The following is a 126,138-nucleotide window of genomic DNA, read 5'->3' as shown; positions in this document are numbered from 1 at the left end:
GGAGTCTTTGAGTATGTATAGAAAGTTCAAGATTGACTATTATTTGGCCAAAAATATGTTCCTTGGGTCAAATTTGGACTTATTTTTTGGCTGATGTAACATCAGGAGTCTTTGAGTATGTATAAAAAGTTCAAGATTGACTATTATTTGGCCAAAAATATGTTCCTTGGGTCAAATATGGACTTATTTTTTGGCTGACGTAACATCAGAAGGAGTCTTTGAGTATGTATAGAAAGTTCAAGATTGAATATTATTTGGCCAAAATTATGTTCCTTGGGTCAAATATGGACTTATTTTTTGGCTGACGTAACATCAGGAGTCTTTGAGTATGTATAGAAGAAAGTTCAAGATTGACTATTATTTGGCCAAAATATGTTCCTTGGGTCAAATATGGACTTATTTTTTGGCTGACGTAACATCAGGAGTCTTTGAGTATGTACAGAAGAAAGTTCAAGATTGACTATTATTTGGCCAAAAATATGTTCCTTGGGTCAAATATGGACTTATTTTTTGGCTGACGTAACATCAGGAGTCTTTAAGTATGTATAGAAAGTTCAAGATTGACTATTAATTAGCCAAAAATATGTTCCTTGGGTCAAATATGGACTTATTTTTTGGCTGACGTAACATCAGAAGGAGTCTTTGAGTATGTACAGAAAGTTCAAGATTGACTATTATTTAGCCAAAATATGTTCCTTGGGTCAAATATGGACTTATTTTTTGGCTGACGTAACATCAGAAGGAGTCTTTGAGTATGTACAGAAAGTTCAAGATTGACTATTATTTGGCCAAAAATATGTTCCTTGGGTCAAATATGGACTTTTTTTTTGGCTGACGTAACATCAGAAGGAGTCTTTGATTATGTATAGAAAGTTCAAGATTTACTATTATTTGGCCAAAAATATGTTCCTTGGGTCAAATATGGACTTATTTTTTGGCTGACTTAACATCAGGAGTCTTTGAGTATGTATAGAAAGTTCAAGATTGACTATTATTTGGCCAAAAATATGTTCCTTGTGTCAAATATGGACTTTTTTTATGGCTGACGTAACATCAGAAGGGGTCTTTGAGTATGTATAGAAAGTTCAAGATTGACTTTTATTTGGCCAAAATATGTTCCTTGGGTCAAATATGGACTTATATTTTGGCTGACATAACATCAGAAGGAGTCTTTGAGTATGTACAGAAAGTTCAAGATTGACTATTATTTAGCCAAAAATATGTTCCTTGGGTCAAATATGGACTTATTTTTTGGCTGTCGTAACATCAGAAGGAGTCTTTGAGTATGTACAGAAAGTTCAAGATTGACTATTATTTAGCCAAAAATATGTTCCTTGGGTCAAATATGGACTTATTTTTGGCTGACGTAACATAAGGAGTCTTTGAGTATGTATAGAAAGTTCAAGATTGACTATTATTTGGCCAAAAATATGTTCCTTGGGTCAAATTTGGACTTATTTTTTGGCTGATGTAACATCAGGAGTCTTTGAGTATGTATAAAAAGTTCAAGATTGACTATTATTTGGCCAAAAATATGTTCCTTGGGTCAAATATGGACTTATTTTTTGGCTGACGTAACATCAGAAGGAGTCTTTGAGTATGTATAGAAAGTTCAAGATTGAATATTATTTGGCCAAAATTATGTTCCTTGGGTCAAATATGGACTTATTTTTTGGCTGACGTAACATCAGGAGTCTTTGAGTATGTATAGAAGAAAGTTCAAGATTGACTATTATTTGGCCAAAATATGTTCCTTGGGTCAAATATGGACTTATTTTTTGGCTGACGTAACATCAGGAGTCTTTGAGTATGTACAGAAGAAAGTTCAAGATTGACTATTATTTGGCCAAAAATATGTTCCTTGGGTCAAATATGGACTTATTTTTTGGCTGACGTAACATCAGGAGTCTTTAAGTATGTATAGAAAGTTCAAGATTGACTATTAATTAGCCAAAAATATGTTCCTTGGGTCAAATATGGACTTATTTTTTGGCTGACGTAACATCAGAAGGAGTCTTTGAGTATGTACAGAAAGTTCAAGATTGACTATTATTTAGCCAAAATATGTTCCTTGGGTCAAATATGGACTTATTTTTTGGCTGACGTAACATCAGAAGGAGTCTTTGAGTATGTACAGAAAGTTCAAGATTGACTATTATTTGGCCAAAAATATGTTCCTTGGGTCAAATATGGACTTTTTTTTTGGCTGACGTAACATCAGAAGGAGTCTTTGATTATGTATAGAAAGTTCAAGATTTACTATTATTTGGCCAAAAATATGTTCCTTGGGTCAAATATGGACTTATTTTTTGGCTGACTTAACATCAGGAGTCTTTGAGTATGTATAGAAAGTTCAAGATTGACTATTATTTGGCCAAAAATATGTTACTTGGGTGAAATATGGACTTATTTTTTGGCTGACGTAACATCAGGAGTCTTTGAGTATGTATAGAAAGTTCAAGATTGACTATTATTTGGCCAAAAATATGTTCCTTGGGTCAAATATGGTCTTATTTTTTTGGCTGACGTAATATCAGGAGTCTTTGAGTAGGTACAGAAAGTTCAAGATTGACTATTATTTAGCCAAAATTATGTTCCTTGGGTCAAATATGGACTTATTTTTTGGCTGACGTAACATCAGGAGTCTTTGAGTATGTATAGAAGGAAGTTCAAGATTGACTATTATTTGACCAAAAATATGTTCCTTGGGTCAAATATGGACTTCTTTTTTGGGTGACGTAACATCAGGAGTCTTTGAGTAGGTACAGAAAGTTCAAGATTGACTATTATTTAGCCAAAATTATGTTCCTTGGGTCAAATATGGACTTATTTTTTGGCTGACGTAACATCAGGAGTCTTTGAGTATGTATAGAAGGAAGTTCAAGATTTACTTATTTGGCCAAAAATATGTTACTTGGGTCAAATATGGTCCTATTTTTTGGCTGACGTAACATCAGAAGGAGTCTTTGAGTATGTATAGAAAGTTTAAGATTGACTATTATTTGGCCCAAAATATGTTCCTTGGGTCAAACATGGTCTTATTTTTTGGCTGACGTAACACCAGAAGGAGTCTTTGAGTATGTATAGAAAGTTCAAGATTGACTTTTATTTGGCCAAAAATATGTTCCTTGGGTCAAATATGGTCTTATTTTTTTGGCTGAAGTAACATCAGGAGGAGTCTTTGAGTATGTATAGAAAGTTCAAGATTGACTATTATTTGGCCAAAAATATGTTACTTGGGTGAAATATGGACTTATTTTTTGGCTGACGTAACATCAGGAGTCTTTGAGTATGTATAGAAAGTTCAAGATTGACTATTATTTGGCCAAAAATATGTTCCTTGGGTCAAATATGGTCTTATTTTTTTGGCTGACGTAACATCAGGAGTCTTTGAGTATGTATAGAAGAAAGTTCAAGATTGACTATTATTTGACCAAAAATATGTTCCTTGGGTCAAATATGGACTTCTTTTTTGGCTGACGTAACATCAGGAGTCTTTGAGTATGTATAGAAGAAAGTTCAAGATTGACTATTATTTGACCAAAAATATGTTCCTTGGGTCAAATATGGACTTCTTTTTTGGCTGACGTAACATCAGGAGTCTTTGAGTAGGTACAGAAAGTTCAAGATTGACTATTATTTAGCCAAAATTATGTTCCTTGGGTCAAATATGGACTTATTTTTTGGCTGACGTAACATCAGGAGTCTTTGAGTATGTATAGAAGGAAGTTCAAGATTTACTTATTTGGCCAAAAATATGTTACTTGGGTCAAATATGGACTTATTTTTTGGCTGTCGTAACATCAGAAGGAGTCTTTGAGTATGTACAGAAAGTTCAAGATTGACTATTATTTAGCCAAAAATATGTTCCTTGGGTCAAATATGGACTTATTTTTGGCTGACGTAACATAAGGAGTCTTTGAGTATGTATAGAAAGTTCAAGATTGACTATTATTTGGCCAAAAATATGTTCCTTGGGTCAAATTTGGACTTATTTTTTGGCTGATGTAACATCAGGAGTCTTTGAGTATGTATAAAAAGTTCAAGATTGACTATTATTTGGCCAAAAATATGTTCCTTGGGTCAAATATGGACTTATTTTTTGGCTGACGTAACATCAGAAGGAGTCTTTGAGTATGTATAGAAAGTTCAAGATTGAATATTATTTGGCCAAAATTATGTTCCTTGGGTCAAATATGGACTTATTTTTTGGCTGACGTAACATCAGGAGTCTTTGAGTATGTATAGAAGAAAGTTCAAGATTGACTATTATTTGGCCAAAATATGTTCCTTGGGTCAAATATGGACTTATTTTTTGGCTGACGTAACATCAGGAGTCTTTGAGTATGTACAGAAGAAAGTTCAAGATTGACTATTATTTGGCCAAAAATATGTTCCTTGGGTCAAATATGGACTTATTTTTTGGCTGACGTAACATCAGGAGTCTTTAAGTATGTATAGAAAGTTCAAGATTGACTATTAATTAGCCAAAAATATGTTCCTTGGGTCAAATATGGACTTATTTTTTGGCTGACGTAACATCAGAAGGAGTCTTTGAGTATGTACAGAAAGTTCAAGATTGACTATTATTTAGCCAAAATATGTTCCTTGGGTCATATATGGACTTATTTTTTGGCTGACGTAACATCAGAAGGAGTCTTTGAGTATGTACAGAAAGTTCAAGATTGACTATTATTTGGCCAAAAATATGTTCCTTGGGTCAAATATGGACTTTTTTTTTGGCTGACGTAACATCAGAAGGAGTCTTTGATTATGTATAGAAAGTTCAAGATTTACTATTATTTGGCCAAAAATATGTTCCTTGGGTCAAATATGGACTTATTTTTTGGCTGACGTAACATCAGGAGTCTTTGAGTATGTATAGAACGTTCAAGATTGACTATTATTTGGCCAAAAATATGTTACTTGGGTGAAATATGGACTTATTTTTTGGCTGACGTAACATCAGGAGTCTTTGAGTATGTATAGAAAGTTCAAGATTGACTATTATTTGGCCAAAAATATGTTCCTTGGGTCAAATATGGTCTTATTTTTTTGGCTGACGTAATATCAGGAGTCTTTGAGTAGGTACAGAAAGTTCAAGATTGACTATTATTTAGCCAAAATTATGTTCCTTGGGTCAAATATGGACTTATTTTTTGGCTGACGTAACATCAGGAGTCTTTGAGTATGTATAGAAGGAAGTTCAAGATTGACTATTATTTGACCAAAAATATGTTCCTTGGGTCAAATATGGACTTCTTTTTTGGGTGACGTAACATCAGGAGTCTTTGAGTAGGTACAGAAAGTTCAAGATTGACTATTATTTAGCCAAAATTATGTTCCTTGGGTCAAATATGGACTTATTTTTTGGCTGACGTAACATCAGGAGTCTTTGAGTATGTATAGAAGGAAGTTCAAGATTTACTTATTTGGCCAAAAATATGTTACTTGGGTCAAATATGGTCCTATTTTTTGGCTGACGTAACATCAGAAGGAGTCTTTGAGTATGTATAGAAAGTTTAAGATTGACTATTATTTGGCCCAAAATATGTTCCTTGGGTCAAACATGGTCTTATTTTTTGGCTGACGTAACACCAGAAGGAGTCTTTGAGTATGTATAGAAAGTTCAAGATTGACTTTTATTTGGCCAAAAATATGTTCCTTGGGTCAAATATGGTCTTATTTTTTTGGCTGAAGTAACATCAGGAGGAGTCTTTGAGTATGTATAGAAAGTTCAAGATTGACTATTATTTGGCCAAAAATATGTTACTTGGGTGAAATATGGACTTATTTTTTGGCTGACGTAACATCAGGAGTCTTTGAGTATGTATAGAAAGTTCAAGATTGACTATTATTTGGCCAAAAATATGTTCCTTGGGTCAAATATGGTCTTATTTTTTTGGCTGACGTAACATCAGGAGTCTTTGAGTATGTATAGAAGAAAGTTCAAGATTGACTATTATTTGACCAAAAATATGTTCCTTGGGTCAAATATGGACTTCTTTTTTGGCTGACGTAACATCAGGAGTCTTTGAGTATGTATAGAAGAAAGTTCAAGATTGACTATTATTTGACCAAAAATATGTTCCTTGGGTCAAATATGGACTTCTTTTTTGGCTGACGTAACATCAGGAGTCTTTGAGTAGGTACAGAAAGTTCAAGATTGACTATTATTTAGCCAAAATTATGTTCCTTGGGTCAAATATGGACTTATTTTTTGGCTGACGTAACATCAGGAGTCTTTGAGTATGTATAGAAGGAAGTTCAAGATTTACTTATTTGGCCAAAAATATGTTACTTGGGTCAAATATGGTCTTATTTTTTGGCTGACGTAACATCACAGAAGGAGTCTTTGAGTATGTATAGAAAGTTTAAGATTGACTATTATTTGGCCCAAAATATGTTCCTTGGGTCAAATATGGTCTTATTTTTTGGCTGACGTAACACCAGAAGGAGTCTTTGAGTATGTATAGAAAGTTCAAGATTGACTATTATTTGGCCAAAAATATGTTACTTGGGTCAAATATGGACTTATTTTTTGGCTGACGTAACATCAAAAGGAGTATTTCAGTTTGTATATAAAGTTCAAGATTGACTCTTATTTGGCCAAAAATATGTTCCTTGGGTCAAATATGGTCTTATTTTTTGGCTTACGTAACATCAGAAGGAGTCTTTGATTATGTATAGAAAGTTCAAGATTGACTATTATTTGGCCAAAAATATGTTCCTTGGGTCAAATATGGACTTATTTTTTGGCTGACGTAACATCAGGAGTCTTTGAGTATGTATAGAAAGTTCAAGATTGACTATTATTTGGCCAAAAATATGTTCCTTGGGTCAAATATGGACTTATTCTTTGGCTGACGTAACATCAGGAGTCTTTGAGTATGTATATAAAGTTCAAGATTGACTCTTATTTGGCCAAAAATATGTTCCTTGGGTCAAATATGGACTTAAATTTTGGCTTACGTAACTTTAGAAGGAGTCTTTGATTATGTACAGAAAGTTCAAGATTGACTATTATTTGGCCAAAAATATGTTCCTTGGGTCAAATGTGGACTTATTTTTTTGCTGACGTAACATCAGAAGGAGTCTTTGAGTATGTATAGAAAGTTCAAGATTGACTATTATTTGGCCAAAAATATGTTCCTTGTGTCAAATATGGACTTTTTTTATGGCTGACGTAACATCAGAAGGAGTCTTTGAGTATGTATAGAAAGTTCAAGATTGACTTTTATTTGGCCAAAAATATGTTCCTTGGGTCAAATATGGACTTATATTTTGGCTGACATAACATCAGAAGGACTCTTTGAGTATGTACAGAAAGTTCAAGATTGACTATTATTTAGCCAAAAATATGTTCCTTGGGTCAAATATGGACTTATTTTTGGCTGACGTAACATAAGGAGTCTTTGAGTATGTATAGAAAGTTCAAGATTGACTATTATTTGGCCAAAAATATGTTCCTTGGGTCAAATTTGGACTTATTTTTTGGCTGATGTAACATCAGGAGTCTTTGAGTATGCATAAAAAGTTCAAGATTGACTATTATTTGGCCAAAAATATGTTCCTTGGGTCAAATATGGACTTATTTTTTGGCTGACGTAACATCAGAAGGAGTCTTTGAGTATGTATAGAAAGTTCAAGATTGACTATTATTTGGCCAAAATTATGTTCCTTGGGTCAAATATGGACTTTTTTTTTGGCTGACGTAACATCAGAAGGAGTCTTTGATTATGTACAGAAAGTTCAAGATTTACTATTATTTGGCCAAAAATATGTTCCTTGTGTCAAATATGGTCTTATTTTTTGGCCGACGTAACATCAGGAGTCTTTGAGAATGTATAGAAAGTTCAAGATTGACTTTTATTTGGCCAAAAATATGTTCCTTGGGTCAAATATGGACTTATTTTTTGGCTGACGTAACATCAGGAGTCTTTCAGTATGTATAGAAGAAAGTTCAAGATTGACTATTATTTGGACAAAAATATGTTCCTTGGGTCAAATATGGACTTATTTTTTGGCTCACGTAACATCAGGAGTCTTTGAGTATGTATAGAAAGTTCAAGATTGACTATTATTTGGACAAAAATATGTTCCTTGTGTCAAATATGGACTTATTTTTTGGCCGACGTAACATCAGGAGTCTTTGAGTATGTATAGAAAGTTCAAGATTGACTATTATTTGGCCAAGAATACGTTCCTTGGGTCAAATATGGACTTATTTTTTGGCTGACGTAACATCAAAAGGAGTCTTTGAGTATGTATAGAAAGTTCAAGATTGACTACTATTTGGCCAAAAATATGTTGCTTGGGTCAAATATGGACTTATTTTTTGGCTGACGTAACATCAGAAGGAGTCTTTGAGTATGTATAGAAAGTTCAAGATTGACTATTATTTGGCCAAAATTATGTTCCCTGGGTCAAATATGGACTTATTTTTTGGCTGACGTAACATCAGGAGTCTTTGAGTATGTATAGAAGAAAGTTCAAGATTGACTTATTTTGCCAAAAATATGTTCCTTGGGTCAAATATGGACTTATTTTTTGGCTGACGTAACATCAGGAGTCTTTGAGTATGTATAGAAAGTTCAAGATTGACTATTATTTGGCCAAAAATATGTTGCTTGGGTCAAATATGGACTTATTTTTTGGCTGACGTAACATCAGAAGGAGTCTTTGAGTATGTATAGAAAGTTCAAGATTGACTATTATTTGGCCAAAATTATGTTCCTTGGGTCAAATATGGACTTATTTTTTGGCTGACGTAACATCAGGATTCTTTGAGTATGTATAGAAGAAAGTTCAAGATTGACTTATTTGGCCAAAAATATGTTCCTTGGGTCAAATATGGACTTATTTTTTTGGCTGAAGTAACATCAGGAGGAGTCTTTGAGTATGTATAGAAAGTTCAAGATTGACTATTATTTGGCCAAAAATATGTTACTTGGGTGAAATATGGACTTATTTTTTGGCTGACGTAACATCAGGAGTCTTTGAGTATGTATAGAAAGTTCAAGATTGACTATTATTTGGCCAAAAATATGTTCCTTGGGTCAAATATGGTCTTATTTTTTTGGCTGACGTAACATCAGGAGTCTTTGAGTATGTATAGAAGAAAGTTCAAGATTGACTATTATTTGACCAAAAATATGTTCCTTGGGTCAAATATGGACTTCTTTTTTGGCTGACGTAACATCAGGAGTCTTTGAGTATGTATAGAAGAAAGTTCAAGATTGACTATTATTTGACCAAAAATATGTTCCTTGGGTCAAATATGGACTTCTTTTTTGGCTGACGTAACATCAGGAGTCTTTGAGTAGGTACAGAAAGTTCAAGATTGACTATTATTTAGCCAAAATTATGTTCCTTGGGTCAAATATGGACTTATTTTTTGGCTGACGTAACATCAGGAGTCTTTGAGTATGTATAGAAGGAAGTTCAAGATTTACTTATTTGGCCAAAAATATGTTACTTGGGTCAAATATGGTCTTATTTTTTGGCTGACGTAACATCACAGAAGGAGTCTTTGAGTATGTATAGAAAGTTTAAGATTGACTATTATTTGGCCCAAAATATGTTCCTTGGGTCAAATATGGTCTTATTTTTTGGCTGACGTAACACCAGAAGGAGTCTTTGAGTATGTATAGAAAGTTCAAGATTGACTATTATTTGGCCAAAAATATGTTACTTGGGTCAAATATGGACTTATTTTTTGGCTGACGTAACATCAAAAGGAGTATTTCAGTTTGTATATAAAGTTCAAGATTGACTCTTATTTGGCCAAAAATATGTTCCTTGGGTCAAATATGGTCTTATTTTTTGGCTTACGTAACATCAGAAGGAGTCTTTGATTATGTATAGAAAGTTCAAGATTGACTATTATTTGGCCAAAAATATGTTCCTTGGGTCAAATATGGACTTATTTTTTGGCTGACGTAACATCAGGAGTCTTTGAGTATGTATAGAAAGTTCAAGATTGACTATTATTTGGCCAAAAATATGTTCCTTGGGTCAAATATGGACTTATTCTTTGGCTGACGTAACATCAGGAGTCTTTGAGTATGTATATAAAGTTCAAGATTGACTCTTATTTGGCCAAAAATATGTTCCTTGGGTCAAATATGGACTTAAATTTTGGCTTACGTAACTTTAGAAGGAGTCTTTGATTATGTACAGAAAGTTCAAGATTGACTATTATTTGGCCAAAAATATGTTCCTTGGGTCAAATGTGGACTTATTTTTTTGCTGACGTAACATCAGAAGGAGTCTTTGAGTATGTATAGAAAGTTCAAGATTGACTATTATTTGGCCAAAAATATGTTCCTTGTGTCAAATATGGACTTTTTTTATGGCTGACGTAACATCAGAAGGAGTCTTTGAGTATGTATAGAAAGTTCAAGATTGACTTTTATTTGGCCAAAAATATGTTCCTTGGGTCAAATATGGACTTATATTTTGGCTGACATAACATCAGAAGGACTCTTTGAGTATGTACAGAAAGTTCAAGATTGACTATTATTTAGCCAAAAATATGTTCCTTGGGTCAAATATGGACTTATTTTTGGCTGACGTAACATAAGGAGTCTTTGAGTATGTATAGAAAGTTCAAGATTGACTATTATTTGGCCAAAAATATGTTCCTTGGGTCAAATTTGGACTTATTTTTTGGCTGATGTAACATCAGGAGTCTTTGAGTATGCATAAAAAGTTCAAGATTGACTATTATTTGGCCAAAAATATGTTCCTTGGGTCAAATATGGACTTATTTTTTGGCTGACGTAACATCAGAAGGAGTCTTTGAGTATGTATAGAAAGTTCAAGATTGACTATTATTTGGCCAAAATTATGTTCCTTGGGTCAAATATGGACTTTTTTTTTGGCTGACGTAACATCAGAAGGAGTCTTTGATTATGTACAGAAAGTTCAAGATTTACTATTATTTGGCCAAAAATATGTTCCTTGTGTCAAATATGGTCTTATTTTTTGGCCGACGTAACATCAGGAGTCTTTGAGAATGTATAGAAAGTTCAAGATTGACTTTTATTTGGCCAAAAATATGTTCCTTGGGTCAAATATGGACTTATTTTTTGGCTGACGTAACATCAGGAGTCTTTCAGTATGTATAGAAGAAAGTTCAAGATTGACTATTATTTGGACAAAAATATGTTCCTTGGGTCAAATATGGACTTATTTTTTGGCTCACGTAACATCAGGAGTCTTTGAGTATGTATAGAAAGTTCAAGATTGACTATTATTTGGACAAAAATATGTTCCTTGTGTCAAATATGGACTTATTTTTTGGCCGACGTAACATCAGGAGTCTTTGAGTATGTATAGAAAGTTCAAGATTGACTATTATTTGGCCAAGAATACGTTCCTTGGGTCAAATATGGACTTATTTTTTGGCTGACGTAACATCAAAAGGAGTCTTTGAGTATGTATAGAAAGTTCAAGATTGACTATTATTTGGCCAAAAATATGTTGCTTGGGTCAAATATGGACTTATTTTTTGGCTGACGTAACATCAGAAGGAGTCTTTGAGTATGTATAGAAAGTTCAAGATTGACTATTATTTGGCCAAAATTATGTTCCCTGGGTCAAATATGGACTTATTTTTTGGCTGACGTAACATCAGGAGTCTTTGAGTATGTATAGAAGAAAGTTCAAGATTGACTTATTTTGCCAAAAATATGTTCCTTGGGTCAAATATGGACTTATTTTTTGGCTGACGTAACATCAGGAGTCTTTGAGTATGTATAGAAAGTTCAAGATTGACTATTATTTGGCCAAAAATATGTTCCTTGGGTCAAATATGGACTTATTTTTTGGCTGACGTAACATCAGGAGTCTTTGAGTATGTATATAAAGTTCAAGATTGACTAATATTTGGCCAAAAATATGTTCCTTGGGTCAAATATGGAATTATTTTTTGGCTGATGTAACATCAGGAGTCTTTGAGTATGTATAGAAAGTTCAAGATTGACTTTTTATTTGGCCAAAAATATGTTCCTTGGGTCAAATATGGTCTTATTTTTTGGCTGACGTAACATCAGAAGGAGTCTTTGAGTATGTATAGAAAGTTCAAGATTGACTATTATTTAGCCAAAAATATGTTCCTTGGGTCAAATATGGACTTATTTTTTGGCTGACGTAACATCAGAAGGAGTCTTTGAGTATGTATAGAAAGTTCAAGATTGATTATTATTCAAAACTACACTATTATTAGACTATTATTCGGTCAAAAGTTGGCTGTAGGGCTCATGTAAAATCTAAATGTTTCATCGATCATGTATAGAAAGTTCAAGTTTCGAGTACTCTTTGGCCAGAAATATGTTGTAAAGTACATAATTGAGGATTTTTATTGCATTGCATTGCATTGCATACAATGCATGCATACTCATCTATATTGTATTGTTAGAGATAAGAATTTATGAGCTGTTGCATGACAATGCATACAATAACTAACCAAATCCGTTGTGCAACGAAGAGATAACATAAGTGCTGTTGCACTGCATTGCACAGACGATCTAACGATGTGCATTGAAGAATATCATACAAGCTATGCGCTTGTTGCATAGAAGCATAGTTGCATAGAACTAACTAATTCCCATGTGCGTTAAAGAGATAACATATGTGTTGTTGCATTGCACAAATGATCTAACGTTGTGCATTGAAAAATAAGCGATGCACTTGTGTACCAGATCTAAGTAATTCCCATGTGCATTAAAGAGACAACATAAAATTATAGTTGCACAAATAGCATTGCACAAATGATCTAACGTTTCTATGCATCGTAATGCATTTCTATCTCATTACTTTGTGCATTGAAGAGATAACATGAGTGCTGTTCTATTGCATTGCACAGACGATCTAACAATGTGCATTGAAGAACATCATACAAGCTATGTGCTTGTTACATTGCAATTGAATACAAGTACAAACTAATTCACATGTGCATTTAAAGAGATAACTTATGTTGTTGCATTGCACGATATAATGTTGTGAATTAAAGAATAACATACATATTGCATTTCAATGCATGCCCGAATGCATCATTCCTTTGTGCATTAAAGAGAAAAATGAGTGCTGTTGCCTTTGAAATTGCATTGCACAACGGATCTAACGATACAGAACTAACTAATTCCCATGTGCATTAAAGAGAAAATATAGTATGGTTGCATTGCATTGCACAAACAATCTAACGTTGTGCATTGAAAAATAACATATAAACTAAGCACATGTTGCATTTCAATATGCCCGATCTCATTCCTTTGTGCAGTAAAGAGATAACGGGATTGCTCATAGAACGCTCAGCTCTTATTGCATTTCAGTGCATACCAGAAATCACTTTATCAGCTGTTGCAATGAAAGAAAACCTTATTCCGTTGTGAAACTAAGTATTATGCACTTTGTTGCACTGCAATGCATTCAAGAATTAACTCAATCCGAAGTGCGTTGGAGATATTTGCAATGCAATCTGCTGTTGCATCGTTTGCACATATGATCAAGCGTTGTGCATTAAAGAATAACATACGAGTAAAATGCACTTTGTTTAATTGCAATGCATTCAAGTAACTCATTCCGGACTTTATATAACAAATTTATTCAGTTGTTTATTGAAGGGAAATCACTTTATCAGCTGTTGCAATGAAAGAAAACCTTATTCCGTTGTGCAAATAAGTATGCACTTTGTTGCACTGCAATGCATTCAAGTACTAACGCAATCCGATGTGCGTTGAAGATATTTGCAATGCTATCTGCTGTTGCATCGCTTGCACATACAATCAAGCGTTGTGCATTGAAGAATAACAATAAAAGTAACATGCACTTTGTTGACTTTGAAGGGAAATCACTTTATCAGCGTTGCAATGAAAGAAAACCTTATTCCGTTGTGCAAATAAGTATGCACTTTGTTGCACTGCAATGCATTCAAGTACTAACGCAATCCGAAGTTCGTTGAAGATATTGCAATGCAATCTGCTGTTGCTTCGCTTGCACATACGTTTTGCATTGAAGAATAACAATAAAAGTAACATGCATTTTTTTGCCTTGCAATGAATTCAAGTACTAACTCAATCCGATGTGCATTGAAGATATTTGCAATGCGATCTGCTGTTGCATTGCTCTTACGATCAAGCGTTGTGCATTAAAGAATAACATATGAGTAACATGCACTTTGTTGCATTGCAATGCATTCAAGAACTAACTCATTCACATGTGCATTAAAGAGATAACATTTATGTATTTTCATTCCCATGCATGAAAGGTCTAACTTATTCCTTTGTGCAATGAAAAGAAAATGCATAAAATTACACATGATCTTTTGCATTGAATTTCCATACTATAACTTAACATATTCAGTTGTTTATTGAAGGGAAATAATTTTATCAGCTGTTGCAATGCTTTAGAAAACCTTATTCCGTTGTGCAAAGAACCTAACATATGCATTCATTGTACATGAAGAAGAACATATAAGTAACATGCAATTTGTTGCATTGCAAGGCATTCAAGAACTAACTCATTCCGTAGTGCATTGAAAAGAAGTTCAATGCAATCTGCTGTTGCATCGCTTTGCACATACAATCAAGCGTTCTGCATTGAAGAATAAGTAATATGCCCTTTGTTGCATTGCAATGCATTCAAGAACTAACTCAATCCGAAGTGCGTTGAAGATATTTGCAATGCAATCTGATGTTGCATCGCTTGCACATACGATCAAGCGTTGTGCATTAAAGAATAACAATAAAAGTATCATGCACTGTGTTGGCTTGCTATGAATTCAAGTACTAACTCATTCCGGACTTTATATAACAAATTTATTCAGTTGTTTATTGAAGGGAAATCACTTTATCAGCTGTTGCAATGAAAGAAAACCTTTTTCCGTTGTGAAAATAAGTATTATGCACTTTGTTTCACTGCAATGCATTCAAGAACTAACTCAATCCGAAGTGCGTTGAAGATATTTGCATCGCTTGCACATACGATCAAGCGTTGTGCATTGAAGAATAAGTAATATGCACATCTTCTCATATACTTCTTCTGATGACAAATCAGCCAGACAGTAGGCCATGTTTGACCCTCTGAACATAATTCTGCGCAAAGAGACCTGGAACTTTAACTTAGTTACTGTACATTCTAAAAGACTTATTTTAAAGTTACATTGTCCAAAATTGAACTACTGAATATATTTCTGTCAACAGACTGTTAGAATACTAACATACTAAAAATATACATAGAAAACTTCTAATGTTACATAAACCTGACCGTAGTCCACATCTGACCAATAGAACATGTTGCTGGCCCAGGACTTTTCAAATATTAACTCCTGATGATGGTACAACAGGCCCAATTGACCATTAGAACACATTTCTGGCCAAAGAGTGCACTATCTTGACATTTCTATAACTACTGAAGGAATCCTTCTGATGTTATGTGATCCAGACAGTAGTCCATATTTACCATATTGAACACATTGCTAGGCCAAAGACTACTCAAACTTTAACTTACTGTACATACTTAAAGACTCCTTCTGATGTTATGTCATCCATACAGAAGTCCATATTTAACCAACTGAATATATATTTCTGGCCCAAGAGTCCTCATATATTGATCTTTCCATACAATTACTCATTGCCTCTCTCTGATGTTATTGTCCTATTTTTTGGCCAAACATTCCTCGAGCTTTAACTTTCTATACATACTCTTTGACACCATCTGATTTTACATCAGTATTCCATATTTGACCAACGTAACATAAATATGCCAATGAGTCGTCGATCATGAAGTTTCAATACATATGCACTGACTCCTGATGTATGAAATACCCATATATTCAAATTATTTATATGATGACTTTTCATATGGGACTGTATGTTAGAACATATACATATATGGTCTTTCAGACTCTAATTTTCATATTTGGTGACTGATTTTCAAAAGAAATGATAGAGCAATAGATAAATAGAGATAGATTCTTTATTTGTGATGAGGTTCAAAACCAAATATTACCATTACTGCACAAACTATACTTCTTGCAAAGCATGGAAATAAATGGTTCAATTCACTCAAAGCATATATGGAAATGGAAGAGTCCTTAAGGTCACCTGTGGAGTCTGGGTGCCATCTAGTGGAAAGGTTTGGTACTGCGCACATGATCTTTATACTGTCTAAATTATATATGCAAGTATATATAAACAACATATATGCAAATATTTGGTATACTCATATAGGATTTGATACATTATGTCATGTATGAAAACACCTTTAGTAAAATTAGAATAATTAGTATACGTAGGCTAAATTAAAAATATTTATGTGATGATTTTTTTACAAAGTAATGTATGTTAATCCCATATATGTAAACAATATATTATGTATACATCTATTTAAACAACATATATGCAAACATTCATGCCTATATAGGACTTTATATGGATTTATATAGTTTTATACCACATATGAAATACCTATAGTAGAATTATATATTACAGATATTTATATAATGAATTTCTATATGGTACTTTGCAGTATGTTAAGACCATATAGGTTCACAATATATATTTGTAATAATACATTTATTTACCCATATATAAAAACATATTGTATGCTTCTAGATGTCTCTTGAAAAGCTTCTCTTATTAACACATGGACTGTTTTATTTCGGGTTGCAGCCTTAATGGCAAAATGACCCAAATTAGATTCAATACAATTCCCCAAAAATCCCACTTTGAAAAAAAACAAACATACAATCAACATACAAACAATTAACTTTTAATATCAATACTTTCCACACATTACAAAGAATACATCATCTGAATTTATGATTTAAAAAAATATTTTTAACCACTATTTTTAAGACTGCCCCTCTCCGACACCTATGGGACACTTGCCATTATATACATTTATAACAATAATATCTTAGTCTAAGTCTAAAGTAGTCTTGACAAACAATATAGCATTTGTAAGCTTTCAGACTCTAATTTTCAAAAGAAATGATAGAGCAATAGATAAATAGAGATAGATTCTTTATTTGTGATGAGGTTCAAAACCAAATATTACCATTACTGCACAAACTATACTTTTAAGCATGGAAATAAATGGTTCAATTCACTCAAGCATATATGGAAATGGAGGAGTCCTTATGGTAACCAGTGGAGTCTGGCTGCCATCTAGTGGAAAAGTTTGGTACTGCGCAAAAAATAAATATTACTGTAAGTTATTTTTTTGAGATATAAACCTGAAATTTAGCACAGAGATGTTTTGTAAAATATATATTTTATATAAAAAATATAAAAAAATATATTTTATATATTTTACAATTTCGTAAACTTGAACTTCTACAACTTTTTCCAACTTTACTTTTCCAACTTTTTTTTAACTTCTCAATAATCGGTCACTTGTTCCCTTTAAAAAGATAAGTATTCAAGATTCTTAACAATTTAAGTTGGAAAAGTCAAATTGACCCACGAACAGCAAGATCGTATACAATTACGATCAATTACGAGGCTGTGTGCACATTTCACAACACATCAGCATGTTGAAACTTTGCATGCATGTTCATGGCCCTAAATGAGAAAAGAACATAGCGTCTCTATAGCATGCATTGTGTTTATCATGCAATTTATATTGGTTTTATACTAATTTTACTAATTAAAATGAGTTTTTACGTGCATATTATACGCACTTCATTGTGTGTAATACACACGCACTCACATCACTAATCTAAACCAAACATGTAAAACACCCGCACCCCACATCCCTACTAAATCTACCCTAACCAACCCATGCGTATCCTATGCACGTAAAAACAGTGCACGTGAGATGGATATAGTGGACTAGTGCCATAGTATATAGTAAATATAGTATAGTGCCATCCACTCACTATCAGTGAGATGTCATCGCTCTGCTGCAGAATTTCAACGGCATCAACATCTATTCCATGTGATAGTATTAGATCTAGAGTATGATTACGGCAATCCTGACATCCTGACAATCCTGAGTCGGTCCGTCTAACTCCAATTGAGTTTACGTCTTTAAATGCCAATCCCAATGCATCTTTTTAATTATCAATGTGTAGGCTATATTAAAATCACCATCAATTAGTACTTTATCTGCAGCCAATACTAATTCTGATAGAAAGTCCGCAAATTCTTTGATAAAGTCTGTATGGTGCCCTGGTGGCCTGTATACAGTAGCCAGCAGAATTTTCAAACGTGATTTATCGTTTACACTATATATTTTTACATTAAGCACCAACACTTCAAAATAATTATATTTACAACTAGATTTCTTAGTGGTTTTGAAAATATTACTATAAATTACAGCAACACCTCCTCCTTTGCGTTTCAGACGAGGTTCATGTTTATAACCGTAATCTTGTGGGGTTGACTCATTTAAAGCAATGTAATCGTTTGGTTTTAGCCAGGTTTCTGTCAAACACAGCACATCTAGGTTATAATCTGTAATCATATCATTAACTATTAGCGCTTTTGAAGTAAGAGATCGAATATTCAGCAACCCAAGCTTTATCATTTGCTCATCCATATTATATCTGTTTTTTATTTGTTGAACATCAATTACATTTTTTAACCTTAGATGGGTTTGAAAGTTTTGGGGATTTCCAAGTTCGGGGGAACAGACACAGTCTCTATATGATGATATCTAGGTGAGAGTCTCTATATGATGATATCTAGGTGAAAGAGTCTCTATATGATGATATCTAGGTGAAAGAGTCTCTATGTGATGATATCTAGGTGAAAGAGTCTCTATGTGATGATATCTAGGTGAAAGAGTCTCTATGTGATGATATCTAGGTGAAAGAGTCTCTATATGATGATATCTAGGTGAAAGAGTCTCTATGTGATGATATCTAGGTGAGAGTCTCTATATGATGATATCTAGGTGAAAGAGTCTCTATATGATGATATCTAGGTGAAAGAGTCTCTATGTGATGATATCTAGGTGAAAGAGTCTCTATATGATGATATCTAGGTGAAAGAGTCTCTATGTGATGATATCTAGGTGAAAGAGTCTCTATATGATGGGATTTATCTGACCTTGGTGACGTGAGGCCGCTAGCAGACGGTCGGTTAAGCCAGTTATTTTACTGTAAAAAAGCCTGGTAAGGTCTAACAGTGAGTTGACAAAATATTTGTATGTATTGAAATAAGTGGGGAAAATATATATATTTTTGCTTCATATGGTAGTAATAAACTAAAATAACAAAATATAACCAATAAATGTTATTATTTTGGGTCTGTACAGTTGCCTTAGTATGTTAAAATATGCGGGTCAAATTGACCTGCAACAGCACATAAGGGTCAATTTTGGGCAATCTACACTGTCAAATTATTTTTCATTTTGTTTGAAATTGTATCACATGAGTAAATAAAAAATATGGTTAACGGCAAATGTCCATTACTTGTATTAAAATGTATGTAGGGTAACAAATATATGAAGCCATGTTTAATGAAGTATATTTGTATAATTATACAATTATTTTACATAATACAAAAGAATGTGAGACAGACATTATGAACATGTATTTTACATAAAATGTCGGTTAGTGACAAGAAATGAGGTATATTCTTTTGAATATTGAAAGGGGCACATCAGTTCAGATGATGAAATATCATGTTTCTGAAAGGAAAATCCAATGCAGCATATGATGCAGGAGTACAGAATAAAGTGCAGTTTCATTCATTTAGCTTATTGTGTTCAGTTTTCTTTTGAGGCCAACAGTACAGACTTTTCTTTTCAGTGACTGTAAAAATGAAAACATAGATTTTATTTATATCGAATTAATAAAAACGAGGCAACAGATTACAAGCAATATTATTAATTAAATTTAACAAATTAGAATTGAGTAATAATTAATCAAATTAATTCCTTAAATGTTAACCATTTAAAATGAGTAAAAATGACAAAATATATGTTATTGCCAACATTGAAGACACCTGATGTTAACAAGCAGAATCACTGAAGGAGAAAACCATAATTAATGTCACCATTATGGAGATTAGTATGTGTTTTAGTTGGGCTCTTCACCCTTAAATTATTAACTTTAAGATTTGTTTGGCTTCCGTACATGAGTTATAACAGCAGATGAACAAAGAGAAACGGTGATCTGATGGTGTTGGTTGTGTTTCAATATAATCATTATTTCACAATCATTTACCCTGAATCACTGAACTCATATGGAGTCCAATTTATGAGTTAGGTTAACTTTATTAACTATAGCAGTACTGGCTTTGTACAACATAATATTAACTTTTACATTGTAATCCAAATAATTTCTAAAAAGTTTCTCTTGTTCAAAAAAGAGACACACAGACATGAATAATCAGCCTGTGCATCTCAACAATGGTGACATTTATAAAGCATGTTGCAGTGCATTCTGGGTTGCACCAATCAAAACTCATTCATGGCTCCCATCATGCATTGCTGCATGAATAAATAATGAGCTTATGATCAGAGGTGATCTGTTTATCACCATTGCTGAGATTCATACGCTAAATCTTGATGTCTGTGTGTGCCTAAAAAAAAAAATGAATATATGTATAATATTTATTTTTATTTGATCGTGTGAATTTCACTGAAAGGCTAAAAATATTATGCAGCTAAAATGAATAAAATAAATTTAACTCATGAATTGGACTCTATATGGGTTCAGTGAATCAGGTCAAATGATTGTGAAATAACGATTATGTTTAAACACAACCAACACCATCAGATCACATTTTCTATTGTTCATCTGCTGTTATAACTCATGTAATTTAAAGTTAAAGTTAATAATTTAAGGGTGAAGAGCCCAACTAAAACACACACTGATCTCCATAATGGTGACTTTAATTATGGTTTTCTTCTTCAGTGATTCTGCTTGTTAACATCAGGTCTTAGTAACATTTAAGGAATTAATTTGATTAATTATTACTCAATTCTAATTTGTTAAATTTAATTAATAATATTGCTTGTAATCTGTTGCCTCATTTTTATTAATTAGATATAAATAAAATCTGTTTTCATTTTTACAGTCTTAGTCTAGTCCATGGCTGACCTTCAAAGTTGAAATACAGTATGATTGAGATAATGTCCGTTGTTGTTTCAACGTTGACACAATGTTGATATAACGTTTAATGCTAAACAGTTGACAAAGGTAAAAAAAAAAACATAAATCAATGTTACATTTTTAAAAATAAAAAATCTGTTTGTTGAATCAATGTCATGTCTTCAAGAAATATATACCTTTGGAATTATTATTATTTCTAATTATTATTTTATTAGCTTTTAATCATTATTATTATTTTATTTGCATTCTATGATATATTTTTTTATCAAAACACCACTTCCAATATCTAAATTTATGTTCAAATATAATTGTTAACAATATTAATAATAATGGATATAGTTTCATTAAAACAGGCACCGACAGAGATAAATCCACCACTATAATCAACTGCAGGAGATGTCAGTAACTCCAGGTGCTCCTCATTTGGGTGTAGCACTTGTTATCTTCCCGGTCAGAAGTGACTCTACAAATGTAATGTCCTCCACCCCAGTAAAACCAATGTCATTTATTTTTGTTCAATAATATTTTTTATTTTTGAGAAGATTTGATGGAACTTATTAATATATTATGATTAATTCTTGCCATTGAAAAAAATTATAATAATTCATTAATCAATTAATGCAGTATATCACATTACGTAATATAGAGATTAGGACTTTTAAATCCAGTTTTTGAAGTCAGATTAGCGTCATCTGTTGATAGAAAATCAAAATAAAAAAATTAAAAATAAATTTTGATGTGGTGTACATGTTTTTGCATTATTATTACTACAGTCAAACCTGAATACAGAGAAAGCATTTTGTTACAAGTAACATTAAAATTAAATAAAAAAAATACAAAAATAAACAGGAATGCTTCATCACATTATTTTTATATTATTATTATTATGATTAATAATTAGGCCCATATATATATATATATTAATTGTCATTATTATAATTATTATTATTACAATTACAGCTTAATCCATCTGGATCTGATCTCATTTCAACCTCTTATTTCAGTTTTCTGACTCTGATAATGCTGTATGGTATGCCCTATGTGTGTGTGTGTGTGTGTGTGTGTGTCCAGTCTTTCTACCCAGTTGGGCCAGTGGTTCAAATTTTTACTTGCCCTGCAAAATTTTCACTGGCCGAACAAAAACAAATTAATAAAGTAAATGAAAAGAAAATGGGCCAATAAAATAAGCCTAGTATTGTTTTCGTAATTTTTTATTCATGTAAATAAGGTTATGACACCAAAAATGAAACTCATTTAAACAGTACGTAGTAAAATAGGAACAAATAATCAAATAAATACACCAGAACCAGCATATAAATTAAATAAACAATGCTTTTCAGGTTTTTCATGTAGGTTTAAAAAGGAGAGTTTTAGGTACAGAAACTGTAATCTAATGTATCTAATCTAATGTATAGCTATAGATCAACCTATATAGATTAAAGTAAAAGATTAAAGTTAATCAGTGAAGAGCAGTTAAAGATGCATAAATAATATTTTGAAATGTTGAAAATATAAAACATTAAATACTGTTATTTGAAATAATAAAAAAAATGAAAAGATATAGCCTACTTTAAATGTTAAATTAAACCCGCCAGGAGGTGGCAGCAAGTCACTGTTAATGAGTGAGTCATTGAGATTCAACCGATTCATTCAAACGGCTGAGAGTCATTGATCATTGATTCAGCTGATTCGTTCAAAAAGCTGATTCATTCAGTAAAGATACACCTGTGTTGCTCAGAGACGCAGAACAGTGCTGTGGACTTTGTTTGGAACTATTTTCGTTGACGGAATAGAGCGGTTTGATGTCTAAAATGTAAGTCACTTAATATTAACTTGCTTATTAAACTGTACGTTGAAATTAATGTCGTGATAAAAGGTCAAAATTTATTTTAATACTCTATTTTTCGCTATTTTCCATCTTATTAGGACACAAATAATAACATTTCATGAATTAAAAAAAAAAGCTTATAAAACTTATTTTTTTATAAATTTAATTTTGATGTTTGTAGGCCTAACAATATGTGATTTAAATTAATTATTACATAATTTATTCATGTTCATGTTAATGTTAATTATCATACATCAGTTTTAAAATCTTTATTGTTAATTTTAATGTTATATATATATATATATATATATATATATATATATATATATATTATACATGAATTATTATAATTTACTTATTATTGTTAATTAATTCTTTATTGTTGGTATATATAATGTAGGTTTATATAATGTATATATACAAATTATTAATGTTAATTTATTTATTTACTTAGATTTTTCATGTTATTGTAAATGGAAAATGTGACACAACTGGTGGCTTTTTAATATGTCAATTATTGAATTGTATATATGAGCTATAAAAACCTGATCCATGAAATATACATAAATACCTGATGTATGAAATATGATACTCAAAACACACACTCATAAAAAGTGTCCTTTATAGGTTTACTCATTATTTCATTTGATTCCGTTTCAGAGTGACACTGTATTTATTTTCATGTCATTTTACTGTATAGTTTTGGAGAAAATTAAAGGCAAAACTCACCCAAAAAAATCAAAGTGCATTAAAGAACTTACACCATTTCCCATTTTCAAACACTCATTAAAAGTGTTCCTTCATAGGTTTGCTCACTCTTACATTTGATTTATGTTTAGAGTGACCCTGGCTATTACTGTATTTACGTAACTAAGTTACAGTTTTTCTCGATTGCTTAAACACATTTCTTGAAACTATGCCTCATAGTCTCCTATTTTCCTATTTTAGGAATCCTATTTTCCATCCTATTTTTGGTCTGGGACAGGCCAGATAATCTTGTCAGCATCACCGGCGATTTAGCCAGTAAATTCTCAATAGCCTAAACCAATTTGTCGAATAAATCACTCTTTCTGTAAAACATTACAGTTTTTTTCCAACTGCTTACACACATTTTCAAAACTATGTCACCTTTTTTCAAAACTCTACACTCAAAAAAAAATTATGTCTAAACATAAGATTTATGTATTTGAATTGCATAACAAATTTCCATTCATTTGGATTACATAGTTGTAACATAAACCACTTAATAATCTGAATGTGATTCATATTTTTAAGTCATATATAAATTAAACAGATAAGATTTATGTAATTGTATTAATAAACTGAATGTGATTCATATTTGTCAGTCATATGTAAATGAAATGGGTAAGATTTATGTAATCATACACAGAAATACGCCCATGTTAAGTTAGCACTGCTCAGTGTTCATATGTGTGCTCACTACAGACTTAAAGTACCATTGAAGCAGTGTTGGAGTTAATGAGATAATTAAGTGGCGATTGAGCATTAATTATGAACACCTGCTGTCAACAAGCAGAATCACTGAAGAACAGAGAAACACAAGAACTACAACTGACTTCAGACACAGCCTTAGATGAAATCAACTAAAGATAAAAGAAGACATTAAATATGTGAAGATCTCAGCAGAGGAGGAGTACACAACTCCACAACTCCACAAACAGCATTACCAGCTTCACTTATTACTAACCAGACTGACTTTATTTAATATCCGGTTTAATGAAATCATATTTCGTATTTTAAAGTCACCATGATGGTGGATAGCACTTGCTTTAGTTGGGGTCTTGACCCTTGACTCTTTAATATAAAATATTTTTTTGTCTGTTATAATTTTGTGTTTGTAAAGCACATTTAATGTAGCAAAAAAGCCATGAGAATTTCTGTGTTCCAAAGCCATTTATATATAACTTAAAAATATGAATCACATTCAGATTATTAATTGGTTTATGTTAAAACTATGTAATCCAAATGAATGGAAAATTGTTATGCAATTCAAATACATAAATCTTATGTACACACAATTCACAAAACTGCACACACGAAAGGCAAAATGCCATAAACACACATCAGAATGAAGCATTCGCATCAAACGGCAAACACTTCTTTCATAATAGTATAATGTAAACACTGTTGTTCTGAATCTAAAGCTCTTTGGTGTTTCATTGGCTTATATCTTCATTTCAATATAATGTTACTGTGAGAGTAATCCGCTGAGAGGGGAACAAGTACACTGTAATCACCAATGCAATGTAGAAACTGAACATATTTATTAGGCCAAACATTACTGTTGTATACAGTAGCATACAACACAACCATAATGTAAACCAAAAGTATATTCTTTAGAATACAGTAAAGAACACAATTGTGTGTGTGGCGTCTCTGTCCATTGTTGGCATCCATTGTTCATAGGCCTATTTATAGGCCTATACTACAGTAAAGCAGTGTTTGGTTAGTGAAATTAGTGTTAAAAGTTATTAGTGTTTGCACATGTGAGGAGTGTGTGTGTGGCCTGGTGAATAAGTGTAGCATTTTGATTGGTTGTGTTTGGAAAAGGAAGTTAGTTCCTGTTAGATTTGTGTGTTAGGTAGAGAATTGTGTGTACTGTTTTGAAAAAAGTATTTTATGCAATTGAAAACTGAGTCAAAGGCTGAGAAATAGCTCATGGTTTTGGAGATTTGGTGTGTAGTTTTGCACTTTGAGTGAGAGGTTTCAAAAATCGTGTGACATGAAAAGATTTTGTGTGTAAGCAGTCGTAAAAAACTGTAAACAAGTTCTGGTAGTTACAGTTTTTCTCAATTGTTTATACACATTTTCTGAAAGCATGCCTCATATTCTCAGAACTCTACACACAAATCAAAAAACACACACACAATGGGCAAAACCCCTCAATTCTCCTGCAAAATGAAACTTAAAATTCAAAACAATGTTATTTCTTCTCAAAATGGTATTTTGTTTTCAAATGACACACAAACCATCATATGAATAGACATTCATAAGAACCAGTTGAACACTGATGTGCTCAATGTAAAACACTATGATAATGGAAAATACTTCATCTCCATTCATCATAATGACTTAGGCCTTTTTTGTTTAGTGTTACACTTACTACAGACAGTACATACATAAGTGTGTTGAAAAATATTTGAGAATATTGTTGTTTATTGTTTTTATACACACAAATACACTGTAACAAATATATTTAATTTTTCCCACAAAAACAATGTACACAGTGTACATCCCAACACAAAGTTGTACATACTGTGGTCTAGATTCAAAACAACAAGAATTTACGGTATACAGTTACAGAAAAAATAATAATAATTCCAATGTTGGCATCCATTGCTCCATTGAAGAGCTCCTGTTGCCCTTTTATGCTGAAGCTCTGATTGCTGATTGTAAAACTGTGACGGTGTTTGCCTGTGTGATGATGAGTTACAGTTTTTTTACAATCGCTATGACAGTTTTTTCAATACATTTAACAAGTTTCCTAAACACTTAACACGGTTAGCACAACATCCGTCTTTGTAGGCTATACAAGTAACACATTTCTTGTTGCTTTGACACAAAATGCATACAGTTAACACAAATTTAAAATGCTTGAACTTCTTTTACACACAAGCTCAACCAAGACCAAAACTATGTAATTTTACTGCCAAATTTACAAATGCTTTCACACTGTATGTCAGAACAGATAACATCATGTTCTAAACATAACTTATATAGGCTAAAGTCAAAGTGAACAGCTGGTCATATTGTGAATTGAAACACTATTCCCTGCATTTTACAGTTTTTTTCAATCGCTAACAAGCGCTTACCCATACTTTAGATAATTTTTCTAAACTCTTAACACAGACTCACACCTACAAAACACAATTGGCCAAATGGATAATTTTCTTCTCAAAAACACATTTTGTTAAATATATACTAACTCTTCATTTCAAAATAGAACACATCTTTCTCTGCACACACTAACTTTACCAAAACACTGGAAATCTGACTCAAAATGAAATTATTATGTCAAAGAATAACACTTGTTTTCACTTCACAAGATACATGCAGTCAATCAAAGTACACCAGGTTTCAGAATACTGGCTATTCTTGACATTACAAAAACTGCATAGACTTTTATGTTTCTTGGTTGGGAACTGTATGTCCACATGTAGTAATGTTCACATTCAAAAGCATTCCAGTGAAAGCAAATCCTTTACTGTTTACTACAGGAGGTACAGTAGAAACACGGTATGATAGAACAGAAAAAGTGTTACAGTATTGCTTACAGTGAACAAAATATCCATGAAACACACATGAGCATTCTGAAAAGAAAAAAAAAAAACTTTTTTTAGTACTTTTGTTTTAGTACTAAAAAAGCACAAAATTACTGTATCTAGTCTCTGCGATCTTCAGGGTTATGCCACATATTTTCATCAACATCACATCTGATATTATCCAAGACGATGCAATCAAGAACTGTGATGTCCCTGCAGTCAGCATCCATGGCTTCAAGGAGGGACATCTGGTCATGTGGCTGATGGTCATAAACCGTCCACCTCCATGCAGAAACGAACTCCTCTATGGGGATGAGGAAAGGTAAATAGGGTGGAAGGAAGAGACTTACCAGTCTTGGGTGGACTTCAAACCATGTTGTTATTGCTTGAGAATGATGGAAAGCCACATTGTCCCAGGTAATTACAAAGGTTCTCATGTTTTCATGAGAACCAGGCGCTGCTCTAGAACCAGGCGCTGGTGGAGATCATTGAGAAAGGCAAGGATGCGCTCGACATTATAGGGTCCACTGGCTCACTGCATCTCTCACTGGGCCTGCTCTTCTCCCTTCTCCTCCTTTTACTGAATAAGTGTCAATGTAATAGAAAAAAATAGCCCCTGCCACTCTAAGCCAGACTGGAATCAGCTGTGGTTGGCACAATTTACGCAACATAAATAAGCTCTGTGTCAATTATTCAATTGTTTGTTTATTATCAGCTGAGATATATTGTCTTTGAACTGATCATTGCAGATGCAGAGGTTTTTATACTGTATCTAAGGTTTGGAATATTGTTTTTGCTATTGTGGGATGTTGTGTGTTAACATTCGTAAATACTACAAAAACAATCCATAGTTTTGTTGGGAGGTATAGCTTGTCTGTTAAGAAAATGTAAGCATTATGGAAATGTGTTCACTGACTGCATATTGTGTGAAAACGACATGAAATGTGTGAATGGTATGGCCACAAAATACCGATGCTGTGCTAATTGTGTTTAGAGTTTTGAAAATGTGACAACTGGCTGGACAAACGCTTGTTAGCGACTGAAAAAAACTGTATTCCATTGCTACTGAGAAACAGCTTATTGAAGTTTTGCAAATATATAAATTACAGCTGATTCCCATCCAGAAGCATACTCAGGTGTTGAGTTTCTTTCAATCGCAGACCATTTGTTCTAAAAGAGGACTCTTTGGTCTGATCTTGTGTGGAAGAGGAACAATATAGAGCAACACAAAGAAAGAAAGAAAGAAAGAAAGAAAGAAAGAAAGAAAGAAAGAAAGAAAGAAAGAAAGAAAGAAAGAAAGAAAGAAAGAAAAAAATGCCTGCACGAGGGAGCATTATCTTGCTGTAATGTCCTTTTGCAAATAGTCTTTACTGCAGGAATTCTGTCTCTGTCTTCTTTTTCTTTTCATAAACTGTACATAAAGCTACTCTGAGATGGTCATTCATTTTTTGTATTGAATTTCTGCAGCAAAAGAAACAAAATGCATGTATTTACTAAACCCAACAAAACTAAAATGTAGAGAGGCTTCACAAGAAACTACAGTGCAAAACACAATCTATGATCAATACAATGTCTATTGTATAAGGGCAGACCTGACACATAACATAATGCAGTTTCTGTAATTTCAGCTGATGTTAGTGTTTTTTCCGTCATTGTGTTATGATTGACTAAATGTTCCTGTTGGAAGAGAACATGTGTTAGTGTTTTGAATAATTATTTGATTTTGAAACATGTTTTCAGTGTTTTGTTAGACATAGTGTATTGTGTTAGTGTATTATTGTATTTTGAAAATTAGTTTTGGAGTTTAGTTTACAATGTGTGATTTTGAGCATGAAATTAACCGTTTTGCCAATTGTGTGTTTTAGGTGTGTTGGTGCGTTAAGAGTTTAGGAAAATTGTTAAATGTATTGAAAAAACTGTCATAGCGATTGTAAAAACTGTAAATGCAGAGAATTGTGTGCAGTGTTTTAAAAAAGTGTGTTTTAGAGCTGCAATTTGAGTGTAAAGCAGGAATTGTGCTTTTAGTTTAACAGAAGTGGTTCAGGGGGTTGGTGCATGAGTTACATGTTGTGGTCATTGTGTCTCAAGTACCAGTATTTGTGTGTAAACAATTGAGAAAAACTGTAAAACACTGATTGCAAATCTCATGCACTCCTTTCCCCAAACTTTAAACACATTTCCACTCAGTAAAATACACATTTTGCACTGTGATGCACTTATGTTTCAAAATGCTAAACACAGGCAGGCAAAAGTTAAACACTCTTTTACCCACAATGACTCAAAATTGTTCACACTTATTTCTAATGATGTGATCAAACCAACTGAACATAATACAAGTCAGTTCAGATTGCCAATATTGACTAAAATGTTGGACTGAATGTTGATACCAATAATGCATGGTAACATTATAAGAGGGAAGAGTATGTGTTTAAGAGGTGGTGAACAAGGAGGAAGAGGACGAGGAAGAGCAGGTGTGGAGAATGTTGTCAAGGCTGGATCTGGCTTTATTCGCTTTGCCTGCAGAGACGACTCCTCCGGCCAGACCAACATGAAGACATGATGCTGAAGCAGAATAAAATCTCTCTCACTGACCTTGATTTTGCAGTTGCACAACTCTTCTGAGTGTACTTTACTGTAACATGCTTATCATTTAGAGTTTTTTACTGTGATTTTTTTGGCTTTTGCAGTTGGGTCACAGTTTGCAAGTGCTGAATATACAGACATTCGATGGGCCTACTTTACAATATCCATTACAATACTACACTTGCAGTGGATACAGTATACCATTTATTCACCTTACTACGTTGTCATTACTATACTTTTTTACGTAATTGGAACATTAATTTACTTTGTTACAATATACTTTTTTTCCTGTTCTCCATTTTTTATGTTGTGTCTAACGAATGATTAGTGTTTATAATTTTGACTCGCTGTGTATGATCTGAAAGCATCGTTTGATTTTAAGGAACAGATAAAATGGTTTTGAGGCAATTGATTGCTTTTGCCAGAAGAGTCAGAGAGGTTCTGTGAATGTGGTTTGAAAATGTTGGTTTTGTGTTTAAGGGTTTGAGAAAGTGAGTGATGGTTTCAAGAAATGTTACAAAAATTGTAAAAGTAACATTGATGCAGTGCTGCAGTGAGATAATTAAGTGAATATGTTAATGATTGTTGAGCATTAGTGATGAACACCTGCTGTTAACAACAGAATCACTGAAGGAAAGAGGAACAACAAGAACAGAAAAAGAGAGAAACACAAACTGACTTCCAACCATTACACATTATTGCACTTATTACTAACCAGTTTTATTTTATTTCTGTCATACATCTACAGAAGCTTTTATTTACAGTATAATTAACATATGTTCAGATATTGAAGTTTAATTGAAAATGTTTGGTTTGAAGTTATTATTATGGAGATTAGCGTTTGCTTTAGTTGGGCTCTTTACCCTTGACATTTTAACTTCAGTTTTTTTTTCTGACTTCGTGTTTTTGCAAACCACATTTGTTGTGGCAAAAAAGAAAAGAAAAAAGATGATGATCATTAAATGCTGATAGTTGATAGTCTTGAATTAGACATAACCATCATATAGTCTCTGGATTCTTGTTCTTGTTTATCTTCCCTTCAGTGATGCTGAGCAACAAACTCAAGCTCCTCTGACATGTCTCTCATTTCTCATTAAAATTCTCATTTTAGACTTCAATACGTCATTAAAAGCTTTGAAGAGCTAGGATATTTTTCTTATATAACTGAGTAAATTATGGGATAGTTTTCATTTTTGGGTCAACTAACTAATGTTAACTAATGTTTTCATCAAACTATTTAACACATGGGTAATTTCATATCATACCTGAATTAAGATCAGTGTGACAGCACTGAATAACACTTTTCATCCCACAATTACAAAATCCAAGGTCAGAAGGCCCTAAAAGTAAGTAAAATATATTTCATCATTAAGAGGAGAACTTGTGATCTTGTCTAGTTGTGTTCCGGTACAGTCAGTAAAGCATCCTCTGGATCTCTGTTCACATCCACATTCTGAAACATCACAAGAAGATGATCAGTATCACACAAATTCACATCTCAAACAAAGAAAGGAGAATGCTGAAAAATAGAAGATAAAATATGGTTAATGTTTGTGAAATCATGCACTTTTTAATCACAAAGAATGTACACAAATACTGCGGTTATATGTTCTTGCAAGCTTACAAATCAGATTAATAATTATAAACACTTAAACATCCTTCAAAATATCCCGGTGAGGCATTGGTGTTTTTTGCAAAGAAAGCAACCCAGGAACAAAGCGTTTTGATATTTATACTCTCACAATGGGGGCAATCAGATCTTAGGTGTGGGCAAAACCCAAGCATTTGGTGCAGCACAGTATTATGGCGTGACAAGTGCTGACAATAAACTTGCTAAAACCGAACAGATAAAAAATACAAAGGAAACCAATAGGGTCTGGCTGCAGACTTACACTTGCAGTCTAAGATCAGGAAAGGTCTAGACTAAAATCTAGACTAAAAACACATCTCTTTGACCTAGCATACACATCACATCCCGTCTGGACCCATCCCAACGCAGTCCTGAAGTGTCAACTAGTCTCTCCGCTATGGTGGACCTGCATCTGGACCCATCCCAACACATCCTGAAGTGTCAACTAGTCTCTCCGCTATGGTGGACCTGCACCTGACACGACGACAACGCAAGTCCTGAAGTGTCAACTAGTCTCTCCCCTATGGTGGACCTGCACCTGGACCCATCCCAATGCATCCTGAAGTGTCAACTAGTCTCTTCCCTATGGTGGACCCGCGCCTGGACCCATCCCAACGCAGTCCTGAAGTGTCAACTAGTCTCTCCCCTATGGTGGACCTGCACCTGGATCCATCCTACAGCAGTCCTGAAGTGTCAACTAGTCTCTCCCCTATGGTGGACCTGCGCCTGGACCCATCCCAACGCAGTCCTGAGGGTCAACTAGTCTCTCCCCTATGGTGGACCTGCGCCTGGACCCATCCCAACGCAGTCCTGAAGTGTGAACTGGTCTCTCCCCTATGATGGACCTGCACCTGGACCCATCCCAACGCAGTCCTGAAGTGTCAACTAGTCTCTCCCCTATGGTGGACCTGCGCCTGGACCCATCCCAACGCAGTCCTGAGGGTCAACTAGTCTCTCCCCTATGGTGGACCTGCGCCTGGACCCATCCCAACGCAGTCCTGAAGTGTGAACTGGTCTCTCCCCTATGATGGACCTGCACCTGGACCCATCCCAACGCAGTCCTGAAGTGTCAACTAGTCTCTCCCCTATGGTGGACCTGCGCCTGGACCCATCCCAATGCAGTCCTGAAGTGTCAACTAGTCTCTTCCCTATGGTGGACCTGCGTCTGGACCCATCCCAACGCAGTCCTGAAGTGTCAACTAGTCTCTCCGCTATGGTGTACCTGCATCTGGACCCATCCCGACACATCCTGAAGTGTCAACTAGTCTCTCCGCTATGGTGGACCTGCACCTGACACGACGACAACGCAAGTCCTGAAGTGTCAACTAGTCTCTCCCCTATGGTGGACCTGCACCTGGACCCATCCCAATGCATCCTGAAGTGTCAACTAGTCTCTTCCCTATGGTGGACCCGCGCCTGGACCCATCCCAACGCAGTCCTGAAGTGTCAACTAGTCTCTCCCCTATGGTGGACCTGCACCTGGATCCATCCTACAGCAGTCCTGAAGTGTCAACTAGTCTCTCCCCTATGGTGGACCTGCGCCTGGACCCATCCCAACGCAGTCCTGAGGGTCAACTAGTCTCTCCCCTATGGTGGACCTGCGCCTGGACCCATCCCAACGCAGTCCTGAAGTGTCAACTGGTCTCTCCCCTATGATGGACCTGCGCCTGGACCCATCCCAATGCAGTCCTGAAGTGTCAACTAGTCTCTTCCCTAAGGTGGACCTGCGCCTGGACCCATCCCAACGCAGTCCTGAAGTGTTAACTAGTCTCTCCGCTATGGTGGACCTGCACCTGACACGACGACAATGCAAGTCCTGAAGTGTCAGCTAGTCTCTCCCCTATGGTGGACCTGTGCCTGGACCCATCCTAACGCAGTCCTGAAGTGTCAACTAGTCTCTCCCCTATGGTGGACCTGCGCCTGGACCCATCCCAATGCATCCTGAAGTGTCAACTAGTCTCTCCGCTATGGTGGACCTGCACCTGACCCGACGACAACGCAAGTTCTGAAGTGTCAACTAGTCTCTCAACTCTCTTCTCTCTGGTGGACCTGCGCCTTGACCCATCCCAACGCATCCTGAAGTGTCAACTCGTCTCTCCCCTATGGTGGACCTGCGCCTGGACCCATCCCAACGCATCCTGAAGTGTCAACTAGTCTCTCCCCTATGGTGGACCTGCGCCTGGACCCATCCCAACGCATCCTGAAGTGTCAACTAGTCTCTTCTCTATGGTGGACCTGCGCCTTGACCCATCCCAACGCATCCTGAAGTGTCAACTCGTCTCTCCCCTATGGTGGACCTGCGCCTGGACCCATCCCAACGCATCCTGAAGTGTCAACTAGTCTCTCCCCTATGGTGGACCTGCACCTGGACCCTTCCCCACGCAGTCCTGAAGTGTCAACTAGTCTCTCCCCTATGGTGGACCTGCGTCTGGATCCATTCCAACGCAGTCCTGAAGTGTCAACTAGTCTCTCCCCTATGGTGGACCTGCGCCTGGACCCATCCCAACGCAGTCCTGAAGTGTCACCTAGTCTCTCTGCTATGGTGGACCTGCGTCTGGACCCATCCTAACGCATCCTGAAGTGTCAACTAGTCTCTCCCCTATGGTGGACCTGCGTCTGGACCCATCCCAACGCAGTCCTGAAGTGTCAACTAGTCTCTCTGCTATGGTGGACCTGCGTCTGGACCCATCCTAACACATCCTGAAGTGTCAACTAGTCTCTCCCCTATGGTGGACCTGCGCCTGGACCCATCCCAACGCAGTCCTGAAGTGTCAACTAGTCTCTCCCCTATGGTGGACCTGCGTCTGGACCCATCCTAACGCATCCTGAAGTGTCAACTAGTCTCTCTGCTATAATAATAATAATAATAAATTGAATTTGTATAGCGCTTTTCTCGAACTCAAAGTCGCTTTACAGGGCTGGTAAAAAAAAAAAAAAAAGGAAGGGCATGGGGCTACGGATAGGCAGAGGTGAAGAGATGGGTCTTGAGGCGGGACTGGAAGATGGTGAGGGACTCAGAGGTGCGGATCTCATGGGGGAGGGAGTTCCAGAGCCTGGGAGCTGCCCTGGAAAAGGCTCTGTCCCCAAAACTGCGGAGCTTGGATTTGTGGATGCGGAGGAGACCGGCTGAGGTGGATCTGAGGGACCGTGACGGATGGTAGGGGGAGAGGAGGTCAGTGAGGTATGAGGGGGCCAGGTGGTGGATGGCTTTGTAGGTAAGGACCAGGGATTTGTATGTGATCCTGTGGGAAATGGGAAGCCAGTGTAGTTGTTTTAGGACTGGAGTGATGTGGTGCCAAGATTTGGAGCGAGTGATGAGTCGGGCGGCTGCATTCTGGACCAGTTGGAGTCTTTTTATGTAGGTCGAGCTGATACCAAGGAGTAGTGAGTTACAGTAGTCCAGTCGTGAGGAGATGAAGGCGTGAATGAGTCTTTCAGCAGCAGGGGGTGTGAGTGACGGTCTGATTTTGGCGACGTTGCGGAGGTGAAAGAAGGAGGTTTTAATGACATGACGGATGTGGGGCTCAAGGGAGAGGGTTGAATCAAAAATCACGCCGAGGTTGCGGACCTGGGGAGATGGGGAAACAATGGTGCCGTCGATGGTGAGAGTGGGGTTATTGGTATTTCTGAGTGTGGATTCCTATGATGAGGAATTCTGTTTTATTGCAGTTAAGTTTGAGGAAGTTGCGTTGCATCCAAGTTTTAATAGCTGACAGACAGGAGTTGATGTGGGAGAGGGGAGGATTGGAGGGGGATTTGGTGCTGAGATAGATCTGGGTGTCATCGGCATAACAGTGGAAGTTCAGGTTGAAGTGGCGGAGTATCTGACCAAGGGGGAGGATGTAGATGATGAAGAGGAGGGGGCCGAGTACGGAGCCTTGGGGAACGCCTTGGGTGACTGTGGCTGTGGCAGAGGTGTGGTTATGAAGAGAGATGAAGTGGGATCTGTTGGAGAGGTAGGAACGGAGCCAGCTGAGTGCGGTACCTTCGATTCCAAGGTCTTTGAGTCTGGTGAGCAGGATGTTATGGCTCACGGTATCAAAGGCTGCACTCAGGTCAAGAAGAATAAGGATGTTTAGGGAACCGGTGTCAGCAGAGGTGAGGAGGTCGTTGAGGACTTTGAGGAGAGCGGTTTCTGTGCTGTGGAGGGGGCGGAAACCAGATTGGAGGGGTTCAAATTGGTTATTGGCATGAAGATGGGTTTGTAATTGTGAGGCAACTATACGTTTCAGGGTTTTAGACAGAAAGGGGAGGTTGGATATTGGGCGGTAGTTGTTGAGGGAGGAGGGATCCAGACCAGATTTTTTAAGGATTGGTGTGACAGCAGCAGTTTTGAAAGCAGAGGGGACAATTCCAAGGGACAGTGAGGAGTTGAAGAGGTTAGTGAGGTAGGGGCAAAGGACGGGGAGGCAGGACTTCAGGAGTGGAGTAGGTAGGGAATCAAGTGAGCAGGTAGTGGGTTTGGAAGAGCTGATGAGTTTAGAGATTTCAGGAGTGGTGACCGAGTCAAACTGGGAGAGGAGGCAGTGTGGAGGAAGGGGAGGGAGGTCGGTAGGGATGGGGGGAGGAGGGCCAATGAAAGGTGCTGGAGTAGATACTGGGAGGTCGGATGCAGAGGATAGAGATTGATAAATGATGTTGATTTTATCAGCGAAAAAGTGAAGGAATGAGTTGCAGAGATCCGGAGTAGAGGTAGGGAGGGTGTTGGTCCGAGGTTTGATGAGGTTGTTCATTGTGGAGAAGAGGGTTCTGGGATTTTTACAGGGGTTGGTGAAGATGGTGGAGAGGTAGGCAGATTTGGCAGCAATGAGGGCATCTTTGTAGGCAATGAGGTGGAGTTTGTAGGCGTCATGGTGGACTGTGAGAGATGATTTTTTTGTCAGACGTTCAAGTTGGCGACCAGTTTGTTTCAATTTCCGGAGTGCAGGTGTGTACCAGGGTGACGAGGTGTTAAAAGTGACGGTTTTTGTTTTAAGGGGGGCCAGAGTGTTAAGGGAGGTACACAAAGCGGAGTTGAGGTGGTTTGTGAGATCATCAGGTGAGGTGAGGTTTGAGTCCAGGTGGAGAGTGGTGGAGAGCAGGTCAGCGAGATGGTGGGGATCAATCGATTTAAGGTTGCGGAAGGTGATTTCTCTGAGGAGGCGGGGGCGTGGGGTTGGAGAAGGAATGGTGAACCGTATCAGTTTGTGATCAGAGAGGGGAAAGAGGCATGGATGAAGGTCGAGCACTGGTTGGTTGGTGGAGCAGACCAGGTCGAGGATGTGTCCTTTTTCATGGGTGGGGAATGTGACATGTTGGGTGAGAGTAAAGTTGTCCAGTAAAATGGTGAATTCTGATGACAGCTTGCAGGTGGGAGAGCCAATGTGGATGTTTAAGTCACCGAGTAGCAGCAGACGTGGAGAGAGAGATGAGGCTAGTGTGAGGAGTTCAGTTAAATCAGAGAGGAAGGAGGGATTTGGTTTAGGTGGCCGGTAAATGAGGATAACTGTCATGGAGGAAAGAGCTTTGAAGGCGAGATATTCAAATGATGATACTGAGGGGAGGGTGAGTTCAGTGATCCGGAAGTTCTGATTGAAAATAACGGCGAGGCCACCTCCACGGCGGGAGGGGCGGGGTTTGCAGATATAATTGTAGCCAGTGGGGGATGCTTGGTTGAGGGAGAAGAAGTCATTGGGTTGTTGCCAGGTTTCTGTGAGCAGAAGGAAATCCAGCGTGTTGTCGAGGATTAGTTCATGGAGGGCAGGGGCTTTATTGTTAAGCGATCGGGTGTTGAGTATGGAGCTAAATGAGTCTCAATAAAGATAAATGCACACACTACATTCACATATGCACACACAGGATTCATACATGCACACACATGATTCATAAATACACACACAGGATACACAAATGCGCACAAAATTCACAAATGCACACACAAAATTTAAAAAGCACAGAAGATTCACAAATGCATACAAAATTCACAAATTCACACAAAATTCATAAATACACACACAATTCAGAAATACAAACAAAATTTACAAATGCACTCAAGATTCAGAAATGCACAGGGCAAGATTCAGACGTGTATTTCTGATGCACACACAAATATATATTGATTTACAAACTGCTTGCAGTCTGTGAACTTCACTGCATTTGTGTGTGAATTTTGAGACTCCCTTGACTTGGCTCGACACACAAATGCCTTTTTTTAAACAGGGAATGATCAGCAAGCAATCAGATATCTCCCTTGGTTTAGCCAATCACAAGAACGCACCCCGCGTGGGGGTTTGTTTACTCATAAGCCAATCACATGAATGCGTTCACACAGCGCGATATGCATGTGGCGCGGGCGCGGTGGAGATCTGTCTGTCAGTTGGTTGAGACATAGACATCATATAGATAGACGCCCTATCGACCGCTACTGTATGGGAAGCCAAACAAACCAAAAGTGGGACGAGACAGCGGGGGTTTACAGAGCTCGCGCCGCGCTGACATGTCATCTGCGCGGTTCAATGGTCCGAGCCGCGCGGACGTGTTTCCTAGCGACAACCAATGGGCAGCGCGGCGCGAACAATCCTCACCAGCGCTGCACTGATCAAACAGCGCAGCGCAAACCATACATGCAAATAAATGTACAATAAAGAAACCCCAGCTTCCTTACAAAAAATTGGTTCTCTGCTGAAGTTTAGGAGTTTTTCCCTACAGAAGACAAAGAAGAAGAAAGACAAGATGAAATGCATGCATTTCTTATGTTTATTATAGCTATTTAATACTGTTAGTAAAGAGTAGTGTTGTGCGTCGATACTTTGAAGAACTGCACATATATAGAGGCTACGGAAAGAGCTGTACAAAGCAGAAACTTCAATGACTTACAATTTCGTAGTCGTCTTGAGGAGCACGCCAACCTTCTGGAAATTATATCGGACAGTTTACATGTTCAGGTAATGTATGTTAGTAAGTTTTGCATTCAGCCATCATTTGTAGACTTTAAGCTTTTTATGTCTGAATTCCATAATCATTTGTTAATTTTGAATAAAATGTTAAAACTAAAGATCAATTTTATGTTATTGATATTTTGTGATATTGATTTATAGGGTGAATTCGGTATGATTTGGACACTTTTTGCTATTGAGATTAATTGGAAAAAGTGTCCCTCCCAATCAACCTGTCGCCTATATATAGCCTAGTCTAAAACTGTATAATGTTTTAGAATGACCTTGACCTCATCACCACAATCTATGAACTTCAAGAGGCTATACAAGACTTATGTCTTCTGGTGGACCATTTTCAACCCTCCTGTGAACGCCCCATTTTCACTACCAATTTTACATACCAGGGGACGGCCAAGGTAATGTTTATTTTAAGTTTGACACAGCAGTTTTGCAATTATTCATTTTTCAAGGCTTTTTCTTTCAAAATCTGCTGTGCAGTGCAGGTGAATCTGTCAGTTGATGGGTCCCATTGACTTCCATAGTTTTTTTTTTATGCTATGGAAGTCAGTGGGATCCATATATTTTTTAGTAACTGACATTCTTCTTTGAAATATCTTCTGGGTTCACTGTTCAGCAGAAAAAATCATACAGGGTTGGAACAACTTATATTAAGGGTGAGTAAATGATGACACAATTTTCATTTTTTTGGGTGAACTATAAAGGCAAAACAAATTTGTTATTGTCTTAAGAATAGTGAAACCATAACATTTTAATTCTAACTTCCAGATATCACATCACAGTGGTGATGAGGTCAAGGTCATTCTAAAACATTATACAGTTTTAGACTAGGCTATATATAGGCGACAGGTTGATTGGGAGGGACACTTTTTCCAATTAATCTCAATAGCAAAAAGTGTCCAAATCATACCGAATTCACCCTATAAATCAATATCACAAAATATCAATAACATAAAATTGATCTTTAGTTTTAACATTTTATTCAAAATTAACAAATGATTATGGAATTCAGACATAAAAAGCTTAAAGTCTACAAATGATGGCTGAATGCAAAACTTACTAACATACATTACCTGAACATGTAAACTGTCCGATATAATTTCCAGAAGGTTGGCGTGCTCCTCAAGACGACTACGAAATTGAAAGTCATTGAAGTTTCTGCTTTGTACAGCTCTTTCCGTAGCCTCTATATATGTGCAGTTCTTCAAAGTATCGACGCACAACACTACTCTTTACTAACAGTATTAAATAGCTATAATAAACATAAGAAATGCATGCATTTCATCTTGTCTTTCTTCTTCTTTGTCTTCTGTAGGGAAAAACTCCTAAACTTCAGCAGAGAACCAATTTTTTGTAAGGAAGCTGGGGTTTCTTTATTGTACATTTATTTGCATGTATGGTTTGCTCTGCGCTGTTTGATCAGTGCAGCGCTGGTGAGGATTGTTCGCGCCGCGCTGCCCATTGGTTGTCGCTAGGAAACACGTCCGCGCGGCTCGGACCATTGAACCGCGCAGATGACATGTCAGCGCGGCGCGAGCTCTGTAAACCCCCGCTGTCTCGTCCCACTTTTGGTTTGTTTGGCTTCCCATACAGTAGCGGTCGATAGGGCGTCTATCTATATGATGTCTATGTCTCAACCAACTGACAGACAGAACTCCACCGCGCCCGCGCCACATGCATATCGCGCTGTGTGAACGCATTCATGTGATTGGCTTATGAGTAAACAATCCCCCACGCGGGGTGCGTTCTTGTGATTGGCTAAACCAAGGGAGATATCTGATTGGTTGCTGATCATTCCCTGTTTAAAAAAAGGCATTTGTGTGTCGAGCCAAGTCAAGGGAGTCTCAAAATTCACACACAAATGCAGTGAAGTTCACAGACTGCAAGCAGTTTGTAAATCAATATATATTTGTGTGTGCATCAGAAATACACGTCTGAATCTTGCCCTGTGCATTTCTGAATCTTGAGTGCATTTGTAAATTTTGTTTGTATTTCTGAATTGTGTGTGTATTTATGAATTTTGTGTGAATTTGTGAATTTTGTATGCATTTGTGAATCTTCTGTGCTTTTTAAATTTTGTGTGTGCATTTGTGAATTTTGTGCGCATTTGTGTATCCTGTGTGTGTATTTATGAATCATGTGTGTGCATGTATGAATCCTGTGTGTGCATATGTGAATGTAGTGTGTGCATTTATCTTTATTGAGACTCATTTAGCTCCATAGTTGAGGAGTGCAAAGTTTGCATGGTGAGAGGGTGGTGAGATGAGGGCAGGCTGGAAAGATCTGAGGTTGTCCCAGATAACAGTGCGTGTGGGGGGGTAAATGCAGTTGAGGAGGGACAGTGAGTTGATTTGAAAAAGATTGGAGAGTAGATATATGTGAAGTGCAAGTAGCACTGTAGTCCAGTCCGGGTTTTCTGTGCAGCCTGATGGCGCGCTCAGCTCTATGTGATCCAGCGGGGGAAGCGTTCCGATGACGTGGAAGAGTTGCGACAGAGCGTGCAGGTGACCAGATGGATGGAATGGATTGTACGTGATGGAAGTAAACAAACTTGCGGCGAGAGCTTCTGTGGATGTAACGGAGTCGACGTAGAAGTCCGAGCTGTTTGATGACTGGGATGCAGGATGGAAAAGAGTAGTTGATTAGTTTGGCCAGTTGCAGAGTTGAATATTTGAACATGATGCAGAGCGGAGGGACTGAGAGCTCCGTGATAGCAGTTAGCGATGGAATAGAGACACAGAGATGGATGACTGATGTGAGTGCCAGAATGATCCACGGCATGACAGGAGGAGATGAAAGTCTTGGTCACGGCTCGCATCTGGTGGAGGTTACAGCCAGCAGCAGTCACAGCGAGGCAGACAGGAGTTAGGTGAACGCGGGCAGCCTATTAGTGTTAGCGGCTAACCGACGAGGCAACACTCAGTCGACAGTCCGGTCGAGGTGATCAAGCTCTTCCCTATGGTGGACCCGCACCTGGACCCATCCCAACGTATCCTGAAGTGTCAACTAGTCTCTCCCCTATGGTGGATCTGCCCCTGGACCCATCCCAATGCATCCTGAAGTGTCAACTAGTCTCTTCCCTATGGTGGACCTGCACCTGACACGACGACAACGTAAGTCCTGAAGTGTCAACTAGTCTCTCCCCTATGGTGGATCTGCACCTGGACCCATCCCAACGCAGTCCTGAAGTGTCAACTAGTCTCTCCCCTATGGTGGACCTGCGTCTGGATCCATTCCAACGCAGTCCTGAAGTGTCAACTAGTCTCTCCCCTATGGTGGACCTGCGCCTGGACCCATCCCAACGCAGTCCTGAAGTGTCAACTAGTCTCTCCCCTATGGTGGACCTGCGCCTGGACCCATCCCAACGCAGTCCTGAAGTGTCAACTAGTCTCTCCCCTATGGTGGACCTGCGTCTGGACCCATCCTAACGCATCCTGAAGTGTCAACTAGTCTCTCTGCTATGGTGGACCTGCACCTGACACGACGACAATGTAAGTCCTGAAGTGTCAACTAGTCTCTCCCCTATGGTGGATCTGCCCCTGGACCCATCCCAATGCATCCTGAAGTGTCAACTAGTCTCTTCCCTATGGTGGACCCGCACCTGGACCCATCCCAACGTATCCTGATGTGTCAACTAGTCTCTCCCCTATGGTGGATCTGCCCCTGGACCCATCCCAATGCATCCTGAAGTGTCAACTAGTCTCTTCCCTATGGTGGACCCTTGGCCTGGACCCATCCCAACGCATCCTGAAGTGTCAACTAGTCTCTTCCCTATGGTGGACCTGCACCTGGACCCATCCCAACGCATCCTGGAGTGTCAGCCTCATCATCCCTGTGAAGGCCTCATCGACACGACAGCCATCGGCACTGATCTTTAACAACTCATCTCCATGTAAACAATCGTGCTGACTCCGACTTCCAACCAGATGGAAATGCTCTGAATGTTCTGATCCAATCTGACTTCTGACCTGTAATGCTGCCTGAATCATAATCACACACTGTTCGGAGGAGAACTGGCCCCGACTGATTCTGGATTCTCTCAGGTTTTTTTCTCCATTCTGTAAACTGATGGAGTTTTGGTTCCTTGCCACTGTCTTCTTGGCTTTTTGGCTTGCTTAGTTGGAGACATTTAATATTCAACAAAATTATTGATCTGCCTTACTTAAGGTGGACGATGATGACATTTTCTTCTAGAAAAAAACTTTGTTGTATTATTCTCATATCACTGTGAAGCTGCTTTGAAACAATCTGTATTGTAAAAAGCGCAATATAAATAAAGGTGACTTGACTTGACAGCATTTAACATTTTTTTAGACATACACTCACAAACTTCCCTCAGCACTTCCCCTCGGGGAATCCCCACTGCTATTTATGCGTTCAAGTTCGTCAAGTGGACGAGGGAAGTGTATTTGAACAGACCCTCGACCCCTTGATTTTGACAGAGGGAGCGAGTCTACCCAATATACAGCAGGTTGCGCTTAATTTACTCCCACCCCACACAACTCTAGTGTATGATATTGGAGTTATTTAGAGATTTAACTGCATTTAATATGTGTAGCTACCTTAACCCTTGTTAAGGGTTGTCAATTAAAATAAGTTACACATAGGTCTATATGTACAAAAACTGTCGTAAAATGTTTATGTTTGGGAGCACAGACTCATTTGGTCTCATTTTAAAGAAGACCCTTGGCAGATAATCATTGAAGAAAAAAAAAGTTAAAAAAATGACACAAAAAAGTTATAGAGGGTTAAGTTTATTAAAATTATTTATGAACATTATTTTATGAAGCATGTTGAACTCTAAAACTGCTAGAAAACCAAAGCCATACATCCAATAATAACTTGTGTTGCAAATTCGAGGTTGATATCTCAAAAAAATTAGCTTTCAGTAAGATTTTGTTTGGGCGCAGTACCAATTTCCCCCATTAGATGCCAGCAAAGCTCCACTGGTTGGATTCGTGATTTACAGTACAGTAGAGTTTTTCTCTCTCAAATTTTACACACACACAACACACACACACACACACACACACACACACACACACACACGAACGCACACAGAGAATGAAAGGCTATTAACAAAGACTGGATCATTTAATGGTTTTAATGGGTTTCAATGGGGAAAGTTGTGTCCTTAACAGTAAATTACACACCTGTGCCAAAATGTACGCAGTTAATAATAATAATAATAATTTATGAAATTTTATATAGCACTTTTCTCGACACTCAAAGCACTTTACATAGAAGGGGGGATCTCCTGAATCACCACCAATGTGCAGCATCCACTTGGATGATGCGACGGCAGCCATATTGCACCAGAACGCCCACCACACACCAGCTTACTGGTGGAGAGGAGACAGTGATGAAGCCAATTAGTATATATATCTGAGGCCATGATGGACAGAGGCCGCTGGGCAAATTTGGCCAGGATTTTTAATGACCACAGAGAGTCAGGACCTCGGTTTAACGTCTCATCAGAAGGACGGCGCTCTTTGTCAGTATAGTGTCCCCGTCACTACACTGGGGTGTTAGGACCCACACAGACCACAGGGTGAGCGCCCCCTGCTGGCCTCACTAACACCTCCAGGCAGCAACCTGGTTTTCCCAGAAGGTCTCCCACACTCAAAAAAATGAACTAGGAAGGTTGTGCACTTTACATAACATATTTATTTTTAGTTTACTTATAATATTTGTGTTTGTTGACTTGAAATGTTTTTTTCTATTAAGGTCCACGTAATTATGTCTCAACTTAACAGTACAAAATCCTAACGTGTTGTCTAAACACAAACCATTTATGTTAAGTAAAAAATTCGTACATCCAGAGGGTGGCGGTATAATACGACGCCAACTGCCATTTTGCCCTAACTTAATTTGATTGTGTTCAATCTGCTTAAATGTGAAATTTAAGTTTAGGCCTATAATACGTTTGTGTTGGATTACATGAATGATTTGTGTTGCATTAACTGAAACTGGATGGTGCTTGTTAGTTCCCAGCATGCTTTGCATATGGTTGAATTAAGAGAGAATAAATGTTTAAATTAAGTGTTTTTACAATTACATTGGAATTATTAGAATAATTTAAATTACAGTGGGTTACCATAGTGGAGAAGAGTGGAGCATTTTGTTTGGCTGTGGACTGAAATTTCATTTAACTGCTTTGGTAGGAGCATGTGAATATTTGCATTTAAGATGCTAATATGTGCCACTGCTAGCAAATAGCTAGCTATAGTCTATACATTTTATTATGTGTCACTAAAATAAATGAAATATTAATAAATCAATGAAATTAAAAAACTCCTGAATCATGTCAGGAAACCTTTAAATTAGTTGGGCCCAACCATAGTAAATAAGTTGAATCAACATTAATAAATTAAGTTGACCCAACGTAAGTACATTAAATTGGAATAACAGAATTGCATAATGCTGAAATAAAGCAAGTTAATCGTGTGGAAATCCTTTCCATGATTTTTTTATGTTCATTCAAAGAGTTATTTTTTTGATCCAAGTACTAATCAGGCTCAGCCCTGCTTTGCTTCAGTGGGCAACCAGTCTTGGGCTACAGGAGGATATGGCTGCTGACATTAACACGGGCACATGATCTGTCTATTATAGCAATCGCGACCTGCTTCATACCACTGTAATGTTAAAAAAACATGAATGTTTTCACTCATCCATTAACATTATTAGATCCATCAGCTTGACAGAAGTCCCATCATTCAGCTTGTAACTGCGTCATAAACCTACGCCTTTGTCATTGTTACACACATCATAAACGCCTCTCTTCACACTGGCACATTTCCCACAGCATTCAAGCAGGCTCGGGTTACCCCACTGCTTAAGAAACCCACTCTAAATCCAGCACATCTAGAAAACTACAGACCGGTATCCCTCCTTCCATTTGTCGCAAAGACACTTGAACGAGTCGTTTTCAACCAGATCTCCTCCTTTCTTACGCAGAACAACCTCTTGGACAACAATCAGTCTGGCTTCAAAAGCGGACACTCAACTGAGACTGCTCTGCTCTCAGTAATCGAAGCACTAAGACTTGCAAGAGCCGCTTCCAAATCCTCAGTTCTCATCCTGCTGGATCTGTCTGCTGCCTTTGACACAGTTAACCACCAGATCCTCCTGTCAATCCTAAAGAGGAAGGGCATCTCGGGAACTGCACTCCTGTGGTTCAAGTCTTACCTCTCAGGTAGGTCCTTTAGGGTGTCGTGGAGGGGTGAGGTGTCTAAAACCCTACATCTAGCTACTGGTGTGCCTCAGGGCTCAGTGCTTGGACCACTTCTCTTCTCCATCTACATGACATCACTAGGATCTGTGATTCAGAAACATGGCTTTTCCTACCACTGCTACGCTGATGACACACAACTCTACCTCTCATTCCAGCCTGATGATCCGACGGTAGCCGCTCGCATCTCAGCCTGCCTGACAGACATCTCTGGCTGGATGAAGGACCACCACCTTCAACTAAACCTTGCGAAGACAGAGCTACTTGTAATCCCGGCTAACCCAGCACTTAATCACAACTTCACCATCCAGCTAGGCTCTTCATCCATAACTCCATCAAGATCAGCCAGGAACCTTGGAGTTGTAATTGATGACCAATTGAATTTCACAGACCACATTGCTAGCACTGCCCGGTCATGCAGATTTTCCTTGTACAACATCAGAAGGATCAGGCCCTTCCTATCAGAGCATGCTACACAACTCCTTGTTCAGGCGCTTGTTCTATCCAGACTGGACTATTGTAATGCTCTCCTGGCTGGTCTCCCAGCTTGCACTGTCAAACCTCTGCAACTGATCCAGAATGCTGCAGCTAGAGTGGTCTTCAACGAGCCGAAGAGAGCACACGTCACTCCTCTCCTCACGAAACTGCACTGGTTGCCGGTTGCCGCTCGCATCAAATTCAAGTCACTGACGTTTGCCTACAGAACAACCACTGGCACTGCTCCCTTGTACCTGAACTCATTACTACAGACTTATGTGCCATCCAGAAACTTGCGCTCTGCAAGTGAGCGGCGTCTGGTGGTGCCATCCCAAAGAGGCACGAAATCTCTCTCTCGGACCTTTACCATGACTGTTCCCTGCTGGTGGAATGATCTGCCTAACTCAGCCAGAGCTGCTGAGTCTGTAGCCATCTTTAAGAAACTGCTGAAGACGTATCTTTTTCGGCAGCACTTGAGCACTTAATCCAGTACTACTAACACTTTCTTATCTAAAAAAAAAAACAAACAAAAAAAAATTGCGTTGGATTGTACTGTGAAGGGTCATAGCACTTACATATTGTTGTCCTACTGCTAGTTTAATTGCTTCTATTGTTTCTCATTTGTAAGTCGCTTTGGATAAAAGCGTCAGCTAAATGAATAAATGTAAATGTAAATGTAAATGTAAGAGGTTGGCGACCCCTAGCAGCGAAAAATAATAATACATATTGTATTTACTACGCTAGTTCTTGATGTCTGTGTGTGACTAAATATCGCAGCAGTTCAAAATGTTTTTTTTTAGCACAATGTGTTAAAGTTTTACAGTCTTTATAATACAATATTTAAATGCGTTTAATGATCTAACACACCTTGGGATGAGATCTGGGATCCACAACTTCTGTAGACGTCTGACAGAAATGAAGTTAAACTGTTAGTAATAAGTGAAGCTGGTAATGCTGTTTTTGTTGTTCAGCATTGTTCTCCTCTGCTGAGATCTTGAGAGATCTGTTAGTGTTTAACCTTCTGGGGACCAAAAACGCGCCGACGCGTTTGCCTCAGTTTTTTTCACATAGCAGCAAAATAGATTTAAAATACTCCCGTCATTTTTTGTCATACAGGCTTAAGAAATAGGAAAAAATAAACTGTTAAATGTCGTCTTATTTATGGGTTCACTTAAAATCGAAATAAAACATTGTGCTTTTGTAAAATAAAGAAAGTAAACAGGGTGTGCTTTCTGCCTCTCCGTCTCCGTGAACTTTTTTTCTAGTCTCTTTTTTTCTAAACTTAAACAAAACTCAGCGAATACTATTCACTCAGACATGAGCTATATCTCTATAATCATTTAAGTGTGTAGTTTTAAATTATCTATGTAGTCTATATAAAAAGAGCGAGAGATCAGCCGTACATATTGCAAAACTTTCTGAAAATGCGAATGAGAATTAACTGCACAATTACTAGAAATGTTTACCTTGGATATTGTTTGCAAGCATACACAGTTTGTGGAAAAATACACTTTTTTTCAAGATGTTTCCAACTCTGAACCAATTTTGTAGTGAAATATATATATGTGTGTGTGTGTGTTGTCTTTGCATTCTTTCTTGTGGCTCAGTGACACCTGAATGAAAGGCTCATTAGTATGCAGCATTAGCAGGTCTTTGTCTTCAGGTGTGAATGAGGACATTATTCATGACCTTGTTGGATCATTCACGCCCACCTGCATATTGCCTTTCCAAACAAAAAGTGTCTTACAAAATTTAAATCAATCTATTGTTTAATGTGAACGATTAGCCCGGATGATTTTCAGATCATTTTAAAGTAAAAACTCTAGGCGACAACATCCATTAGTCAAAAGTATTGTGGGAATATGTGAAGTTGGTCGTTTGTGGTCTTATATCAGAAAATGTAAGTTTGATTTTTTTGAATAACCACGCATAAATAATATTCTCTCAAAAATTCAAACATGTACATGTTGTTACATACATGTTGCTCACATATTATGATAGCCATGTTCGTGCTAAATAGAGTGTAATTACACCTTTGCCAATAATATGTTTATAAGCAACTGAAAAAAAAATACAAATATTAGGGGATGTCAAAACATCTCAAGGACCCCAAAAACACCTTAGACCCCAGAGGGTTAATGTTCTGTTGGGATTTAAAGGGTTTCTGTTGTGTGAGTTTTGTGGGTCACCATTGTGCTGAAGAGTAGAGCCTGTGCTTCAGTCCAACAGAAGACCAAGAAACACTGATGATATGCTGCATGTTGCTCTATTTTAAAAGCATTATTGAATATATTGTAATATATAACACAATATATTAATAAAATATAATATTTCATATATTTTTTCAGTATTTACACCATATAATATATTGATCATAAATATATGGCAATATATTTTTGTTGATGTCATCGTCCAGCTCAGTTCAGTTCTCATAGTGTCAATGCAGGCAGATCAATAATACTGTTGAATATTAAGTGTCCCCACCTAAGCAAGCCAGTGGCAAGAACACAAACTCCATCAGGAGACAGAATAGAAATAAAAAAACCTTGGGAGAAACCAGGCTCAGTCGGGGGAACAGTTCTCCTCTGGCCAAACGAACCAACATGGTGTGAATAGATTTCAGGCTGAATCACAACTCTGATTGCCGATTGATCATTCAGAATATATAATCCAGTTCCTTTTGCATGAGGATTGGGATACATCATACCAGCATACGCTGGGAGTTGAAGCTGGCTATAGGGTCAGAGGACTTCGACAAGGTCTTCACAGGGGATTTACTCTAGGGCTTATCTAGTCGTTGAGGTCTCTGCTAACATTATGTTTGCCACCCATATACGGTAAAATATGGGATCGTCCCGTATTTAAAGGTAAAATGATGAGTTCCGTATGAAATCACTACTGGATGTGTCCCCTATTTTTCATACACACAGTTGAATAAATAAAAAGACTTTGCAGTGTGGAGAATACTAATAGTGTTAAAATGTGTTAAAATGAAAGAAAAATAAATTTTCATGAATTTATGAATGGCAATTACTTCAATTAAAAGGTGAAATTTCAATAAGAGATGGCAAAAATTACTTTCTGATTCAACTGAAGTCAACTAAAAATATGCTGACTTTCTTGAGAAGATCAGTCATGAGAGAAGTAAAACGAATTTTGAAAATGTATCAATTATTTGTAAAAATAGTAGAACCCCAATTCCAGAAAAATTGGGACATTTTGTAAAATGCAATAAAATTAAGAATCTGTAATTTGTTAATTCTCTTGAACCTTTATTTAACTGACAAAAGTACAAATAAAAAATGTCCAATGTATTCACTGGCCAAAATTAATTCCATTTTGTAAACAAATTTTGATTTTGATGGCTGCAAAACACTCCAAAAAAGTTGCGACAGAGGCAAAATAAAAGTGAAAAGATTACAGAATATCTAATTTAAGCTGTTTTGAAACAGTCCATAATAAGCAGGTGAACTGGTACTGGAACTTTGTGCGGAAACCTTTTTAATTACTAAGCTATATACAGTATATGATTTACCATATATCATTTTGTGCAGAGATTCAGGGAGACCAGAGAAATCTCAGTCCGTATAGGGTAAGGCAGGAGACCATTGAATGTGCGTGTCTTTCGAGTCTTAAAATGGCACTGCATGAGTAACCATCATGCTACGGTGTTAAATATAGCCACATGGGCTCGGCAGTACTTTGGAAAAGCGTTGTTAATTTAACACAATCTGCTGCATTAAAAAACGCAACTTGTTATGCAAGGAAAAAGCTATTGTTACGTCCTACGGTGTAATTTTATTTTGTATTATTATTTTCTTTGCCTATGCTGTGTTTCCGGCCACTAGGTGGCAGTTGTGGTGGGTTTTGCTTTCCATGTTTTTTGACTTTGTGCAGGTAAAGCCAGCTGAAGGTGATCTCCTTGATTGATGACAGCTCCTCTGGCGTTGGTCGCGGCCTGAAGAAAAGGTTTAAAGCCTGACTGATCTCGGAAGGAGGGAAGATAGAGGGGGAGCATTGTTTTGTTTCTTTGTTGTTGTGGCTGCTTACTACTGGTTGTATGTATTGATTAATTCTAAGCTTTATGGCTGTTCAGTTGTGACTGACCTAGCAAACTTTCAAGTTGTATTTTTGCTTTGTTTTTATCTTCTAAGAAATTGCTTTAGTGAGATAGAGACCTTTCGGTCTGTGGTGAATTCAGTTGTTAAAATTGAACCTCTGTTTTCATTTCCCCTGTAAATATTGTAAAAACAACTAAACTGGGAAGTCTAGGGAGTGGGTGCCCTTTTTTTTACTTTATGAACTCTTTTCTCCTGTTTAAAGTAGAGAGGGAGTCAGGAAGATATTTTGTTGTTTATTTCCTTTTAATTTTCCAGAGGGCAAGATTAGAATTGGTCCCTATAGTTAGAGGCTTTGTTCAATGTATTTTGTTTGGGCTTTTCTCCCACTCCTGAAGCCTTATAACTTCCCTAATGGTGTTGCATCAATAAATTTGTGTAACACATTTCTGTTGTCTCTGGTGTAACTCTGTGAGCCATTTGTTTCTTTTTTTTTTTTTTTTTTTAATGACGTTTCTCCTAACCTAGACTGGGAGGAACGTAACATTAATTGGGGGCTCACCTAACTGTTATACATCTCCTCAATCCTTATTTTCTTCCCTTGCAACTAAATGAGAGGAGGTAAGCCTTTGTTATTGTCATTTTTGTTTTATTCCTAGCCTGTTTTTGACTTTGGTGAAAGAGGAAATTCTGTGCTAGGGACAGTATGGATTTTGATCTTATATTATTTACACTGACACCTACAACAGAAGAATTGAATCGTTGTAGAAAGAAAGATCTATTGTTGATAGCTGATTTCTTTAATGTGGAAGTAGCCAGAGAAGCTACTAAGCAGGTTATCAAAGAGGAACTGTTTGAGAAACTAGTTAGTGCTGATATTTTGCCAGAAGAGAAGGAGGTGATAGAAGATATACCAGATGTTGCTGGGGAAACTATTGATCAAGAGTTACTTCTTGACTCTAAAACTGTTGAATCTTGCGATGATCCAAAGGTAGCACTTAAACTAAAGGAGTTAGATCTGTCAATAAGGAAACAAGAATGTGAGACTCAAAGAATTCGACTTCGGGCTATTGAGGTACAAGCTGATTGTGATATTAGATTGCGGCAGTTAGATTTACAGGCTCAGCAAATGCAGGGTGAGCCTGTTCCATTGCCACAGCCTGGAGCTCCCTCTGGCACCTCTCCGTTACAAAGTCCTGTTCCTTTAATGTCAGGTTTACAATCAGGCTTTGATATAAGTAAACACATTGCGTTAGTGCCCAAATTTCGTGAAGTTGATTCTTACTTTACCGCATTTGAACGAGTGGCTGCTAGTTTGAAGTGGCCAAAGGAGATGTGGGCCTTGTTACTGCAATGCACTTTAGTAGGGAAGGCTCAGGAAGTTTCTTCAGCTTTGACCATAGAGCAGTCTTTAGACTATGATATTGTTAAATCTGCAGTACTTCGAACCTATGAGCCTGAGGCCTATCGCCAGAAGTTTCGAAATTTGTCAAAAACAGTCAATCAGACATTTGTAGAATTTGCTAGAGAAAAGAAGGCTCATTTTGAAAAATGGTGTCTAGCTAGCAAGGTGGGTAGTTTTGAACAGCTGCAGGAATTGCTGTTGTTGGAAGACTTCAAGCGATGCATCCCGGAGAAAATTGTTGTTCATTTGAATGAAAAAAAGGTTATTTCTCTGCAGGATGCAGCAGTTGTTTGTGATGAATTTGTGTTGACACATAAACAGGTGTTTTCTTCACCACGTCCAACTCGAAATCTGTCGTTTAGGGATGAGAGTAGGGAGAGTGGCATGCCCAAAACCTTTTCTCACACGAACAGAAATAACTTGTCGGTCGCTAGGGGTCGTAATCCTGTTGCTAAGTTAAATGGAGAGGGGCGTGTATGCTTTTATTGCCTTGACCCTGGCCATTTAATTAGTGAGTGTAAGGCCTGGAAACAGAAAAGCTCTGCTGCCAAGACTAAGAGTGTAGCATTTGTCCAAGGTGTGTCCGGTTTTGATTCTCCCCCTGAGTCTAAGGTATATGAACCTTTTATCTTGTCCGGCTCTGTGTCTCTGTCTGCAAATGCTGACTATAAGCCTGTCCGTTTGTTGAGGGACACCGGATGTGCACAGTCTTTGATTCTGAAGAGTGCTCTGTCCTTCTCATCTGAGTCATATACTGGTACAAGCGTTTTAATACAGGGTATTGAGTTGGGCTGTGTCAAAGTTCCGTTGCATCAAGTTCATTTAAGGTCTGGTCTTGTTGAAGGGCCTGTGAAGGTAGCGGTTTGTTCTCAGTTACCAGTGAAGTGGATAGAGTTTATTCTGGGAAATGACTTAGCGGGTGGTAAGGTTTTCCCCTGTCCTGTGGTGACAGATGTCCCTATTGCTTGTGGGCCAAGTGATATTGCAGAACAGTTTCCCTCTGTCTTTCCTATTTGTGCTGTGACTCGTGCCCAGGCACACAAGTATGATGATGTAGTTGAACTTTCTGACTCCTTCTTGATTTCTCAAAGTGAGCCGGTGGAAGTCAAACTGTCTATCGATCCTGAACTTTTTAAAACTGACCTTAAGGTCCTGGATGAAGTGGAGAAAATTCCTCTGATACTTGGAAGAGAACAATTAGCTATGGCACAAAGATCCGATCCCACCTTGTCTAACTGCATCAGTGCTGCCTATGCTGGTGAGAGAAGTTCTAAAACTAGAGCAGGATATTTCTGGGACAAGGATGTGCTAATGCGTAGGTGGAAGCGGCAATATTCCGATGAGGAGGAGTGGAGTGCAAGCTACCAAATTGTTCTTCCACAAGGTTATCGTACACAAGTTCTTAAGTTGGCTCATGAAAATGCTTTGTCTGGTCATCTGGGAATCACAAAGACTTTCCGGCGGATTTCAAGGTACTTCTTTTGGCCTGGTTTAAAATCTTCGGTGTCAGGCTTTGTTCGCTCTTGTTGTGTTTGTCAGCTCTCTGGTAAACCAAATCAGGTTATTTCTCCTGCACCGTTGCAACCAATTCCTGTGGTCTGAGAACCTTTTGAGAGACTCCTTATTGATTGTGTGGGTCCATTGCCCAAGTCAAAGTCAGGTTATCAGTACATTCTAACAATGATGTGTGCGGCGACACGATATCCGGAAGCTGTCCCGATACGTACTCTTAAAGCTAAGGTTGTTGTTAATGAGCTTGTGAAGTTTTGCTCTACATTTGGGTTGCCCAGGATAATCCAATCCGATAGAGGCACCAATTTTACTTCTCATGTGTTCAAGCAGGTACTACAAGAACTGGGGGTGAAACAACAACTGTCAAGTGCCTATCACCCAGAGTCCCAAGGGGCGCTTGAAAGGTTTCACCAAACCTTAAAATCCATGCTTCGTGCATACTGTCTGGATACAGGGAAAGACTGGGTAGAGGGGTTGCCATTACTCATGTTTGCAATTAGAGAGACCGTTCAAGAGTCATTGGGTTTTAGCCCGGCGGAACTGGTCTTTGGTCATACAGTACGGGGACCGTTGAAGTTGTTAAGTGAGCAATTACTGTCTAAGACCACTTCACCCATGTCAGTGTTAGACTATGTCAGTTATTTTCGGGAACATCTGCACAGGGCATGTGAAGTTGCAAAAGAACATCTTGTTAAAACTCAAGCAAAAATGAAAGCTCGTTATGATAAGCAAAGTGTGGTGCGTAATTTTCAAACAGGTGAAAAAGTGCTTGTCCTCCTTCCTGTTCCTGGCTCAGCTTTGCAAGCAAGATTTTCTGGTCCATATGTCGTTGAGAAAAAACTTGGTGACACAGACTATGTGATTAGTACGCCGGATCGTAAAAGAAAAACCCGGCTGTGTCACATAAATATGTTGAAAGCCTATGTAACAAGATCTGTATCTCCAGAGCCGATACCTAAACCTGTGTCTATTTTGTCCACTAGTGTCAGGCAAACTGTGTATAATCCTGTGACTGATGGCTTGGCCGATAGTGACGCTCATGGCATGACCATGAGGTTAAATAACTCCTGTATTGTGAGTGACTTGAAGTCATATCTCTCGTATCTTCCGAAGGTACAGTGTGAAGATATTGTAAATCTGTTCTACAAGTATCCTACTTTATTTTCTGATGTTCCGATGCAGACTACAGTGTTGAAACACGATATCGATGTGGGCGAGTGTAGGCCAATTAAGCAACATCCATATCGGCTCAACCCCATGAAGCGTGAATTAATGAGAAAAGAAGTAGATTATTTGTTACAACATGGTTTGGCCTTTCCTAGCCAAAGCCCATGGAGCTCACCCTGTATTTTAGTTCCAAAATCTGATTTTACGGTAAGATTTTGTACAGATTACCGTAGGGTTAATGCTGTAACAAAGCCAGACTCCTTCCCTCTGCCATGTATGGAGGACTGTATAGATTGTGTAGGCTCTGCTCGTTACATTACCAAGCTTGATCTCTTAAAGGGGTATTGGCAAGTGCCTTTGACCCCACGGGCCTCTGAGATCTCTGCCTTTGTCACCCCTGATAACTTCCTGCAATATTCGGTTATGGCATTCGGGATGAGAAATGCCCCAGCAACTGTTCAACGCCTCATGCAGAGAGTTTTGTCAGGAGTGACCAATTGTGAGGTATACCTGGACGACTTAGCTGTTTACTCAATGTCTTGGGAGGATCACATAAATAGCTTGGAACTAGTTTTCAAAAGGTTGGCTGAATCATCATTAACCTTAAACTTAGCGAAGTGTGAATTTGCTAAAGCTAAGGTCACTTATCTTGGTAAAGTGATTGGACAAGGGCAAGTTAGGCCTATTGAGGCCAAAGTGTATGCCATTGTTGATTTTCCCACTCCAACCAACAAGAGAGAGCTCCGACGTTTCCTGGGGATGACTGGATATTACCGTGGGTTCTGTAAGAATTTTTCATCGGTAGTATCCTCACTGACAGACCTACTTAGTACGTCCAGAAAGTTTGTGTGGGGTCCTGAATGTGAACAGGCCTTTAATTCTGCAAAGATACTCCTTTGTAATGCACCAGTACTGTCTGCTCCTAACTTTTCACTTCCTTTTAAGTTACATGTGGATGCCAGTGCCTGTTGAGCTGGGGCCGTATTGCTGCAGGATGATGATTCCGGTGTTGAACATCCTGTTGGGTACTTCTCTAAAAAGTTTACGAAGAGTCAACGAAACTATAGTACCATCGAGAAAGAAGCACTATCTCTGTTGATGGCACTTCAGCATTTTGAAGTATATGTTGGTGGAAGCTGTAATCCCATTAGCGTGTATACCGATCACAACTCCCTGTTTTTTTTGTCACGGATGTCTAACTCAAACCAGCGCTTGATGAGGTGGTCGCTCATGGTACAGGAGTTCATTCTAGACATTCATTATAAGAAAGGAGTTGAGAATATTGTTGCTGATACTCTGTCTCGTGTTTACGATGGTGAAGAATAAGAGTACTGACCTGTATGATATACAAACCTCGGGTTTGTAAATTAAGGGTGGGGGTGTTACGTCCTACGGTGTAATTTTATTTTGTATTATTATTTTCTTTGCCTATGCTGTGTTTCCGGCCACTAGGTGGCAGTTGTGGTGGGTTTTGCTTTCCATGTTTTTTGACTGTGTGCAGGTAAAGCCAGCTGAAGGTGATCTCCTTGATTGATGACAGCTCCTCTGGCGTTGGTCGCGGCCTGAAGAAAAGGTTTAAAGCCTGACTGATCTCGGAAGGAGGGAAGATAGAGGGGGAGCATTGTTTTGTTTCTTTGTTGTTGTGGCTGCTTACTACTGGTTGTATGTATTGATTAATTCTAAGCTTTATGGCTGTTCAGTTGTGACTGACCTAGCAAACTTTCAAGTTGTATTTTTGCTTTGTTTTTATCTTCTAAGAAATTGCTATAGTGAGATAGAGACCTTTCGGTCTGTGGTGAATTCAGTTGTTAAAATTGAACCTCTGTTTTCATTTCCCCTGTAAATATTGTAAAAACAACTAAACTGGGAAGTCTAGGGAGTGGGTGCCCTTTTTTTTACTTTATGAACTCTTTTCTCCTGTTTAAAGTAGAGAGGGAGTCAGGAAGATATTTTGTTGTTTATTTCCTTTTAATTTTCCAGAGGGCAAGATTAGAATTGGTCCCTATAGTTAGAGGCTTTGTTCAATGTATTTTGTTTGGGCTTTTCTCCCACTCCTGAAGCCTTATAACTTCCCTAATGGTGTTGCATCAATAAATTAGTGTAACACATTTCTGTTGTCTCTGGTGTAACTCTGTGAGCCATTTGTTTCTTTTTATTTTTTATTTTTAATGACGTTTCTCCTAACCTAGACTGGGAGGAACGTAACACTATACATCAACTCTATGCAGAGTTCTCTGAGCCCGAGCTCATCTCAGATGGTTTAAAAGACAGTGTAAATCTGTGCTGCGGTCAGATGAATCCATGTTTCAACATTTTTTTGGGGAAAACGGACATTGAGTTATCAGGCCCAAAGATGAAAGGGACTACACAGAATTGAATTAGTGACAGGTGCAAGAGCACACATCTGTCATTGTATGGGGGTTCAGCACAGCAGTGCAGCCATTGATGTGGAGTAAATACAGACATATACTGCCATCAAGATGACATCTTTCCTCGGAAGCAAGACACTAGGCCTGGCTTCATTCTGCACATGACACTCTACACTGTAGAATGGATGTGCTTGACTGGCCTATACCTGCAGTCCAGACCTGTCTCTAATTGAAAATGTATGGACCATCATGAAAAGGAGAATCAGAAAAAGTCGACCATGGACTGTTGAGCAGCTGTCTTGTATCAGGAGAGAATTGGCAAAAAATCAACTTGGAAACCTGCAACAATTAGTATCCTCAATTCCCAACTGATTAAAAAGTGTAATCAAAAGGAAAGGTGGTGTGGCAGTTAAACATGCCTCTGTCCTAACTTTTTTGAAGTGTAGCCATCAAAATCAAAACTAGTTTTTATTTACTAAATACAATTAAGTTGGTCAGTGAAAACATTGAAAATCGTTTCTTTGTACTTTTGTCAGTTAAATGAAGGTTCGAGAGAATTAGCAAATCACAGACTCTTGATTTTATTGCAATTTACAAAATGTCCCAATGTTTCTAGAAATGGGGTTGTACTGTACCAAATCGATTATTAGCAACCCCTGTGACTGGAGAATTGCACTGCTCTTTATTTCAGAAGTGCTACAGAACGAGAGTATTACTGTGCTCACCACAGGTCTGTCTCTGTGTGTGTTCACTGCTTCAACCTTCAGGAAAATGGACTCAACATCACAGCCTGGAAACACAATAGAAAAATGTATAATTTTACGATCTTATTGATCTTTATGTAAACAGTTATATTACAGAAGCGAGAAAGAGAGTCTGACCGTAGGCCACAGGAGTGAGTTTCATCACCGTGTGCAGAGGACACTTCAGATAAGGCAGCTCATCTAGAGTGAAGTCAGGGCAGAGCATAGTTAAAAAGACTCTGTTCAGCCAGTTACATGTACAAGAAGGAGTACAACTGTAAAAATCAGTGATCGTTTGTGAACTAACTGTATTTCTGCATTGATTACTGATGGTCTGTTCAGCTAATTCACAATTATACACAAACACAATCTGACTTACAACATTCCAGCAGTTTTTTATTGAAGACCATAAATTATCATTATAATAATTTACAGTGCAGGCTGGAAAAAGTAAGCTAACCCCTGAATTTAACAATTTGTAGTTCTTTAGCAGCAGCATAACTTCAACTAAATCTTTCCTTTAGCTGCTTTTAAAATCTACACCACATTGAAGATGCATTTCAGAACCCCCCCCCCCCCATAAATGAAAACAAATACTTTCACTTTATCAATATTTCTTTGTTTTCTTTCTGTCTGTCATTTTCGACGTTGTGTCGAAATACTTGAGAGCTCCAAACTCCTCCAATGTATTCAGAAAAGGCCAGTGGCGTGTGGAATCTGCAGAGCATGCCCGAGACATATGGGTATATAAGGTGCGCACTCACTGCTTTCCTGGTGCTCGTGTTCTCGATGTCGCTGCGCAGGTCCCCGAGATCCTGAACGGTGACGAGCGCGTCGGAGCTGTCGTGCTGCACGCGGGGGTGAACAACATCAGGCTGCGGCAGACGGAGGTTCTGAAGAGGGACTACAGGAGCCTGATCGAGACGGTACGCAGAACTTCGCCTGAAGCAAAGATCGTCGTGTCTGGACCGCTTCCCACGTACCGACAAGGACAAGAAAGGTTCAGTAGATTGTTTGCACTAAATGAATGGTTAATGTCATGGTGTAATGAACAGAGACTGCTCTTTGTAAATAATTGGAATCTGTTTTGGGAGCGACCTAGGCTCTACCGTGCTGATGGCCTGCACCCCAGCAGAATCGGAGCAGCTGTTCTGTCGGACAACATCTCCAAGACGTTACACACCATATGACTAGTAAGTCAAAGTCCAAATCACATTCTTTGCTGTCCCAAATTAAGTGATATAAGTACCAGTGTAGAACACTATATAGAAACTGTGTCTATTCCTCGTTTAGTGAGGCCAAATAATAAATCTACTGCAGGATCTAAGAAAAATCTAATTGTGATTAAACCAGAAAATCTCAATATTAGTGAACAAAAACAATGTTTAAAGCTAGGTCTTCTAAACATTAGGTCGCTTACACCTAAGGCAGTTATTGTAAATGAAATGGTCACAGATAATAGCTTCGATGTACTTTGTCTTACTGAAACCTGGCTTAAACCAAATGATTACTTCGGTCTTAATGAGTCCACTCCGCCAGGATACTAAGCATGAGCCCCGTCTGATTGGTCGTGGCGGCGGTGTTGCAACAATCTATAGAGATATTCTTATAGACCTCCAGGGCCCTATGCGGATTTCCTAAAAGAGTTTGCAGATTTTCTCGCAGATCTATTAGTCAATGTCGATAAGGCAATAATTGTTGGAGATTTCAACATACACGTTGATAAAACAAATGATGCGTTAGGGGCTGCGTTTACAGATTTATTAAACTCCTTTGGGGTCAAGCAAAACGTTAGTGGTCCCACTCATCGTCTTAATCATACTCTAGATTTAATTATATCATATGGAACCGATCCAACGGTATAGATATTATACCGCAAAATGATGACGTCACTGATCATTACATGGTAACTTGCATACTACGTACGGCTGAAATGTGTCATGTTGCGCCGCGTTATCGACCAGGTAGAACAATCCTTCCAACCACTGTAGATAGATTCTTGAATAGCTTACCTGACCTATCTCCGCTCCTCAGTGAACCCAAACTAACAGAGGAACTAGAGGAAATGACTAGCAGTATGAGCACCATTCTCTCTAGTACATTAGAAATTGTTGCACCAATTAGATTAAAAAAGGTCAGAGAGAAAACTAAAGCACCATGGTACAACAGTGCTACGCATGTTATCAAGAGAGAAACTCGTAACTTAGAGCGCAAATGGAAACAAACTAATTTAGAGGTCTTTAGAATTGCGTGGAAAGACAGTATGTCACGTTATAAAAAGGCCCTAAAAGCAGCCCCTAAAAGCAGAGTTAATTTAACTCTGGGGATTTTGCTGTGTACAATCTTTGACAGCGTCTTATGATTCAGCCTCAATTATCACCCCTCAAGAACAACTAAAGCGGTTTACAACTATAGGACAGGAAGAGCTTCCATTTATGTCTAAAATACTAGAGAAAGTTGTGTCCGCTCAACTGTGCTCTTTCTTGCAAGAAAACGATATCTATGAAAAATTTCAGTCTGGATTCAGGCCACACAGAAACTGCGCGCGTTAAAATTACAAATGATTTACTTTTAGCTTCTGACCAAGGGTGTATCTCAATACTAGTTTTACTCGATCTTAGTGCTGCGTTCGACACTATAGATCATAAAATACTCTTAGATCGACTTCAAAATTACACTGGTGTTCAGGGACAGGCATTAAGCTGGTTTAGATCGTACCTATCAGACCGTTACCATTTTGTCCATTTAAATGGGGAAAAATCAAAGATAACGTCAGTAAATTATGGATTGCCGCAAGGATCTGTGTTAGGCCCTCTGCTATTCTCAATTTATATGCTGCCACTTGGTAATATTATAAGAAAACATGGAATAAGTTTCCACTGTTATGCTGATGACACTCAATTATATATTTCATCACAACCAGATGATAACACTAAATTATCTAAAATGACAGAGTGTGTTAAAGATATAAAATATTGGATGACGTGTAATTTTCTTCTATTAAATTCAGATAAAACAGAGGTATTACTGATTGGTCCAAAAAACTGCCCACAAAACCTCTTACAATACAACCTTAATCTAGATGGACGTCCTGTTACTTTATCCTCTACAGTAAAAGATCTGGGTGTTATACTAGACCGCAACTTGTCTTTTGAAAATCATATTTCAAATGTCACAAGAACAGCCTTTTTCCACCTTAGAAACATTGCTAAGCTACGTAACATGCTCTCTGTTTCTGATGCAGAAAAGTTAGTTCATGCATTCATGACCTCGAGACTAGATTACTGTAATGCTTTATTAGCTGGTGGTCCTGCATCCTCCGTAAACAAGCTACAGTTAGTCCAAAATGCAGCCGCTAGAGTTCTTACTAGGTCAAGAAAATATGATCATATAACACCAATTTTATCATCTCTACACTGGTTACCTATTAAGTTCCGTATCAATTACAAAGTATTGTTACTGACCTATAAAGCCCTAAATGGTTTAGCTCCTGTGTATTTAAGGGATCTTCTATCACCCTACAATCCATCGCGCTCTTTAAGATTGCTAAATTCGAGGCTTCTGGTCGTACCTAGGATAACTACGTCCACTAAAGGAGGGAGGGCGTTTTCACATCTAGCTCCTAAACTCTGGAATAGCCTTCCTGATATTGTCCGAGGCTCAGACTCGCTCTCCCAGTTTAAAACTAGATTAAAGACGCATCTCTTTAGCCAAGCATTCACATAATGCATCGTACCTTTTATACTACAGTTAAATCAGATCAAATGCATTCATATTATGAACAGCAGCTACGCTAATTATTTCCCATCTGCCTTCTTTTGTTGTTATCTCGGGACGCCTGTCCCTATAACTCAAATAGAGTTCGTCAGCTCCAGTTATGTATCCAGCCCCTCATGGAGACTTCAGATGCCCCAAAGAGACGACTCGACGCCTGTGACGAGACGACCCAACGCCGGCGATATATTATGCCCTAAATTTATGATTAACTAACTGTATTTTTGTATGTACATTTCTGAAATGCATTTTCTGTAAAGCTGCTTTGAAACAATATGTATTGTGAAAAGCGCTATACAAATAAATTTGAATTGAATTGAATTAAATATAAGGCCTGCACACACACACTTCAGCTTTGTTCTTCAAGGTCTCTTGATTCTAAAGAGACAGTTTCCATTCCCCTCTGCAAAGAAACAGAAGGTGCTGGATCGTCAGCACAGAACAGTGGTCTCTCTCCAGTGTGCACAGATGAGTGCAGAGAGCTCCCCTGGGTGCATCAGCAGCGTTCTGATAGAGGCAGGTTCTTATTAAAAGAGCAAATTCCTCTAAAAGAGCTGCACGGCGGATCGCGTCTCTTAAAAAATGCCTGAGAGTGACACAGAGGCTGATACAGAGCTGCTTTCCCGGGCAGCCGTGAGCATCGGGCTTAAGTGGTCTCCGCTGCCCTGTCCCGAATGCTAGATCAGATGCTATGGCTCAACCTTGCGGAGATGCAGGATGCAGAGAAAGTGTGCTTTCACTATGCCCCATCTCCCAAGGCGGCCTTTTCGGGTCACACACACACACACACACACACACACACACACACACACACACACACACACACACACACACACACACACCCTCCTCGCTATGCGAGTGTCCCAGCCCGATCCAGTGTCCGAGTCCTCCTCTCATCCCGTCTGCCGAGCCTGCACTTCACGCCAGTCCAGTCGAGCCCGCACTTCAGCCAGAGCTGCCGAGACCAAGGCAGTATGCGTCGTGGCCGACGCCCCTGAGACTGTGAGCGGCATGCCCGCCGCGCCTGTGACCGACCGCGTCGTGCCCGCCAAGCCAATGTCCGAGGTTGATGACTTCAGCGATCTTCCTCCTCTCATCGGCCCTGACAAGCCAGAGCCAGTGCCAGTCGCCTGCCCGCCAGAGTCTGTAAGCATCATTCTCCCCGAGCCAGAGCCAGAGTTTTCAAAACCTTCATCATCCCTGGTCCCGTCCAGTTCAAGGCCCTCTTCATCGCTGGTTCCGCCCAGCTCAAAGCCCTCTTCGCCCTGGGTCTGGCCCAGTCCTGACCCGCCCTCGCCACTGGTCTCGTTCAGTCCTGACCTGCCTTCACCGCCTGTCTCATCCAGCTCTGACACTCCTTCGCTGCTGGCTCCTACCCGGAGCCTTAGCCCGTTAACCTCCCCAAGAATTTTTTTTGGGGGGCAATAAGTCCTCTAGTGCAGCCTGCTCCTCTTAGGCCGCCCAAAGGTCCGTCTCCGCTCTGGCCATTGGCACAGCCTGCTTTGCCATGGTCACCTCCTCAACCTGCTTTGCCATGGTCACCTCCTCAACCTGCTCCGCCATGGCCACCTCCTCAGCCTGCTTCACGATGGCCGCCCGAGGGGTCGTCTCCGCCAGGACCGCGTGAGGGGTGGTTCCCTACTCCGCCGTGGTTCCCTGACTAGTCTGCTCTGCCTTGGTCGTCTGGACCATCCTGGAGTCCCAGGATGCCCACCCCCCCTCCCTTCTGTGTTATGTTGTCTGCGGCGCGGGTCGCGCCTAGCGAGAGGGGGGAGTTATGTCACAATCACCGTCTGTCTTCCTCATCTGTCTCTGCACCACACTCCCCAGAATCCTCCTTGGCGCACACGCTCATTGTCACCTGATTACTAATCACCGTCACCTGGACCTCATTATCAGTTCAACCTTCCTGAGTTGAACCGGTCCTGAATTTTCTCCATTTGTAGACAACTTGTCTAACCATGAACAAACGCCCAGCAATGCTGTTAGAGCCATTTTCTTAGACACGAATGAAGATCACAACTGTTTTTATGAGTAATCAATGCAGAAATCCAGGGCTGCATTTCTCAAAGCATTGTGAGCCAAGTTGGTTGTAGAGACCATTAGTTGCTGTGGTTCTACAATCTAGCTTACAATGCTTTCGGGAATAGCAGGGTTTGCAAACAGGGTTTGCAGGGTTTTTCTGTAAAGCCCATGTATTGGAGTAAATTAATGTTCCAAAAGTATGTTCCAAGGTTTCACTCTACCTGCACTTTTGTCCAGGAAGTATGCCAGCAGACAGCGCATGACAGCCTGGTGACATATGACCAATACATTCTCCTGGCGCTCAAGCTCCATGATTACAGGCTCTAAACGCTGAACCAGATCCTCATAGGACTGAACACACAAACACACACACACACAAAAGAAGGATACAAATATATTAACCTTTGCATTTAACGTAAATTGAATTGATTGATTCTTTGTTGTTTAGAATCTAGTATTCCCATAATTCTTTTGTCTTTTATGAGTTCAATAAAGGACTCTGTCTCGTCTTCTGTCCAAACACACCGCATCATCTACATCAAGTGACCTGTAAATGCGCAAAAACTGTTTCCATTGCAGTTTTACAAAATTGTCCTTTTTCGAATTGCCTGAAAAACCACCTCAGAAGTAAAACCTCTTTTGCCATATATGGGATTTTTTGCTCAATTGGCGTGTTTCTATTAGGTATATATTTAATTCGCAATTTAAATTTGAAGGGTAATGGAAATGCGGCTAATATAATCTTCAGAAAGGCTCACTGCAAAACCTTTATCAGTAATGCACCGACTGACAGCCTGTGCAACACGCAAACACATAAAAACATCCACATTTTTTTAAAAATTGAAATCTCCCATTGCTGTTCAGTATCAGCACCCTTGGAATGCTGTTTGGCCAATCAAAATCAAGGTCCAAAAGTGTCCTTTCATACATGGTAGCCCAGGTGAGTTTTAACAAAGTCCCTGCCTTATTATTCAGGTCGCTTGTCACTCACCTCCCCCTTTGGATAGCGGTACCGGTATTTGTCTTGGTCTCTGAGTGCAAACTCCTCAGGAAAGTGATCTTGAATCTCTTCGTACATCATCTCCTCACACACACCCTGCACATGAACACATGCACTTCATGACAAATATATATCATTCAAAATCAAAAGAACCAAAACAGCAACTGTGACTTTTGCCCAGTGGGCACTTAGGTCTGTCTCATATGTGCAACTAAACAGGACTACTCACAGCATCAATCTCATTCAGTGCTTTCCATTGCTCATATGGCACTCCAATCGCCTCCGCAGTCTGGATTGTTCTCCTCATGTGACTGGTCCAGATCTTCAGGTCCAGGATGTACTGACCCCTGATGTATGTCCCTAGAGCTGCAGCAAACTGACACAAATAAAAAACAGTGTGTCCCAAATCAAAGTATATTGAAATAAATAAGTATTTCAAAGATACCCTGATTGTCTAAGATTTCCAGGGGGAATTCTTAATGCAGATCAACGCACACTCTACAGGCCAGCAACTCACTGCGCTTTGGAGGAGGAATTCAGTTAAGAACTTCAAACACAAGTAAAAAGTGTTTAAAAACTGAAAACATTGCAGATATATGAGACTGAATTAGAGAGGTTTAGATAATAAACAGAATCTAACATAATGAAAAACATTATTTTAATCTACAAAAACATTGTGAACTTTAATAAAGACATTTTTGGCTTTTAAATTTTAAATGCATCATTATGCAAAAACATGAGGAGAATTCTCCACATGAAAGACCCTCAACTGGAAGATCAATGTGCAATGTCTTTTCTCTCCAATACTGTAGCATTGTAGCGTAAATTGTGTATACAAGAACAATCAACCTGAATTCACCTTACCCTACTAATGATATAACTTCTAAATGTAGAAATTGTGATGATGTTTTGACGTCTTGTAATAAAATAAAGTAGCAAGCACAGACACGAGTGTGTATTTACTCCCTTCTCTTTACTACTATTCTTCTTTACCTTCCATCCATAGTATTATTTTATACACAAATAAATTATTTATAATTCAGATGAGAATAAAGTTAGTGTTCATTTAAATTTTAAGGAAAACAAATATATTGATCTGAAATCTTCTATAGATTCCTACTTACTGTAAAAAATACACTAAAAAATATTCCACAACAAACCATTTAAATTGAATGATATTCAGAACAGAACAATATTAAAAAAAATAACCATAAACAAGCCAAAATGAGTGTTTACTTATTTTTATGTACACTCGCAATAAAACACAACATTGTGCTTTTGTACAAAACATTAAAGCAATCCCACCCCCAAAATGGCGCTATGTTTAAAATGAAACTAAAACGCTCACGGCTGCACGGGCAATAACGTGTCCACGGCGAGAAACGAGCAGAATAGAGTGAATGTTTTTTTAGTTCATTCCCACCGGACGTCCGTATTTTACTTTCGCTTTAAAGTTAGCGATTTAAAAGCCCCCGCCGGTGTCACACATCGATTAACCGGTGGGAAAATATTCTCACAGTCACATCTAGGGATGGAATCGAGAACCGATTCTTCTTCAGAACCGGTGCCGGTGAATCAATTCCTTGGAACCGTTAGCATGCCTGCTTAACAATTCCGCTAATCGGTTCCGCTGGTTACAAATGTGCCATGACGTCACAAACGCGCTGCGTTGTTTTGATTCAGAAAGTGGCAAACATGGCATCAAGGCAGAAGCGCTCTAAAGTTTGGTTATATTTCACACGAAAAGACGACAATACAGTCACTTGCAACAGTTGTAAAAGGTCCATTTCGTTAAAGGGTGGAAATACTCCAATATGCAGAAACACTTGGCCACACAGCATGCACTTCATTTGCAGGACTGTCGTGTGTTTGATACACTACTACTTAGTGACACAAGTGAGTCAAGCAGCAGCGGAGCTAACGGGACGCCATCTGTCATTAATGCCGAAGGTAACTTGTCTCCAGGCAGGACATTTCATTGTGTAAACTTTTACTATACGGATAATCTCCATTGTCCATGTCCATCAGATGTAGATGATTATGATGAGTCTGGCTGGCTCTCACACAGTCACGGTTCAGAGGCTGCAGCTCTCTCGTGCACCTCTAGCTACTCCATTTACAGAGGCAGGGAAGAATAAAGTGACCGCGGCGAGGATAAACGAATGTCACCGAGCAGTGACTAAGTTTGTGGTAAAAGCTTTGCACCCGTTTGCCACACTAGATGCCTCTGCATTTCGGTTGTTTAATTTGGTGTATTTTGTCCAGCATCATGTCTTTTCAAATGAAAATAACAAATGCATGACCAAAAAGTGCATGTTTTTATGTCAGTATAGTTCTGTTTTTTAAATTCCTAGTCCTACCATATATTTTCTGTAGCAAGATGATAAAGACTCTCAACAGTTTAACAAGTCATCTGATTCCTGCTTGGTATGGGGTTGAAAAGAGCAATCTGATCGCAGACCTGAAACATGTCACACATGCAGCCATCACAGCAGATGGATGGACTAGTTTCAGTTAAGACCACTACCTCACAGAAAAAGTCCTCCAAACCAGAGCAGTGTACAGAGCTCAAACAGGGACAGCTGTGGCCGAGGAGATTGAGGGGATCTTGGAGGAGTTTGGAGTGAAAGAGAAGGTGGTGGCAGCAACTGTGGATAACGCAGCAAACATGGGTGTAGCTGTGAAAACGCTAAATATTATCAAGTTTCCATGTTTTGCGCACACACTTAACCTTGGAGCTGAGAAGCTGTACAACTGCAATACAGTTTCCAACTGGGCAGCAAGGATTCGTTCTGTGATCATATGGATAAAGAGATCCCACATGGCTAAAGTAGTCCTGAAGGAAAAGCAACAACTTCTCAGTAAGTAGTAATAGGCCTACTGTTTAAATACTGTTCTTTAATTGCAAGCCAACGACATACAAATTGTAACATATATAAAAAAATATATATTATAAAGTAATGGTAATATTACATTATTTAATGTAATCTCATAATCTTGTGTGTGTGTGTGTGTGTGTGTGTGTGTGTGTGTCTGGAGAGCTGCCCCAGCACATGCTCCTTTTGGATGTGAGGACGAGATGGAAGTCTCTGTATTTGATGATGGAGAGATTTTGTGAACAGCTGCAGCTATAGACCAACGGCTTAGAAAGCCCATGGAGAAGGAGAAGTAAATAATGTTTGAAAAAATAGGGTTATGTTTAAAAGGGTTTTGTTGTTGTTTAGCCAATATATATTTTCTGTTTTGTTTATGTTGCAGACTGGCCAGAATGGGCAATGAGGACCTGAGGAAAGCAGAGGAGTTTGTGCTGCTGATGAGGACGCATTACACATCCACACTTGCTGTCTCCAGCGAAAAAAGTCCAACCTGTGGCCAGATATTGCCCATACTTTAGAAACTGCGCAAACATTACACAGTGCAGGCAGACGACTCTGCATTCGTCAGGAACGTCAAGGAGAACATCTGGAATGATCTTTCCAAACGTTACCAGGTACAGTCACTGACATGTGTGTAATGGTGAATTACTATATGACAATCACATACACTAATGGTTATTTATTGTCATTCACATTTTCCTCTAAATTTGTGTTGTTTGTCCTCCATTTTAAACATAAGGGTGATGATATCCAGGCATTCCTGGAGGAAGCCACTGAGTTAGATCCCATATTTAAATCTAAAATGGACAGGGATGAAATCTGGGACAGGGTCAGGGCATCAGCAGTGGCAGCAAACACAGAGGCAGTTGAGACGGTATTTGAATTTGACAATGGCTTTAGCATATATCTGTTGTGAGACCTTTTCTTCTTGCTCTGTGGTTCTTCTTACACTGTAAATTTCTTCTCAAGCTGTCAGAGCCAAGAGATACACAGGGGCAGGCAGAAGAAGAGGATAGAGAAGAAGAAGAAGAAGAAGAAGAGGAGGACTACGTAAGTTTATTATAGCTAATTGTGATCATTGATGATAGATGGCACATGGCAGGGATTATTACACTATTTCTAAACTATTTAAAACTAAAGCTTGTGGTTATGTCATTATTTCAGACGCCACCTGTAAAGCAGAAAAAGAGGACAGCCCTAGAGGAACTTTTCGAAGAAGAGGACAGCAAGCTGCTTTCCACACAGCAGCAGCAGCCCCCTGTCTCCACAGCCCAGAGAGTGGAGCAAGAAATCCAGCTTTATAGAAGCCTTCCTCCCATTTCAACCAAAGACAGTGCCAGTTTCTGGTGGTGGAAGAAGAGTGACACATTGCCAGTGTTGTCAGCTCTAGCTGAGAAGTATCTCTGTGTCTAAGCATCCTCCACCCCTTCTGAAAGGGTGTTCTCCACTGCTGGAGACAGAAAGTCCAGAAAGATCTCGTATCCTTCCTGAGAGGGCAAACATGATCATTTTTCTGCACAATTGTTTTTAATTTGCCTAAGTTGATAGTTGTGGTCTTTACAGAAGACTTTTTTGTATTTTTTATGTCAGTTGAATTTTGTGTCAGGTTGAATCCAAATGAGCACTGTTAACACCCTGGGGACCAAGGTGTTTTTGGGGCCCTTGGGATGTTTTGAAATGCCCTGACATTTGTGCTTTTTTCAGTTATTTATAAACATGTTACTGGCAAAGGTGCAAATTCACTCTATATAGCACAAATGGGGCTACCATAATATGTGAGCAACATGTATGTACATGTTTGTATTTTTAAGAGAATAATGTTTATGCGTGGTTATTGAAAAATAAAAAATGAGAGTTGCTGAAATAGACCACAAAACGCATACTAAATATGTGTTCCGAAGACTTTTGACTAATGGATATTGTCGCTTCGAGTTCTGGCTTCAAAATGATGTGAAAAACATCCTGCCTAATCGTTCACATAAAACAATACATTGATTTAAACTTTGTAAGACCATTTTTTTGTCAGAAGAGGTTATGCATGGAGTGGTAATGGCCCATCAATATTAATGAGATTCAGACCCGGGGTGTGACAGACACTCCCCCAATGGCCCATCATGAGGCAAGCCTAAACAAAGAATTGTTTTTCAATCTGTTTTATTGTAATTCCTCTATGTGGAGGAACTAAATGTTCAACTGAAGACACAAGTGAATATTACATGCCTGGCATTTCCAAGGTGTGTCCTGCCTTTTACCAAGCTGTCCTTTGCAAAGCACACAAATCTTGCGATCAACTGTGCAAAAAGGAATATTTCGCAAAACTGCAATGGAAACAGTTTTTGCGCATTTACAGTCACCTGACTTAGAAGACGCGGTGTGTTTGAGATCCGTGTACGCAAATAATAATAATAATTATCATCATCATTATTAAAACATTTATTAGGCTACATATTTAGAGATGCTTTTATCCAAAAAAAGGAACAAAGCAATTCGTCAAATGTCATTCATAATACGGGTTAGACAATAATAATACAGGGCTAAGATTATCACAAATAAACACAAGATTTTGACGCATATCCAAGGGTATGTGTGGAGTGTGGAGCGCGCGCACTACATGGCACGGAGCCGCGGACGTGAACACTTGCATTTTCCTATCAACAGTGAAACAACTTAAAATAGCCTACTACTCTTATCATTTCTGGTCATACAGAAAATAATAATACATTATTCGCAACTACTTTTATTTGTGTAAACTCACAATAACAAGAAAGCGTTGTGCTTTTGTAAAATAAAACAAAACAATCAGGCGCGCTTTCATGATCTCCGTGAACTGGAGCGCGAGAACTGAAACTAAATATAGCCTATGTAGGCTAAAGCTTGAAATGTCCACTTTAAAACGAACAAATTCGAATCGAAAGCTAATACATTATGATTGCAGTGTTTGCATTTATGGAGTTTACTTTGAGAAGTAGCTCACCTACTTTTAGGTTTGTTCTGAGGTTGCTACACATAATTTGTGTATATGTGCTCTGTGCTGTGTCTTCTGATCAGATATTAAAGCAGTTAATAATTTTTTTTTTTGTGTGTCTGCAACACTTCCGCTGACTCTGAAGTAGTAAATATACTAATTACACTTAATTAGACATTAAATAAAGTAAAGACAAAGCTTAGTGATTTTGTTGTTGTAATATTGTGAGATTAGGTTGACATGCATCTCATTGTTTGCATTGTTAGGAAAAGAAAGTGTTGCGTGAGCAGAGGAAATAACTTCATTACAAGAATGCAATTAAAAGTGAATTTCGACAACACTTCATCCATCATGAAATAAAACATCTTTTTTATTCAAATGGACAATAAATGATTTTTCAGAACCTAAAAAAATGCATCAGGTGATGGTAAAAAGAGAGCATATTTAATGTTTATAGATCACATGCAGCAAAAAAAAGCACAATGTTCTCAAAGCAAACGCTATTATTATTATTTTTGAGGGAGGTATGATAGACATAAGATCAAAAGGCTCAGAAGTGGTTACATATGCAGATTAAACTCGTGTATAGATTATGACAGATATCACAATTCACTTTATTCAGTGCAGCAGTTCTATGAATCACATTATGGCTCCTGCTTACAAACACAGATACTAGAAGAAAACACATGACTCATGTCTTTCTCACTTAAACAAGGCTTCACAAGGCTGTCAATAGTGGTCACAATGTTGAATCTGATAATGATAATTCTGTCACTGAGTTTGAGTCAATGACCACGTCAAGAGAAAGCTACTTCTGTCCTGTCAGAACCACTTTATCTGCCAAAGCAAGTCAACTGAACTAAGCCCTAAAACATCTGAACGTTCACATCAATAACTGAAAGCTGCACTCAAGAATTCTTCACAATATTAAAAATCGAAATATTATTTTTCACGAAATGAAACGACTGGCCATCAGTTTTTCGCAGATCAAACACTTGTAAGAACACTTTGGACGGAATCAGTGGTTGCACTATTCACACAATAACATAATCACATTAGTTTCCAAAGGTTGTCCTGAGCTTCAAAAAAAACACGCTTAACATCACAACTCACTAAAACTTAGACTATCTCAAGCTATGAAAACTACTGGAAATAATAATGGCAATAATAATAAATGAGTGCACACATCAAACATTTAAATAATCAAACAAAAGCAGACAAAGCCCTGGCATATTCCATCAGATATGATGCAGCATTTCAACAAACTGGGGTTCAAATGAAAAAGCGGTTGTTTTAAGCATGTAAGCAGCACTCTCGCGCACGCTTGTACTCCTGTATTCAGTGGTAAGGCACTTTCTTCGGTCTTCAGGTGGAGAAGGTTTATCTGGAGTTGTAGTCTGGAGAATACAAGCGTAATCTTGGGCTTCCCTTCGTGTCTGAACACATGCTGGTGCTGAAGGGGCTCTCCGTCAGCTTAGCTACACCTGGACAAACAGAAGCGTTTACAACTCAGTGAGTAATCAAGGTTACAAATATTCCTAAACCAGAGGACATAATAATACAAGCAAACGTGGTAAAGTCCATCAGATCAGTTGCCAAACTCAGATGTTGCTCTGACAGAGGATGTAAAGAAAAGATAGGTTACGGTTTCTCTGTAACATTGTGTGGAGATCCACGCTAATTGCATGATGAACAATTAACAATTATTCAGTAAAATTATATGTTATTACGAATATAGATTCGTAATAACATATAATTTTACTGAATAATTGTTAATTGTTCATCATTGTGTCAGTGTTTTATTCGCTGACTTAGCTAGCTTCTTTGCACGAAGAACACTGACGAATCACGTTTGTCCGTTTAGGGCCACCGTAGAAACACGTCAGCACATTTCAATGTAAGGGGACCCGTGGTGTGTGTAGATAGAAATGGCTCACTCAGGTAATAAAAACATAACACATGATATTACATTTCTGTCAACAGATCCTCCTAAATGTTACACAATGAACCTTAAACTTCCTTTAGCACACAAAGAATTATTACACATTTTACAGTGCAAAAAGAGGTCAGGTGTTAACTGAGGATATATTGGGTTACATCCGTGCGGGGGTATTGTCCAGAGGCATGTACCTGTGGGAGGCGGAGTCTTCTGGAGGAACGCAGGATGATTGACAGGATCTCTTGGTGAAAACAGCAAATGGCACACTATAAAATAAAGATGGATAATTGTTAAACTGAAAAAGAATACTCTCAGTCCTAAAACCCATTATCCATGACATTATAAAGAGTAGCAGGATATGGAAGCAGTTACCGATGATGACAACAGCAGTGGCAGCCAGAAGAGCAAATAAAGTGAAGAACATCACTTGATAGGAGTCAATAAACTGCTGAAGAATATTGGGCCCATCTGCTCCGTCTACCATTTGTGCTGCAAGAAAAGGTGAAGGAGTAACAGGGGACAGCCATTATGAGACTGAATGCCAGTGGACATACGTTATAAATGACTGCTCTCACTGAATATGACTGTCATATTCAGTGAGATTTGCTTTTGACTGTCAAAAGCAAATCCCACAACATCCTAACAAGCCATTTTTGGAGCTTGGTTAAATAAATGCTGTTTTCTGAGGAGGATGAGCTTAAGCTAAGAAACGTTTCTCATGTCATGACCCCTTTAACTACATGACTATATCTTCTGAAACCATTCAATTGACCCTTCGCAAGGAGCTTGATTGACAGGTGATCTGACCAATCATACTTCACCATCCGCCATTTTGTAGGACAAAGCCGTCAGGATAGTTAGTAGATTAACACGGGAGGATTTGAACTTGAGAAGCGGAGTGTACTGACGTCTTTCCGCGGTTAAAACAACATTGCTTCTGATGTTCATTCATGTTTATTTGATGCTATAAATGAACTAGAAGGAAGAGATGATCGGTTCACAAGCGGCTTTAACTGATGCTCTACAGCGATCTGACACACACATTAAAGAGCCACAAAATGCTATTTATTGTTTACATTTCTTTTCAAAAATGACCAAATTTGAAAGGTGAGACTTTGTTTATTATCAAAAGTAAGCTGGTCTGTGTCTGTCAGTGTGTGTCAGTGTCTCTCTGCTCCACGATGTGTTTTTCACTGCGTGAGAACATGGTGTGTGTGTGAGAGCAGCGTAGCTTGTCGGGCATAGCGACAGTAACTAAGGAGGGCGGGTCTTTGCGAACGGTCAATTGGGTGCCCAATAAGATACTACAATAGAAGACTTCTTGTTAATGTAGTCTTCATTCCTTCCTATGCTGTGCGACTGGTGTGGAGTAACAAACCTTGCACAGGAGTGCCGCCGGCTGCTAGATGCATGACGGACACTGGGATGACCAGCACCTGACCGCTGGAGCCGCTGCTCACAGACACCGATGCCGTCAGAGCTCCCTGCGGCTTCACCACACTAACCGTGTATCTCACATAGCTCGGAAAGCTCTGGGAAACCTCCTTCTGCTCCAGCACAACTGCAGGAGAGCTGCTCTTCACCTAAACGTCACAGAGAGACAGTCAGATCCACATCAACACAACGATTGTCCTTCCCCTCTTCAGACACTAGGTGCAAGCGTTACATCCAGCTGCTGCAGAGCGCCCGGCGTCCCGTAGATGGTCAGGTCAGCAGACGTGTGCTGGTTACTCAGGATGATGTCCGTCTGATCCGCGTAGATGCCTGGATTGACGGGCAGTCGAGCGCTGATCTGCTGACCGGTGAGGTGACCCCGCACCCCGGCCGTGACGTCCACGTCAGTCATGGACATGCTCAACACCTTCACCTGCTGCTCACTCATGGGCTTGAAGCTCAGCGCACAGCTGTAGAAACCTGGCGTTCACAGGAGATAAAGATGAGCGCATGTTGAACACACTGATTGATTGTCCTTGAAGTCCAGGACTGACCTGTGCTGGGGTCAAACGCGGTGCGCGTGTGGTAGACGTCGTGAGCAGAGAAATCCACAGCGCTGCTGGTGAAGTGCAGGTGACAGCTGATGGAGGACTCCGGGCGGAGCGGAGCGATGCTGTCCGACTGGGACGAGGAGCAGATTCCTGAGGACACAGCAGAACAATCCATGCGATGACGATCAGATACAAAAACACATGTTGAACAATCTTTTACATTCGCATGTTAATCTAGCAGACACTCTCAGTCCATTCACAGAATACTATCATTCAGCATTTGTGATTCTTAGGAATCAAATCCATGTGTTGCTAGTCCCTTTGAAATCCATTTTATTTTTGACCATATTCTGTTTTATTTCCCCCCCAAAATCTGCGTTTCATTTTAATGTTTGCATTCATTTTTAATGATCAAAAAAAGATATCTAATCAATTGAATTAATACAACTTTGTTTAAGTTGTATTCATTCAATTGATTAGATATATTTTTTGATCATTTAATCAAGGCCTGGTTGAGCAGCATTATGGAGGATATAAAGGGGCGGGACATTTCCCTAAGCGCTGCCAATCACAACACACCAGGCCAGCTAACCAATCACAGCACATTTCATATTTCGGAAGGAGGGGCTTCATCAAAAACTAAGCGATCTAGACAGACTGGGCAGAGGAGCTGTAATAATGCAAAATATATGAAAAATAATGATTTTGTTTTTAGGGTGTACTATAATGTTTTCATACTTGATTGTTCAAAAAACACAAGACTTCATAAACGGCCATAATAGGACACCTTTAAAGTGACCGTTGTTTTCGAATGAATATGAAATAAATGAGCTTGGCTAAATGACCACAAATCAGCTTCAACAGACGTGTGAATGGCTGGAATGACTACAATGCCTAAAGCATCACAAACACGTTTTAATTAGAAATCTTTGACACTCCTCACTCTCACACAAGTTCCGGAAGTCAAAACTATTTAGGGCCAATCCCAATTCTACCCCTTACCCCTTCACTTACCCCTTCCCCTCTGTTTTGCTCGTGCACGTGGAGGGGTAGGGCTGTCTCGATTCTCTTTTGGTTGGAGGGGAAGGGCTAGGGGGAAGGGCCAGATAGCCCTTCAAACGAAGATTTTTCGGGACCACACTTCAAACGAAGGGGTATGAGAAGTGTCACTGCATACACCGGCTACAGACGCTAAATGGCTGCCCAAGCAAAAAATTAGACCATAAATGTAAGAATTGTTGACTTTAATAAGTATTTTAACGACAAATAATGATTTGCTTTATGTTACATTCAATCTTGTGTTCATATTTACGGTCAGTTCCTTCAAAGAAACGTTTGTAAAAAAATCTCTTCTCCCCCGAACAAAGCACACAAGCTATTAGTACGTTCAAGTCATCTCGTAAAGATCGTATTTATGAGCTGAACGCACATGAACGCCACACAATGTGGTATTTCACACAGTAAATAAATAAATAGGTCAAAATAGGACAAACATAGGTCTGTACCTCCAACGTGTTAATACAACACCACAGAAAACAAGTCCTGTGCATCTTGGAAGTTTGTGATAAACATCGGCGCATCTCCTGTGACGTAGGCGACGACGTATAATGACGTGTAACGGTGTAGTAGTGGTGTCCCATTTCTTAGGGGAATATTTTCACCCCTACGCCTTGCCACTCTGTTTCAAGGGTCAAGGGGAAGGGGAAGGCGAAGGGTTAGGGGTAGACGAAGGGGAAAGGGGTAGAATTGGGATTGGGCCTTACTTGTGAGACTAACCTTTACTTGTGAGATTAAAAAAGGGGAGTGAAACTGGCTTAAATGTCTTTAGAAACCCAAGCTAAACTTTTAACATTATCGAGATAATATTGCAATAATCGATGAATCGGCCTGCCCTATTCTGCACTAAGTTGATGATATTTATTGTTTTTTAAATTATAAAGATTTCTGTAGCTAATGAGAATCGCAACAAACACTCCATGTTTGTCATATAACACAACCAATCAGTGAGTCTCTCTCAGGCCTAAGTGTGAAAACAGATTTGAATTAACATTCGAATCACATTGATCATACACATCAGAAGGTCAGTGCATTAAGGCAGGACACAAAACGTCACACACACACAGCACATAAGCATGAAGTCAGTGTGAGGACCACAGCGACTCAAGGAGTGATCTGTACCAATGAGGTTGCTCCCTGTGTCCCTGGTTGACATCAAGACCTTCGCGTCTCTGTCCTTCTTCACTGAGGGAGACATGACAGATGTGCGAGTTGCACCTTCAATAAAAACCTAGAGAAAACACAATGTTTCAAAGCAATTACAATAATGACAGTCTTCAGTTTAACAGGTCTGTCTACCACTGTCTTTCCATGATTTTTCCTAAATATCTCCAGACGGAAGGAACTGATTGAGATGAGTTTGGATGTCCCACAAGCGCTCACCTCTCTGTAAGTGCGGAGTTGTCCTGGTATGTCGTAGTAGACGGTGACGGTGCCCTTGTCTCTGGCCACTGCGGCGCCAGTCCTGGGATCAACCTCCAGCACAGCACTGGATGAGGAGCTCCACACACCGGACGCACCTGACCATGACAAACACAACACCACACTCAGACAGGCCTGTGGAAATGCTCAGTTTGGGCTGAAAGAAAGTAGACATTACTGTCAGGTGTCCTCTCTTACCCTCCTGGTTAATAATCTGTGCAGAAAAGCACACAACGTCTCCCACGAGCAGCCGCTGGGCTTCGGCTGGATGAATGGCATGTTGGACGGGCAGAGCAACGAAGTCAGCGAGTCCCGCTTGCTCCGAGTCCCAAACTCCCAGCAGAGTCAGACCCACATTGACCGTCCGCACCGTCAGCGTGCCGTTACTCGAACCCTTACCGACCTGCACCAAATCATCCCTGCACACATGATATAGATGCTTAACATCATTCATAAAAAATAAATGAAATATAGTTTTTATTACAAATTAAAATTGATAAAAAAAATCATGGATCAAACTAAATAAAAGCATACCCACTGATTTTTCTTAATATTATTTTGCATAAATATACATTTTAATTGCCTGCAATTACCACCTTTAATATAGTATACTATAATGTTCAGACGCATTTGAAAATAAACATTTGTGAAGAATCCTTAGGCCTCCAGATCTACCCGTGTGACTTCTTCCACATTTACCACAGGCCATATAATGCATATCTGTTTAGACTACTATTAAAGGTCCAATATGAAAGAATGTTGTAATAAAATATCCAAAAATCACTTGCACAGTGTGATATATTTCCTGCAGTTGTGAACCTAATACACAATTTTAATATCCTAAAAGTTCCCAAAGATTTTTAATTTCAGAGAAATTCCAATTTTAAATAATGTCTCGTCCCGGACTCTGTTCACTTGTCGCCTGTCACTGACGTAATATCCGCGTTATCCCTGGTTTCCGCTCGTAATACTGCCATAGTAACCATGGCGACAGACGTGGACAACTGCGTTACATCTAGCGGCACGCTCACGCTGTTGTTGTTTCGTTCAAACATTATGGACCATGGCAAGCAGACTTTGGGACAAAAGGAGAACTAAAATGAGGATCAATATTAGCATGGCGTTATCGAGATGCCGAGAGCTAGCGTCCGCGACTAACTTCGACTCGACAGAGCACACTTGCATGTACTTTATTAGATAGGTGAGCAAATGTACATAAAACTAATCAATGTTATATAGCTCAACATGATCAAATGTTAGAATATGATCAGTATGTTACTGAAATGTTGATCTAGCTTACTGCTAGTCTCATACACACAAACAAACTAACAGAATAACTTTAACACACTCAAATGCAGTTTAGTGTGATAGTGGAGAGCGAGTGAGACAGCGATGCGTTACCTCACAGGTTTCATTCGTCTAATAAACTGTCCTGTGTGAGTATTAATTCAGCACTTGCGGGTAACGGTAGATATAAATGTCCTTATTCCTTGATATCCTTTATAATTCCTATATATGGCGCTGAAATGTCTCTCATTAGCAATCATGCCCTACTTTATCCCACAGTCATGATAAAACATCAATGTATTCACTCATCCAGAAACATTACTAGATCCATTGGCTTGACGACAAGTTTCATAGTTCCGCGTCATCAAACTACGCCTTTGTTATTGTAAGAGGTTAGCGATCCCTAGTGGAGAAAAAAATTACATGTTTTGCTTGAATTTAAAGATACAATGTCTAAACTGCAAGCATCGTCACTGTACACAGGTTTGTCAGCGGTGCCTCCAGGACATTTTCTGGTGGCAAAAGTCAAAATCCACTGAAAAAGTGGTAACCTGCAATTATTTTAAGGATCTATTTGTACTTGATCAAACTTTTTTATCTCTGTAAAGCTGCTTTGAAACAATCTGAATTGTAAAAAGCGCTATATAAATAAATGTGACTTGACTTGATCTAACCCAGTGGTTCCCACATTTTGGTTTCGCTTTATTTGGATGGTCCCTTTAACACATTCTGTTGTCTATAAGTAACATTGCCCCTTCATGTCTAATAACTCTCATTAGAGTGTTAGTAGAGCATTGGCAGACTGGTAGGGTTAGGGTTAGAATAAGTTGGCATGTAGTTGCAAAGTTACTTATAGTCAGTAGAGTTTCTGTTGGAGGAGCATCACAATAAAGAGTTTGCAGATATTAAGCAGACGCTCTACTGATACTCTAATGAGAGTTAGTTGACATGTAGTTGCACAGTTACTGTTAGTTAACAGAATGTTCAAAAGGGACCATCAAAATAAAGTGTTACCCACAGTTTTTAGAGTGGCGTACGCCCTGAGGTTTACGATCCTTCTGCGCACCCCCTCTCTTCCACTTAGACTACAGTCATACCTTTCCCATTAAGGGACAATATTTGCCCCCTAAATTGATTTTCCAGTGCATTTTTTTTTATACCTTGAATAAAAAAATGTTCAACAGAGAAATATGCAATGAAGTGATACTTTTGAATATTAAACTAAAACGCCAGTAGGTGGCAGTAAGTCACTGTCTTAATGAGCAAGTCATCTAGTAATTCATTAACAAAGCAACTGGCTGTATTTACAAATGAATCATTGACTCTCACGATTCGTTCAAAGCTGCAGAATTGTTCACAAACACAGATGTGTGCTATAGTTCTGCTGTGGCTTTCGTTGGAACTATCATTTCATTACAAAATAGAGTAAATACTGACAGTACTGTGTTTAAAGTGTACATTTTGTTTGTTGACCTGTTGTATAATGTCACGTGTGAATCATTATCAACTCACAAAGGGTATGTTTTTGAACGTCTTAAATCCACTGTGTCTATATTTGTTCTCCATGCGAGTACGTCCTAAATACCCACTTTTACAAAGGTACATTGTGTAGAACGGCAGTAATGTAGCGAGATTTGCTAAGGCAGCAATACTCTGCACACAACCTATTACAAGCACACTGCTTGTGTGGATGCAGTCAGTGTTCACTGCAAAGGACGAGATCATTTGATTGGATGTCATGTATTTACAGTATTTTGCCAGCTAGAAATACATTCTCAGTTTTGATATTATTTTAAAGGAACAATATGCAATATTTTCTGCCACTAGAGGGCGCCACATTCCAAACAACAACAGCGGCGTAGCTTGATGACGATGTGAAGGAGCGTGGAATGATGGGAACTGTTGTTTTTAACTCCACCGTGGATGTAAATTAGTCACACGGGAATCGAAAGTCATGTTCATGGATGAGGTAAAGCTCTATCTTTATAAATGTTGCGTTTAATGACATGCGGTTAATTCTTCTTAATGAAATAAAAGCAAGAAAAGTAAGGTTTAATTCTAAATTGGTTATCATGTTACTGTATTTGTCGAACTCATAGTTGTGATAACGCTGCGCAGTTTTACGTGTTCTAAACCATCGTTGTAAAAGTGCATTCGAAAACACACATTTGCCAAAAGACGGATTAATCTTTATGTATAACACATGCTATATTTATTTACATGGCCATAAACACCAGACGTGATAAACAATGTCCTGTGTGAGTATTAATTCAGCACTTGCGGGTAACGGTAGATATAAATGTCCTTATTCCTTGATATCCTTTAAATTCCTATATATGGCGCTGAAATGTCTCTCATTAGCAATCATGCCCTACTTTATCCCACAGTCATGATAAAACATCAATGTATTCACTCATCCATAAACATTACTAGATCCATCGGCTTGACGACAAGTTTCATAGTTCCGCGTCATCAAACTACGCCTTTGTTTCAAACTACGCGCAGTGCGAGCGGACACCGAGGGTAACGCGGATATGACGCATTGACTGGCGACTCCAGTTCACCCGGAAAAAAATCACAATTTTCTCACGATTTAAAAATAGTTGCAAACATTTGGGATATTGTATGTAATCAACTTAACAAAATATATAACACTGGCCTTGTGATTTTGGGATAATTGTACCTTTAAGGTAGGGTAGAATTAAATGAACGGCAAGACATTTTGTACGTGTACCCCGTTCTGTCACCTCACGTACCCCAGTTTGGGAACCACTGATCTAACCCATAAAAATTACTTCCTTTGATGCACTTTGTCAGGCTAATGTCAGATTAAAGGACATTTTAGACGTGCATTAAACAGATCATTTAGATGTTCTCACATAAAGCACATTATGTAGGTAATGTGGAAAAAAACTGCAAAAACAAAAACATTAACCGTTTCCTGTGATTGTAATTCCTGTGTAATTCCATTGGCACAGTCTTGCATTAATAAATTACATCGGCCTACATTAAATGTCATTTTTGGATTTCAAACCACATTTGATGCTTCAGATGGAGGGAGGGAGAAAAATGGCGGCGTGAAGTTGACAGCGTGAGTGAATCAGTCCGTGAATAATTGTCTTTAAACATGTAATTTTAAGTGCATCTCGATTATTATTGTGTTTTTTTTTACTTGAAAGCACTTTTTGATAATTTAGGGGTCTGTTTACTTATTTTTTATTTATTTCTGCTTTTGGGATGTTCGTTATCGTGAATTAGGCCTATCTAACATTTGAACCTTCTCGTCACCTTCACTTTGTTCGTCAGAGTTGCGTGCTCGCACTGTTGGAATTTTTTTTGGACTATGACAAAGGATAAAAAGCGCAAATTTAAGCCGATGGATGCTTTTTTAGATCTCGGTGCAAGTGTTACTGTGGACTTCGACTCGTGCTCTGGTGCAGTCGTGCCTCTACCTGAAACTCCGATAAAAGAACCATCGCACAAAAAAGGCAGGAATGATGATGATGGTGATGAAGATCTGCATTCCCCTTTAGCCATGATGATAATAACATCTCTCAAGTCCGTCATTAATGAAAGAGCTGATATCCTAGACAAAGGCATCGAAGAAGTGAAGGTATCAGTCGAATTTCTGGCAGAAGAAATTAAAGATGTAAAAGGTAATGTGGAGCGAGTTGATAAGCGGGTGACAAATGCCGAAAGACGAATCTGTGAATTGGAGAGCAAAGTACAGGATCTCTCCAGATACAAGAGGAGATGGAATCTGCGGCTCCACGGTCTACCTGAACAACCAGGAGAAAACGTCAGACAGAAAGTTTTGGATATATGCGAGGCTGTTGTCCCAACTTTTGCTGGTAAATCTCACGAGTTAATTGATGTGGTACACCGTTTGGGAAAAGTGAGGAGCGACGACACTCTGCCCTCTGGAAAAAAAAAACAACCTCGCGGAATTATTCTTCAGTTCACAATGCGTTATTTTCGGGATGCTCTCTGGAAAGCCGCAAAGAACTCTCCTTATCTTGCTACGCACCACTTGCGTTTCGCAGAAGACCTGTCCCCCGAGGATCGTGTGCAACGTAACAAACTTTGGCCACTTGTTGAGAGAGCCCGTCAGCAAGGACACCGCGCTTACTTCGTTGGTCCAAAGGCGTACGTTGATGGTAAAGAACTTCTTTTGCAAGACATGGAGGTTGTTGAATGATTTGAATTTGATTTAGTTGCTAGTGGTACTGGTCTGCCTTTTATTGTCGTGTTTCTGACTTCCGTAACAGTTCTTCAAAATGCTTACTGAAAGGGTAATAGACTATTAGAAAAAGTTACTTTGAGGTTCTTCTGCAGATTTATTATGTTATATAATAAATTATGTTATATATAATTGTATTTTATTTTTTTTATTTTTTTATTTTTTGAATGACCCCAACCTTGTTTATATTTACAGGTAATTGTTTTCTCATTTAAAGCATGTCATGGACTGGCTCACTTTTTACAGTTCAGGTGTCAAATTGTTCTAATGTTTCCTAATCTTTCTGTTTGTTCAATTAACACAAGAGGGTTACGTAATGATGTCAAACGTAAAGCTATTTTTCTGTATGCTAAATCTCTTAACACTGATTTTTGTTTTATACAAGAGTCTCACGCAAATTCTAGCGATTTTAAGTTTTGGAAATCACAATGGGGTGATGAGTTGTTTTCTTCATATGGTTCTAATCTTTCAGCAGGCGTCTTAACTTTAAAGCACAAGTTTAAGGGTAAAATAATAGAGACAATTTCTGATCCTGAAGGTCATTTTCTTTTTTTATTAGTTACCTTAAATGATTGTATCTTTGTCCTGGGTAACATTTATGGATTTAACACAGCAAAAAATAACTTTAAATTGTTTAATTCAATAGAAACGCATTTAGACTATTTCAAATCTAAATATTCGAATTTGCATGTTATTTTGGGTGGAGACTTCAATCAAACTATAAACAGCTCTTTGGATAGATCACCACCTAGAATATCTAATGGTTCATCAGGTATCTGTGAGTTGATTGCCCGTTTTGGTCTGACTGATATTTGGAGGGAAAAACATCCTCATGCTTCACAGTTTACCTGGTTTAACAGCTCTGGTTCATTGAGGTCTATGATTGACTTCTGGTTAATATCTGACTCTTTATCCGATTATGTCACTAAGGTTGAACTTTTGCCTTCTCCACTGTCCGATCATAAGTCTATTATTCTGTCTTTTGATAACCCATCTTACTCAAGAACATATAGTTCTTATTGGAAACTAAACTCTGCTTTATTAGTGGATGAGGAAACTTGTCAATCTGTAATTTCTAAGATTCATTTCTTTTTTAATAAAGCACAAGCTGAAAATAATTTTGGCTCTAATTGGGAGCTATTAAAATACAATATTAGGTTAATGTTGTTTAAAATTGGATCTCAAAAAGCAAAGCAATACAAATCAGAGGAACTTAACATTGTTAAAAGAATTGTCTGTCTCTCTTGCATCCCCTTTGAAAATGTATCACTTGTCCAGAAATTAGAATTGGCCAAACTTCAAAACTCATTAGATAACTTGTATATCGGTAAAGCAAAGGGTGCTTTTGTTCGTTCAAGAAGGAGATGGATGGAAGAGGGAGAGCGAAATTCCAATTATTTTTTTAAGTTAGAGAAACAACGTAATCATCTCAATTCTATAAATAGTCTTAACATTAATGGAGTGGTTTTAAAAGATCATAAAGAAATTTCTAATTATTGGGAAGAATTTTTAAAAAAATCTTTATCGTTCTAGACACGCTCAACAAAAGTTGGATTTATTTTTTAATTCTCTCGACTCAGACCGTATCTCCAAAGTTGATGATATTGGAAAAACTCTGTGTGATGCTCCTATTCAAATTAAAGATGTTTCTGAGGCGATCGACAAGCTGAAATTGAATAAATCTCCTGGAAATGATGGTCTGACCACAGAGTTCTATAAGAAATTCTCAAATATTCTTTCTCCTTTTCTTCTCCAAGTGTATTTAGAAAGCCTACTTAAGGGAACTCTCCCAAGCTCCATGACTCAGGGTGTTATTAATTTGATCCCTAAGCCTCAAAAGGACCCTGCGCAACTTGAAAATTGGCGAACTATAAGCTTGCTAAATAATGATTACAAAATACTAGCTATGATTTTTGCTAAAATAATTAAATGTGTTTTAGATAATATAATAGATGACTTTCAATCAGGTTTCATGAAAGACAGACTAATTGCAAATAACATTTGACTTGTTCTTGATATTTTAGACTATTCTGATATGATCCCCGACGATGGTTTCTTGTTTTTTCTTGATTTTTATAAAGCTTTTGATTCTGTTGAGTTTCCTTTTATTCTTAAATCTTTGAATATTTTTGGTTTTGGCCCCAACTTTATCAATGCAATTCAAACTCTGTACAATAACGCCAATGCTTCAATTAAATTACAGCATGGTACTACTCATAGATTTAATATTGAAAGAGGCATCCGTCAAGGCTGCCCAATATCACCATATCTTTTTCTGCTTCCTATGCAATTATTAGCCATCCACATTCAAAATAGTAATTTGAAAGGTATCTCTGTTACAAACCAATCAATATTAATAAGCCAATTGGCTGATGACACAACTCTGTTTTTAAATAATAAAGATCAAGTTTCTGTAGCCTTAAAGATAATTGATCTCTTCTCATCTGCTTCTGGGTTATTTCTTAATGTTCACAAATGTGAACTCTTAGCTATTAAACAGTCCATTGATGTTAAAGTCTGTGACATTCCAGTCAAATCCGAAGTTAAAAACTTGGGTATAATCATATGTAAAGATCAGAAAAAAAGATCAAAACTTAACTTTGAACCTCTTATTCTTTCTATTCAACGCAAATTCAATTCTTGGTTACAGCGTGATCTGTCTATAACGGGTAGAGTGTTGCTTTCTAAAGTTGGGTTATCTCGGGTTATCTATCCTGCAATGGCTCTAGATGTTCCTGTGGAGATTTGTAGAATGCTGGACAAAATGATAGTAAACTTTGTTTGGAAATCTAAAAAGCATTTCATTAAAAAAAGTGTTATGATAGCTGATCGGACAATGGGTGGCTTTGACTTTGTGGACTTTTCCACTCTTAATAACTCTTTCAAGATTAAGTGGATAAAATCTTTTTTGAACAATCCTACTTCTTCTTGGAATATTATTCCAAATCATATTTTCAATTCAGTTGGTGGATTGCATTTTTTATTGCGCTGCAACTATAACATCTCAAAAATACCTTTAACTCTTTCTAGTTTTCATAAACAGGCTTTAATATGCTGGTCTTTAATATATAATTATAATTTTTCTCCTCATAGATATTTTATATGGAACAACCAAAATATTAAATATAAAAATAAATCTCTTTTTTTAGATAATTGGTTTGATAAAAAAATACTTTTAGTGAGTCAACTTTTAGATGAAAGGGGTGTCTTTGCTCTCTTATGAACACTTTATGCAAAAATTCTCTTTTCCAGTCCCCCCAAGAGAGTATGCCATTGTGTTTGGTGCTATTCCTGATAGTGTGATACCTTTAGTCAAACCTGGCCCTAATGGTCCTTTATTCTCTCCACTTATTTTTGACAGCACTAATATATTTGTTGATCAATGTCCTCTCAGCAGCTTGTCAAACAAGAAAATTCGCTCAATTCTAAGCAGAGATCAGATATCTTTGCCTGCTAGTGTAAGCTTTTGGAATAACAAATTTGATGATATAGTATGGGAAGATTTCTGGTTTCTTCAGCGAAATTTTTTTTTAACTAATAAAGTGGTTGAAGTCTCTGTCAAAATTATTCACAATTGCTACCCAGTTAATTATATATTTGCTAAATTTAATAATAGTATTTCTCCTTTGTGCTCATTCTGTCATCAGTGTGATGAGACAATTATTCATTTATTTTGGGAATGTGTGTATTGTAAAAAATGTTGGCTTGATTTTTCAAACTTTGTTAAAAGGAATATATCCTTAAACTTCTATATAAGCCAGAAAATTGTATTTTTTGGTGACTCTCTGAAATTAGATCCTTATCATTTTAAATTTGTTCTTAACTTGCTACTTTTTCTTGCCAAATTTTATATTCACAAGTGTAAATTTTCAAAGAAAACTCCTTTTTTATTTTTAAGAAAGATTTTGATATACATCTAAATTCTTTGAGGAACTCTAAAAACTCTATTGCTTGTAAGACTCTACAATAGTGTAAATCATTTAAGCTAGTTTAATATTCTTTTTTTATGTAACCCTCTGTACTGTGTATTGTTTAGTATTGTGTATTATTATATTGTTTTCTGTATTGGTTATTATTGCAAAATAAGAAAAAAAAAAAAGAAAAAAGAAAAGAAAAAAAAAGTGGGCTGAAGGCTTCACCAGAAGCAAATACTATCAATTAACAACCTTGTAGCTTACAGTAAGGCTGACTTTAAAGGTTCATAAGTTAGTTACATATCAATTTCCCTATGAAGAAATTAAATTGAGTTTTTATTTCTTTAAAAAAAAAAAAAGATGCTTCAGATGCTCCATTTCTCTGTGTGGTAAAACGATTATATATTTTAGTATTAAATTATTTAGGATAATTTTATCACAGTATATGGGCGTGTCGGCCATTCTTATATTCATTTAAAAAATAAATCGATTTTATATGGTAGAAATACAATATCAGAGTTGAAGAGTTTGTGATGACCTGGGGAGAACAGTCATGTGTTGCAGTAATGCTCACTTGTGCAACAAGTGTTTGTTGCTGTTGAATTTGATGCAAAATATTTAGTCCATGCTTGATAATATCTGTAGACATTAAAATATTATCCTACGTTAAATATAAACATGGCCGTGGCTGATTTGTCTTGCAGTGTAGGGACTGTGTAAGTGCATGTCAGGTAGACGTTGGTCTGATTTCCAGACTTCGCTGCACCTGTTGGTGGAGAAGCTGAGCAGGGAGTTGTGGCTGTGTAAGGTTTCTCCTGTGCTGTCGTGGAAATGAACGGTGAAGGTCAGAACGGCTCCCAGCGGGATGGCGGACACAGTCTCTCGGTTAGACGTGTACATCACTGGACTCGTGCTCAGACGCAGGTATGAGACGGTCACCACCTTAAGCAACAGAACACAAACACTGCTGAGTCGGAAACATCACCAAAACATTCAGATAAGAACTACTGTGAATTACAATATAAATATGCGAGTGATAATGTGCAGTCAGCCAATCATTAGTCGCTAAAAATGAATCACAAAATGTTTAATTAGCAATATTATTATTCTGAAATTTAAGTTACTTAACCGTGTCCTTAATGGAGAACAAAATAGAGGATATTAGGTTCTGTAAAATGCACTTAAAACTGTGTAGAAAGATCATCTGTGTGAAGACATGCATGGTGCTCTGCCAGTGCAACAGTGTTACCTTCACAGCGATGATGACGGTTTGATTGACGCCGAATGTTTCCTGTGAGCTAATCTGTAGAGAAGCTGTTCCTGTCAGAGATCCAGATGTCAGAAGACCTTTATCATCCACTTGAATGAGAGCAGCTCTGTCCGGACAATCCAGCACACGGTACGACAGGGACCCCTGCCCATCTCTACAGGAAGTAACACAAAGTTGACACGCAAAGAAATAGACAAAAAGACAACCACAAACTGAACCATTTTTGTCTGTCAAGTTACTCAATATTCTTCAATGGATCAATTCTTAACACAATTCTGACTATAACACGTAATTGTGAGTATGATGTAAATGTAAACTCGCAATTATCTTTTAAAATGTTTTATTATTTTTTATCAGTTTGTACACACACATTTATGTTAGTTTAGTTAAAAACACTATTTAACTGTGAATTTGTGGCCGTATTGTATTTCACACTAGGTTATTACTGATATGCTGGTCATACCGTGTTTACTGTATTTTGTAGGGCAGTACAGCTCACATTCATGACAAAGCAACATGGTCAGCTGTTTCTATACGTGTTGAGCTATATATAGATACAGCTATACGTGTTGAGCTGTGTCTATACGCGTTGAGCTGTGTCTATACGCGTTGAGCTGTGTCTATACGCGTTGAGCTGTGTCTATACGCGTTGAGCTGTGTCTATACGCGTTGAGCTGTGTCTATACGCGTTGAGCTGTGTCTATATATGTGTTGAGCTGTGTCTATATATGTGTTGAGCTGTGTCTATACGTGTTGAGCTGTGTCTATACGTGTTGAGCTGTGTCTATACGTGTTGAGCTGTGTCTATACGTGTTGAGCTGTGTCTATACGTGTGTTGAGCTGTGTCTATACACGTGTTGAGCTGTGTCTATACACGTGTTGAGCTGTGTCTATACACGTGTTGAGCTGTGTCTATACGTGTTGAGCTGTGTCTATACGTGTTGAGCTGTGTCTATACGTGTTGAGCTGTGTCTATACGTGTTGAGCTGTGTCTATACGTGTTGAGCTGTGTCTATACGTGTTGAGCTGTGTCTATACGTGTTGAGCTGTGTCTATACGTGTTGAGCTGTGTCTATACGTGTTGAGCTGTGTCTATATATGTGTTGATCTGTTTCTACTGTGTCTATATGCGTTGGGCTGTGTCTATACGTGTTGAGCTGTATCTATATACGTGTTGAGCTGTATCTATATATGTGTTGGGCTGTGTCTATACGTGTTGAGCTTTGTCTATACGTGTTGAGCTTTGTCTATACGTGTTGATCTGAGCTGAAGTACCTGTTAGTTTGGAGCTTCAGCAGGGAGTTTGGTGACATGAGTATCTCCTCCGCTTGAACTTCTGGGTTTAACAGCTGCAGTTTCTCATAGACCTGAAATTCGATGTATGTATAGTCAATCTCTGCTTTCTGATAGCAAAAGAATGACAGAATGAGTTTCCGTTTACCTGGATCTGTATCTCATCATGGAGTTCAAGTGCATTGTCCTCCAGATGTCCAGCCAGAGGAACAGTGGCCTTTACCACCACCCTCAGTCCAGTGCGGCCTTTACTCCTGCCAAACACACTCATGGCAAAGTTGTGCTCCGCGCTGAGCTGCACAGACGCCTGCAGGAGAGATCACACACACACACTGCTTACACTGAAGCACAACACCACCAGACACTGGGGTCAAGGCTCACCACAGAAATGTGTCGACGCAAACTAACAAATAACTTTTGTTCTTCAAATAACTTGCAACAACCACTTTAAAAAATATATATATTTTCACATTTTTTTATTTGATATTTGATAACACCATAAAATTGTTACATTGTTACATAGGTTACATGTAGTTACTATAGTAATAACTACAAATTATGCATAAATACATACAACTAACCCTCAACCAAACCCTAATCTTAACCCTATTACTATAGTACATGAAGTTACTTAATATTATTATTAAATGTATAATTACAGTGTAACAAAGACACCTCAAAATAAAGGGTTACACTTTATTTTAAGGTGTCATTGTTACAGTGTAATTATATATTTAAGCACAGAGTAATATTAATATTCTTACTACATGTACTTACAATAGGGTTAGGATTTGTTTGAGGGTTAGTTGCCTGTAATTATGCATAATTTACTGTTATTACTACATGTAACAAAGACATTGTAAAATAAATTGTTACAAATAAAGTGTAACCTTATATTTTTATATTGGTGCCATGTTCATTTATATTATTATTATTTTTAAAAAAGGTCTAGATTATTCATTTTTAAACTAGTGTTTTGCTGTAAACAATTTATATGTACATTGAAACAACAGTTGTTCATGTCTTTTTCCTTTCCTTTCACTTTTTTTAATTGTATTGAGAGCAAATGCAAAAATGTTGAGTGTTTTACTCAATAAAACATCGTCATTTAAATAACATCGTCAATACTTGAGAAGAGTATTGAGATACGAGCTCTTACTGTGATGAGGTTAAAATCAACACGAATAGTAAAACCAAGCCGTGTGCATCAGAGGAAGGGTGTTGTTCTGACCTCTGCGTGGCGTGTGTGGACGTCCAGAACGTCTCTCTTCGTCACAGACCAGTGGAAGGTGAGGCCGGGAAGAGCGTTCCCGAAAGAGAAGGGCGTCTGACTGCTGCTCAGGCCCATCACATACACCGGCATCTACAGCAAGACACCAAAGCTGTGTGACAAGACAAAATACCCTAGACAAACATGTGCAGATCATGATGTGCGTTTACCAGAGTCCCCGTCTTCATCCTGGTGATGGGAGCTCGGATTCTTATGGCCTTCAGCTGCACCACCTCAATGTCCACTTGATCCTGGCAATAACAATATCTAAAGGTTTAGTTCACACAAAACTGAACACTCGGTCATCAAGCACTCACTCTCATGTCGTTCATCTTCGAAACACAAATGAAGATATTTTTAAGGAAATCTGAGAGATTTCTGTCCCTCCTTTGAAAGTGTGTTCACCCAAAACTATACAGGTTCTATACAGATTGAGTTGTGTCTATACATGTTGAGTTGTGTCTATACATGTTGAGTTGTGAGCTGTGTCTATACGTGTCGAGCTGTTCTATACGTGTCGAGCTGTTCTATATGTGTTGAGCTGTTCTATATGTGTTGAGCTGTGTCTATACGTGTCGAGCTGTTCTATATGTGTCGAGCTGTTCTATATGTGTTGAGCTGTTCTATACGTGTTGAGCTGTTCTATATGTGTTGAGCTGTGTCTATACGTGTCGAGCTGTTCTATATGTGTTGAGCTGTGTCTATATGTGTTGAGCTGTGTCTATATGTGTTGAGCTGTTCTATATGTGTTGAGCTGTGTCTATACGTGTTGAGCTGTTCTATATGTGTTGAGCTGTGTCTATATGTGTTGAGCTGTTCTATATGTGTTGAGCTGTGTCTATATGTGTTGAGCTGTTCTATATGTGTTGAGCTGTTCTATATGTGTTGAGCTGTTCTATATGTGTTGAGCTGTTCTATATGTGTTGAGCTGTGTCTATACGTGTTGAGCTGTGTCTATATGTCGAGCTGTGTCTATATGTCGAGCTGTGTCTATATGTCGAGCTGTGTCTATATGTCGAGCTGTGTCTATATGTCGAGCTGTTCTATATGTGTTGAGCTGTTCTATATGTGTTGAGCTGTTCTATATGTGTTGAGCTGTGTCTATATGTGTTGAGCTGTGTCTATATGTGTCGAGCTGTTTCTATATGTGTTGAGCTGTATCTATATGTGTTGAGCTGTTCTATATGTGTTGAGCTGTGTCTATATGTGTTAAGCTGTATCTATACGTGTTGAGCTGTATCTATACGTGTTGAGCTGTATCTATACGTGTTGAGCTGTGTCTATATGTGTTGAGCTGTGTCTATGTGTTGAGCTGTGTCTATATGTGTTGAGCTGTATCTATACGTGTTGAGCTGTTCTATATGTGTTGAGCTGTGTCTATACGTGTTGAGCTGTGTCTATATGTGTCGAGCTGTGTCTATATGTGTCGAGCTGTGTCTATATGTGTCGAGTTATGTCTATATGTGTTGAGCTGTGTCTATGTGTTGAGCTGTATCTATATGTGTTGAGCTGTATCTATACGTGTTGAGCTGTTCTATATGTGTTGAGCTGTGTCTATATGTGTCGAGCTGTGTCTATATGTGTCGAGCTGTGTCTATATGTGTCGAGCTGTGTCTATATGTGTCGAGCTGTGTCTATATGTGTTGAGCTGTGTCTATATATGTTGAGCTGTGTCTATATGTGTCGATCTGTGTCTATATGTGTCGAGTTATGAACGTTTTGGGTGAATAGACTTACAATGGAAGAACAGAAATGAGCAGATTACAATAAATCTTCATTGGTGTTTTGGAGCTGAAAGAAAGTCTTGTGTGTGGAACGACATGAGTGAGAACAACTGATGACCATTTACATTTTTGGGTGAACTATCCCTGTAACTCATTCACCACACAGCTCAAAATGGTTTCGCCAATCTCCACATGTGTTTGCAGAGAAGCATCACCTTTGACACCACCACTAGTTTGCCCGTCTCCGTGTCGACCGCCTGAACCACGCCGGTCACGCTCATGTTGCCCACCGACAGGCCCTGCACGTGCCCCAGGCTGTTGACCGAGGCGATGTGGTCCCGGGAGAGAGAGAAGAGGATGTTGGACTGCGGCTGCGGGCCTCCCTCTGATGTGATCTATAAATGAACAGATGCAATTCACCCTGACATCAGAAGACCGACCATAGACGTGTACATGACAGACCTCTCAGATGAGTGCTGTGAGGCGGCACACGTGTTAAAGAAACGCCTCGGAGCGAATGGAGAAGATGAAATAAGGAGATAGAAAGTGGATGCGTTTTTCTTTTACTTTCTGAAGCGGGGATGTGCATGTTCAACACTGATGCAGTAATGGCGTCATGACGCTTCATGCACAGATGTAGCTCTATAGAGTAGATCTACAGATGTAGCTCTATAGTTCTCCACATTAAAGGAGAACTCTGGGCAATTTTTAAGTTAATCTTGATCGTTATACCTTTGTGAGTTCTGTCTATAGAAAAAACCCAAACCGGATTGGTGCTTGCAACATGGAGCTGCTACCGCTAATACCCAGAGCTCACTCAGCTAACGGCAGTTATGAGGGCATATTCATAAAGAGTGTTTTTGTGCCTCTTAACAGACACAAAATGCAATTAAAATGTCTGTCCAACATGAACAGGGTCCTTACATGACAACAAGATGCGTTTAGCAATCTAGCCATTGTTTAAATTCAGCTAAATAGTGTTTTAGACGGCTAGCTGTAGTCTCGCGCTGAAGTCCCGTGGGAACTCCCGTTGTAGCCGGGAAAGGTAAATAGAAGTGTGCAGGAGGAGGAGCGTCGTGTGTGTGAAGAGTGTGAGGAGGAGCGTCGTGTGTGAAGAGTGATGATCGGAGTTGCTCACAAATGAAGAAGAAATGGTTCGTAACGTAACTATGGAGAATATAGAAGATTTTGAACACATGGAAGAGGCTTTGGAGTTTGATGGTCGTCCTTATTTATTCGAACCCGAGTATACAGACGAAGAACTAGCCTCACACTCTTCACACACACACAACCGGCTACAACGCGAGTTCCCACGGGACTTCAGCGCGAGACTACAGCTAGCCGTCTCTAAAACACTATTTAGGTGAATTTAAACAATGGATAAGTTACTAAACGCATCTTGTTGTCATGTAAGGACCCTGTTCATGTTGGACAGACATTTTAATTGCATGTTGTGTCTGTTAAGAGGCACAAAGACACTCTTTATGAATATGCCCCATAACTGCCGTTAGCTGAGTGAGCTCTGGGTATTAGCGGTAGCAGCTCCGTGCTGCAAGCACCAATCCGGCTCGTTTTTTTTCTATAGACAGTACTCACAAAGGTCAAGATTAACTTAAAAATTGGCCGGAGTTCTCCTTTAAGAGATTAAAAAAGCTGGTTGGAGGACCACTGACAAACATCATGTCATAAATGTTGTCTTTCAGGCTCAGGCTCAGAGTGCAGTGCTTCTCAACACTGAAGAACATGACTTGTGTCGACCATCATCCACTCATCCAGCACAGTCTCATTCACTAATTATTGTGTGGACTGGTCATTTTTATATGCACAGGAGAACTAATGCGAGAACACATGCATATTCACAATTTGTTCTCAATGAATTTGGAGTATATTCTAAATGAGTGACTGCATGCTTGAGGTTTAGTAATTTGCATTAAATATTTTTGTACATTTTAGAATACATTTTTGTACAATAGCTATGAATCATGAACAATGATTTGTTCGTGAAATCGTAGACAAATTTCACACATGCACAGTTAGTGTGTGGCTATGGCTAGTACATGCATGCAAATCAAAAGATTAATTAATGTGATTACTTTGCAGATCAGTTTCATCCACCAGAATTATTTAATTCTGAACTAAAAGAAAAGGTGTCCATGTAAACGCAGCTACTTCTATGCAGTATTGGCTTGTGGTGTGTGTGTGTGTGTGTGTGTGTGTGTGTGTGTGTGTGTGTGTGTGTGCAACAGCTCATTTACACACCAGATATGAGTGCACTAGACAAGAGGAAAGAAACTGAAATGTTCTGGAATAAATACAATAATTACGTACCTGCATCATTGCTCCAACTATTAGAGTGACTTTCCTGGGCAGCAGTCTGAACGGGGGAAAGACCTACAGACCACAGAAACACATGCAAGAGAGAAATCTTCAGGAATCATCTGAGGATCCACTACGAGTTTTCAGAAGTAACGGTGTGGCTTCAAGAGGCCAATCTTACATGTGTGTTTCCCCCCCCCCCCATGCGCTTTAGCTACTATTTACAGTCAATCATTTATATTCAATTATTCAATCATTTTTACCATTTATCATCCATATCATTTAATCGTGTTATTTCCATATTACTTACTATTTTAATTGAAATGTGATCTAGTGGGGAAAACAATATAGTTTGTGAGTATTTGTGTCGGCCTTGGTTCATTTGCTGTCGTAGGCTGTAAAGACACTTATAAATAAATGGAATAATTTAGCGAAGTGATATAAAACTGTAATGTGGTCAACTAATGTTGTGATGCTGCCTGGACCAACAATAGCTGTGCGTTTACTGGAAACAGAATTGCACACCTTAGTACGTTCAGAAACCAATCAGAATCAAGCATTCAACAGCTTGTAGTATGACTATGAAAAAGTTTGAAGCAATCCTTCAAAAAGCTGTAAATGACGGCACAGAAGAAGCTTACTTCAATTTGCTGGGGTGCAGAGGTGATTTTCCTGCCGTTCTTGTCAATGACGAAAGCAGACACACTGGTTTGTCCGATCACCAGACCTTTGACCAGAAACGTGGCCGTGTCTTCTTCTGCTGAATCGGGCAGAGTTCTGACGAACAACAGACGTGTATTAGCCTCCACAGACGCCAGCACAGCGAGTAAAGCAGATCGGGAATCGGTTACTCACTGCAGAGATATGATGGACGACGCGGCCCTCAGCTTCAGGTTCATGACAGGGAAATACTTGGACAGGAAAGGCTTCTTGTTGCCATCCAAAACCCGAACGTATGCTTTGACTGACTTGCCGATCTCAACCTAAAATCAATGTGTAATCTGAATTTCACCTCTGATTTCAAAACTACTTCATAAAATATCACATTCAAGTTTTTTTTTTGAGTGGGTGTCACCAACCTTGTCGACCACACGCACATAAACCTCCAGAATATCCGAGATGTGAACTGTGGCCGTAGCGGGGGAAGGAAAGGTCAAACAAAGGTCATGCACCATCACCTGCAGGACCCCCGCCTGAGCTGGGACAACCTGAGTCACAACGACATGAGATTACATTCAAAACGACATTGATTTGACAGTGTGCAGAAGAAACAAGTTATTAACTCTTTGTATTGTGCAGTCAGCTCACTAAGAGAGTTTGCGCAATACTTCAATGTTCCAGGTTCAACACAAGTTAAGCTTTAATGGGCATTTCACAGAACATTTTAACTCATTCCTCAGTTTACAACAGTGTAACAGAAAGACATTAATATTGTCTGTGTAAAGTTAAAACTTCTGTTGTGACCATGTAAAGCCCAGCGAGTTTCCCATCATACAAGCAAATACACTTTAGCATGCTTTCAGTAGCACTCATTATAAACATATACTTTTAAAGAATATACTCAATTACAAACTAATGTTTTTGGTATTAAATGTTACAATTTAGTGCATTTAAAATATATTAACTTTAAAAGTAATATTAAACACAATATAGTTAAAAACATAATCAAGTACTTAACATGTGCTTTAGTACGTTAATCAACATAAAAAAAAGTGTACTTCAAATGTAGGGCTGTCAAAAGATTAATCGCATCCAAAATAAAAGTTTGTGTTTGCATAATATATGTGTGTGTACTGTGTATAATTATATATATATATATATATATATATATATATATATATATATATATATATATAAAAACACACAATCATGTATATATTTAAGAAAAATTGGTTATATTTATATATAAATATTTATATAAAATATAAATTATATAAATGTATATACAGTATATAAATGCAAATATTTCTTAAATATATACATGAATGTGTGTGTATTTATACATAATAATTCTACACAGTAGACACGCATATATTATGCAAACACAAACTTTTATTTTGGATGCGATTAATCGCGATTAATCTTTTGACAGCCCTATTCAAAATACAACACAAGATTAATAAAACAATGAATTAAAATGTACTTTAAGGTAAAAAGTTAATTTGACATTGCAAAGTGGACTTAAGTAACAAACATGAAAGTGTAATATATTTAAGTGCACTTAAGCGGTTGTATTTAATTAACTTTATAGTATCTGCAAGTACAGTTTAAAAAAAATATTATTTGAAGGTTTAAAGTACACTACACTGAAGTGCACACGAATAACAATAAAACACTTATTTTTCACAAGTGAAGGATACCAGAAAGCGATTGTTCACATAAAGAAAAATCCAATCATATAAACGAACCCTTCCCTCCAATCAGTCTCGCCTTAAAAGCGCTACTGATCGATCTTAACATCTGCAATGTTTGCTGTCTGCTATTTTATACACTGCGGTTTTCACGAAACTCACCAGCTGACATTTAATCTGAAACGTCCCCATGTCAGGCTTTACCCCTGGTGTGGGAACAGTTGGAGCCGTTTTAACTGAACGCAACTAGTATCTTTATAATTACCATCTTAAAATATATCAGTGCCGCTGTTATGTCTCAAGATTCACACCAGTAATGTTTCTCTAAGTTCAATTAGAGCATTTAAGTAGCTTTATAAATGTGTCCAAGGCCTAATCCTGGCTCAATCTAAGCCCTGTCTGTGAAGCCAGGCCTGAGTCCACCTCAGCTGTCGTCTAGAGCAGAGATGTTCTCCTGGTTAATACACTGCCAATAACACTTATAAGAACACACTTGTTTAATGGGAATAGAACAGTTACAGGTCAATGATAATCTAAACCCATGGGATCAAATATTAATTCCTCTTTTTCTTATTAAATAAGGTGATCTGTAATATAGTGCATCAATACTGAACTGAGTTCTCCCGAGTCTGCATTGTACTTTGGTGTTCAACACAAAAGATTAAACAGATTGCAACTAGTCCAAAATGCGGCCGCAAGACTTTTGACAGGCACTCGTAAAAATGATCATATCACTCCTGTATTAAGAGAACTGCATTGGTTGCCGGTTTTCTACAGGATTAATTTTAAGATACTTTCATTAGTTTTTAAAGCACTACGTGGCATTGCTCCGACATATATAGCTGATCTAATCCAGGTAAATAAACCAAAGAGAGCACTGCGCTCCGAGTCATTAAATCTCTTGGTAGTCCCGCGGACGTACAGGAAAATGAGAGGAGAATAGTTTACCTCAATATATCAGGGAATGTTCCTCTCTTACGGAGTTTAAACGACACTTAAAAACGTATTTTTTCACTCTGGCGTTTGATCATTCATGAGTGCTGTGCTAGTGGTGGAATAGTTATTAATGCCGCTCAGATTTTGAGGTTGTCTGTGGCAATGTTTCGAACTGAAATGTGATTTTATGATTGTTATCTTATCCTATGTACAGCACTGTGGTCAACTTTTGTTGTATTAATATGTGCTTTATAAATAAATTGAACATTGAACATGTCTTCTTGCGCTTAGACGGACAAAATAAAATTATGACACAAAAACACAAATTTAAAACACAAAATTATGTAAAAATATCCTGGTAAACACAGAAAGTTATGTCTTAAGTGAATGTAAACAATGAGTAACAGTATATTGGATCCCATATACTGGATATATATATTGGAATTTGCTTAGTTGCTCTTATCGCACTGACTGTATACTTGTCTTCAACAATGTTGGAAATTTAAATTAGTTAGTTTAGTTTATTAGTTATTAGTTAGTTGTCCTTCAGGCTGCTGATTTTCATGTTCATGGTATTCAGCTACAGAATGTTTTGCAGAAAGACATGTTTGCTATCTAAATGTTTGACTTCATTATCTTCTACCATATTGGAATCGATACTGGGAATCGATGAGCAGGATCGGAATCGCTAGAATTCAACGATACCCAGGCCTAACGTTTAGTTGAAATAGTTTTCTGAAATACAAAATACCACCAATACCCCCCTGACAGAGCTCATCTTCTACTGAACCGGGAACAGTGCTGTATAATGTTACCTGAGCAATTCCCTGGGACTCCTGAAACGTGACCTCTGCGATTCCACCAACGCTGGCGTTGATGTAGAAATAGCCGGAGCCCTGCTGAAGAGTCAGATCCGCCTGCAGAGAGGAGTGTGTGTCAGGCCCTCTCAGGCACAGCAGAGCGTGTGTGTGTGTGTGTGTGTGAGAGAGATCTTACCGCCACATCGGGATGGTTGTATATGGTGATGGTGTCAGGGGTCACCCTCACGTCCTCCACCAACAGAAGGTCAAGCGTGGCCGAGACGGGGCTCAGAGGATCAAACTAACACACACATGTAAACACAACACACATGAATCAGAGCTGCAATTTACACTCAGTTCAAAATTATCCAATACGTATGAGTAAAAATGCTGGCTTATGCTGATATCGTAGAGAGCAGATATAAAGCCAATATATATATGAATATATCAGACTATTCTTTAGCAATAGTAAATAACACAAGCATAATAATATTTAGATTTATTTCACTTAATATTTACTACATAATCTTTATTCGAAAGTTTATCCATTTGAGATGTTTGATTTCTGATTTATACTTTAGATAGCAACTACTTGATTCTGTAATCTGATGTGCGGTGCCGCCGGTCTCTCCTGTGCACATCTAGTCCACACGGACACAGAACAAGCGGACAGGTGAACGGGTTACGATGAGCTCTTCAGCTGGATTTCCCCAAGTTTGTGGAATTACATGTTTAACAGGCATTTAAAGACTTCTTTAAACTATATAAATGCTGAATTTCAGAATGGCAACGGTATATATAAAAAGGTTTGCTTATCTATTAATAGACAAATCTGTTAAACAAAGATGGCAAACTAATGAAGCCAGAATTGGTGTCTTGGTTCTCAATACTGTCAAAATAAAAGTCCAGCTCACAACATTTAATTGGCCAAACAGAAAAACTTGCCAAAGCCAAAACTTAGCTGATATTTCGTCTTTGTGATATATTGGTCGACCACCAGTAAGAGGACTTTTCCTTATCGTTATCTTAGCAACATGCTAGGAGAATCAGGATAAGAATAAAATTGCTGCCAAGAAGAGCCTTTGAAATTAAGCTCTTCAGTTAGCAAGCGTCTGCCAGTCGCTGTAAACTGCTGGCTAGGCGCTAGCACAGAGCTAGCGTGTGCGTTTCAGCTTCCTGTGCTGTTAGCTCTGTTGTTGGCAACGGTAACTGTGGTGACGCTGTGGTTAGAGAGAGTTGGTCATTTCCTGCGGAGGAAACGAGGCGGCTCATGATCTGCAGAAGTGGAGGATCGGGCCTGATGCCGATCGCTCAACCAGAGACCCAGCGGACCCACGCCCTCCTGCCGCCACACGGCTCTGGCAGCGCTAGTTTCAGGCTATATCCACCAGAAGTGAACGAAATGACACTGACGTATTACTGTGTGTGCATCAGAGAGCTGGAGCAGAAATAACATCGCAGTCACGTACTTTTATCCTACTTTTAGGCTTACTTTAAAAAAAACAAGACAGCCACAATAAATAAGTTATCCTAATTTAAAAAAACACTTGCCAACAAGAATAAACACATTAATAAGCAAGCATTGTGTGTATTAGTTATTATCTTTATCTCCAAGCAGCTTTTTGAGCTAATACAAGAGATGACGATGGGCTCTTACTGAACCTGACAGTTATAATTAGATACATTCATTAAAGAATGTGTTGGCTTCTCTCTGGTTACATGAGCCAGACGGATGTTTGACCGCTGCGTTCACGTCTACGCCATCACACAGCATTTTAAAAACCTGGCGCTCAAGTAAAAGAAGTGAAACTTTTTAAAAACCGAGTCATTCCACAAAAAAGCGTTCTGTGTGAACTGGCCTCGAAGGCTTTGCGTCAAAAAAAGATAAACGAATAAGCGTGCATATCGACCGCAATCTTATATTGTATTCCTGGCCATGTTTTGGAGTCGATCTATTGTGGATTTGGTTGAGGTTTTAAAAACCCCTTTGAGATATGAAGGCAGACTCACTCCACTGGGCACCGCGGCGTGCTCCAGGTGCGGTGTCTGATAGCCCACCGCGGTCACCGTGATCGCTGCCACGCCCGACTCATGATGCACCAGCACCGTCTGATGACCTGTGGGAAACACAACACATCACAGACATTAGGACGGAGCGCCATGATACCGTCAGAAGTAGAAGTGTGTGAACCAGTTGATTAAATATGTTGAATTTTTTAAAAATAGTGTTTATAATGGTTATGTGCTATATAGGCATGTCAAAATTAATACTTTATGTACACAATTATGCTTATTCTTATACTCTGATACTTGTAGTACTATCATGTCGCCTTTGGCTTCTGTCTTGCTTAGTTGGTGACACTTAATACTCAATATTATAGTTCTGTCTGCATTGACACCATTATATGAGAACTGAACTGAGCTGCTCGATGTCATCACTTTTTTCTCCAGAGCGGCTATATATATATATATAAATGAATTAAATGAATCACTTTTTTACAAGAAAAATGAACCATCACTGAACTTACTTATCGGAAACAAACTGTTCATGTTATCACTGTGAAGCTGCTTTGAAACAATCTGTATTGTAAAAAGCACTATATCAATAAAGGTGACTTGACATTTTGGGCTTTCTGGGTATTTTTGTGTAAATATGATCCACTATGGCTGAGCAGCGTGGGCAGACGACACAGGGTTGGGATGGGAGTGGACAACAGGAGAGAGAGGATTGAAACAAACTGTAGTAAGCAAAATACGAGATTATATCCACTTGTACCTTTTGTATATAGTTTTCTCCTTTTTTTTCTCTCTCTTTTTATTACTTGTGTTTTTTTTCTACATGCATTCCCAAAAAGCCAACATGTATGCGAGGCAATACTTGATGCTAAATTTATTTTGTTCTTGGACTAAATTATTTGTTTGAAAAAGTGCATAATTCACACTTTATTTCTGTTTTTGAATCAGATAAGTCTGTCTTTTAGCAGATAAATGTCAGAAAAGTATGCCTCCAATGTAAACTGATAAATGTGCAAAATCTTTATGATAAAAAAAAATAAAGTGAAAAAAATATATATTATCAACTATATGTTTCAGCTATAATTTTATGATCATGTTTAAATTGATTTATTGTAATATATGGAATTATAAAATGACTCAGTGTTAGGATTTCTGCTATACCATCCTTCTCTAATACATATTTGTATTCATAATTATCAATGATCTGAGTATTGATTATAAGGTACCGTGAAGCTTCTTCTGCTTGCTGTCGTCCTCGTGCAGGTGTAGTGTCATGGGCATGGTCGGCTCGATGCTGGCCAGCGAGACTCTGGAGGACTCCCAGATCATGCTCAACGAGCTGAAGTTATCAAACCTCCTGCCCTGCTGGTCGAAGGCCGACACATCCAGCTCTGGGTTGTGGTAGTTAGACACGGGCACCTGCAGAACAAGCACACATGCCACTGAACTTCCTGTCACGCTAAAGGGGTGGTTGACTATGATTTCACTTTTCTAACTGTAGTTAGTGTGTAATGTTGCTGTTTGATCATGAACAACATCTGCAAAGTCACGACGCTCACAGTTCAGAACAAAGGGAGATATTTGCTATCACAGAAATCACTTTTCAAGGACTTTTCAACAAACGGCTGGTAGGAACTACACGAGCTTCTTCACGGGTTAGTGACATCACCAACCCCAATATTTACATAAACCCCGCCCCCGGAACACGATTTATAGATTATCAAGACAGAATATGCTAATCAATGAAATAAATTCATCAACTAACAATTCAGAAATGTCCAGTTGCATCCATGTTGTCACTTCTTCTTGAGTCTCTCCATCCTTTGTCTGACTCCGGTTTGAACATAAAAGGCATTTTCTTTTACAATTTGCAGTTTTTTTTAGCCCTAACCCAATTTTCACATGCTATAGAAAAAATCTGTGGGGTATTTTGAGCTAAACCTTCCCATACACACTGAGGACATCTTGTGTAAAGGGCATTATAGGACCACAGACTGAGCGCTGGACTGCTCACCACTTGCTTGTTCTGCTGCAGCAGAGGACAGGACACGTCCAGCTGTGGGCTCATGTAAATGGGGGTCAGCGTGAGGCGTGATGGAGGAGCACACACAAATTTCACAACCGCTGGTTCCACAGCAGGGAAGGGGTTTGTCATGGTGGGCTGGTTTCCAACAGTCACTGCTAAGATCTGCGAAGACACAATTATTTGAACATTTCAAACATATCAATCCACATTCCTACTGGATAGTCTAGACCAGCGGACTGGTCCCATCCGGACCGGATAATTGCTCCATTTAACCGTTTCTACAGATTAAAGTGAGCAGCGCGTCAAACATTGGAGCGGTTCACACCACAAGCACTCAGGGTTGTTTATGGGAATGATCTTTCGGAGCTATATCTATAATATTTTTTATCTAGAGCCAGAAGTGCTTCATTCAAGCCCTTTCCACTCCGTGCACATTGCTTCTCTTTCCCTCGTAAAGCAACACATTAAAGGATTAGTTCACTTTAAAAAAAACTTTTGCTGATAATTTACTCACCCCGATGTCATCCAAGATGTCCATGTCTTTCTTTCTTCAGTCGAAAAGAAATGAAGGTTTTTGATGAACACATTTCTCCATATAATGGACGTCAATGGGCCCCAAACGGGTCAAGGTCCAGATGACAGTGTCAGCGCCGCTTCAACGGGCTTTAAACGACACCAGACGATGAATACGGGTCTTATCTAGCGAAACCATCGTCATTTCAAAAATAAATAAAAAAGTTTAAGTTTTATAAGCACAAATGCTCGCCTTGCTCTGTTCTGTGTTGCGCGTTCGTGACATCACATAATACACAATTACGTTGAAAAGGACCTTGACCCGTTTGGGGCCCATTGACGTCCATTATATGGAGAAATGTTTTCATCAAAAACCTTAATTTCTATTCGACTGAAGAAAGAAAGACATGGACATCTTGGATGACAAGGGGGTGAGTAAATTATCAGCAAAAGTTTTTTTTAAATTTAACTAATCCTTTTAGAGCTGCAGACGACACGGTTATTTTAACAACAGTAGCAGAAACACGGCGAGCCACAATAGATACTTTCTCTAAAACACTGCAGAAAACAAGAATGCAGCGAATACAATTATCTTGATCTGTCATACAGATTACTCTGACTATTTAACCAAACCAGGTTTGACAAGTTGATGTGGCGTCTTTAAACTTTTTTATACATTAACATTATTAATCAGCATATAAAGAGTAATTCATAATAAACAATGTTAGAATTTGGAAAATGATTAAGAGAAAAAAAACATAAATGACTAGTTAACTTAGTTTTGTACGTAACAATGTACGTAATCTAATAGTTTATTGCTTCGAAGTAAAATATAAAAATGGCCTGTACTTTTCTTAAGAGGTAAACCTGCACCCCAGTATGTGCCATACACGTAGGTGTCTAATGTAAAATAAATAAATAAATAAAAATAACATACATCTGAGCTAACCTATTTATATTTTACAAAACTTTCCGTAAGAAACACTTTTGTACTTACTAGCCTGAATGGTACTCCAATTGAACAGGTCTCCGTATATAAATATCTAGGTGTATAGTTAGATGACAGGCTCTCTTTTAAAAAGCATATTACTGAACTTAGTAAAAAGCACATTACTGAACTTAGTAAAAAGCACATTACTGAACTTAGTAAAAAGCATATTACTGAACTTAGTAAAAAGCATATTACTGAACTTAGTAAAAAGCATATTACTGAACTTAGTAAAAAGCATATTACTGAACTTAGTAAAAAGCACATTACTGAACTTAGTAAAAAGCATATTACTGAACTTAGTAAAAAGCACATTACTGAACTTAGTAAAAAGCATATTAATGAACTTAGTAAAAAGCATATTAATGAACTTAGTAAAAAGCTAAAAATCTAAATGGGGTTTGTTTATAGAAACAGGGCTTTTTCGTCTCTTCACAGAAGACTAATTATTCAGGCCACTTTACGTCTGTCCTAGATTATGGTGACATCATTTATATGCACGCTTCAACTGCCACATTAAACCTCTTGATGCTATACATCACTGTGCAGTTAGGCTTATCACTGGTGATAACTATAAAACTCATCACTGTATGTTATACCAACATGTGGGATGGACCTCTCTTGCTGTGAGAAACTCTTCTTTTTATTAACAAAGCACTTCTTTTAAAACTACCTCCTTACATATCTTCTTTGCTTTTTATGACATACAAACATTTTAACCAGATCAACAGAGCTGGGCAGGTCTGCATTTAGTTATTTTGCCCCATATATATGGAACAAATTGCAGTTCAAACTTCAGATAAACAATCTCGTGTCCCTGGGTCATTTTAAAAAGGTATTGGAGGATTTATAAGAGGTTTCATGTGTTTGTGATTGTTTTTGTTGATGTGGTTGTCTTTTTTGTGTATGTATTTCTCATTATATGACGTTGTATATGTTCACATGTTTCACAGGGCTCAGCTGAAAAGGAGATCCCGGCCTCAGTCTGGTTTCCCTGAAAATTAAAATAAATTCGGTAACACTTTACTTGAAGGGGTGTGCATAAGACTGACATGACACCTTCATAATCATGACATGACACATGAAGGAGGTTTTATGATGTTTATGACAACTGTCATTAAGTGTCATTCGCTCAATAATGACATTTTTAATGCAAATATGACATTGAGATGTTTTTGTTATGACACCTTGACATAAACCAATACATCATAACCTGTCAGTGTATTTGTCATGACAACTTGACATTACTAAGACAACACAACCTGTCATAAATATGTCATAAACATGACATAGCAGATTAATTATCAAACTTAAGAAACCACTCAGCTTTATGGGTTAATATTACATTACTGTTATGTATTTGGTTTTGACATTGGCTGTCATGACAAGTTCAATTTGTACCACTGTAGTTGAGGTCAAGAAAAATATTCATGACATTTATAATGGCCTCATGACAGCCAATGTCAAAACCTCATGACAGTTTAATGTAATGTTAACCCATAAAGCTGAGTTAAGCTGAGCTGAGTTATGAGCTGAGTTATGTCAAGTTGTCATAACAAAAACATCTCAAACAATGTCATATTTGCATTAAAAATGTCATAATTTGTGAATGACACTTATTGACAGTTGTCATAAACATGCATAAAACCTCCTTTATATTCATGACATGTGTCATGTCATGATTATGAAGGTGTCATGCCAGTCTTATTCACACAGTAAAGTGTTACCATAAATTCATATCTAGTTGGGAGAAATATTTACTTTTTTGGGGTAAATCGTTGGTAAACAAAAGTTAAGGAATTTTCTTTTACAAAGTACACTGGCTGCCTTGATGGAAATGTATAACGGGTCCAAACCAGTATAGTCCAGACCTCCGCTGGGAAGGAGATATAGAGACCGGAGCTCTCGGCCTTTATCTGAACACCCCAGGTCTGCAGGACATGATCATAGGCGACGGTACCTGTTCTCCCAGAGCTCTGCATGTGGCTCTGACCAGATGTCTGGAGTAGGATCGCGAGGCAGGGCCCTGCAGAGACAGCGCGACGCTGCTGTGGTCCTCCGCCGTCAGGTTCCTGAAGAACTTGGACGGCTCTAGCACCCAGGGCCTCGGGCCTCCTTCAAACAGCATGTCTTTAGAGGAGCCCAACGTCACCACAGCCACAGCCACAGGGTCAACCGGCTGCCGAAGACGAGGAGGCACGTCATCTACAGTTCACTGCCCACTCCTCCATCTTTAAAAGCATGTTCAAACATCTTACCTTGAGAGGCGGGTAGGCAGCAATGGTGATCTTTGCACTGAGGTGAACATTACTGTGGGTATAGCTGACCAACAGGTTGGTGTAACCAGGGGTCAAGGCCTTAACGCGAACTCCGCTGCAGTGGCCCTGACCTGGAGCAAGTCTACCTGAAGACACACACACACACTCTCAAAACATACTGCAAGAGTACAACTCTACACACACTTGGATTCGCCGTGACATAACACTTTGCTTGCTTCTGTTAAATCTGCCAATATTAATACCATGAAATCATATTTGTATCTCTTAAATAACACAAATGGAGTTTCAAGACATTATTTGTAATTTCCGCATATGAAGACCATTAATGCAGGACTTCAAATCACCTGCTGTGAAAAATGTTCTCATTATGCAGAACACATTTGACCTTTGTATTTCAGGATGGGCTGGGAGTTATGATGATATATATATTAGGGCTGTCAAACGATTAAAATATTTAATCGCGATTAATCGTATTAATGTCATAGTTAACTCGCGATTAATCTCACATTTTTATCTATTCTAAATGTCTCTAGATTTCTTTTTGTCCCATTATTTTTTTTCTCATTTTAATGCTCTTATCAACATGGAAAAGTGGATCGGCTTGCTTTGTGCAAATATTGAAAACAACATTGATATACTGTGTTCAATTTCACACTAACATTCTCACTTGGAGCAAATAATCTCTCACACAATGTAACACTGTCCATCAATAAAAGGGTGAAAGAAATACTGACGAGGTAACGTTACTGATATTGACGAGTGGGCGGAGATTGCATCAGCGGTGTGTGTGTGTGTGTGTGTGTGTGTGTGTGTGTGTGTGCTTGACCATCAAGTGGTATTTCAGACTGGACGTGTGCGATGATAGCTCAGTTTACAACGACAAAACACAGATCACTTTGGTCTTGTCAATTGAACCATTTGGCAACTTTTTAAAAGTAAACTTTCCATTCAGAATCTTATTGGCATCCATTTCGGCGTCTCGCGCTCATCATTCATCCACTCAAAACGTAACGTTAAAGGGAACGCACACCGGACGAGAAGCGCAGCGCCGCATATTTAAAATTCGAACACATTATTCTCTATGAGTGCACACACACCGGCGGCGCCATTCTGCGTTTTTATTGCTGGCCATAAACTGAGAAAGTGTGCGTCCGCTGTACGATACGAGTTGTCCTAGACGCGGCTGAGCGCTGCGCTTCTCGTCCACTCTTTGGCCGGTTCGCATCGCAAGCCCAAACCAGTGTGTGCGGCGCGCTGTTGTTTTGTTTCTGGTCTAGCTAGATCCGGTGTGGCGTTGTAGTTTTAATAACGTTACTAGTTGTTGCAAAAGCATGTGAAAAAAACGACAAAGTTTGCTAGGCGTTAATCTCGCGATAAAAAAATTGACGCCGTTAAAATGGGTTTGAGTTAACGCCGTTAATAACGCGTTTAACGGACAGCCCTAATATAATCGTTAGAGATTTTGCTGTAGTTGTTTATACCGTGGTTTGCAAATATAGCCACATAGCACAGTACTAAAAATCATTGACACTTAAGTGTGATAAATTGAAAAAAATAAATAAATGCACGAATGAGAAAATAAAGAGTGGGCTGTACATGATATTAAAACAAGTAATTGAGCACAATAAGCCGGAATCGGATCCTTAAAGGAGAACTCCGGTCAATTTTAACATTGAGCTAATTTTTTTTGTAAATTTGGAGTGCTGTCAATACAGAGAACAACAACAAAAATCGGTGTTGCCTACACTGTGTTATCCTCTTTTTAAAATGTGCACCCTGTTGACTTGAATGGGGCACGTTTTAAACTTAACCAGTTCTTAGTCTTAACATCCTTGATGTGTCACACAAGTGCCCAGCCATGTTAGATGATAACTTCAGAGTGAACACGAGTGAATCTGACTGCAGTAGATGTGAAAGATATGAATAAAAATGATGTTAATTCAACAAGCGCACAGACCTGTATTTACTTCCTGTTTTCGGTCGAAGTCCAAAGTAGTCGACTGTCGAGTTCACGCACATAGGTTTAGTTACCTATGATCACGCGCGTGAACTCGACAGTCGACTACTTTGGACTTCGACCAAAAACAGGAAGTAAATACAGGTCTGTGCGCTTGTTGAATTAACATCATCATTCTCCTTTAAGGTCAGGAATCAGATACTAGTTATAAAAGACACGTTTAAATTTCTCTCATCGATTCCTGTGTGCACATTTTAATGTGGTTTTAAACCATTCAAGCACAAGAAGATTCGAATGAGATTCGGCACTCACGCACTGTTTTCTGAGCACACACACGTAAAGCACATCAGTGCACGAATACTGAACCGAGTTCTCTTTCATGTCTTCTTGCGCTTGAACAGACAAATACACAAAATGATGTCAAAATATAATATCCTGGTAAACAGTTGTATGTGTCATAAGTGAAAGTAAACCGTGACTGTTAGGTTATTCTTCCAAATACCTTCTTTTGTGTTCAGAAGAAGAAAGGAAATCATACAGGTTTGGAACAGCTCAAAGGAAGACAATAGCTTCATATGTGGGTGAACGACCCGGTCCGATGCGAGAAACAGACTCTGTAGTTTTAGCAGGAGCTCGACTCACCCTCCAGCAGCTGGAAGACGCCGTGACTCTCCATGTCCACCTGCATGTCGAAGTGTGAGCAGTCACTGAGCGTCACTCGCTCCCCGGCCAGCTGGCCGAAGATTCGCAGCGGCAGGTCCAGGTTTAAGCCCACACGGGCCTCCACTGCACACGGGCTGAACTCCATGCCCACCGGCTCGATCACATACACCTGCAGGAACAGCAGAAACCAGACTCATGACTCACTCATTTTAGTGCTGGGCAACGGTTAATCACGTCCAAAATAAAAGTTTGTGTTTACATAATATATGTGTGTTTACTGTGTATCATTTGTATATGCATGTATTTATTTAAGAAATATTTGTATGTATATACGGTTTATATATTTAAACATAATTTATATTATAAATAAAAATAAATATTTCATATATAAATTAGGGATGCTCATATTGACAACTGTCAACTGAATGTAAATTTTGACCGATTAATACTATCAGTTAAACGGTTTAAAAGTAAAAAATAATTCGATATTTGTAGCTTTTTTTGTTGTTGTTGTTTGTTTGCTGCATGGTTAAAAAAAAAAAAGTATATAGCCTATATTTGTTAACTCACTCACGGGTGCGCCTAAAGACATATTTCGCTGAGCAAGCAAAATGAAGCAAGCAAAAAGAAGTAGCCGAATGCGTGGGACCATTTCCACAGAAAGGGGACGAAGTTACTTGCAAAATATGCTACGTGGTGTTAAAATAAAGCAGTAGTGCAAGTACAATGCAACATCACTTGCGAAGCAAACATCCACAAGCAAACGAAAGGCGCTTTCCGAAGTTTATCACTCTAGCGATACGCTATCTCTGTATTCCCGGGACGTCTGTGCCATCAGACACCCAGACTAACCCCACATCATGTAGACATGTGACTTTAAATAAGAGCTAGACAAGCTGTGGATTGAGGCCTGCTATTTTTATTTGACGAAAAAACTGATGGGGAAAAAAACCCTGTTTTTTCAAAGCTTCAAACTGATTCAGTGTTTTCTTCCTGTCATCTTAATTTGTTAATTATTTAAGTTTAAAAAATATATTTAGTGTAGGCCTATTTTAGTTTTTTATATATATATATATATCATTTCATTCTGTTTTTCTCTGTTGTCACTGCCAGAAATGCTGCGTGATCATGTGGATCAGGTTCTGCTGTTGGTCTGTTCTGCTGCTGTTTGCACGTTACAATAAACATGTGATCATTTTTTGTTGTATTTTTCAGAGGTCACAGACACTCGTTAAATTTATTTTTATTTAATGGAAATTCAATATTATAATCTTATCAGTTAACGGTTAATAATCGGATAACGAGCGGCGGTTGTCGGTCGGGAAAATTAACCGAAATGAGCATCCCTAATATAAATATAAAACAATTCTTAGATATATACATGCATGTGTGTGTGTGTATTTATATATACAAAATAATTATACACAGTACACACACATATATTACGTAAACAAACTTTTATTTTGGAAGCGATTAATCGTTGCAAAGCACTAATTTAAGATTTAATGCGATATCAGCAGCAAAGGCTATATTCATGGCAATCAACATTTACATTTTTACAAATAATAGTCAAGTCAAGTCAAGTCATCTTCATTTATATAGCGCTTTTAACAATGTAGATTGTTTCAAAGCTGCTTTACAGAGATAAACGTATAATTTAAGCTAACAGATTGTTTTGGCTTTATAGCGGTTCTTGAATAATTTTATTTTCCAGCTAAAGTTAGTTTTGATTGATTCACTTCCGTCGCAACGATCATTAGTTATTAAATTAGGGGCCGCTAAGACGACACCGTTCTCTCTACACAGACTTTAAACTGAACCTGTGAGAAACACTGATGGCGATCACGTGCTCATCAAGAATTAATTCTATAGTTATGTGCGTTTGATTATATGTGCGCAAGTTTGTAATTCCCTACAAACCAAGCCTTAAACTACTTGTCTGGCCTTCAAATTTTTATACAGAATTTTATCACTTCGGGGGAAGATACACGAAACCGAAATTATCCCACAATGCTTTATCTGTAGAGTGGTACAGGGATCCTCCATAGGGAGAGGCTAGTGGGCACTTCAGCACTGCGGTGGTAATAAGGTAATAATGATTACAATATTACTGATGCATTGTTTACAATCATTTAATTTTCAGAAAGCAGATTATCTAAGAGAAGAGTTCAAAATTTCTATGCACAAACACAATCAGTTATTTCAAAAGAATAAAAAAAAATATATATGTTTATCAAGAATGATAAATCTAGAAGAGTAATTTAAAGACATCTTGATTTGTACGAGCATGAGCGTTGGCCTCACCTTCATGTCTCCGTAGTGCAGAGGGTTTCTCACGTCATGGGCGTAGATCGCACTGACTCCGACGTCCCTGACCGTGGTCATCACTCCTTTCACTGTAACCGTGGCGACTGCCGAGTTAGTGGACGACCAGCTGAAGTTGCCACTTCCTCCGGTCGCCTGGAGAACACACAACATCACATTAGTGCGCAGACTACACACTACACACATAAGAATAGATTCAAACTTTATCTCCCGTTGTGTGTTTTTGAAGTCTACAATGCTAAATGCTTGATGACAAAAGAAAGGAAAGCCGTAAGACACCTGTATGGTGTACTGGTACGCCCCCTCTTTAGGCTGCCAGGGGAACGTGAGGATGGCGGGTTTGAGGACTATGGGGTCGTAGATCTCCACGTCCTGCTCATTGCGCACAGGAACAGAGAGAGCACGGACACCTCCTGCCTGGAGACACACACGAGGTTTCAACCGACTAGAATAGGGTCGATAAACCAACACTGAACACTGGGAAGATCCCAGTGTAATGGGGTACATTACACAATTTTAAATGCTTAAGAAAACAAATGTTTACCTTGAAACAAGACAAAAACCTACTTGATCAACGACTGCTTTGAGTGTGCCGTCAATGCCGGTCTGACCTCGCTTCAAAGCTTTCACGTGGTGGTACGATCCATTAACAGACGATTCCAGAACCACAAAGTACTCGCTAGGGAATGTGGTTTCTATACGGATGTTCTGTGAAAATATGAGTTTTCATTAAACAAAAAAAACACTGCCACAAGTTTTGAATTTAATTTACACTAAAGAACTGAAGCATCACTTCACATTCATAGCCATTGAAGAAACCACTGTTGCTGTTTTATTACATTTATTTAGTGGTTTTTGAATGTGCAATCTAAACCACTGAATAGACCATAAACATAACTTCACTAGTAGATCATAGCAGCCAATCATCGGAGTTACTGATGCGCAGCTAGTACTTTATTCTGTAGTTGTGTTTTCATCAGTTTATGTGCATCTTTTAATAATGAATAAAACATTATCCACCTTAAAGGGTTAGTTTACCGAAATTTGAATTCGGTCATTCACCCTAATGTTCTTCCAAACCCACAAGTCAACGCAACCAAAACTTTCATGCATTATAAAGTACAGACAAAACATTGAGAAGTCTTCTGATAACTTGATCAAATATAACTCACAGAAGCTCAAACGTGCTTATGTGTCAGGCGAGAACAATGCTTTTATTTCTGGGTAACTAACTCTTTAAGTGAGTGTAGTGATTACCGGTAACATTTTTATGAACTTTACAATCAGATATATTCAAAATAAACATAATATTACAAATTATTTCTGCAGAAAATGACGTGAATGCAGAAGTGAACTTGAACTAAGTTACGTGCCATTCATTCAGAATGATCATGTTGTGGACGCGCTCTTCCTGGAGCAACGCGACAGCAACTAAACTCAAATAATGCACATTACTTAACAATGCATATTGTTTTATTACAATATTGTTGTCTTTATAATGTTATGTAATATGACAGTCCTGCCAATAGTCATTAGTCGTGCAGTGCCGTTTGAGCCGCGCGCGCTGAAGCTGATCACGCGCACTACAGCGCTAATTCAAGGGATGCCTCCAATATAAGATAAATCAGATATAGATAGGCGGATATCCCGGATGGGAGGGGCGCGGTTGACATTCATTTTCGGTTGACATTTTTGGCTGGCTTTTTTATTTCGGCCCGAAACCGATAATGACATTTTCAGCGACTGAAATTTCGGTGCACCCCTAAAAAAAACAAAGACATTTTTTAAAAGTCCAAACTCAACTTACATCAGACAGATAAATCTTGTGGCCTGACTTATCAAACACTTCAATGAAGATCTCATATTTCCTCCCTGTCTCAAGGACCCAGCGATCCTCGGGATGAATCTTGAATGCTAGCAGAGAAGACGATAAAAAAAAAAGTTTCAATCAATAATAGTCAATAATAGTCAATCACCTATACTAAAACATTTTATTAAATTACTTATCAATTCATCAACCTAATGAGATTACAAGTTGTCAAAATTCCTGACATTTTTCTCCATGCAAAGCTAGTGAAGAGACAAACCCAGGTATCCAGGCTCCACGACGTAGATGGTGCTGTTGGGAAGTCGGGAAACGCCCTGCATCCCGAGACCTTGGCGTTCAGAATCAAGGAAACCTCAGAGAGAAGTTATCAAATCAACAAACACAATCAATCCTCTCTAACAGAACACGCTACAGCCTCCTCTCTTCAGTGGATCTCCGAGACCGAAGCGGTCAGTGTGAAGGATACTCTTGTGGTCCAGCACAATGTTGGTGTGTCCATGCTGAAGGGCAAACACTGTCGAGCTGCTCTGGTCCAGGTATGCGACCGGGGCCTCAGGGTCTCCATTAGCGGTGACCACGCCGTTCTGAAGCTGAAGCTCATACTGATCACAGGGCATGGACAGCTCTGAAAGTGAGGAGGACACACTCAGCACAGACACAGCGGTGCAAAACAACATGGACAACCCATATGGACATTTTTCCCCAATATTTAAGTTAAAACTATAATGATTATCAAAGTATGAGCATGTGTAATCCAGCTTCCGACAGTGTTAAGATGGCAATATAGAGGCCATAGTGCAGCTTTAACTTACATTATTAGACCTAGGTAATGGATTATAGCCTGATTAGTTTGTTATTTTTGGCCAAAAATCTCAAACACGCTGTAATAACCAAAGAGTATTGGGTGTAACAATATATCGTAATACAAAAATGCAACAATTCGTGGATATTGACAATATGTATTGTGTATAGTTCACCCAAAATAAAAATGACTTTGTTATAGTGTCAGTACTACATTAAACTGCTATATATAATGTATAATGCAATGGGGGAATATGTGTGGCTCCTGATAATGCCAGATGTCTGATGTTACCAGTATAAAGTGGCCTACATTATTGTAAATATATCTAGTCAGTGACAGAGTGCAAACATATTCGTCTACAATAATTCTGTGTTTTCAGCTTCAGAATCATGAACATTGTTATTCTGGTGTCTCTATTGTCCTGTCCTGTGCTAAGCCCAAGCCTATTCATTTACACACACATAATGTAATACCAAATTTACCATTTTAATCAACAGTACATTTTTAGTTAACTTTTTATTATGTCTCGGAATAATACATTGAGTACAATATCAGTGTACAATAATAGAGAGTTCAATATCGTGATATGTGTCGAATCGTGACATGAGGCCGTTGTTACACCGCTACCAAAGAGAACATCATTGATTGATGAATTAGTAAAAGCTTACCTGTAATCTTTCCCTGACGGATTTTCTGGACTTTGTACGTGATGGATGTGCCAGCCAGCAGATAAACATCATACGCAGGACTCAAGAGAATGTTTTCCAGAATCAGCAACCTGACCTCGGCAGCACCAACGTCCTGAAAACACAGTCACCCAGAAGTGTGCCACGTTCAGAAAGACACACTCATGACACTGTTGCGAACACTCACATCTTTATTCTCAAAACATGGCAAAAATATATTCATATGAAGTATAGAATGGATCACACATGTGACATGGACCTTATAGATGGACTCCTGTATTTTGGCTTTGAGTTTGGCGTGGCCGGTCTTGATTCCTGAAACGAGGATGATATCGCCCTGATGTCCCACTCGCTCCATCTCAGAGATATACGCCGGAGGAGTGTACGCTGACTCCGCAAACCTCAGGACCCTGCATACACACACACACACACACGCGCATGAACGCGCAGGCAAGCTTGAACAGAGCGCAGACATATCATATTTGAATGATGTGAAGGATAGATCCTTCACTTCAATAAATGGTGCTATCTTATGGTTGTCTAATGTTTTGTCACAAGGAATGTTTTTTTAAAGATATACATTTAAGCAGATTACAATCCAGACAGAACAGACTGTTTTCATTCACATATAATTAAAAGGTACAATATGCAATATTTTCTGCCGCTAGAGGCGCTACATTCCAAACAACAACAGCGGCGTAGCTTGATGACGATGTGAAGGAGCGTGGAATGATGGGAACTGTCGTTTTTAACTCCACCGTGGATGTAAATCAGACAGACGGGAATCGAAAAGTCATGTTCATGGATGAGGTAAAGCTCTATCTTTATAAATGTTGCGTTTAATGACAAGCTTTTATTTCATTAAAATGAATTAACCGCAAGAAAAGTACGGTTTAAAACTAAATTGGTTATCATGTTACTGTATTTGTCGAACTCGTTGTGATAACGCTGCACAGTTTTACGTGTTCTAAACCATCGTTGTAAAAGTGCATTCGAACACACACATCATTTGCCAAAAGACGGATTAATCTTTATGTATAACACATGCTATATTTATTTACATGGCCATAAACACCAGACGTGATAAACAACGTCAATAAACTAAACACAAGCCTAAAGCAATAATACTTTCCTTACATAAATATAACTATTACCAAATGCTACATTTGGAATATATAAAATAGACCCGTACGTTTATGGGACTTGTGTTTGTCGACAGAACCGGCTGCAATCGGTAAAGAATAATTGTGTTCATAACGACTGCACGAAACAAGCTAACGTTTGTTGCTTGATAGACGCTACAACTACAACTTCCGCATGTGTCCAGGACTCCGCGCAGTACGAGCGGAAACCGAGGGTAACGCGGATATGACGCCACTGACTGGCGACTCCAGCTCACCCGCTCACCCGCCCCGCTTCCTCGGTTAAAATCACAATTTTCTCACGATTTAAAAATAGTTGGAAACATTTGAGATATTGTATGTAATCAACTTAACAAAATATATAACACTGGCCTTGTGATTTTTGGATATTTTAATGCAAAAATATGACATATTGTACCTTTAAAAGGATAGTTGATCATTCATAATTTCCCCACCCTCGTGTCGTACCAAACCTTTCTTTGTTCCATAAAATAAGTTTTTTTTTTGTCTATACAATGTGTCAATGAAGTCCTCACTAAATCCCACTGTGTGGACAAAAACAGTTCACACATTCTCTAAATATCTTCTTTTGTGCTGTCTTACAACTTCAGAGAAGTTGAGGATGAGTAAATTACATTTTTTATTTTTGGGTGAACTATCCACATATATTGTGTTTACCCGACAGCTAAGGGATTAAAAAACACTCTTCAGAGCTTAGAAAATTCAGTTTTCAAAATGAAATGTGAAATATTCCGACATGAGGAGATGTGATAAACAGGACTACGCAGTAAACGACGGCTTGATTTGTTCAGGAAGCGAGAGCTCTTACTGTAGGGTGTTGTAGGAATCAGGGAAGCCTGCCATCTCAGCGTCCTTCACGATGGTCCACTCGAACAGCAGACTGGCCAGAGTACTGAAGGTGTTTCCTGAAGACCGAACGAGGAACACTTTTACCCAGACTGCACATCAATGACACGAGCACAATCCTGGTCATGCTGGAAGCTTCAAACTGTTTTTTATGTTTGCGGAAGTTAACAACGATGCAGTGTTGTATAGCGGTCAATGACGAATTAACCACGTATTATACCCAACTACATAAGATTTTGTTTTAAGATATTTTATTCTCATAATGATGCTCTTTTCCATTATGATATCAAAACAGGTTCATCACCCCGTCCAAAAAATTACATCAAAGTTAATTTTAATGTAAGAAATATTAAGCATGCTAGCCATATAATAGGTATATTCAAATCATTATATGTATAAATTACATTTAGAAGTGTTTTTAAATAAATGAGTTATGCCAGCAACAGTATGATACTGTAAATGTATCACAATTAGTCTTAAATATTTATAATTATTATTATAAATCATAATAATTATTATAATAATTATTATAATAATTTATAAATATTTATAATAATTATTATAAATCACAGCGTGTACAAATAACAAGGTCACATGACACACAGCCATCTTCTAACCGAGAACTATATTCTCAGAAGCCGAAGCACTGCTACTTCTGCGGAGTGATTAGCGCAACACTCGCAAACTCTCGTCTCCTCACCGCGGGGCGTCTCAGGCGCTGCGAGCAGATCCCTCCGCAGAAGTAGCAGTGCTTCGGCTTCTGAGAATATAGTTCCCAGTGTGTACACGGTTAGAACATGGCTGTGTGTCATGTGATCTTGTTATTTGTACACGCTGTGACTATACAAATAGAAAAATGTTGGCGTTATTTTGTCACTTATTGGGAGCAGTATGCTAGCTGGAGCCATTTACCTCCAGTCTTTGTGCTAAGCTAGGCTAGTAGTAGGTATGATCCAGACAGATGTATTATTACAATGCACACTTGATTTTAAAAGTCCCCCTGAGGTGAAAATCAAGCTTTTAATGTTATTTATGTGTCTATGTGGTGTTTTTAGTATGCTTTAAGACAAACCATGTGTAAAGTCAACACCATTGCTGAGTATTTTCTCCTTAAAACTCAAAAACGCTGGTGTTTCTGACGTCACAAACTATCTTGTGACCAATCAGATCAATGTGTGATCGTCAACCAGTGGATCTCTGAGTGAGTGAGTGAGTGGAGGCGGGGCTCATTTGCATATTCAGAGAACCACGTATACTAATTGAGGCAAGGGTGTCGAGTTACATTCCCACTATTTTAAGGCATGAACCCTTAAAACCCCAAAATCACCAAAATGGCATTTAAAAAAACAATTTAATTGACTACCGGGTGACTTTAATAGAAGTTTTCATTTTATGATAACTTTTTACATATCCTGTTTCATTCGAAAGTGAAAAATAACATCCTTATAGATGTTAAGATACAATTACCTTTGCTTGGCGACACGCGCTAAAGAAGAGCAAGAGTGAGCAGGTGTGCATGAAGACTCACCCTCTGAATCGAGCGCGTGCACCTTCAGCTCCAGCGGAGAATCCTCCAGGTGAAGCTCTCGTGTGGTGGACTCGATCTGGATCTCACTGATCACATCCACTATAGCATCACAACGCAGCACCTGTCCGGTCACTGAACACAGATCAACAGAAGCACTGAGCCTCAGCCGTTCTACACAGCTGGACAACTACTCTGAAACTACATTCGCTAATATGGTAAATGGACTGCATTTATATAGCGCTTTCACAGACCCAATGGCCCCCAAAGCACTTTACATGTTGCCTCACATTCACCAATTCATACACAGACGAATGATAATAATGATAATAATATGGTCAAACAACACAAATATGTACCGGTAATAGGAAAACAAACTCTTATTTAGGCCCTATAAATGATATCAGCTCATTTCCATTCAGAGTAACCTGATTGGAGGATTTTCTGTTTGTTGTTTAGGTCTCTGTTTGTACTTTTTGTAATATATAGAGACTACTTTGAGTATGGTTGCACTCATTGTTTGCACTCCACTCGGACCGGAGACCCTATACCTGGACCATCCCGTCTTAACACGTTCCTCCACATGCCCCAGCACAGCGAGGTCACCAGATCCAACATTTATTTGGACACTTTATTCACCCTTTTTGAACATTAAATGTGTATGTTAATAAACGCCTCCCCAAGGCCTGACGCCACACACACCACGTCTGTCGTTTGCTCCCCCCGCCATAAATTACAAGATTATTAGTTAAAACATTTTAAAATGCACCTGCAGACTATTTTTCCAGTCATGGATTTTAACATTGAGGATTTCTATAAGATATTGTGCAAAAATCTCATCTCGTCTTGTTCTCATGAGATAAGCGTATCGTATTATGTGTATTGTTAACCAATTATAGTTGAAAAGTTCCGTCGTTACCAACATTTCAATGATTTGGCCTTTCCCAAAACCATAGCTTACATTATATTTATTTATATATACCGGTATATATATATATATATATATATATACACACACATTAATTTGGTGAGGTGTGACCATGTTACTACAGTTATCCGGAGACAGTCGTGACTTGTTGGTTAGTTTATCCAAAGATGCGTCGTACTATGATCAGCAAGTTACACTAGCCAAGTTTTCCAATACCCTTCAAATAGCGCAAATTGAAAACGTACAATGGAAACAAGTACATTTTGCAAAAACTCCCATATATCGCAAAAAAAGGTTTTATGCTCGCACGGTTTTTCAGGCAATTCGGAAAAGGAATATTTCACAAACCTGCAATGGAAACGGTTTTGAGCATTTGCAGTCGCCTGACGTAGATGGGGCGGTGTGTTGGACAGAAGACGAGACAGAGTCCTTTAATAAACTCATAAAAGTATTATGGGAATACTGGATTATAAACAACAAAGAAATGCCTACCATCGTGAACCTACCAACATCAGTCGCCATGATTTTTGGGATGACTTATCGTGAGAGGAAAAAAATTATGTTTTAGTCGCATAACATCGGTCAATGGAAACGCCGTCATTTCGCAATAGTTTTTTATCGACATTTAGAAAATATTGCAAAAGTTTTGTGCAAATCTGTAATGGAAACGCACCCATGAATGAGTTGCTCACAAATCAGACTGATCCCGTTCTAATGATCCAGTGGATGATTATCAATAATTAATTATTTAAATTTGCGTCACACAGTTACACTGCCCGGAGTGTTTGGATTTAAATAGACAAAAGCTTATCATTATAGCCGTTATCATTATGTTTCTGGCATGTTTTATGTTTGGCAACAGTTCTTCTAGCCCTAATTGAAGGAGCATGTAGCTTTTCATTTCTTAAACAACCATGTAGGAAGACACATCAGGGCCATATTACAAGATGACAATGTCAAGGCAATCCAGGAGACCAGCACTCTGTAAAGACTTTCACAGAATTTAAAGGGATAGTTCACTTTGAAATTAAATGTTGGTATGTTTTATCTTACCTCAAGGGCATCCAAGATGTAGGTGTCTTTGTTTCCGCAGTATTTTCAATTTTGATATTTTTAGGTCAAACCGTTCTTGTCTGACAGTCATATCATGCAGGTCTATGGTCACTGTCTCAAAGAGCATGCACAGAGTCCAAATTAAAACAATTCCCCATCGTCCAAATTAAACAATTCCCCATCGTCCAAATTAAACAATTCCCCATCGTAAGTACACATTGATGGCCTAAGACACGAAACGAGCGGTTTGTGTAAGAAAAAGAACGGTATTTATATAGTTTTTACCTCTTGTAACACAGCCACGTCCATCTGATCTGAGGGCGTGAGCGCTTCCTGGTGTGTGACTGTGCGCAGACTGGTGCATAGATATATACACACTAGATTTTGCATTAAAGACATTCGTTCCAATGAACTGCCGTAGCCAAGGTAACATCTAGTGTATACATCTATGCACCAGTCTGCGCACGTCATACACCAGGAAGCGCTCGCGCCCTCAGATCACTTGGACGTGGCTGTGTTACAAGAGGTAAAAACGATATAAATACTTTTCGTTTTCTCACACAAACCGCTAGTTTCGTGTCTTAGGCCATCAATGTGTACTTACGATGGGGAATTGTTTAATTTGGACGATGGAGAATTGTTTTAATTTGGACTCTGTGCATGCTCTTTGAGACAGTGACCATAGACCTGCATGATATGACGGTCAGACAAGAACGGTTTGACCTAAAAATATCAAAATTGAAACTACTGTGGAAACAAAGACACCTACATCTTGGATGCACTTCAGGTAAGATAAAACATACCAAAATTTAATTTCAAAGTGAACTATCCCTTTAAGGTCTGGACTCAGAGGAGCCGATTCATGTGTGAAAATTATTCTTCATGCTCCCTCCATCAATTGTGTTAGACGAACTGTTGCCAAACATATAACATGCTAGAAACATAATCACTGCAATAATGATCCAATCATAGACTCTTAATCATTTGCCTATTTCATTCCAAACAGCGACTTTTTTTGGCCAGGCAGTGTATACAATCATTTTAGATGGCTTGTAATACAGCACCCAGGTCATTTGGACTACTTTACACATTTACGGTGATTATACGCATCCTTTCTGAAGCTCAAAAGCTCCGGTCTCAGTTCACTGTAATTGTGTGGGAGAGATGGGTTAATAAGTCAAGTCAAGTCATCTTCATTTATATAGCGCTTTTAGCAATGTAGATTGTTTCAAAGCTGCTTTACAGAGATAAACGTATAATTTAAGGTAACAGAGATTTGTTTTGGCTTTATAGCGGTTCTTGAATAAAGATATTTTCCAGCTAAAGTTACCGCTATATTACCTAACCGCTAAGACAACACCGTTCTCTCTACACAGACTTTAAACGCGAACCTGTGATAAACACTGATGGCGCTCACATGCGCATTAAGAATTAATTATATAGTTATTGAGTTATAGAAGTCTATAATGTGTTATGTGAATGCTAGGTCAAAGAGATGTGTCTTTAATCTAGCTTTGAATTGACAGAGTGTGTCTGCTTCCCGGACAATGGTAGGAAGACTGTTCCAAAGTTTTGGTGCTAAATAGGAAAAGGATCTAACGCCAGCAGTCGATTTTGATATTCTAGGTATTATTAACTGGCCGGAATTTTGAGATCGCAGTAGACGTGAAGGACTATAATGCGTTAAGAGCTCGCTCAAGTACTGCGGAGCTAAACCATTTAGTGCTTTGTAAGTGATCAGCAATATTTTAACATTTATACGATGTTTAATAGGCAGCCAATGCAGTGTTGACAGAACCGGGCTAATATGGTCATACTTCCTGGTTCTGGTAAGAACTCGAGCTGCTGCGTTTTGAACTAGCTGTAGTTTGTTTGTTAAGCGTGCAGGGCAACCACCCAGTAGAGCATTACAATAATCTAGCCTTGAGGTCATGTACGCATGAACTATTTGTTCCGCATTTGTCAATGAGACCATATTGCGCAAATTAGATATATTTTTAAGATGTAAAAATGTGGTTTTACAGATACTAGACACGTGACTTTCAAATGAAAGATTGGTATCAAAGAGCACACCCAGGTTCCTAACCGACGACGAAGACTTAACAGAGCAGCCATCAAGTGTTAGACAGTATTCTAGGTTATTACGTGTGGTTAAGTTTTTTATCCAATAATTAGAATCCCTGTTTTTTTCTGAATTTAGTAGTAGGAAATTACTAGTCATCCATTTTTTATATCAGCTATGCATTCCGTTAATTTTGTGAATTGGTAGGTTTCGTTAGGTTTTGAAGAAATATACAGCTGAGTATCGTCGGCATAACAGTGAAAGCTAATTCCATGTTTCCTAATGAGATCTCCTAATGGTAGCATGTACAGAGTGAACAGCAGCGGTCCTAGTACTGAGCCTTGTGGTACGCCATACTGAACTTGAGATCGATAAGACTCTTCATTTACTGCTACAAACTGATAACGGCTAATAACTGATATAAGAGTGCATAGCACATTGTCTCTGTAATTATCAATCATAAGATTACAAACTAACAAAAGGAATGACACAGCTACAGCAACAATAAGAAAGCCAGTGTGTGTGACTCACAGACGTCTTCAGCGAGGATGATGCTGGTGAGGCGGGAGGGCTGGGTGGAGCGGGCCTGCAGGACGGCCCTCTGAGAGCACTGGCGCTCGTCCACCTCCACCGCCTCCACACTGGCCACCTCCGGCCGGTTCGAGGACCTGAGGAAAACACCACACATTAACACCGGCGTAATAGACCACCGGCCGGTTGAAGACCTGAGGACACAACACACATTAACACCGGCGTAATAGACCACCTCCGGCCGGTTGAGGACCTGAGGACACAACACACATTAACACCGGCGTAATAGACCACCTCCGGCCGGTTGAGGACCTGTGCCCGGTTGCATAAAGCACCTTAAGTTTTTCCCTTAAGTATGACACTTAAGGGGCGATTTCCCCTTACCTAAGAAAATAACTTAAGGGTGTTGCATATAATCTCTTAAACGATTCTCTTAGGTAAGGGAAACATTTAAGTGTTTCACGACAGCGATCCTGGATTCACGTTATAAAAGTCTGTCGTTGCCATAGATACGCAAAACACTAACACAAGCGGGAAATAGCCCCCGCAACCCGGTGAACCACTCTGCTGACAGACGATTTATGAACGTGGAAAACATCTCCCACTATCGTCTGAAAACTCCCAGTTGCAAAAAAACGCAGTGCTATAAGCAGTTGTAACACCGCAGGTAAAGAGTGGTTGCGATCTGTGACACGGTCAAGGTCGCCGTCTAGTTTGTTAGTGATGTCAAATATTGCGCGTCGATCAAAACGGTATTCATGCAACAATAGGGTTCTCCCTATCCCTAAAAATTCTTCTTGGCACATAATTATCTTCAGCTGGTTCCATAAATTCAGCCATGTCGTCTTATTTTTTGTCCGCGTTACTCTTAAGGTTACGATTTCCAAACCTTAAGTTATACTTAGGGAAATGACCGTTAAGGGGTTTTATGCAACACTTAACGCTTTTTAAGGGATTATTTAAGTGAAAAAACAGCATTTAAGGGAAATTCTAAGTGTTTATGACGTTTCACTTAAAAAAACAGTTAAGTAACACTTAAGGGTATTTTTCTGCAACACCCTTAGGTTTAAGGGAAACATAAGGGCGAACTTAAGGGAAAATTTCACTTAAGGTGCTTTATGCAACCGGGCACTGAGGACACAACACACATTAACACCGGCGTAATAGACCACCTCCGGCCGGTTGAGGAACTGAGGACACAACACACATTAACACCGGTGTAATAGACCACCTCCGGCCGGTTGAAGACCTGAGGACACACACCACACATTAACACCGGCGTAATAGACCACCTCCGGCCGGTTGAGGACCTGAGGACACAACACACATTAACACCGGCGTAATAGACCACCTCCGGCCGGTTGAGGACCTGAGGACACACCACACATTACCACCGGCGTAATAGACCACCTCCGGCCGGTTGAGGACCTGAGGAGAACACCGCACACATTAACACCGGCGTAATAGACCACCTCCGGCCGGTTGAGGACCTGAGGAGAACACCGCACACATTAACACCGGCGTAATATACGGGGCTCCGGAGCGGGACCTAGGGTTCTAGAAATGTATGCATTTTGACAGGATGTAAAACATTTCACTGGTAACACTTTACAATAAGGTTCCATGTTAACTACATTGTTTCAATTAAAATGAAAATACTTCTTCAGCATTTATTATCTTAGTTAATTTCAACATTTAGTAATACATTATTAAAAGCAAAAGTCGTATCTGTTAATATTATGTAATGGACCTGAGCTAACAAGAACTGAATGAACAGTTGTAATTTTATTAGCTAACATTGATTAATACTGTAACAAATATATTGCACATTGTGAGACAATGTTAGTTAATGCATTAGCTAAACTTATCTAATGAGACGTGATATAATCTAATACTTTATTTGTCCCTTTTAAGGGAAATTTGTTTTGGGCAATATACAAATGAAGCTGAATAACAAGATAGTCATATCAATAACAAACACACAGTCGTGTTCTTCGCACTAGTTTAACGGTCTTGTAGCCTAAGGAATAAAATATGTTGTATAGCGGTTGTGGGAAACGTCGACCAGACGGAAGTGGTTCAGATTCTGCATGAAAGGGTCCAGAGTCATTTTCCTCCCCTGTTTGACAATTATTTGTTGAATTATAGACAGAAGAGGGGGTAATACCTTATTGTAAAGTGTTGCCATTATACCAGTAGTTGTGTTTTCCTAGCAAGCAAAGTGCAATCTGATATTAATAATAAACTAAACTTATAAATGAGAAAGAACTGATACAAATGAGTGAGTGAGATAGATGTGCAAAAAAGAGTGCAATAATGTTAAAATAAAATGCAACTCTTAGTATTTAGCATATGACATTTATCACATTGATTTAAAATATTTTCTTATCTACAAAGTACACAAATTGAAAAAGTGAGATTTGAGCAACTATAACTAACACATCACAGCACCACGTGCTTGAGCTTTCTGCTTTCATCGTTACAGTAACAATCCATGTATTGTTAGTTACTCTTTAAAAAAGGGTCTAATATGGTCTACTGTTCTTTATCATTTGACATGTCAAAAAAGGTATTCAATATTACACTAGAAATGCAGCAGTATTTCTTTACTACTTTACAAATATACAGCTAACGTTATTGAATGAACTTACCAGCGATAACATCCTTCACTTGCTTCCAGTGTAAAATTGATTTTTGTGCTTCTGGCAAGAGGTAATAACACTTTCGGTATGTTGAGTTTGGCAGCGCTGGTCAGGCTGCAGATGACCACAGAAGAGGTCAGGAAGAAGATCAGCGCGGTCATGATCGGGCTTCTGTCGCAGAGATATGAAACTTATGGATATTACACTATTCGTAGTTAGATAGTGTGTGCCGGTTTCAGTAGCCTCCCGCCACATCCCTCACTCACACACACACACACACACCCACCCCTGAACTGAACTAGTGTGACAGCAGTGATGGTGTGCACGCGCTCCACTTCTTCACACAGGCACTGCTGTTACTTTCATTATTGCTTCTCTCTAAACTCAGTGGTTCAGGTGTTCAAATTAAAACAAAAAACGCGAATATTAAAAATATAAGTCTCTAAAATAGGCAAAAACTTTACCGGAGCATGCACAAAATTATACTTTTTGAATACACAAAGTCGCATGGAAATACCCGCCGCAGGTTATACTATCGAGGAGGAGTGATGCATGCTGGGACTGGACCTCCGTCATTCTGAAGCTCAGTGACGAGTTTCCTTAAAGACACAGTGTAGTGATGCTTTCAGTCTGCCGAGTTAAAGTGGCTTTACATGAGTTTGAGTAGCTAGAAATGTTAAAGAACAGACTTATTAAATCAGTCAGGAGACCTAGGCTATATAATTACACTGAAATTGTTAATAATTTTGGGACATATGGTTCTTCAAAATAATATTTTAATTCATTGTATTTCCCCGAAACTACTTCACTTTATCAAAATTGAAAAGATGTATAATCCTGTAATTGGTTCTCTTCCGACTCTCACTGTAGGAGGCCTTTCTATTAAGGATAAAAAATGTAATGATATTTATATTAGAAAAATATGAACAACAGAAAAAGCGCTTCAAGGCATTGGTCAAATGGAAACAGGATTTTCATTCCATTATTTTTCAGAATCTGTGGTCAGATATTAATATGTAATTCCTAATAAAGTCAAAGAATCTCACTTTAAAATAATAAGTAGATATTATCCATGTAGCCTAATGATTTTATCAGTAAGTGATAAGAAGGGGTTTCTCCATTATGTTGTTTTTGTAAAGAGGAAACTGAAACAATTGTACATTAATTTTTAGTTGTAAGAATACCAAATTATTTTGGTCCAAAGTTTCAATGTTTACTTTTGAGGTGTTTTACAAATTTGTCACGATAACTGATGTAATGGTCTTGTTTATGGATTGTGATACCGGTTTTTTGGAAATGGATAATAAACATTTTAATTTGATTTGGGAAATATCATGTACATAAAGCAAAATATACGTTAATTGTACCAAATGGTATAGACTATTTTCCACTGAGTCAAAGTTTTTATGATTCTCTGACTTCAATACAGAACAATCGTACAGCTACTAAGACATCTGTAAGATTGATTAATAATAATATGGTTATAATAAGGTGTATCCTGTACCTTTTTCTGGGTGGATTTTATAGATTTTATGTCATTTTGGTTTGTAAGTGTATTTCCTGACGTAACA

General features: G+C 38.5%; 3 protein-coding genes across 6 annotated transcripts; 1 reads left to right on the top strand and 2 right to left on the bottom strand.

Annotated features, from left to right (window-relative positions):
• Nucleotides 1-28,242: 28,242 nt before the first annotated feature.
• Nucleotides 28,243-66,196, bottom strand: LOC306986257 (6-phosphofructo-2-kinase/fructose-2,6-bisphosphatase 1-like). Of its 2 annotated transcripts, none has more exons than XM_079589314.1 (7): nt 66,085-66,196; nt 64,320-64,466; nt 64,082-64,186; nt 63,312-63,441; nt 57,430-57,492; nt 57,274-57,338; nt 28,243-31,220 (listed from the first exon to the last, which is right to left on the bottom strand). In XM_079589314.1, the coding sequence occupies exons 1-7, from the start codon at nt 66,100-66,102 to the stop codon at nt 31,161-31,163; spliced, it is 588 nt and encodes a 195-aa protein (XP_079445440.1). In that variant the 5' UTR covers nt 66,103-66,196; the 3' UTR covers nt 28,243-31,160. The 2 variants fall into 2 exon arrangements, with proteins under 2 accessions (XP_079445440.1, XP_079445441.1); XM_079589315.1 differs by lacking the exon at nt 66,085-66,196 and adding an exon at nt 65,439-65,717.
• On the top strand, nt 65,757-69,893 carry LOC306986258 (uncharacterized protein). Of its 3 annotated transcripts, none has more exons than XM_079589317.1 (6): nt 65,757-66,951; nt 67,130-67,258; nt 67,349-67,580; nt 67,706-67,840; nt 67,936-68,016; nt 68,131-69,893. In XM_079589317.1, the coding sequence occupies exons 4-6, from the start codon at nt 67,769-67,771 to the stop codon at nt 68,377-68,379; spliced, it is 402 nt and encodes a 133-aa protein (XP_079445443.1). In that variant the 5' UTR covers nt 65,757-66,951; nt 67,130-67,258; nt 67,349-67,580; nt 67,706-67,768; the 3' UTR covers nt 68,380-69,893. The 3 variants fall into 3 exon arrangements, with proteins under 3 accessions (XP_079445443.1, XP_079445444.1, XP_079445442.1); XM_079589318.1 differs by having other exon boundaries at nt 66,918-66,951; nt 67,141-67,258; XM_079589316.1 differs by lacking the exon at nt 65,757-66,951 and having other exon boundaries at nt 67,117-67,258.
• Nucleotides 69,894-70,278: 385 nt separating this feature from the next.
• On the bottom strand, nt 70,279-125,146 carry nup210 (nucleoporin 210). Its single transcript, XM_079588016.1, has 40 exons — nt 124,577-125,146; nt 121,926-122,062; nt 117,355-117,486; nt 115,789-115,885; nt 114,077-114,227; nt 113,800-113,932; nt 112,796-112,954; nt 112,589-112,657; nt 112,309-112,415; nt 111,069-111,209; nt 110,781-110,918; nt 110,481-110,636; nt 108,156-108,345; nt 105,536-105,681; nt 105,238-105,456; nt 101,765-101,938; nt 100,977-101,169; nt 99,745-99,851; nt 97,931-98,035; nt 97,750-97,851; nt 94,727-94,855; nt 94,503-94,630; nt 94,289-94,424; nt 93,660-93,722; nt 91,547-91,726; nt 89,778-89,858; nt 89,569-89,700; nt 88,486-88,644; nt 88,320-88,411; nt 87,024-87,198; nt 86,541-86,716; nt 76,532-76,752; nt 76,295-76,431; nt 76,034-76,142; nt 73,859-74,005; nt 73,537-73,784; nt 73,249-73,453; nt 72,243-72,359; nt 72,062-72,136; nt 70,279-71,415 (listed from the first exon to the last, which is right to left on the bottom strand). The coding sequence occupies exons 1-40, from the start codon at nt 124,726-124,728 to the stop codon at nt 71,312-71,314; spliced, it is 5,622 nt and encodes a 1,873-aa protein (XP_079444142.1). The 5' UTR covers nt 124,729-125,146; the 3' UTR covers nt 70,279-71,311.
• Nucleotides 125,147-126,138: the final 992 nt, after the last annotated feature.

Source organism: Phoxinus phoxinus, assembly GCF_949152265.1.
Source record: "Phoxinus phoxinus genome assembly, chromosome: 18".
Taxonomy (NCBI): Eukaryota; Metazoa; Chordata; class Actinopteri; order Cypriniformes; family Leuciscidae; genus Phoxinus; species Phoxinus phoxinus.
Note: the sequence above shows the minus strand (reverse complement) of the source record. Positions and strands in the feature narration are given on the sequence as shown.

Bases quoted from the DNA above. Each gene is read 5' to 3' on its own strand.
- nup210 (XM_079588016.1), bottom strand. From the start codon at position 124,728: ATGACCGCGCTGATCTTCTTCCTGACCTCTTCTGTGGTCATCTGCAGC. The intron at 114,228-115,788 runs GTAAGAGCTCTC...GTGTGTATGCAG, and splicing joins GATTCCTACAACACCCTACA to GGTCCTGAGGTTTGCGGAGT. The intron at 113,933-114,076 runs GTCCATGTCACA...CTGTGTTTTCAG, and splicing joins TACAGGAGTCCATCTATAAG to GACGTTGGTGCTGCCGAGGT.
- LOC306986257 (XM_079589314.1), bottom strand. The intron at 64,187-64,319 runs GTGAGTAGTCCT...GTTCATGTGCAG, and splicing joins CACTGAATGAGATTGATGCT to GGTGTGTGTGAGGAGATGAT. The intron at 63,442-64,081 runs GTGAGTGACAAG...TTGTGTGTTCAG, and splicing joins ACCGCTATCCAAAGGGGGAG to TCCTATGAGGATCTGGTTCA.
- LOC306986258 (XM_079589317.1), top strand. From the start codon at position 67,769: ATGGACAGGGATGAAATCTGGGACAGGGTCAGGGCATCAGCAGTGGCA. The intron at 67,841-67,935 runs GTATTTGAATTT...TTTCTTCTCAAG, and splicing joins ACACAGAGGCAGTTGAGACG to CTGTCAGAGCCAAGAGATAC. The intron at 68,017-68,130 runs GTAAGTTTATTA...TCATTATTTCAG, and splicing joins AAGAAGAAGAGGAGGACTAC to ACGCCACCTGTAAAGCAGAA.